This window comes from Aotus nancymaae, unplaced genomic scaffold (assembly GCF_030222135.1).
Source record: "Aotus nancymaae isolate 86718 unplaced genomic scaffold, 86718_ANA_hifiasm-v0.15.2.pri h1tg000033l, whole genome shotgun sequence".
NCBI classification, from domain to species: domain Eukaryota; kingdom Metazoa; phylum Chordata; class Mammalia; order Primates; family Aotidae; genus Aotus; species Aotus nancymaae.
Genome location: NW_026988447.1, coordinates 31,237,885 through 31,382,063, shown reverse-complemented (window position 1 = coordinate 31,382,063; position 144,179 = coordinate 31,237,885).

Sequence of the window (144,179 nt, the reverse complement as noted above, 5' to 3'; positions counted from 1 at the left end):
TCTAGATTCCAAAGATAGTGAACAAATGTTTTTCACCTTGAAAAAATGTATAATCTATATTGTACCCCTTGTTATAAAACACAATAAATGTATAAATTTATAAAATAACATACAAATGATTCAATAAGGTCATTTGCTCATGAAGTACAATGGAGATGTGGCAAGGTTATATAAAAACTGATGTGGCAAGGTTATATAAAAAATTTTTATATTTTGGCTTTTCTCCTAGTTTGCTCTTACACTCATGCTCTGAGTTACAATTAAAAAACAAAAACAAAAATGAACAACATCAACAAAATTTATTCTTATCCAAGAAACAATTCTCAAAAGTACCTTTCTGGCTGAAGCATGTGTCATAAAGATTCTGATGGCACCTTTCAGAGTGAATTTTCAACTCCTCAAAAACAAATATTTGTAAGGGGCGTGCAGTGGAACTAGGGAGGTGGAATAGAGAGGTGCCAGTGCCTTGCATGCGAGAGAGTAAACAGGGATTTAGCACTGATGCCCAAATGCTGTGCAGCAACTACAGGAATTCTAAGGATACAGAATGCCAGTAGTGGACAGCCCATCAGTCTTTGAATATGAATATCGACTGTGCTCAAGATTCTTCTTACCTGTCCTGCTCCTTCACCCACTTGGACATATTGTGTGGCAGCAGATTCTCCCTCTAATCAAAGTAGCCCAGGACAGTGTGAAAACAATTGATAATCTGCCTTAAATGTGTACACTTCACATTCCACAGTCAGAAAATGAAGCAAACAAAAAAGTGACACATTGAGATAAACTTAAAACAGCTAGGTCAGGCTGGGCACGGTAGCTCATGCCTGTGATCCCAGCACTTTGTGGGTGGCCAAGCTAAGCAGATCACTTGAGGTCAGGAATTCGAGACCAGTCTGGCCAACATGGTGAAAGCCTATCTCCATTAAAAATACAAAAATTAGCTGGGAGTGGTGGCGCGTGCCTGTAATTCCAGCTACTCAGGCGGCTGAGCTAGGAGAATCGCTGGAAACTGAGAGGCAGAGGTTGCAGTGAGCCGAGATCATGCCACTGCATTCTGACCTGGGTAACAGAGTGAGACTTGAAACTCCATCTCAAAAAAAAAAAAAAAAAAAAAAAAAAAAAAAAAAAAAAAAAAAGCTAGATCACCATTTCTATTTCTAGTCTCCCTAAAAAAATAAGCTTTGTATATTTATTTTTCCTCTAAGCTGTTTACGAACAGAACAACCTGACTACTTAAATGTTAAAAATCTGTTTGTTTTTTTCATCACACAGAGAATAATTGCAATCTCAATAGCCTTCAAAACGCATGGTTTTCTTCATTTAAATACTTGGTCTCTGTGTGTGTGTGTGTGTGTGTGTGTGTGTGTGTGTGCATGCACGCACATGTGCATGACTGCATATCTTTCTTAATGTACTGTTATCTTTGAAGTCTAACTTTGCAATGGTTTTAGAAGTCAGTATCCTATTTTTGTTTTCAAAATGCTTTTCAAAATAGTTATCAGTCTTCTGTAAGTTTAGGCAGCAATTATTTCAGAACCAGTCCCCTGCTATCATATCTTCATACCATAATGTCCAAGAGTGGCTTTAATACGTGTGGGGGAAGGGTGTGGGGTTAGAAAAAAAGAACCTTAGGACATTCCCTGAAATGGGATTCTATGTTTTGCAATCCCTAATCTGCTAAGTGACATAGCTACTTAGGGACTTTTTAAAGTAAAAGGGATTCTTTATTACAAACCTAATTTTCCTTCACTTCATAATAGTAATTCTAATGGCTAAATTTTTATAAAATGGTACATTCCAGATTCCAAAATTTCTTATTTTATGAAAGGAAAATATTGCACTTTCATGATATCCCTATATTGGTGTGACAAGGACTAAACATTTTATACATCACTTTCTCAAGGAAGTTACTACTTTATAATGTACAATCCTTTTGCATAGAATTCTCCTAAAGTAATGAAGTTACCTATTCCACTTTTTTGTTGACTACACTACATTTAAACTAAAATGAATGCTTTTGTTTTGTTTGATCAGAAATACTGTTTTCAAAATAAGTTGTAACAAATAGTGGGCTATGAAATCTTTATGCTAGATTTTGGCCAGCATTTTAAAAAATAACATAGAATCTAAATGAATAAAATAGACTTGAAAAGGTAAGTTTAGATAAATTGAAATCCATTTGACTGAAAAAGAAAAGAAGATAGAGTATATTGGGTATGACGAGTAGATGTAAGTTCATTACTTTTCATTTCAAATATTAAATATATATATATGTATACAAACATACATAACATCCATGCATTCCTACATTCATATACTTGTGTGTGTGATTAGGTGTGTTTGTATAAAGGCAGAGGCAACATAAAATATTTTTCTATGCATTACATTATATTTTTTTAAATGGTTGCAATCATTTATGAAGACCAATAAAATATCTTTGACCCTAGACAAGAGAAAACAATGACATTTTGAGAGAGAACTGTGTATCTACCTCTATGTTAATTTACGAGAGAGCAATGTGAACCAATAATAACTAGAGTTAGATTTAAAAAAAAGGAAAAAGCAAGGAAGAGGCAGGAAGGAACATGGTTGATTAGGAAAGTAAGCAGAAAATAGTTTATGATCTTGATTCTTTTTGAAAGAAAATAAAGATGGATTATTTGAATATAAGAATAAGTCATCTATAGATCTATCTATGTCTCTTTAAATTAAATTTCTCACCCTCAACACAATGAAAGCAATCTCTATTCTCAAAATATCCATGCATGTCTCTGAAGCACATGTGAAGAAGATATGCCATTCCCAGGTCCATGACTTGTTTAATCTTTTCCATTATGCATAAGCATGAGTTATATACTGTATTCCCATATTTAAAAATGGTCCATATCATGTTTTTTCTATGTCATTTATAAATGCCAACAATCAGATGCTTATGTCATTTATTTCATATGAATTGAGAGTTTTGTACAGCTGATTTAAATAGAAAGTATATTTTTGCAAGATACATTAACCATGCAAAGCCTCCATTTCTTTGACCACGAGATTGACAAAAATAATTTCTAAACAATTCGCAGCACAAGATATCTAAGAAGCTCTTTGAGATTTTGCAGATAAAAATAGTACAAGTATAAGCAATAAGAAAATGAATTTGTTGTTATGTATGTTTCTAATTTTGTAGTTTGACTAGCATTCCTCCTCCTTTACCAGTTTCGCCCTGACAATAAGGTGAGAAATGAAACAAAAAGAACCGAATCAAATTGGAACCATGCTTCTAGGAAAAATATAGAGAATCATTTATAGCCCATGAAGGTCATTGAAATGGAGCCGAGTTGAGAAACAGAATCCTATAAATGCTCCTCTGTATGATTCCAGTGATGTTTGTTGTTTCAGATATGGCAATGGCAAAGACAAGGTGATGACTAGAGTAGACATTTATTCCCCACATAGAATTAGCCCATATTTATTTTGAGACAGTGTGATTGTTATTTTATTAAGGATAGGTAATTTTTATACATTACAGAGGTGTGATTGCCTCTATAAAACTAATAAAAAAATCTATTAACAATTAGGATAACAGAATGGTCTTTGAGCATCTAGCTTTGCATTAACTGTGGAAGTATAATTAGTGTTTCCATCAAGCTAGCATGACAGAGCAAATTATCAGAAGAGGGCCTCCTGCAAGTTCTGGCCAAACCTGGAAAATTTAGTTTTTTTTTTTTTTCTTTCTTATTTACTTTATTTTATTTTATTTTATTTTATTTTTTTATTTTACTTTAGGTTCTGGGGTACATGTGCAGGTCATGCAGGGTTGTTGCATAGGTGCATACTATATTTGGCATTTCTCCCCATGTTATCCCTCCCAACCCTCCGCACCCGCTGAAAATTTAGTTTTGAGAGACAAAAACTGACAAAGGGTGTAATGGGATTCATGAGGAGGAAGGATTGGTTGAGGAAATGTGAAGAAACAAATAAAGCTATAGATGGTATCCATAATCAGAAAGGGTTTTAACTTGTGGAATAACAATTTAAATATCTGTTGTTCCATCAATGTGCAGCTAGGCTTAAATCCGTCTGTTCCTTTTAATAAAGTACTTGTAATAATCTCCAGTGTAGCTAATAAAAGATTGCTTTGGGGAAACATGGCAAGGCAGAATGACCAACGGAAGATGGTTCCAGATTAAGGGAAGGGGGCTTCTAAGAACCAGAGTCATTATAACAAACTGTGGTTCAAGAGCAGAAAAGAAATTCAAGGTAGAAACAATGGTAAGAAGAAATTCCTGATCACTCTTATGCGTGAGTAAATTTCATACTGCGGGAAAGTAAAACTGCATGCTAAAATAATCTTACATTTTAAGAAGCTGTCAAAATGATATTTCTCAAGGACTAATGATACTGTATTTACATTATTGTATTTAAAACAATTAAATATATGTAGGACATAACCTGTAAGAAGAAATCACCTACACACTGTGATTCATATAGTTATCATAAATAAATATATTGAGTTTGCCAAAATCTCTCTTCAGTGCTTTTTTTTTGGTAGTTATAAACCTCATCATAAAATATTCAATTATGTTTTTAAAAATCATTTATACATTGCTTTCTTCTAGTTTAAAAGCCTTCTTAATGACTTAAAATTCTTAATAAACAATATTGCAAATATTATATAACAGAGCAACTAATTGAGAAAGTTTAAAAAATATAAAAAAAACACAAAGCTTTAAGGGTAGAGGGAAGTTTTGAGAAACAGGAAATTAGACCACATCAATATTTCCTATGCAAAATGTAGAAGAAAGCTTAATGGGAAACTGTGTGGAAAATTGACAAATAATCTCTAAAGATTACAGACCCGTGAGTTCACGTTCAAGCTGGAAGGGAGACAGTGGATGTTTCCAGCAGTTTGAACCAGCTTTAATGAATAACAGCTAACTTTTATTCAGTATATACTTTATGCAAAATTTTTCTAAATACTTTACTGTACTAAATCATTATTTATATTTATACTATCCCTATAAAATAATGACTATTATCTTTTTCATTATGAACAATATGAAATCAAGACATAGAGAGGTAATAAAACTTACCTAAGATCACAGAGCAAGTAGATGCTAAAACTACTGATGTACTAAATGTATTAAAAGAAATTATGCTAAGTTAAAAATAAAATACTTTTCTTTAATTTACCTTGATTATATATAACAGTATTCCTGTTTAACTGGAATGTAAAGGAGAAGCACCTCCACACAAATACCATAATTTCCAGCAATTCAGGTTATATAAATCCCCAAAATTGAATTGTATTTGGAAAGGTAAAGAACTGTATTTTTTGTGGATTCTAATGTCATGGAGAATTTCATACATATGACTGATACACATTAATACCAGATTTTGAGTTTTAAGTGTTAAATTTGTATACCTATACAATTATTTTATAATGAGATATCTTTTTGTGGACAGAGAGTGAAGGTGGGCTACCTCTAATAAAATAAAAGTCATTTTATCTATTTGGAAATCCTAGAAAATTATTGAAATCATTCATCCAAACCCATAGGTTCATCCCAAGAGGGTTTTTCCAAACCCAAATATCCTGTGATTTATATACTATCACAGGACTTCTCTACTTAAGGGTATGACTGCAAGTTAATACATCATATGATAGAAACTTGCCATAATGTAATGATTATAAATCTTTTAGGTTTCTGTTCATAAATAAAGATTTATGATCAAGAGTTACATTTCTCTTTTCTTTCATGTATAAATTAGCCTGAGGATTTTATGAATAATTCATATGAAAAATATCATCTTTCAAAGCTATGGTAACTAGGAAAGTTTCATGTGATTTTATGCAAGCGTGTATACGTATATACAAAAATAACACAGGGTATAATATATATACAAATGAGGAAGGCTTACTTTAATGTTTTCCGAATTTTAGAATATTTTCTCAAAATTTCATAAGTAAAATATATCTTGTGGTCTTTTAATCAATCCTACAGTGTAGAGTGATTTATGAAGTAAACATTTTAATTTATATGTATTTAATAATTATTCATGTGGTGTATTTTTCTTTATAACATTTCATAATTTAGAAAGTTTAAGCATGAACAATTTTAAAATAATATTTTCAGTTTAAGATAAGACTGCATTCTTTTAGATATTGATTCACAATGCCGCCAATTCTCCTGACATAGAAAGAATATTAAGAAAAGTAAAGCTTTGGGAATCAGCCCAATCAATCTAATATTGCTCTCAAAAATTTCTTTGACTTGAAATTTAGGTCAGATCTGGAATATCTTTAAGACATTTATATAATGTAATAAATTCTTAATCTTTGGCAAACACATTAATATATAGTCCAAAATTCTCACTAAATATATTAAATATTTTATATCCATAAATTTAGAGCATTTTAATAGAGGATAAAAATGTTAAAGAGCATGCTGATAATTTTGATTCATTCTCTGATCTGTCTGGTAAAATCCCATGAATAATGTTTCCAATTTTTAGAAAATATTACAAAATACTGTTGCAACTAACTTTTGAGATAGCATTCCATGCAGCCTACAAAGCTTTTTAATCCTTCAAAGTTACATTGGAATTCTTACTTTAGCTACTGACATTTTTAAGCTCATTTTCTTCATCAGTTAAATTACAACAACAGTAATACTTGTCAGACTGAGTTGTCAGGAATAACTGAGAAAAAGTAATAACTCACTTTATATGTGGCACAAAATAATTAGCAAATTTATAAATATTAAAAACTAAATATTAATTATTACTACTGTCTTTGTTTTTGAAAAATGTCCAAGGAAATTTTTAAGCTGTTGGCAAAAATGAAAAAAATACATGAAAGCATTTTTTTTTTGCTATTAATAAGAGCGATAATTAAAACAATAAAAGCATCAATCAGAGTGACAATATTTGGTCTTTATTAAACAACTGGTGTGGAAAATGTCATCACCTACCTTGTTTCAATGCATCTTTATAGCCAACTTTTGCAGTAGATTATATCAATATCCCCATTTCATGAATAAGAAAGCAGAAATTTAAAGATAGCATAGTAAAGTACAGAGAAATTAGAATTAAAACTGTGGAAGATCTCTCTTTCAAATTTGCTTTTGACAACTATACTGTACTGCTCCCTCCCACTAGTTTTCTATGTGACAGACACACACACAGACACACACACAGAGCTGCATTAAAACTAAAGTGATTATACGACAATTTGGAAAAAAAGAAGAACATTTCTCATTAGGACTTTTTTTCAGGATTACCTATGTGGCTCTTTATTTTTTCACTTAATACCCACTCCTCACTCATAGCACTTCCTACTCCAGTGGTAAATGTTTAAAAACACTCTATGAGGAGGGCAGAGGAGAGGGAGCTCTTGATTTGTGGCTTTTGCTTATTTACAACTTCTAGGGTATGAAATACTCCCAATTTGGTTGACTTCAAGTTACCAATGATTGATACTTGAAACAGTTTGCAAAATTCCTGAACACAGCTTAATCAATTTTAGGGAGTACGTATGAACCAGCTCCAGATTGCCACTACATTACTCTGCTTCAGTTTTCATTAAAACACTTGCTATCACCGGACATATTCTCTCTCTCTCTCACTGTTTCTTTCTCTCTCTCTATATATAGTAATTTCTATCTTCACACCTGCCCCTGACTATAATGTATGTTCCATGAAATAATGTGAATAGAGACTTGACCTATTTTGTTAACTGCTCTATCCTTAATACCTAGAAAAGAGTATGGCATTTAGTAGGCATTCAGTAAATATTTCTTAAATAAATTGATGAGGGGAGAAATTGTCAATTATTTAAAAATTATGTTATATAAAATTCATTATTTACCCCAATTTTCCTGCCCAAATATTCACCTGTAGTTAGGTTACCATCATTATTTTATTGAGGCTCATATGTGTATCTAATGTGAGTTATTAAAATCATTAAAATGGTTTATTATGTAAATATTAAGCCTGATTTATTTTTCTGGGTTTATAAAGTAGTATCTAAAGAACTAGCAATGTAATATAGGCAACCAATACTGGGTGATTATAAATGCCTTTTAATTTATGCAATAAATACTGTAGTTTTATTAAACCTGTTTAGATATGTTTAAATACTAGAAATGCTTGTTCAAAGAAAAGCAATAAATAAAATAGTGGATAACTTGGTCAGGTTTTATAACACTTGTATCAACTCTCATAATTTGAGTTAGGGAGCCAAGAGTTATTATTAGATATCTATAAGTAAAGATAAGTAAGGTTTAAAAAGTCAAAATTTATTTATTTAGGAGCACAAATAAATTGCTTATATTTTGATTATATGGGATATTTCATCTAAGAATTATTCTTAGTACTTGTATTCTTAATACTTGTATTCTTATTTTATGAGAACTCTAGTAAAATAAGTCAAATTTTAGATGTATTTACATCTATGCCAATATATATATATAGTTGATATGAATATCATTTCAGTTTAATCCTTGCTCTCTTTTTACCATATAAGAATTTATATATATTTAGGCATTTTTTCTTACCAATTAATGCATAGATATGTACATCATTAAAATGATAATATTTCAGAAGTTATTTTTCCTGGTGAAATATTATGGCATAACATGTATATATTATCAAGATTAATGAGATGAGATATATATGCAGAACAGGCTCAGTTTCTGAGACATTGTATATTATCAGTGAATGTTAGTTCATCAGCATAATATATTTTTATAAGATATAGATTTTGCTATTCATATTAGGATATAATGTATTTCATTAAACTTTTCAGTCATTGCAAAGTACTTCTGAAATCAAAAGTAATGAAAGAATTTAAGATAACTGTTTGGTTGTGAACAATAAGACAATTAAATATGATGACTTCAAATTTATATTATAATACAATCAGTGAAGTGAAGAGAAAACTCACAGAATTGGAGAAAATTTTGTAAACTGCCAATTTGCCAGGGAATTAATAATCAGAATATATAAGAAGTTCAAACAAATATAAGGTAAAAAAATCTAATAATCCGAGCAAAAATTGGGCAAAAGATTAGAATAGATATTTCTCAAGAGAAGGCATACAAATGGAAAACAGGCATAGGAAAAGATGCTCAACATCAGTAGTAATCAGAGAAATGCAAATCAAAACTGCAATGAGATATCATCTCATCTTAGATAAAATGGCTTTTATACAAAAGGCAGGAAATAATGAATGCTTGAAAGGAAGTAAAGAATGGGGAATTCTTGTACACCGTTGGTGAAAATGCAAATTAGAATAACCATTCTGGAGACCAATTTGGAGGTTCCTCAGAAAACTAAAAATTGAGCTACTATAGGACCCAGCAACCCCACTGCTGGGTATATCTCCACAAAATAGGAAATCAGTGTAATGAAGAGATGTCTGCACTTCTATGTTTGTTGCAGCACTGTTTACAGCAGCTAAGACTTGGAAGCAACCTAAGTGTCCATCAACGATGAATGGATAAAGAATATGTGTTACAGATACACAATGTAGTAGTATTCATCCGTAAAAACAAATGAGATTCTGTCATTTGCAACATGGATGGAACTGGATATCATTATGTTGAGTGAAATAAGCTAGGCACAGAAAGACAAACATCACATGTTCTCACTTATTTGTGGGATTGGAGAATGAAAACAATTGAACTCATGAACATAGGGAGCAAAAGGATAGTTCCCAGAGTCTTGCATGGACAATAGGGAGTCTCAGAATGAGATGGGGATGGTTAATGGGTACCAAAAAAACATAAAGAATGAATAAGACCTGCCATTTGGTAGCACAACAGGGTGACTAATGTCAATAATAACTTAATTGTACATTTTTAAATATCTAAAAGAGTGTAATTAGATTGTTTGTAACACGGAGGATAAAAATTTAAGGGGATGGATACTTCATTTTCCATGATGTGAGTATTTCATATTACACGCCTGTGTCAAAACATCTCACATACCCCATAAATATATATATATATATATATATATCTACTATTTATCCACAAAAATTTAAAATAAAAAATTTAAAAAAAAACTAAATTTGTAATTAAATATGAATTCACAGAGTTATATAATAGACTGTCATGTAAATACTTAATATGGCTTCCTGCTCAGCATTTACTAAGTGTTAACTCTAAAAATGTGAACAAAGTTAAAACCAAGTGTGTTTGACAGTGCTGCTTCAATATGTAAATGTCTGCCCATACCTGTTGGATTATTTTCATTTGCACATTAAATGCGAGTGAAGGTGATAGTGGAACTCAGAGAAGCAACACAGATCTTGACAACAGACATGTAGACAGTGGTATCCGCTACTTAAAGAACCACCCATCACCCTACATTGTGTTGAGTACTTTGAGGTTGATGAAATTCCTAAATATTTATTAACATAGAGTGGAAGTTTTACCACATGTGGAAACAAAAAATAAAATGAAAAAGTGATTATTTAATATTATTAGTGAACAATTTTGCAATGATATGTTAAAATATGTTTTTGATTATTCAAATCTGGAAATTATTAACAGTTATATTTAACTATTTTAAAAATAAATATGAAAAATAAATTTTTGTATTTTATTTGGCAAGTCTCTTTTATAGATGATGGCCTGGTGAAAATTATTTCTTGATGACAGTTGAAGGAAATGTGGGGTCTCTGATTTCCCATATCATTCAGCAGAGGATTTCTTCTCTTGCTCCAAAACTTGCAAAAACAATGATTAATTTGCCAGCTGAACACTTTTACTTCAACTTGTCAGCAAGTTTGTAATAAATGTCTATAATAATTTTTATATTAAAAATACAAAGAATTGGATGCTCTTGGAGATGATGTGTGCAAGAAAGAGACCATTTAAATGAAGGTGGTTCCAATTACAGCAGACCTAGTAATGTATAATAACAAAAACTAAAATTATTCTAAAATCATCAAAATTTTAACAATATCAGTACCATACCAACAATAAAAGAAAAACATAAGTATTTGATAAATACTTAATCTAGTACTACTAATTAATTGCTATGATATACTAGTGGATCTCAACCTGTTTTGGGCAGAAGATTTACCAAGACTAATTGTTTAGAATGAAGATTACTGGACTGACCCATGACTTCTTTATTAGTGTGTGTGAAGGGACACTTTTTGCCAAGTGCTGCAGGAGATGATGGTGCAGGTGGCCAACAGTTCACACTTCAGCAAACACTGCTATTCTTCATTGAAACCATTTCTGTAGAGAAAAACTGTCGTAGATAAGTAATCAAATCATGTTAAGGAAAATTTCCTTGAAGACTTGGTATTTGTTACAAACTTTCTCATGTTAAGTACTTCACCATAGAGATGAAGGAAATGAGAATAACATGCAAAATCTCCATGTAAATGAGCATTAAGGATTAAGTATTGGTTTTTAATAGAAGAAAATTAGCATCTATAACTAAATAAGTTCTCTGAAACCAATGAGAACAAAGACACAATGTACCAGAATCTCTGGGACACAACTAAAGCAGTGTTTAGAGGGAAATTTATTGCACTAAATACCCACAGGAGAAAGCAGAAAAGATCTAAAGTTGACACCCAAACATCACAATTAAAAGAACTAGAGAAGCAAGAGCAAACAAATTCAAAAGCTAACAGAAGAGAAAAAATAACTAAGATCAGAGCAGAACTGAAGGAGATAGAGACATGAAAACCCCTCAAAAAATCAATGAATCCAGGAGCTGGTTTTTTGAAAACATTAACGAAATAGATAGACTGCTGGCCAGACTAAAAGAAGAAAAGGGAGAAGAATCAAATAGATTCAATACAAACCAATAAAGGGGGTATCACCACTAATCTCATAGACAAACTACCATCAGAGAATACTATAAACATGTCTATGCACATAAACTAGAAAATCTAGAGAATTGGATAAATTCCTGGCCACTTACACCCTCCCAATACTAAACCAGGAAGAAGTCGAATCCCAGAATAGATCAATAACAAGTTCTGAAGTTGAGGCAATGATTAATAGCCTACCAACTAAAAAAAAAGCCAAGACCAGACGGATTCATAGCCAAATTCTCCCAGAGATACAAAGAGGACTTGCACCATTCCTTCTGAAACTATTCCAAACAATAGAAAATAGGGACTCCTCCCTAACTCATTTTATGAGGTTAGCATCATCCTGATACCAAAACCTGGCAGAGACACAACTTAAAAAGAAAGTTTCCAGCCAATATCCCTGATGAACATAGATGCAAAAATCCTCAATAATATTTTGGCAAACCAAATCCATCAGCACATCAAAAAAGTTATCCACCATGATCAAGTCAGCTTTATCCCTGGGATGCAAGGCTGGTTCAACATACACAAATCAATAAACGTAATAAGTCACATAAACAGAACCAATGACAAAAACCACATGATTGTCTAAAAAGATGCAGAAAATGCCTTGGATGAAATTCAACACCCCTTCATGCTAGAAACTCTCAATAAACTAGGTATTGATGGAACAAATTTCAAAATAATGAGAGCTATTTATGGCAAACTCACAGCCAATATCATACTGAAAAGGCAAAAGTTGTAAGCATTCCCTTTGAAAACCAGCACAAGACAAAGATGCCCTCTCTCACCACTCCCATTCAACATAGTACTGGAAGTTCTGGCCAGGCATGAGAAAGAAATAAAGGGTATCCAAATAGGACAAGAGGAAGTAGAATTGTCTCCTTTTGTAGATGACATGATTGTATATTTAGAAAACTCCATCATCTCAGCCAAAAATCTCCTTAAGCTGATAAGCAACTTCAGCAAAGTGTCAGGTTACAAAATCAATGTGCAAAAATCACAAGCATTGCTATACACCAGTAACAGACAGACAGCCAAATCATGAGTGAATTTCCATTCATAATTGCTACAAAGAGAATAAAATACCTGGAAATACAACTTACAAGGGATGTGAGGGGCTTTTTCAAGGAGAACTACAAACAACTGCTCAAGGAAATAAGAGAGGACACAAATAAGTGAAAGTTAAAAGGTCAGGAAACAACAGATGCTGGAGAGGATGTAGAGAAATAGGAATGCTTTTACACTATTGGTGGGAATGTAAATTAGTTCAACCATTGTGGAAGACAGTGTGGCAATTCCTCAAAGATCTAGATGTAGAAATGCCATTTGACCCAGCAATCTCATTACTGGGTATATACCCAAAGGATTAGAAATCATTCTACTATAAAGACACATGTACATGTATGTTTATTGCAGCACCGTTCACAATAGCAAGGACTTGGAAGCAACCCAAATGGCCATCCATGACAGACTGGATAAAGAAAATGTGGCACATATACACCATGGAGTACTATACAGCCATAAAAAATGATGAGTTCACGTCCTTTGCAGAGGCATGGATGAAGCTGAAAACCATCATTCTCAGCAAACTAACACAGGAAGAAAACCAAGCACTGCATGTTCTCACTCATAATTGGGAGTTGAACAATGAGATCACATGGACCCAGAGAGGCAACACCATGCACCAGGGTCTGTTGGGTGGTAGAGGGCTAGGGGAAGGATAGCAATAGGAGAAATACCTAATGTAGGTGATGGCTTGATGAGTGCAGCAAACCACTATAGCATGTGTATACCTATGTAACAAACCTGTACGTTCTGCACATGTATCCCAAAACTTAAAGTATAATAAATAAAAAGAGATTTAAAGGATAACCAATTCATTCACATTCTGCAAAGCTAGAAGGAGCTTATAACTATTTCAAAATATTTTTACAAGACTATTCTACACTTTATCATTTTCCAACTTAAATCACTAATTTATATGGGTTATAATAAGTCTGCCTAATACAAAATATATATTATCCTGTAAGGTAAATAAAAATATGATATTTTAGTTGAGTAAAATTTCAAAATATGAATTTTTTTCTTTTACTTATCTTTTATTTTTCTCAAATGAGGTACTGTGGGATTCAAAAAGCTGCCTCCTCTCTTGCTAGCTTATCATATAGGCAGACATCAGATACTCTTATAAAAATTGCATAGTGTGTTCTCCAGAAGCTAGTTAAATATAGCCACTGTGGAGTAATCCATCTGTTTCAAGGTCTCTAAGATTCTGAATGGGTAAATAACATTGCTAAGGTACATAATAGTTACTCCCTGAGGCAGAGCTAATTTTAGCTACTCAGTAAAAGTTATAAATTCAGGTCACATGCATTAGTACAAAAAAAAATTAGCAACTGTTTCTTTTCGTTTCTTCCTTACTTGACGTAGTCATTTTTCCTTTTTAGTAAATTTGTATTTTAAAAGAGTAGAATATCTATCCGTTAATTCAATACAACAATGCTTCAAATTTCATAGTATTTCCAAGTAGGCACAATGAAGGCAGAGGGAAAGCACACGCATGAACCAGAGAATTAAAAATTGTACTCTTTATATTTTTGGAAACTCAACGCCATTAAGTTACAATCACTTACACTAATGTTTTACCTTATTTACAATGTATTTTAAATCAGGAAAGGCAAAGATCTGGACTATAAATAATTTTTTTAAAGTCCTGTGTGCTGTATACCTGCTTTGAATATCAACTTTTTTTTTTTTTCAGTAAAAATCTGTCCCAATGCAAAGGCATACCTGCCTCAACAATTTTCTATCATATTGACACAACTTGGGCCCATTTACATAGTTTACTTGCAGACAGGAATACCCAGGGAATTTCAAAGAGTTCCTCAAAGTAGTTCTGCACAAAAGACCTGCACACGGTAGAAGTCTAGAAAACACATATGGATAAGATACAAACAAGGAGGAACTTCAGAATTTACAAAGTTCAAATTTATTTATATGACTATTTTAAGGCTATTTATTCCATATGAATTTTCTTGCTCTTTGAATCTGCAGGGAGATGGAGATTTCTATACGGTTGCAGACTACAAACTAATCTAAGAGATTTTACCAGATGTGGAGAACATGAGAATATGCTTCTTGCACTTCTGATGGCAGGTAAGTTTTATGATCAAGGGCCCCATGCTCTACTCTCTCTGTTGGCACTGAGGGCTGAGTCCAAGTTTCCTGCAGGCTGTCCCCTGCCAAAGCTTCACTCTCAGACCATCATCCTTAATTCCCACCTCCCTCCCTTCCCTACTCCAACCCTTCAAGTATTCCACATTCAGTGTGACATTAAAAACTACAGACCTTCACATGTTTTTAAAAAACTCTCCATCACACTTCCTATATCATTTTTTCCCTTTCTTATTCAGTGGAAATTTTATAGTTCTTTATTTGAATCCCTTTATTTTCACCCTCAACTCCCTGTACACCTTGGCAACTAGTTTTGCTTACCTTATGGGATTATTCAAGATAAAGACTAATCAAGAAATATGTAGGTATTATATTTATACATTTATATAAAATAATATAAATTTCTGTATTTTAACCTATCTATATTTTCAGAAAGTATTATCTTTATGTTTTGTCCTTAACACTTTGAAATAATAATAAAAATATACCAGAGGTTATCCTTCCAATGGGAAGCTTGAAATTGATTTTTGTGTGGGTGCAGATCATAGGCCTATTCACAAATTATGATTATGAAACGAAGTATAAAAGATGATCATTTGTAATCCAGACAGTATAAATAAGAAATGATTATCAGAAAGCTGAGCACTGGAGGAAAATATTATGAATACAAAATATCAGCAAATTTTAAGAAAAAAGCGGAAGATAACATGTTTAGTAAGCCCAGAAAACTTCATTAAAGAAGACGAAAGCAATTAGCACAAAATGGAAAAGAGAACTAAAAAGGTAACAGTTTCAGGAATGCAAGAGCATTCCACAGAGATGAAATGATGCAAATAAGTATAAAAGGATAGGAACATATGAAGTTTAATTTTGCAAAAATGTCTTTGAGGATGAGAGAATTTTCTGTAAAAAGTAACATTGGCTAAAATTGCATTGATTGGTGGAAATAATGTAAAAAATAGAAGAAAGCATCAAAAATGTAGACTATTTTAAAATATATTTGTGGATGGTGAGGAATTAAATCATACTTATGGGGGATAGAAAAGGATACAAGATATTTTGTGATAGATAGTGGGATGCTGGCTCAATGTGAATGAGTAGGAAATTCAGTGTAGAGCAAGGGGTTTAAGTGTTAACGGCTTTCACTTTGCTTAATTCCTTGGAAACCACATGATGGTCTCAGTTATTTGATGTTGCTAGGAATTGTACTTGTAGATAACAAGTATTTGTTTATTCATAGACAACTCTCCCCGAGTCTGATGCTTTTCCACATTACTATTGTTAGAAATTTTCATTCTCCTTAGTAGGTTTATAGCAGATAGGCTATCACAGTCTTTCTCAGTCTTGCCACAGTAAGATCCTTATTATATTGTCACAAGAGATGATTTATATAAATCACCACAAGGGAACAAAGTAGAAGTGCATAATGTACTTCAAAAACTTTCTTTTTTATTCTGTCTGGGAGGGGAAAATATACATACTTTGTTATTCATAAGGCTCAGCTGGGAAAATGACAAAGTTCACGATTTGTGTCCTAAATGAGAAAAAATTCATTCAAATATAATTTTCAATCATCTTGCATATAAAGACAGTGTCATATTTTCTCACTTTGATCTTTAAATCCCATGCATATGGAGTGACAGTAAGCAAAATGTATTCTTTCTTATTTCCCCACTCCAGGATGTGGGAAAGGATTTTTCATTCATTACTGAGACTTTTCAAATTTAAACAAACAAAGAAAAACAAACTTGAAGTAATATTTGACTAATTTTTAATATTGGATTTAGTAGAAAATCAAAGGGTCTTGTCAAAATCTAAAGCACACTCTTTTGACTGATACCTGTTTATTTTTTGTTATCATACTTTATATAATGCCAAGTTAACTTGATAAGGCTTAGCCAACAGAAAGGAATCACCTTGGGATCCTTCGACAAAGTTTCTAAAAGTAACATCTAATATATGTCACGGGTAACCAAAAAGAATGAGCACCCTTCAAAGTGACCTAGTGGCATAAAGGCCAATACCATGTTAGTAACGTCTCTAGCATTTGCCTTCTTTCTTGCTTGCTCCTATTGTTTTAGAAAACTTAAAAACAAAGAACTACTGCATTAAAAAAAATTACTTATCTTACATTAACATTCACTGAACTTCACTGATATTGCTGTGAATCTTTGTATTCTGGGCAACTGCTACTGACAATTATTATTACCTACCTGTAGCACCGTGGGGCATATGAAATTTTAAATTCTTCCAGGATATTTGTATGTGTTGCACTACATCTTCAATGAGCTTTGTTTTTGGTTTTGCCTTGGATTCGTTATTCTGTTGTTAATATATAAATGACAAATCTGAGACAGGGAGACAAAGAAATAATTAATATATTTAGATGGCAGATTCTTTTCTTTTTTCAAATGTCGGCTGATGTCAGTAAGGATTCATTTTCAGAGTTCCCACTGGCCCCAGTCCAGCTTATAAAGGCTATGCTTTCTTTCTATACTTATTTTGACTGAAGTTAACTACTTCAGTCAATTAACTATCAATTTATTGACCACCTCCTAGGTAATCCTCTTTTGATCATCATAAATACCATTGATGAAGTTTAAAATATATTGAAGTTTAAAAAAAAAGTAAACAAAAAAAGAAACAATAATTTCAGATGCTTTTAAAACTTTTTTAAAAATAAAGAGAGATATATGATATATGTATGGACGGTTTTAGATCGAAAGATCAAGAAGGAACTCTGTGGTATTTGAGTGGTGACTAAATAAAAAAAGATAATCAGACCTCTAAAGATGTTAGGGAAAGAATATTTCAGACAAAGAGAAGAAAGAGTTCCTAAGGTAGAGACAAAGTTGGCATATATTGTCTCTTCATATTTTCTTCTCCTTTTACTTCTCTGAGTCCTTTTATCTTCTTATGAAAACATCATTCATTGGATTCAGGTTTTACCCTAACTAAATCTAGGAAGCTTTAATCTTGAGATCTTAACTAATCGCATATGCAAAAAAAGACCCTATTTCCAAATAAGGTCACATTCTGAGGTTCTAGATGGACCTGAAATTTTGGAGGACACTATCCACCCCACTGCAGGTGGTAGAAAAAAACAAAAACAGGACTAGATAGAAGTAATTTAAACAATTCCAAGTAAAAAAAGTGACAGTGTCTGCCACTACAATGTTGAAAGTAAGGTAGTGATGACATGTGATTGTCTTTAGGTATTTAGAGCTAATGGAACATGCTGAGGTAGTGGGCAAGTAAGAGTGGATATTATTTGAGGCCTATGTTCTAGATAAATAGTGAAATGTACTGGGGTGGGAAAAACTAAGACAAAAGTAGGTTTTTGGAGAAATAAATTAACATTTATTCTTTGGATATATTAAGTTGTAATCTATATTCAATATCCAATGTTGAAATATTAAGTTTGAAGTTGAATATTGGAAAGCTCATCATCGTATTTATTAGTAAATTAAAAAGGAAATTAAAATTTCAGCAGCATATTTCTTTCATTCATAGAGTCATGACTGAAGAGACTTTTATAATGTAGATACAAAATTAGCATGCCATAATAGTATACCATTTAGAGCATACTAAATGTATATTCATCTTAATTCTCATTTAACATATTTTTCTTCTGACTATATCTCAAAGTCAAATGAAGTCCATACCTTCTGGACCTCTCAAGCCACTATCAACAGAAGATTGAACTAGAAATAATTAAAACAAGGCGATCATCTGACCTACTTTGTGTCCCTCTACACTACTCATCAACTGTGTGGCTTTGAGGAAGTCACTTAAATTGAAGCATCCCTTCCCTCATATTAAACTGGGTTAAAAACACCTACTTCTTGGAAAAAGTATGTATAAAATGACCAGTACATAGTATATATTTATGAATGTTTGCTCCTGTTATATCTAACATCTTTTAAAAATTTTCATAATCTTTCCTCATATGTTATACATTTAAAATATAAATATTAAATAAAATTTCCACTTTGCAGAGAAAAAAGATGAAAGTAACATTTCAAAAAGGGATGAGAAAGTGTCACCTGTTTTCATTTGAAAGCGCTAAACCTAGGAGAAGCTAATTTTCTTTTTTCAGTTTTATAGTGTTGTTTGTATGGAGACAAAAAAAAGGTGCTGTGATTTAAATCTTTAGCATGCTATTCTATATTAGAGTACTAATGCTGTGGCTTGTCAATTTAGCATTTTTATTTCATAGATTCCTTGAATAATTAATAAGTGAGACATTGAGGATTGCAAACATTTTATTGATATACATTCTAATAGCATCTCCCCATTCTAATTGCCAACAACATCTTTACATATCTGCTTCATCTCAGTGCTCTCCATCTTCAGGAAGCTTTCTACAATTATGCTCACTCACCATCTCAGCCACTAGACACATAAATCTCCAGCTTAGTTTAATAAACTTATGATGCATATGCCTCTTTCACAACAGAAAACACAATATGTTTACTAGAGAAAAATAAATGAAAATAAGTAAACTAATAAACAAAAGAAATGTCATTAGAGAGAAGATAGTCAAATTTTATTTTTGATTAGCCCAGAACATATAGAAAGGAAGCAAATAAAAGAAAATTTGGGAACTGACATTTATTGAGTAAGCACTAAATGCCAAATGTTTTATAGAGGGCCTTTCATGTCATTGCAATACAGCAGGAAGGGTATCATTTCCCCCATTTTGATGATGTCAAACTCAAGTTTTAGTAAGATTGATTAGATGGAGGTGTTACACTTTAATTAGGGATACTGAGCGTCCAACCCCAAACTATCTGACCTTGGCGAATCTGAAGTACAATTTATTTCACTAAATTGCTACATGGTTAAAGGAGAAATAATATGCTACTAATATAGGACTTACAGATAGTATGTACTCCCCAATTATTATTGCTTTATTGTGGGAATAAACATGAATACGTGGTCAGAGAAAATAGATTTTAGCAACACATTACTGAAAACAAATTATTGATCAGATTTTAATGGATCTAATGTTTATACTTGTTTTTTTTCTACAGGAACTTTTGCATCATGTAGAAAACCACTCCTCTACTCATCACCATTTTATAATTTTTTTTTGTCTTCCTATTTTATATTATTGGATAGAATTTATGACCTTGTTATAAGTTTTTATAACTACAAATTTAGAGATAAATTAAGTATACTAATATATTACAGATTATGCTATAATTATATTTCACAATATGAATTATAGCTAAGATATTTTCTGTGAAAAATCTTTATAGTAATTTGAATTTCTATGCTTTTCAGACAATAATATTGTCTGTAATAACAGTTACAATAATTTCTGTGAGTATAGATTAAGTTTTTTTATTTTAAAATATGCTTCATTCTGCTGATTTGATAGGGCTGAGAAATTATAAGGTTGCAGTCAACAGATGAATACAAAGACAGGGATGGCCCAACAGACATTATTTCATTGAGTCTTCCATTACAAAACTTGCAATGAGTAATTGCATTACATTGCAATGAGGTTTATTATAGAACTCTAAGGAATGAATGACCCCAGAGATCCAAGAGATGTGATTGAAATTGGATCCACATCTATCCCAAACCATGTATCATTCCCAAGCATCCTAAAACCCTTCTTGAGAAAAAGAAAAATTAAAACAACACAAAAAATTTCAGCCTGTCTACACAAGAAAACAATCAGACTGATTACAGAACTCTCATCTACAACACTACATTATGAAATTTAATGAAAAAATAATTTTAAAACTGATAAGAAGAGAAAAACATACTAAGCTTAAAAGTGAGAGAGGTAATTAGGCAGACTGGCCATTAAAACATTTGGATATCTGTATGTATATATCCTATTAAAAATATTTAAGTTATTTCAATAAAATGAAAAAAGCAATTGAAGGAAAAGGATGATATAGAAAATAAGAAATAAATTTAGATGATTATTATCCAGATTAAGTAAAGAAAAATTATTAAGATCTTGATTCTTGGTAAAGTCTCTTTTGAGAAATAATATGTAAATTATTGCTGCATTTGATTACATTTCATAATATAGTACTTAATAATCACATTTAGATGTTTATATTCAATGTGTAGAATCAAGCTATAGGAAAAAATATCACTGAACTATGGGTAAATAACACAAAGTGAATATACTAAATTTAACAATGCAAAACAATACTATGTAACAAACTACAAATTAGAGTGTATGAATTTTGGAAGGAAGAATAATTCCCTCATATTTTGTTTTTGACTGTGCACAAAACAAGGTTATCTTACAGCTGAACTGAGATAGTTGTGGAAGTCTAGCATGACCCATTGTCAAAATAAGTATGGGAGGTACTAACTTGGAATTTGCATTGTGCTGTTTAAAGCTTTAAACTGAAAGGTAAATAGGGCTAGCTTCTCCACGCTGTTTAAGGATGTATTGACTGGTTTACATGAAGCTTAAACAGTTATGAAATCTAGGTTTAGCTATGTAACCAATGGGATATGATAAATCCTGTGCAAAATTTTGCCCATACTTGCTTGAAATAAAGATATCTCTCACTTTAAATGGTAGTTCATAATCTAAAGACAAAGAATATCCTGTGGAATATGGGAATATTCAAGGCAGGAATATGTGGGCAGGTCTACACTTGAAAGTATGCAGACCTTTCTATGTGCTTTCTTCCTCTTGTTGTGCTATATCTTTTATGTTCATACAATTACATGCAAGCATGCCCTGTAAGTCTTATGAATTCTTGCAATTTTGTAATTGTGTAATTGTTCACATTGGCAATGTAAGTAGAAAAAAAATGAAACATCTTAAATCTATAATTTAAATTATGATTTAGGCTTTATTTGGGAGAGAGAAGGATGAGGAAGGGGTAACCATTTGTCGTCAGGATGGCTTCCTGGCCATCTCTGGTGTGAAGTTGCTTAAGAGCTTTGACCACTGCTGGGAGAAAAAGCTTAATAATAGGACAGAGAGACCAGGCATGATGGTTCATGCCTGTAATTCCAGCACTTTGGGAGGCCAAGGTGGGCCGATCACTTAAAACCAAGAGTTCATGTCCAGCCTGGCCAACATGGCCAAAATCCCATCTGTACCAAAACATACAAAAGTTAGGCAGGTGTGGTGGGATGGGCCTATAATCCCACTTACTCAGGAGACTAAGCCGTGAGAATCTCTTGAATCTGGGCGATGGAGCTTGCAGTGAGCAGAGATCACTCCACTGCACTCCAACCTGTGTGATAGAACGAAACTCTGTCTCAAAAGAAAAGGAAAAAGAAAAAGAAAAGAAAGAAAGAAAAAGATTAATAAAAAATAATAGGGCACGTAGTTGGTAGATGCATGGAAGAAGTTTACTAAAACATTACAAAAGAAATTCAAACAAAGGGCAGGTCAGTCAACTATGTGGTACTTTGGCAGCTTTTACCCACTCTGATGATTAGAAAAAACAAGAAGTAGCTGAAGGCTGCCAGATTTAAATCACAGGCAGTGACTCATCTGTACATGCAGGGATAGAACATCAGATGGGAACGTGGCAGATACCTGTTTTGGTTTAAATGATGTCCCCATCTTATCACTAATCATAGAAAGATAATATATGTCTCAAAGAGAGGAAATCAAGAGACTTCTTAAATAGAAAGCATGAAGATATTCAGTTAAGAGATAAGTCCATTTATGAACCGGTGTTAACAACATGCCTAGCCACAATTAAAGTTAATTTTATTTATAAACGAGCAAGAAGCCATTATTCCTGCATTAGCTACTGCCAAATGGAAGCCCATGTTTGGTCTTACTGAAGACCTTCATATAACAGCATCTTTTGCAGAAATGTGAACAGATGGATCAACTCCCAATATGGATACAAGACAATTATTCTACTCTACCTTTAGACATTAAATGGAATATTAAGGCTGCTGAAACATTGAGAATGCAACACTATGGTTTGATTACATAATGATACTCAAGTTTCTGCAAACTATACCTTTGATCCAAGTAATGATTGATGTGATAAATGGTCTTCCAATTACTTAGGCTTATTTTGTGACTTTATTTTTCGAGGGGAGGTAAGATAATGTGAGAAAGTTTGTCATGAATCTCTTCACCAAGAAACCTTTATGAAATTGCATGATCGTAAAAAGATTAGAATCACTGAGGAAAAAGGAAACATTAAAAAGGGAAAAAACAACAACAAAAAAGCAACAAAACCTCAGGGCAATGAAAATCGTAGAAAGAAGTACTTAAACAATTAGTTAAAAATACCCTGACAAATATGGAGTAAGTAGTTCGCAAAATCTTCATGGATCATTATAAGAGATTAGGTAGTCCAGCTGCCATGAAACTCCTCATCCTATAGGAGGATAACAACAGCACCACTCAATTTATTCTAGCCTTGATGAATTAACAGAATGTTAATGATTACATAACTGATGAATCTTCACGTCCCTCAGAATCAGTGCTGATTACCATGGTGTGAGGTAACATAAAGGGTCATGACTACAAATATCAGGTGGGCCATGGTCTCTTGGCACAACTCTTGGCAGGGGAAGTACGACTGCTTTGATGTGGGTAAACAGCTTGGAGCTGATGAAGAATGTATATTTGGTTTACTGGACACTGATGTACCATGTATTGCCATATCTAAATCTGCTAATGGAAACTGTATTGGCAAGACAGCTAAATTAGGCATGCAATTATACAAGAATTTTAAGTGAGGAATTTATGAACAAGATATATGGATGCTATTTATTTTTATCAATCCTACTAGAATGTATTATGTAAATAAAGTTAGATTATAAAAAGAATTAACCATCATTAACATGTAAGAAGACTTAAAAGATTCTTATATAAGTAAAGTGTTGTTGGTTCATATATTTTTTAATGGGGAAAGAGAAGCATTTTTACGTGTGAATTTTTTTTCTGCAATGCAAATCAATAACAGTGACATTCATTTTCAAAATATTATTTTTTGATGATTAATTTATTAAAATTTTTTTTTTATGTTTAGATTTGTTGGCTTATGCCTGTAATCCCAGCACTTTGGGAAGCCAAGGAGGGCAGATCAGGAGGTCAGGAGTTCAAGACAAGCCTGACCAACATGGTGAAACCCCATGTTTACTAAAAATACAAAAATTAGCCGTGTCTGGTGGTGGGCGCCTGTAATCCCAGCTACTCAGGAGACTGAGACAGAGGCATCTCTTGAATCTGGGAGGCAGAGGTTGCAATAAGGTGATATTGTGCCACTGCACTCAAGCCTGAGTGACAGAGCGAGACTCTGTCTAAAAAAAAACCAAAAAGTTTTTTACATTACTTTGAAGGAATTAATTTTGTAATTATTTTTATTTGAAAATATCTACTAGGTAGCATAACTGACAATGTTTCTAACTTGGAAAATGTCAGAAATTTTGGAGCATTCTTTTTTTTGTAAAATAAAACTACAACTCCATTTTAAAATTGAAAAGCCTTTAATATTTGGCAACTTTATCACCTGTCAGCCACACTAAAGTACAAGAAGTTTTATTATCATCTTTTATCTATTTTTTAATAATAAAAGTTAATATAAGTTTACAGCCGGCTATGTACACTGTTTGAAGTACTACACACATATAAACTCAATTTATCATAACATCGGAACTTGAAGTAGGTAATCAACATCCTTACTTTGGAGATCAGGAAGCTGACACACATATATGTATGCTAACTTTCCCAACACAAATTTTTTGTTTGTTTGTTTTGAGATATTGTCTTGCTCTGTTGGCAAGGATGAAGTGCAGTGGGTGCAATCACAGCTCACTGTAACCTTAACCTCTCAGGCTCAATAGATCCTCCCATCTCAACCTCCAGGGTAACTGGGACCACAGGTGTTTGCCATCGTGCCTGGCTAATTATTTTATTTTTTGTAGAGATGGGTGTCTCATTGTGTTGCCCAGGCTACTCTCTCACTCTGAGCTCAAGCAATCGTCCTGCCTATGTCTCCTAAAGTACTAGGATCATAGGCGTGAGCCATTGCGCTTGGCCTGAGAGCCACTTTTTTAAACACAGATGCGTAGATCCCAAAGCTGACATCCCTAACCATGATGTCACTGTCTGCTACTTAACGTAAGGAAATTTATAAATTTACTTAATTAGTCAAAAACTAAATCCATACCATTGAAATTGGAAGGAGTGAATAAGTGAAAAACCAATGTGAAACTCCACTTATGGTGAAATTTTCAAATTTTCAACTGTGTTAAGGTGTCCTCCATGTAAGTATTAATTTCTGTATTAACTGTGATTAAAATGTGAATTTATTGAAAAGTTTAATATAAGTATGCATACTTACTTATTTCTTGAATGCATATTTGAACACGATGTTCTTCTAAACACCAGAGATTTGCCAGTAATAGCATTGGTGATAGAATAAGGAAAATATTTAGAAGGCATAACTAATAGGTGTTATAATGATTCTAAGGAAGAATCAAGAAATGAATTAATAGATTGAGAACAAACTCTGTTGGTCTTGCTGTTTTCTTAATTTCAGCTCAAAAGTAATTTGGGAGAATAAGAAATTCTGAGACCTCCACATTGACTTATAGGACAACAGCTTTCACTTATGTTGCCTCCTCAGAAACTGTTTCCTATCTGCTTCATACTATTCTGAGTAAAAAGTCAATCACAATATATTCTCTAATACAAATAAATATATTTTAACAATAAAATAAAAATTTAATTTATAATATGTTGAGATTAGGTTTTTCGATTAACCCAGGAAGCTCAACCAGTTTCTGCTTAACAATATTGAAAATAAAAAATGATTTAAACTTTACTAATGGTTACGTAGTAAATATTAATAATTAAATAAGATAAAATTAAAATGGAAACATCAAAAATTTAAGTTTCAAAATACAAATGATGTTTAGATAATATTTTTTGTGGTGGATTATGTGTTATGACTCACTCACTTTCTCTGCTATATCCTTGAAAAATGACTTTCTGGACTGCACAGGTTGGAAAGCTGAAAACTACCTTTTCCTCACTCCACAGCAGATTGTGTTTCAGATGTGACTTTCAGAGACTTGCTTCCAATCCTGAGTTAAGTGGAGCAAGAGAGATTGTATATAAGTAATGGCTCTTGCTGGTGCATATCATTGCAGAGGGAGAGCAGTCTTGTGAGTATCAGCTTCTGAATTTAGTGATTTCCTGAGATGTCAATAGCTTTCAGCTTTAGGTAGAAGTGCCATGATCTTAGCTAACATGGCATCTGTTCCTCTAACCATTACTAGAACAATTTCTCAAGGCCCCTTAAATAACATACTATAAATTATATATATACTTGCTCATAGATAAATGCTTGCTCCTAAAGATTAAGAGCACAATATATTCATGTCTGAGAATCACTTTTTAGATTGGTAAATTTACTTGTTCATATTGCGTTTACTAAGATAATTTTATATGCCGTATCACTTAAATTTAATTTCCTGTAACTTAAGTTGATCATTCTCTATTTCTTGGAGATCTTACCCTTTCTGTATCAACATATATATTTACCACATTCTTTTTAAACTGCTTGGTAAGTCAGAGTATATTAAGAAGCATCATGTACTTAATTGGGCTCAATTTTTGTACATAATTCATTTTTAGAAAATATTTTTAGAAGCAGAATTACTATGCCAAAATATGGGAATTTTTAACATAGAAGATATTGAAATATGCCCCCCAAAAAGGCTGTAATCATTTAGATTATCATCAACGTATGAATATGTACATTTTACAAAATTCAGTTTTCTATTGATAACTTCTTAAAAATGGTGATCTAAGACCAAAACACAGGTATTCAGTCAGCGCAGTGGCTTCAGGGTTCAACCACTAGTTATCTAGAATGATTGCATAAAGGATTTCTCATTTGTCTTACACGTATTTTTGTCTGAATTTGAAATTTCTATTGAATTTTATTGGACATTTTTCTTTTAATATCTGCAAGGTTTTGTGCCATGATATTCTGTTCATGTATATGTATAACAAGGTTTATTTTTTATTAATCTTATAAGGAACTACATTCTGAAGTACTGATATTATTATTTCATTTTTTTTTTTTTTTTTACTGACATAATACTGATTTGTTCCCTTGTAAATATTCTCTGGTATTTCAAAGGGAGTTGCTGTGGTAAGTGCATTAGACTCATGAGATCTATTTAATTAATCCAAATTTTTGCTTTTGCTTTTTTGATTTTCTCTCCTTTGTTTTGGGCATAACTTTTTGATATATAGTATAAGATACATTTTAGACTGGGCATGGTGGCTCCTGCATGTAATCCCAACATTTTGGGAGACTGAGGTGGGCGGATCACCTGAGGTAGGGAGTTTGAGACCAACCTGGTCAACATGATGAAACCCTTTCTCTCTAAAAATACAAAAATATTAGCTGGGCGTGATGGCATGCAGCTTTAATCCCAGCTACTTGAGAGGCTGAGGCGGGTGGATCGCTTGAACTCGGGAGAAGGAAGTATCAGAGAACCCAGATCGCACCAATGTACCCCAGCCTGGGTGACAGTGAGGCTCAGACTAAAAAAAAATACATTTTGTAATTTTAAAATAATATCTTTAGATCATACAATATTTGTTGCCTTACATTTTACTTGTTCTGATACTCATTTCTCTTGCTAATTTTTCCTCACAGGTGTGTATCTTTCACTGACAGAATTTTGAATTAATCTTTCATTAAAAAAAAGTTAAATAATATTCTTTGTCTTTACAAAGATAATTCATGATTTTTATGATTTATATTTTTATTTTTAATCAAGTTTAAATATATTTTCATAGCTGTGAATTAAGCAACATTAAAGAGGTCACACGTACCATCATGATTTAGTTATACCATGTTGGAAAGTGATACAAATATGTACAACTTCCCCAGTAGGAGAAGAGTATATGTTGTAATACTGGAATATAGAAGGGAGGCACATGAAAATCCAAGAATAGGACTTCTGTCTAATATCATACCACTAGAAACAAATTAATCAATTTTTATGCATTTGAACATAAAATAACTGTAAGACTAATGTTCATTTTTACATTAACTCGATTTATTCAGTAGCCCTTTAAAGATGATAGAATATGATCTCTGTTTCTCCAATGAAGGCAAGAACACACAACTAGAAGATGGAAGAGCCAAGATTCAATTCAGTGCCATTCTGCCTATCAGTAAAGGATGACAGTATATGACTCAGGAAAAATAATTTTTTTTTCCTCTGGAGTAACATGGATTAGCTTCCAGGATGAACGTGTATTACTGGTGCTCGGGCTTTTCAGAAGTCATCATTTCTAATATGTGTATTATTATTGTGTTTATTGTTTAAAAGTGTCAAGCATCTAACATCTATGTAGGTGAGTTATTAATTATATATTATCTACACATTATGTAGGTGAGTTATTTAGAGATTTTTGAAAAGAACTTCAGCCTTGAGATTTTTACTAAGCACTTTAACTTTTTTGCTATTTCTTATATAATATTAAAATTTTCCTTTTTAAAACAAGGAGTTATGATCCTTGAGTATTTGTTGTGAATGTACTATTAATCTACTATGTTTTGTTGATGTGAAAAAGTATTTAAACAAACAGTGTGTTAAGTAAAATTTATTTTCTCAGGTATTGTGTTTTTTAAAATTTTTCTTGACTTTAACATATTTCATTATATTGAGTTTCTGTGTTGCAAATGGAATGATACTTATTGTTGTTATAAGCCAACTATTCTGATATAAGCCCAAATGATTATTGCACATTTGAGTAGAAATGAGAGGGTGGGATGATTTGTACATAAAACACTAATGATATACAATTATTCACTTACAACAGACATGCTTTGTCTTTATGTATATTCATTCATCATCGAGAATTATCTATATCAGCACAGCACTTCAGACTTTTAGTACTCAAGTAATTTATGATGCTTAGAATTACATGCATTGGCAGACTATTTTTACAAGTTTTAAACAGATGGTTTTATATCAGAGATTTTTATAAAGACTGAGAGCAAGTAGAAATAAGTTCTTCATGGTCAAATTGTCTTTCGCGGTATGAATTTCTGCCAATTGAAGCATATTGAATGTATTTCTCTCTGAAATTATATTTCACAACTTGTAAATGTGGGTATGTCAATTTCAAAGATTGCAATTGCTTTGCACATTTTAAAAAGTTAATTTTTTATAATAACCTATTTGTTAACATATTTTGCATAATTTTTAGGATAGTTACTATGTTAAAAATAGGTTACCAGAATTTCCCTTGGGGAAATATCACTGTGAAAGCCTTACTTTTCAATAACTGAACTGTAGGTTCTGCTAGATAAATGAGTTATTCTGAACCTTGTGTCTTTAGTTCTGTTGTGAGTATACAACATTTAGATGCAATCTGTAGTTAGATTAGAGCAGTGAAATGCTAACATAAAATGGAATGTGTATGTATACACACACACACACATACACACACATATATCTATGGAGGCACATAAAATTATGACATTATGTAATTGAGCCAGAAAATTTAAGGAGGTGTTAATATTATAGTTAAATAACTTTACATTGTTATAATCTTCTGCATCTCTAAAATATAAGATACAAACTAGAGTGGTATTGATTATTTTACAGTGTTTATATCCCATGATTCCTAAGAATAAAATGTATAAAAATGTTGTTATTTGCTAGTTAGCAGCCACTTACTCTCTTTTATAAAATGTTCATCTATTATTTTAAACAATCATTCACAGTTTGTTTCAAAAAACATGCTGAGAAGTACTTGTCCCATATAAACATAGTTGAGGCATAACAGCAACTCTTCTTGTCATAAAGAAATAGATTATATAACAACTTAGATATCCTAAAGCCTTTATGTACTACCTAATTTAAAATAACATGATTAATTGAATAAGAATATTTTGGATTTCTATCACGTAATATTATAGGTTTTTAAAAATAATAATCTCTTAAGAAAATTGTAAAGACACATGTAAAATAGTATCTGTGCAGGCTTTAGTTTTAACTATTTTCTGCTAATTCGCATTAAAGAGGCAGATGTCTATGTGTGCGTGTGTGTGTGTGTGTATTCTAATAGGTTTAGCATATCTTTTGAATCATAATGGTTAGTTTTATAAATTCAAAAGCCCATCAAATAAGGTTGGTGGTTAAAAAGCAGCTAAGTTTATTTTGGCCACTTTAGGTAATGTTGAGCTGGATTGCATTGGTAGGCTATGGTATTGAAATACAGGTCAGTTTATTGTGACAGAGAATAGTGTTTTGTTTGTTAACAGAACTATGTTTGCAGGTGTATCTCAGGAGACACTTGTGTGTATAAAAGATATTGGCAATACTATGATGACAAGGAAACTCTCAGAATGGGACAGGGCTCCCTTTATTTGTGATCCTAATTTCACACCAAGAGTATTATAAAATCATCTAGTATCCTGAGAGGCCTAAAAATAATTTGTTCTACTTAACATCAAATTTTCAGATATTTCCAATCAATGAAGCCTTTTTAAGAGTAAAATATATGAATTAAATTCTATTTATATAGATGTATACATTTTTAATTTAAATTTCTGTATTCTTCTTGATGTTTTTTTCTGTATTATCTGTATATGACAGGATAAAACATGGAATAATGTAAAGATCAACCTGAACAGTACAGCCCCAAACCATTTAGTGAGTCTTTACATCCATGCAGCACTGTCAGGCACTGCACAGATAAATAAGATGTATATCAGGAATATGTGAGTCCTGCCTTTGACATGCATTTCCAGAAAGGTACCTCACTTGGTTTGAAAATATATATTGAATGCTTTATTTACATGTTAACAATAAATGTATGTAGGTTTTTGAGGTTATTTATTTAGGGAAGAAAATATAAATAGTTTAGAAATACTAAAAATTAGGTTGTTCCCATGTGGGGATATTTAGAGGTGCTGAATCACATATAGCATCTTATTTTATTTATTACCCAAAAATGTAACATTTTATGAAGCAAATACATATGGAGTTTTAAGAAAATTGCATCACTGACTATGTGACACTCTTTAGTTTGAGAACACCTGATACTAGGGAAATATTAACTTTGAATTAAATATTTGATTAAAAGAATAATATATGCAAATAATTAGATACTTATAACATCTCACTTTTTCTCATGTTAGAACTATCTTTATAAAAGATGGCATATAAGTAAAGCATTGGGGGTATAAATTCCAAAACCAGCCTTTCTGAGGTCACCATAAGAAATCGGTTGAAAATTAATGAGTAATCAAAGTCGTGAGATGCTGCCTAAGCAGATATCAACAAAGGTTTCCAAGACATGGTAAAATTTTGAATATCTGAGAATTGCAGTATGTACTATCCAATAACTCAAAAGACTCCATCATTCTCTGTTTCTCCATTAAACTACATTTTTTAAAGTAATATTTGTATTATTCATGTTGGTAATATAAATGTGAAAAAATTGGTTATATAGAAAATTAATGTAGAAAAATGAATCAAGTCACTAGACATTTTTTCATAAAATATAAATATTAAGTAATGCAAATTTGTACAAAGTTGAAGTATTTTCCTGAGGACACTAGTATCTATATCTTAACCAGAATTGTTGAATGATGTAGTTTCAAAAATAATTTAAATAACCTTGCAGGGTAAACATACTAAATTAAGAGACAGTTATGACATGAAAATCTCAATATCTTGCTGTTAATTTTTAATAGCAAAAGTTCAAGTATATAAAATATATCATTGTTAATACAATGTTATTTTGGAGATCAACACATTTAAATATTCAAAACTCTCCTCAGAAAATTGCATGAGTGTGACATCTCTTGTCTCACAGCAATGAATTAAAAATTTAAACATATTTTCATGACATGAATAAGTTATAAAAAGTTAAAAATATTACAAAATATTATCTGATGTAAATATATCTAATATGATAAGTCTTCCATGCCATTGATTTATTTTTAATCAAACAATACAAGGAAGTCTGAGAAGTAGGCCACCTTCTAAATACAAGGAGAATTGCATATAGTAGAGTGTTAGCTAGCAAAGCATCTCATTCAAGAAGACTGCTTCAAGACTTCATTTAAAATTATCAGGGGCACATTATCTGGGTACACAACAAGAAGCAATTATTGGTTTAATTAGCCGGCATTCACCACATCGCCCTCTTTTTCTTTGTTCGATTGCCAGGCAATTTTCCACAATCATTAAGCAAGGGAACTATAATTCCACAATGACCTAATCTCAGCTCCTTCTTATCACATTGGAATATTTTAAAGTTATGGCTGTCCTCAATAAGAACTAAGTTCATTGGGCAGAGAATACTTCAGGCTTAAAAATTCAAAATTCATTGTCATATTCTAAATCATTATTATATTTAATAACTGATTATATTTTAATTTGGATAGATATTAACTTAAGAATATTCAATTGAAAATTAGTATATGTGTTCTTTCTAAACATTTTAAAAATTCTGCAAGTGATATATATATAATCTTTTACAAGCATAGTATGTGGATGTGTATGTGTGAGTGTGTAAGAGTAAAAAACTGTAAAACAGAATTTTTAAAAGTGAAGAAACTTTAAAATTCAAGAGTAAAATTCAATGAAGTAATCTGGTCTAGTAGCATGCTTGACATCTATTTGGTTCCTAATAAATCATAGTTTCTACATTCCCCATCCACATCTAAAATGTAAATATTCAGTGAGTCATAACAATGTGCAAAACCAATATGATTATGCAGTCGCTATTCAAACATGTGCAAAATTGAAATTATTGTATTTTCTTACTTTCATATGTCTTTCTTGGCATTGAAAAAACCTACATTTTCCTCGTGCAGTCATATTCTCATTGGCCAGGTCCAGTGCAATGCTCTGGCAGCTCTCACCCAAAATCTTAGTGCTTCAGTGCACACTAGCCTTACTTCCAAATGCCTCATACATCTCTTTGCCTGTGGGCTCTCTGACCTCTAGACTCTATTTAACACATATGCAGCAGACAATATATGTTGTGGAATTAATACTCTCCCGCACCACCACTACACACACACTCAGACAGAACTAATAGAAATTAGTGTATTCCCCAGCTCTGTCTTGGCTCAGGCAGGATAATTAAAAAATATATTAAAAGAAAACATTATAATGCTGGATTCATTAATTTTCCTTATATTTTGAAGAGATATTTGTTGTATTAATATTTTACTGTTTCTTATTTTTTTTTTACTTTGACTTCTAGATGCCGTGCTTGTAAACAGCATCTAGTTTTTTGTTTTGTTTTGTTTTAATACTAAGCATCTAGTCTACTAATGTGTTGTTATCTAATTCATGTAATCTCATTTTATGTGTTCTATTTTGCAAAACTTCTTGACCATTTTCCCTCCTTTTAATTCATTCTTTGCTATCTTTCTTCCTTCCTCTTGTGTCTTCCAACTATCTTTTAAGGTAGAATGAGCTTTTTTCCATCCTATCTTTATTTGTTCAATAGCTGTATGTTTCACTTGTTGTCTTCCGTCACCCTAAAATTTTTCTAACTCATATTTGAAAAACATAGATTGACATCTAGTGTCAATATGTATTATTGAGGACTACATATGGTCCTTGAAAATATTTAACATTTTTTTCTTAATTTCCAGTTATAAACAAACCTTTACAAAACTCTTATTCTATTGTTAATGTGAACCTTCAGAAATTCTGATTCTTCTTTGTAATATGGACATAATACTAATGATATTATAAGAGTTTTGTGACAAGTAAGATAGCAGGTAGTTGTCCCATGTTAATATCCTGAAACATGGTGGGTGGTTATCACCCGCTGTTAGCACCCACCCCCCCACCCACTGTTGGAGTTATGGGCATCATGTTTGTCCAATAGAGTACAGCCTTACACCATTAGTATGCTGAAATTGAACTTCACTCTTCAAAATTAATCATCTCAACATATTTTTCTACTGTACAGGATAAATTCTTGTAAACAAAAGTAATTGTGATATTTCACTGATCTTTTATAAGGACAACATCAATATTATGAAGTTTTTGAGAATACTAAATTAGCTAATTTGTATATAAATCCATAGGTTAGTATCTGGTGCATAGTGTGTATTTAAAAATAGTAAATATACTAAAATTTTTATTATCTTATTATTTGAAATTTTATTTTAACACATTTTTTTCAGGTTTTTGAACTCTAGGCATTGCTACATATAAGAGAATATTTGCTATTTAAAGCTCTAAAACCATAAAGTGTGTTAATGATAAGTATTAAAAAAAACCAACACAGCAAGATACTCATAATATCCAAGGTGCAGATGTTCCTTCTAAATCATCAAGGAAAAATTACGTGAACGAGAAAGAGAGAAGAGACACTCAATTAACGAGGTGCATGAGACAGATAGAGAAGGTCTACTTCTTACATCAAGACAACTAGATTTAGATTTCCTTTATCTCATTTTCATATTTTGTGCATGACAAATTGATATTCTAGAATATAAAATTTTGCTGTTCACAGAAGCTGGAGATGAAGGGCAACCTTCGAGGCAGGTATTCAGAGAGAGAAAATATTTTGCCATTTGAAAGCAACAGACTCCCACTGGACAGCATCTAACTATATGTTTTTTAAAAAGTCTCAAATGACTAGTTCAGCTTGAAAATAGGATATTCTAGCCCAAATGATATTTAGATACAAAAATGGTTAAAATTTAACATCTCAAAACATCATAGCTCAAGAGAATATAATAGTATTACACATGAATGAGAATATTAAAAAATGTTTTCATTAAAAGCATTTTAATTAAAATGTTCATATCGTAAAATGTCTTTTAACTTCTCATTTATTTATGTTGAACATTTTGCTCTGCATTTTTTATTAAGCACATGCCAAGTAAAATATTGCACTATTGGGACTCCAATGATTAAAATCTCATCTTTATCATGTACTAGATATGTAAAAATTGAAAGTTAGCCTTTTTTATGACTCAGTGTTCTTGCTTTAAATAGCGATACCAAGGTCCTAAAGACAAGAGTGAAAGTCAGTGAAGTAATCTGGTCTAGTAGCATGCTGAACATCTACTTGATTCCTAATAAATCATAGTTTCTACATTCTCCATCCACATCTAAAATGTAAATATTCAGTGAGTCATAACAATGTGCACAACCAGTACATATACACCATGGAATATTATGCAGCCATCAAAAACGATGAGTTCACGTTCTTTGTAGGGACATGAATGAACCTGGAAACCATCTTTCTCAGCAAACTGACACAAGAACACAAAATCAAACACCGCATGTTCTCACTTATAGGCAGATGTTGAACAACAAGAACACATAGACACAGGGAGGTGAGCACTACACACTGGGGTCTGTTGGGAGGAAATAGGGGAGGGACAGTGGGGGGTGGGGAGTTGGGGAGAGATAGCATGGGGAGAAATGCCAGATATAGGTGAAGGGGAGGAAGGCAGCAAATCACACTGCCATGGATGCACCTATGCAACAATCTTGCATGTTCTTCACATGTACCCCAAAACCTAAAATGCAAAAAAAAAAAAAAAAAAAAGAATTCCAATATTTCAATTAAAAAAAAAAAAGAAGTCCACCTCCAAAGCCAGGCAGCCTGGCTCTGAATCCCCACTTACCAACTGTGTGAATTGGGGAAAATTCTTCACCTAAACCTCAGTTTCCTCATTAGTAAAATCGGATGAAAGTAATATCTGCCTCTCAGAGTTGTTGAGCAGGATCTGAATCATCATGTATTTTCAGAATATAAGCACTTAGTACATGTGACGCATACTCTTATTCTGTATTAATTATATTGATGGTGATGAAGACGAGGAGGAGGAGGATGGTAACCAGAGAGGCCTGACACTGTCTGAAGATCCTGGAGAGACTGTCTCTCCTGTGGGGTGTATATCACCCTGGAGACAGCACACTAAAAGCAACATGAGGGGAGGGAAGGCAACCAGGGGACAGGAGTTTGTTTTCTGTCATTACCCTCCAGCTGGTGAAAATCAGTTAACCCTTGATTTTCCCAAAAGAGCAAACAAGTAATTGCAGTCATTTACTATTAAATGTGTATATTCTTAAAAAAAAAAAAAAAAAAAAAAGTATGATTATGCAGTCACTATCCAAACATGCACAAATTTGAAATTATTTTATTTCCTTACTTTCATATGTCTTTCTTGGCATTGAAAAAACCTACATTTTCCTCATGCAGTCATATTCTTATTGGCCAGGTCCAGTGCAATGCTCTGGCAGCACTCACCCAAAATCTTAGTGCTTCAGTGCACACTAGCCTTACTTCCAAATGCCTCATACATCTCTTTGCCTGTGGGCCCTCTGACCTCTAGACTCTATTTAACACACATGCAGCAGACAATATATGTTGTGGAATTAATACTCTCCCTCACCACCACTATACACACTTACACTCAGACAGAACCCATAGAAATTAGTGTATTCCCCAGCTCTGTCTTGGCTGAGGCAGGATAATTCTGACAGGAGTGCTCCTCATTGGCCTCAGAAGTATTTCTAGTGTGACTTATCTCCTTCTCACTTCTCTACTCCTCTTTTTTCATCTCTCAAATAAACTGTTTCCGCTGAATTTTTGCAATGACGTTTGCCTCTGGTGAAACCATTTCCCCGGTTCGGACCAGTGATTGCAAAACCTGACTAGGGATTTAAAATTCCAGGTGCTGTCAAGTGTTTCAGTTGTCCAATTAGTTCAATATCAAGTTTTTCTATTCAAGCCAAGTTTGTTTAACTTCCTCCCAGACCTGTTATCTGTCCTGTCCATTTTCAAAGGGTGACTTTGCCTGAAATCAGGTGTGAAAAGAGGAGTCTGATTATATGATTACCGGCTCTTTACGACAAATGAGTTAGGGCCAGTCTGTGTTTTCAGCCTGACTTTGAAGCCAAAAAGTGGTCTCCACACATCATGTATGTGACTTGTTTTGTGCTCTCCAATAAACTCTCATGCAACTGGTTCTCTATTGCAAAGAACTCCAAAGTGACAATGTGTCTTCCTTTGTATTTCACCTACAGCTTCCTAGCCTATAAACCGTCCCTTCCCTGTCTCATGAAATGCTGCCATTTCTGTTCAGCATGGACTTCCAGGGTCTGCCAGAGAGTCTCAGGGAATAAAGATGTCTTTGTACTCTCTCAGTACCCATGGCTACCATTTGACTTGTGTGTTCTGCATAATCCAGTAAGTCTTTCAAATTTAGACATCTCTATATGAGAATAAACAGCACTAGACTCCCCCATCATTTCCCAATCCCAGGAAAACACCAAACTGCAAAGGATACGTGCATCCTTTCTATTTTCAAAGCCAATTCTAAGAGAACAATGTGTGTTCTGAGGCGAAGGGAATGCTTACAATTCTGCTTTCTCTGTAGATGACTCATATCCACTTCTGTATATTTTTGTATGTGTTTGTTTTTTATATAGATAAGTTTATGTGGACAACTGTACAGATTCTGATGGAACACAGTCCCTTAGAAACTCCAGTAGTGGAATATCTAAAATGACAGTAAATATTGCCATTAACTTAGAATGTGAGATAAAAAGCATTTTTATTATGATTTCTTACAAATCTGTATCATCTTATAAACCACTTCTAATCATTAGTACACAAAAACATTAATATAATTCAAAGAGTGTAAGAGGAATCAGAGTGAGATCAGGGACAAGAGGTTAATTGATGAGCTTGGGTATCTTTTTAAGTCAATGACCACTATGCTACCTGAGATTTTGTTCTTGTCCCTCTCTCCAGCGTTTCCTTCTACCCTTCTCGTACTTGGACAGCATCCCCTACTCACAATGTTCTTTTTTGTTGTTGAAAAAAACCAGTTTTTTTTCTTCCTTTACATTAACTGTTCCTTGTGAAGAGTTTTGGACTTCCCTCTGCCTGTATCTCTCTTACAAGGTATCCAAATAAAGTTTCAGTGACCTCCTCTGTTTCATCTTTTAAATCTTTGCTTAAATATTGCCCTTCATCAGTCAGTATCATCTTATACTGTTTACTCATAGTGCTCATAATAATCAAGTATTTTTCATTTTTTGTTTATTATATTTCTCTTCACATGAGATTATAAATTCCACTTGTTAAATTCTTAGTGTCTAGAACAGTATAGTGCAGTTCAGTATATGTTTGATAAAGAAAGGAAATTACAAATGAAGGAAACAAAGTCTTGTTAAAATTAATTGTTGCCTTAAGTTAGTTCATTAGAAATATTTGAGGTTATCATTATTTTGCTTTATGTGTCATAAGCAGGCACAAAAAGATTAGAAATTGAATAGACTAACTTTCTTAAACATAGAAGTAATACAACATCCATAATATGCATAGAAGTAATGTAATATGCGTAATAGAAGTAATGTAATATGCATTTTAATAAAAGTAAAATAAAAACTTTTCAATACTCTTATTTATTTTATTATAACAAATAATTATTAATTACTATGTACTAGGCACTGTGTGTAAGTCTTGGGATAGAGCAGTGGACAAAACAGATACTAACCCTCTCGTTTTCCAGAAGCAGGTAGGAAAGAGGACTGGTCTTTCTATAATTAATAGGCTTATGTTTGAAAAAAAAAAAAACTTATAATTCAAAATACTATTCAGTGTTAATTGAAGTTGGTCATCAAAATCCCAGTATTTTGTAATGATTTGAAAAGAAAGGCCTTTGAAAATATAAATATTTATCTTGCAAAATGTAGAAATACCTATTCTTATTAAGGAGAAGTAATAATTTCCCCAAAGATATAAACTCAGCTTTAATGTTAAACCTTGAGAAAAATAAATTTGCTTAATTTTCTGGGTTATTAAAGTAAAACTAATTTGTTGAAATTAAGCCAACTCTAGCTTTAAGCATTTCATGCTACTACTTAGAAAATAAGTGAATATAATGAATTTTATTTGAAGAACTTATAATGTGTGAAGACATTTAGACTGCATCTAAATATACCAGGAATAGAAGGGTTTTTTTTTTTCTTTCTCCAATACTTTATAGTGTTTAATGGTGGATAAAAAGCACTGAATTTCATTTGTACTTATTCATTTTTGTCATGTATTGAAGGAAACATTTCTCTATCATGCTACGTGTAGGAACAAATAAACACATCTCTGGATATAAAAATAGAAATACAACTATTTCCTTGAAAAAATGTCTTTCTCATTCTCCTTCATTCAACAGATGTTTATTGGCCACCATGCATCATCTCACACTCTTCTAGGGCGCGGGACACAGCAGTAAACAAAACAGACTAAAATCTCTCATAGAGATCACAATTTAGAGGGGATGGCAAACAAATATGCCATGTTAGATAGTGACAAATGCTAATGAAAAATTATACAGCAAGGAAGAGATGACTTGTTTGGAAGAGGAAATTGTAGATCAGGCAATTGGGAAGATGCAGAACACATGGAATGATCAAGTTTTCAGATTTCACTCATCTAGATACAATTGAAAATATTTAAATCATTGATAATAAACTTGGATATTTCTTGAATCATGTTAATAGATAACAAAGAGTTGGCTTTCATTGTTATTACGTGTAAGACAATACAGGTAGCAAACATTACTTATAAAATAGTTTCCTGATTTGGTTTTAGGTCTTTCCATTATGATACAACAGAAAAGATTCAGAAGATTAGAGACTTTTATAAAAATGAGTCTCTCACCAACCCATTGCAGTATTCCCAAAGGATGCTGTGATAGTTAATTTTGGGTGTCAGTGTGACTGGGTTAAGAGATACCTAGATAACAGGAAAAACATTATTTCTGTGTATGCTGTGATAATATTTTCATAAGAGATTGGCATTGGAATCAACCCACCCTCACCAATGTGGGTGAGCATCATCCAGGCCCAGTTAGAACTATAAGGCAGGGAGAAGGTGAAGGCAAATCTACTCTCTCTTCTGGAGCTGAAACTTCTATCTCCTCCTGTTTTCAGATATTGGAAATCCAGGTTTTTAAGCCTTTGGACTCAGACTGAATTATACCAACAGCTTTCCTGGCTCTCCAGCTTACAGATGGCAGATGGTGGTACTTTCTATTCTCGATTACCGCGAAAACCAATTTCTGTAACAAATCACTTCTTATAGCTATCTGTCTATCATCTATCTATCTATCTATCTATCTATCTATCTATCTATCTATCTATCTATCTATCTAATCTGTCTGTCTATCTCTATGTCTATTTGTCTCTATATCTATCTATCTAATCATCTCTCTCTGTAGATATGTATCTTGTTAGTTCAGTTTCTTTGGAGAACCTTGACTAATCCATATTTTCATGGAACACTAAAATTATGGGCATCAAGAGAAGTTTTATCATTAAAAGTGCTATAGTCTTAATATTTGTTACCCTCCCTTCCCCCAAAAATTGTATGTCAAAATCCTTACCTGTGGAGCCTTCGAGAGTTAAAGTCCATGAATGAGATTAATGCCCTTAAAAAGAATAGAGAGCTTGCTTCCTCTCTCTCTGCTGCTCACCCTGTGAGGACAAAATTAGAAGAGAAGGCAGATTTAAGCCAGTCAAAACGCGGGCTCTCATCAAGGAATGAATCTCCTGGCATCTTTATCTTAGACTTTCCAGCTCCCAAAATTGTAAGAAATAAATGCTTGTTGTTTAATTCACCCAGTCTATGATAATTTGTCAGAGTAGATGGAACTGAGACCAATAGTCTATGTAATCAATAATTTCCTTTTATAATTTGCATATATATGTTAGAAGAAGTATTCAATTAATCTATTACTTGTGCAGATGTTTTTAAAAATTGCTACATGAGATGACTGATCATAAAAGTAGCTTTCATATTCTACATGGTCTATTTAGTAACCAGGTTTAAATGTAATGAACTTTATCTTAAAAATCGATATGCTATTTTAATATTATTCAGCCTATTCTGTATACTAAACAATATTGTTTAATATTATTTTGCTAATATCTTACATCAACTGTAAAGAAATTTTTCTGTCTGTCTTAAGACCTAGCTTTTTGAACCTCCTTTTGGTTATCTGAAATCTTCTGTTAATGTAATAGTATTTAAAATGAACCAAATTTCACAAAAGCAATAGAGTTTAATAACAATGCTACTGAACATGATGACTGAAACTTGATTCCAGCCAATTTGTCCTTCTATTTCTGTACTTTTTATTGGTGCATATTAAGAAGAACAAATAGAATTGTACAGACCACCTAAAATGATGAGGGTGTGAAAACTGAAAACACATAGTTTGATTAAAAGGAGAGGATTTAATTGTTATTCCAGTGATCTGTGACTCCATTTTCTCCATTAACTTCTATCAACTAATTATTAAGTATATATTTCTATTATCCAGAGTTTCCTACATTGAAACTATTCATACAAGTTTGTGACTAATATATGGGAATCACAAACATAGCTGATTAAACAAAGCACAAAGTACAAAGTTAGAAGATGCATCAGGTTGTATACCTGAAGATATTAAAAAAATATTAGAAGTCAAGAGACTCAGGATAGGTTTTTCTCAAAATTTGCCTTTACAGAAAAATCACTGTTTCCTGGAGTAGTATAAAAAAGGAACTAAAATAGTTCAGAAGGTAATATAGAAAATTCTTTTATTCCTAGTATATTAATATAATTATATAATTGTGACAATATTTGTGTAAAATATTTAAATTTATATAACACTTAAGAATCAAATAAATGATTTTAATAATAAAAGGTTTTAATCCTCATCAACTGGCTTAAAATAAGGGGTTTTAATCCTCATAAAATCTTTTGCTGTAATAATATAAAGTCTTACTATGCTGACTAGACCTAGATTACACTGCTAATAAATGGCAAATGGAGATAAATTCTTGTTTAATATCAACATGCTGGCCATGAGATTTTCAGTTAGATTTCCAATTAGTTTGAAGCTTTTGATCCTGGTACCTGAAGTTCTAATCATACTACTCATGAACATGATCAAGATAAACCCTATGGAGTTGGTTATTCATATTTATTCCTGAGCTCTTGGCATAGAAAGCTCCATGATTAGAAAAGTACTATTTAATTAGAATTGTTGGTGGTATATGACATTTCATATTGTATATAATAAGAATAAATAAAAGTTATTTAATCAGATAATTGTAAAGTCCCAAGGTGTGATGGACATAAAGGTCATCTCATCCAATCATTCAGTAAGACTTAAGACATATGTGCAAGTAAATCCGAGTTATATTAACATACCTGCCCTTTATTTAAAAAATAGCATGCTTTTATTTGACAAGAAACTCTTTAACCTTTACCAGAAGAAGTAGATGGTGTTAGAAAAATATTTTTCATAAATTGAATTAATATTGCATCTGGAAGAAAGATTACTATTTAAAAGTAATATATAAAATGAAACATTTATCATTTATCTATTATATTTGTGAAACTGTTTGCCAGTTGGACTCTCATTATGTGCATGCAAAATGTATATTTGACTTTACCCTGACATTTGCTCTCCAATGATATATGTCATGGTAAGGTCGGAGCCTGCTGTGGAACTTAGACATGGCATCAATAGACAGGTGAAGTATGTAAAATATACTAAGTTTCTCTTATCCAGTTTGTTTCCATTTTATTTCCGGATAAGTACACTTCAAGTTCTGCAATTTTTTGAAACTTTTTCTGCCTCTTGATCTAACTCATTCTGTCGTATCATCTTCCTTAAGACATTAAGCACCACACCCTTTCTTAACTTTAAAAACTGGCACCTTCCTAAATTAAGAAACTAATCTGAAGCTTCCTGTTAAATGGAAGATTAGTTACACTTTTTTTTCTTCCTAATTATTTTATAGGCTTTTAAAGGTGAGCTTCTATATTATTGGTAAGTGCATTTTTTAAAATTCAATTTTAGAAGCTCAGAAGTTTAGTTGGGGATTGGGCAATGCTCAGGTTTAGCACATCTATCTTGACTTCTTCAAAACACATCACATAGGTAACTTCCCTTTGCCTTTTTCATCATTCAAACACAGCTTTCATCAGAGTATATGGTTCTAAGACGTAAAAGAAAATTAGGCAAATGGTGAGAAAGACAGATGTCTAAATTCTTAATCCTGCTTCCTTTTATACGTAGTCTTTTGCTTGATAAAATATTCAAAATAATATATTCACCATGCCTAATTTTATTTTTCAAGTTACTAAGTGGTAGGAAATTAAACATTTAGATTAATTGTGGCATTCAATAATTACTGGGTGTAATTTTGAAAGCTTGCTTTGTAATACATCTTATCCATTTTAACCATCCTAAGTTCTAAAAATTATTAGGTTTTATTGTGATCACTTGATTAATTTCAGAGGCTTACATACTTTTCAGTATGATCTAAATTTATATGAATATTTTATAGATAATGTCGTTTTTATTCAATGTATATAGTAAGTAGCCTTTGCCAAAAAGAATGTTTCAGGTTTGATTTATTATATTTCTGATAAGAAAGGGACTATATATACACATATATATGATATATATATACACATATATATAGATATATATCATATATATGATATATATACACATATATATGATATATATACATATATATCATATATATACATATATATCATATATATACACAAACATATATATACATATATATGTATATATATATATCATATATATACATATATATCATATATATACACAAACATATATATACATATATATGTATATATATACACAAACATATATATATACATATATATGTATATATATACAAACACATATATATGATATATGACAGATAAATTTGTATAAATTAAGGGGTGATGATTAAAATTCTGAAGAGACTTTATTAAATTTACTATGTATTGACCTTAATTCAATATTTGATGTAGAAAGTAATAGATATTTTTATAGTTAACATGTTCATGAGAGTAAATATTCATGAGTGAATAACTGATGTATATTTTTCAGTAATAAAAACAACATTAAAATAGAAAATGACATTCAAAGAAAACACTCACTTTATATTATACCTTGCATTGCAGATATATTTTGGTATCTCCCCAGTGTTTGTGACAAAATTTTACAGATACTAAAGACCTCGTGGATTCGGTTCAATCTGGAAACTCATATTATGTCCCTCAGATATTAGTTTTTAAAGAGTCACCTAAGAAAATAATTTGAAAACAACAAAAGATTTTTTCAGAACAATTTATATTAGTCATTTTTTTTCCATTTTGGTGAATAAGAATTACTTTAAAAATGATATTAAATTTTAAGTAATAATGCAGGCACCCTTGTTGTTGAGCTGTCTAATCATACACACTCTGATATACTCCGATTTTAAAATTCCTTCTTCTGTACTGTCAATCAGGTCGAAGAGTTTATATGTGTTATGTCAAATTTTTAAGGAAATTTGGAGCCCATGCTAATCATATTACTTAACACTCTGACTCTAGTTGGAAAAATAAAGCTATAAGGTATTAAAAATACTCAAAACTTTTCACTTCTGTGAAAATGCCAGTTGAATTCTGTGTTCTTGATGGCACATCTAAATATAAGAAATGTAAATTAAATGAGAATATCAATTAATATGCTAGATGAATTAGGGCATGTGAGATACTCTCTGCAAATTCTATTTTAAATTTTGCCAGAATCTTGAATCTTGATTTATTAAAGCATTTTCAAATAAAATAAAGTAGTAACATAGATATCAGAAAGAACCTTCTTCTCTCTCTGTGTGTGTGTATATATATACACACACGCATATGTATATATATTTTTACAACAAATGTCATTATTTATCTTGATGTTTTTCCAAAAATCAAAACACTTTCAAACACAACTAAGATATAAAATACATCATAAAATGAGATTTACATTTATTTCTCACATAAAGTGAAAATATTCTCAGAAGTTGTTTTAGCCAAAACCAATTAATAGGTTATACTTTTCCTAATCTACCAGTAAAGCCACTTCCTCCTGTTTCAGGCTCTAGCCCACTCAGGGCCAGGGGAAACAGTCTCTCAGGACTGCCGGAGTCCTCAGTCAGCGGTAGAGCCGAGAAGTCAGCCCGTTGCAGAGGTAGCTCCCACCAGGAGCTGAGGGGTGGGCGAACCTCAGGTAGTGAGCAGGGCAGTTCATGGGCTTGAGGGTGTGTCTTTGAGACGCCTAGAGCTATCAGGCCTGTTAGAGCCTGGGGCTACAGGGACAAACGTGTCTTCCCTTTCACGTTCTCAGTGCCCTGACTATTCCAGAGTTTTGTAGAAAACACTGTGGTGGACCTACTCAGCCTTGACAAATACCAGTAATGCATTATACATCATTGTCCCTCGTGGAAAGAAGCAGCAGCTTCTAGGCCTCAGTTCACGGAAGCAGAAGCGCTCCTGTTCCCAACGTGCCAGTGGTCTGCAAATGGGCTTCCTCTCTCCATACCTCCCAGATTTTCAGAAACTGCTGTGGAAAACTCTTTGCAGTGTTTCTAGCGCTTCTGAAGACCTCCATACGGATGAAAAGTTCATTAGCAACTTCAGTCTTTCAGTCTGTCTAGTATGGTAACCAGGTTTTGGGGCACCAGGAAGGCACAGCTCCCCCGAGAGAATGTTGTAGGTTCTTGAGCTCTCACCCTCTCAGGTATGAGAGAGGGGACCACAGCAGATGGGGACCACGGTTCGCTCGTAAAGTAAATCCCGGACCCAAAAAGTGTTGCCGAAAAGTTACTTATTTAGGTAAAGAGAGAAAAAAAAAGGAGAAGAGAGAAGATTGCCACATGAGAGAGAGAGTGTGTGTGGAAGGGGATCCAAACATGTAGTCCAAAGGAGTGTGGAAGAAGGGGACTTTTAACCGGGGAGGAACCCCCACCTTCTCTAAGACCCCCTGGCCAATGAAAGGAGTTCCCTTAAACTTCCGCTGGAGTGATTGACTTTTTGATTCTTGCCGAGTCCAGGAAAATTAAAACAGAGACCGTTAAATCTCCTGATGGAGAGAGATGGGAGAGGGGCATGGTGCTGGGAAATTCTTGCCCTTAAAACTATGCCCCCTTGTGGACCCAGAAGGAGAACACAGTCCCTCAGTGTGCCAAAGGTGGGGACTCAGCAAAGGGCAACAAACACACCACACCCATATACTGTTGCTATCAGACCTGTGACTTTCTCCTGGCTCAGGTGAAGTTTAAAGAGGTTGTCTTGAAGAGCTGGTAAAGCTGATGCAGGAAACCTCTATCATCTGGAAGAATTAAGCAGAGCTGTAAATTCCTGGCAAATCTGCTCCAGTACCCATGGCTCTCTGAGACCCAGGTTGTCTGCTCCTCTCTTGAGAAGAAATTATGGTAAAGAATTGTCTTGGGCAGAAAACATCACCTAGGAATTGTTCAGCTGCTGCCCTCAGGACATGGGTACTGGAGTGCCAGAACACGCTTTCCCTTCTGAGTAATGGAATGTCAGAAATTTGAGGTCAGAAGTGTCTTCAAGAGTGGCTCCAAATCATACAGTTCTTTTTTTTTGGTGGTGGTGGAGTTTCGCTCTTGTTACCCAGGCGGGAGTGCAATGGTGCGATCTCGGCTCACCGCAACCTCCGCCTCCTGGGTTCAGGCAATTCTCCTGCCTCAGCCTCCTGAGTAGTTGGGATTACAGGCACGCACCACCATGCCCAGCTAATTTTTTGTACTGTTAGTAGAGACGGTGTTTCACCATGTTGACCAGGATGGTCTCGATCTCTTGACCTCGTGATCCACCCGCCTCGGCCTCCCAAAGTGCTGGGATTACAGGCGTGAGCCACCGCGCCCGGCCAAATCATACAGTTCTTAATTCACTTGAGCAGCTTCTACAGTGTCCTCCAGTGTTGAACTAAACTGCAGGGCTAATTGGTAAGGGTTTGTGTCCCATGCCACAGCATCCGCTTTCTGGTTTCCAGGAAGTGATATATTAATATGCTGGGATTCTTCTGTGCCATGCTTGCTAACCTCTTTACCTAAGAAGTCCGTAACTCCTCAAAAGGTTAAGCCACTCTGCCAACCAGTGTGGATGAATAAACACAACTGCCATGATGTGTACGTAGCCCGCACTCCTGTAACTTTTGGAGTCAGAGTGGACATAACTTCTGATACAGCCCCATGTTCCCTGAAAGATAATTTCACCAAAGCTTGGATATTTATAAAACAACAGAAACATATATTCATATCTCATGAATGAAAAATAAACATTAAATATTTAGCAACTATTAACGTGTAAATCTAAGCAGGTGCTTCTGATACATGGATTATTAAAAAATTAAATTTAAAAAATTAAAAATTTTATTAACATAAATATATTTTGTGTTGATATATTTTGTTCTCATATTTTAGAATTGAAATGGGAAATACAAAATCTCTAAAAAAACTAAACTTGCTAACTTGTAAAAAGTTGCCAATTTATGTTATTATAAAAGGACATGGTGCTAATTTATAAAAATCCTAAAAACTACATTAATATTATTGACAAGAAGCTAAAATAGAATGATGATAACCAAGATGGTTTCTGTCTTAGTCTCTTTCACTTACTAAAACAGAATACTAAAAATTAGGTAGTTTATAAAGAATAGAAGTTTAGTCGGCTCATAGTTCTGGTGGCTGGGAAATGCAAGAACATAGTATCAACACCTGGTTAGGGCCTTATGGCTGCATCATAATATGATGTAGGACATCACATGGTGAAGGACAAAAGCAAGAAAGACAAGGAAAGCTTACTTTTACAACAAAATCACTCCTATGATAATGAATCCACTTTTAATGTTAATTTTTTCATGAAGGCAGAGGTCTTGTGAATCTAGTAACCCATTAATGAGGGCATAGCTGACATTAATCTATTCATGAGGGCAGAGAGATTAGGGTCCAACATATGAAGAGGACACATTTAAACCATAGCATGGCTCGTGCCTGTAATCCCAGCTACTTGGGAGGCTGAGATAGGAGAATTGCGTGAACCAGAACCCGGGAGGCGGAGGTTGCAGTGAGCCAAGATCACGCCACCGCACTCGAGCCTGGGCTGCAGACAGAGAGAGACCCCATCTCAAAAAAAAAAAAAAGAAAAGAAAAAACAAAACAAACAACAAAAAAAAAACCATAGCAGTTTTAAAATATGTTTTACTTCATTTATCTAATCCTAATTCCTTTGTTTAAATACTGTGGCTAGCTCAAGTGTTTGCAAATGTTCAATAATACTTGTCTTAGTCTATTTGAGTCATTAAAACACAATGCCATAAAACAAGTGGCTTATAAATAAAAAGCATCGATTTCTCAGAGTTTTGGAGGCTGGGGAATACAAGACCAATGTGCTGGTAAAATTAGTGTCCGGAGAAGGTCCACTTTCTAGTTTATAAAATGGCACCTTCTTGCTCTCTCCTCACACTTTAGAGAGAGAAAGCAGCTCTCTGGAGTCTCTTTGTAAAAGGCAGTAATTCCATTCCTGAAGGTTTAACTCTCATAACTTAATCACTTCCCAAAGGCCCACCTCTTCATGCCATCACATTGGTAAATAGAGTTCAACATATAAATTTTAGAGAAAAAGAAATATTCAGGCCAAAGCAATATATAAGACAACAATTTAAACTCTCACATATATGTCTTCTGCAATATGCAATTTTGATATAAAATTTAGCTTAATGTATGAGGTGAAGTACTGGTATGAATCTCCACCTTTAAACTACACACGATTATACTAGAAAACAAAATATTCTTTCTATTATAAAAATAAATAAAATAATAAAGTTATTAATTTCATCTATAAAAGAGAAGGCTATTAAATTTTCTCTTTCTTGGTTAAGTTCAGTTTAGAAATTCTAAAGAAAGAGAAAAAATAGCTATTATTGTCCTTTGCCTATTATTTACTACAAAGTAGAAATAGCTGTGATTTACGCAATATTTTAGATTGAGATTTACAGTTCAAAAAATTTATAAATTACTAAATAAATAAAAATATTCTGAAATTTATCATAACCTGCTATTAAGACATACTTAAAATAGATGGTATCCTGCTGGTTCTCATGGGCACCATCATATCTCCAGTAATTTAGAGTAAGAGATTTAGTTGAATTGCTAATTGCATACATGAAACTAGGTCATGTAATTTGCTATTGAATTAACTATATAAATACAAATGATTGTGCTACATTTTATATTTTTGCAAGTTCGTATCTTGGTTATGATAGTTTGTACTTTAAAATAATATTTTATTTTTACATAAAATGAAATTTTGTCAAATTTATTTTTTAAAACAAAATTCTAAATAATATTTTTCACATGCATAATCTATACCTCTGTTTTTCTTTCAAAAAGCAAAATAAATTGAGAGTTAAAGGTTAAAGTTGTTTTATTTTATATGTATATTTATATAAATATAAACATGTGTATATATTATATAATACACACACACACATTTTCCAAGACAGAGTCTTGCTCTTTCACTCAGGCTGGAGCGCAGTGGCACTGTCATAGCTTACTGCAGCCTTACCCTCCTGAGCTCAGTCTCCCAAGTAGCTGGGCCTACAGGTACATGCCACCATGTCAGCTAAATTTTTTATTTATTGTATTTATTCTTATTTTTTATTTTTGTAGAGATAAGATCCGACTCTGTTTCTTAGGTTGATCTTGAACTCCTAACAGAGACTGATCCTCTTGCCTCAGCTTCCCAAAGTGTTGGGATTATAGGTGTGAGCCGTTGTGCCTGGCCCTGAAGTTAACTTTTAGTCAGTATGGAAGATGACCTCTTCAAAATTACTAAATGCCAAAAGAAATATTATTATAACATGTCAATTTTCATCTTTAATTTGAGAAACAAAATCAATGTATGTATAACAGAAGACACAATCACCAAAACAAAAAATATATATTCAGAAGCATAGAAGTTGTTCCATATTACTTGCTCTTTAAGTCATACTTGATAAATATATTATCTCCACAGAGGTGTGGTTTGTTCAGCTCTATCTTGACAAAGAAACATTCTGCTTTGGAATTACTGTCTTAATAAATAATAGCATACAATATAAAAATAGGATATTTAGCATAATGACAGAATAAGAAGTAACTTATTCATATTCTCCTATAACAACAAGAGTTCTGAACCCATTTACAGAAAAAAATACTTTGTAATACCCTTGGGATTCAGGTAGACGTTTGTAAAACTCTGTGGTGCCCAAGATCTAGTTGGGTCATTTTGAGTATGCAGGTTGACACCCAAGTGGCTGATCTGCTGATTTTACTTTTGATTCAAGCCCAGAAACTGTCTCATCTTATAAGGGCCTTGAGCCTGTAACCGAAATCATCTTCCAAGGGTTTCAGGAGAAATCACATGCACATTAGTACATTGGTGAAGAGACTCATCTATCTGTGACATCAGTCATGGCAGTAAACCCAGAAGTTGTCTTGTGGCTAGGTTCCTGTTCTCCTCAGCTGAAATCCTGGCTCAGAAATCTAAAGACAAAGACACAAAGGGAGACTATCTTATTTCTTTCTGTACAACTCTCTAAGCCTGCATGATGGGCTCACCAACTGCCATCCCAAAGCAGATCCTGAGATGGCCCAGTCTCAGCTTTGGTCTTTTTTGATCAAGATGGTGACCATCCTGCCTATACAGGGACCTGCTGAGAAGCATGCCCATCTGAGTAACTGGAACAGTCATCTAGGCTTAAGTCCTCACCAATTTTCCCATAAAGTTCCAATACTCTCTTTGTGACTTTCCTAGGCCTGTCTAGGCCACAGAGCAACGTCAAACTCAGAGTCTTTGTGAGACTCGTCACAAGCCTGGATTTAGAGAATCCTGTATCAGTGAGATGTCTGAAGTAATCACAGGATCAGGACATGCAATAGTCAGTCTGCTTAGAATTTCTAGAAGGCTCTCTGAAGAAGGACAGGCACAAACAAAGCCAGGCATCAAAGATTAGAACAAATACTTTAATCCTCAATGGGACGACATCATTGTACATCCACAAGTTTCATTGTACATCCATAGTTCAGGGAAATATGACCTCACCAAACAAAGGTGATAGAGCTGTACGCAAAAGTAATGGCAACGTGTGATTTCTCAGACACAATACCTGTTTGAAGAAAACTCAATGAACCGCAAGAAAATACACATAGAGTTAATTCAGAAATTTATCTGAGAAATTTAACAGAAAAAAAAATAAAGTAATTAAAAAAGAAATAAAACACATCCTGGAGCTGAGAAATACAATGAACCAAATGAAATATGCAATATAAAGCATCAACATCAGAAATGATAAAGCAGAAGAATCAGTGCATCTGAAGACAGGGTACTTGAAAACACATTATTCGTGGAGAAAAAAGGCTAAAAGTAATGAAGAATGCTAATAAAATCTATGGAACAAAATCAAAAGATCAAATATTTAGGTTATTGCAATTAAAGAAAGCATGGGGTAAGATAAAATGTTAGAAGCTTATTCAAAGAAATAATAACAGAAAACCTTCCAAAGTGGGAAAATGATATAAATATTCAGGTATAATAAGGTTAAATGTCATCAATCAGGTTCAACCCAAATAACAGTACCCCATGACATACTATAATCAGCCTGTTAAATGTCAGAAACAGAGACTTGAGATAAGTGAGAGAAAAGAAGCAAATATAAGAAATTTCTAATACACCTCAGCATAAGCCGTATAGACCAGGAGGGATCAGGATGATGTATTTGGAGTGCTGAGGGAAAAATATAAACATTTGTCAACTAAAAATACTTAAGATATTAAAAGTATCTTAAAGATAATAGAAAAATTATTTTTCAGAAATGAAAGATGGATAAAACGTTTCAAAACAAAACCTGGGAAAATTTATCGCTACCAGATCTTTCCTACATGTAATGATAAAGAATGTTCTTTAAACTGAAAGAAAAAGATGCTAAGATGATTGTTATTCTAATTCTGAAATCATGGTGCAAGCATTGTAATAATGAAAAACTACAAATATTATCAGTATGAAGACAAAAAGTTAAAACGAATAAAAAAACTATGATAATTTGTTAAGAGATAGGCTATGTAAAATTGTAAATTGTGATATTCAAAATTCAAAATGTAGGGTGAGAATAAACAAAGTATACAGCTTTTTGGTTGTTTATTTTCTTTCCTTTGAGATTAAAGTTAAGTTGTTATCAGTTTACAAAAGCATCAGTTTATACAAGGAAAAATCTGAACAAATATAAAGGCATGTTTTAATTATAGACTATAGATTGTAAGTCTCATTGTAACCACAAAGCAAAACCTAGAGTGGATGAAGTAAACATAAAAGCAAAGAATAAAAACATACTACTAGAAAGAAATTAATTACCCACAAAGGAAGACAGTAAGAAAAAAGTAAAAGAGAATTTGTAAAGCAACCAGAAAACAAGCATCAAAATGGCAGTAGTAAGCACTTAACTATCAATAATTACCATAACTGTAAATTGATTAAGATCTTCAATGAAAAGATTGAATGGTTAAAAAAAAAACACAAAACAAAACAAGACCCAACTATAAACTGCCTGCAAGAGATTCACTTTATCTGTAAACAGATTGAAAGTGAAAAGCAAAAGATAAAAAAAAAAATCCTTGAAAATTGAAACAAAAAAGAACAATAGTAGCTATATGTATATCAAATAATATAAACATTAAGCCAAAAAAATGTAAAAACAGAGAAGACCATTATTTTATAATTAAGGGGTCAATTAAAAAGAATTTAACAATTATAAATAAATGTGCACCCAACATAGGAAGACCTGAATGCATAAAGGAAACACAACCATACCCCAGAGATATCGTAGGCTTACCACCAGATCACCACAGTAAAAGAAATATCACAACAAAGTGAGAAACACGAATTTTTATTACACAGTACATCTAAAAGTTATGTTTGCAATATACTTTATTAAGTATGAAATAACATTATGCCTATAAAAAGAATGTACTTGTCCTAACTAAAAGCACTTTATTGCTAAAAAGTTATAATGATTGTTTCGGTATTTAATAAATTGTAATTTTATTTTACTGGAGAAAGATCTTGTCTTGATGCTGATGGCTACAGACTGATCACATTTGTTTTTGCAGAAGACTGGAGTGGTGTGGCAACTTCTTAAAATAATACAATGATAAAGTTTGCCACATCAATCAAATCTTTCATGATGAAAGGCTCCTCTGTAGATAGCAATGTTGTTTGATAGTATTTTACCCACAGTAGAACATTTTTCAAAATTGGAGTTAATCTGAGAAACTGCTGCTTCTTTATCAACTAAGTTTATGTAATATTTAACATCCTTTATTTAACAATGTTCAGAGCATCTTCTCCAGGAATAGATTCAATCTCAAGAAACCGCTTTCCTTCCTCATCCATGAGTTACAACTCCTCATCCATTAAAGTTTTATCATGAGATTGCAGCAATTCAGTCCCACCTTTAGGCACCACTGCTTACTCCCATCACATTTGCAGCTAGTTTCTTCACTGAAGTCTTGAAGCCCTCTAAGTCACCCATGAGAGTTGAAATAAACATCTTCCAAGCTTCTATTAATTTTGATATTTTGGCACCCTCCCATAAATCCAAAATGTTCTGAAGGGCATCTATAATGATGAATTCTTTCCAGCAGGTATTCAATTTACTTTGCCCAGATCTATGAGAAATCACTCTTTGTGGCAGCTGTAGCGTTATGAAACAATGTATTTCTTAAATAATAAGACTTCGAAGTCTAAATTACTCCTTGATCCATGGAGTAGCAGAATAATTGCTGTATTAGCAGACATGAAAAACCACATTCATCTTGCACAACTCCATCGTGGCTATAGGGTTACCAGGTACATTATCAGTGATAAGTCATATTTAGAAAGAAACATGTTCTGAGCAGTAGGTTTTTAACAGTGGGCTTAAAATATTAAGTAAAGCATGCTGTAAACAGATGTGTTGGCATCTGGACTTTGTTGTGCCATTTATAAAGCACAGGAAGAGTAGATTTATCAGAATTCTTAAGGGCCATAGGATTTTTAGAACCGTAAATGATCATTGGCTTCAACTCCAAGTTACCAGCTGCATTAGAATCAGCCCGTCCTTTGAAGCTTTGAATCCATGCATTGACTTCTCTCTAGCTCGGAAAGTCATAGATGACATCTCCTTTGAGTATAAGACTGTTTTGTCTACATTATAAATATATTGTTTGATTTTCCATGTGGACCACTACAAATTTATATCAGCGCTGAGGCTGCTTTGCTTTATTAGCATTCAGGTGTTCACTGGTATAGCACTTTTAATTTCATTCAAGAAAAGTTGGGAGTTAGCAAAGTTTGGTTCATGGGGTTTAAGAGAAAAAGCTGGGCCAGGCGCGGTGGCTCACGCCTATAATCCCAGCACTTTGGGAGGCTGAGGCGGGTGGATCACGAGGTCAAGAGATTGAGATCATCCTAGTCAACATGGTGAAACCCCATCTCTACTAAAAATACAAAAATTAGCTGGGCATGGTGGCGCATGCCTGTAGTCCCAGCTACTCGGGAGGCTGAGGCAGGAGAATTGCTTGAACCCAGGAGGCGAAGGTTGCGGTGAGCCGAGATCGCGCCATTGCACTCCAGCCTGGGTAACAAGAGCAAAACTCCGTCTCAAAAAAAAAAAAAAAAAAAAAAAAAAAAAAGCCATCTACATAACACAAAAGTGCAAGGTGAAGCAGCAAGTGCTGATGGAGAAACTGCAGCAAGTTAACTAAAAATGTTTTGTCACATTTACAACTTGGCTAACTGCTTGGTACAAGCAACTAGCATTTAGACTATCTTGGCTTTTGACATACCTTCCTCACAAAGCTTAATTGTTTTTAGGTTTTGACTGAAAGTGAGTGACATGTGACTCTTACTTTACTTGAACACTTAGAAGCCATTGTAGGTTATGAATTGTCCTAATTTTAATATTGTTACATTTCAGGAAATAGGCAGGCTCTGTAAGAGGGAGACAGATAGGAGAATGACTGTCAGTGGAGCAGAACACAAACGTTTACTGATTAAGTTTGCTATTTTCTGTGGGTAAAATTTGTAATGCACTAAAACAATAACAATAGCAAAATCCAAGGTCACTGAATACAGATAACTATAAAAATATAATTATAATAAAAAAATTTGAAATACCAGGAGAATTAGCAAAACATAAGGGACATGAAGTGAGTCCATGATGTTAGAAAAAATGGGCCAACAGACATGCTTGACACTGGGTTGCCACAGACTTTCCATTTGACTGTTTCAGTAGTTACAGAATATCTGCAGTGCACAATAAAGTAAACCACAATGATACAAGATATACCTGTTTCAATACTTTCAATGGAAGGAGTAGAGGGCACATCAGTAAGAGTAGGGCACGTCAACATTCCACTGTCAGCAATGTGCAGATCATCCAGACAGAAAATAATCAAACAAATATCAGATCAGAGTTCAAGCACACTCTTCTTGACCAAATAGACAACAGACATTTACAGAATGTTACATCCAACCGCTGCAGATTACACATACTTCTCTTCAGTGCATGGAACATTCTCCAGGATAGATCATTTGTTAGGCCACAAAACAAGTCTTAACAAATTTTAAAATAGAAAATCGCATGTGGTATTTCTGACCACAATGGAATAAAACTAGAAACCAGTAACAGGAGAACTTTGAACACCATAAAAATACCTTGAAGTTAAACAACATGCTTTTGTACAACCAATGGATCAATTACCATTTTTTAAAAACTTAAAAATTTATTGAAATAAGCAAAAGTGAAAACTCAACATACCAAAGTCTATCAGATATATAAAAGAAATTCCAAAAGGAAAATTTGTAACAATGAATCTACATCAAAAGATTAGAACTATTTTAAATAAATGACTTAATGCTGCACTCAAGAACCTAAATAACAAATTAAACCCAAAATTAGGAGATGGAAAGACATGCTAAGGATCAGAGCAGAAATAAAATAGACTAAGAAAATACAAAAGATTAACAAAATGAAGGGTTATTTTGAAAAAAAAAATGCACAAGGTAAACATTCTCCTAGACTAAAAAAAAAGGAGAGAAATAACAGCTAAAATTAGAAATGAAAAAAAAATAAAACATCATATTGCTACCACAGAAATACGAAGGATCCTTTGAGGTTATTATTGAATGACTATACAGCAATGAGTTGAAAACAGAACAAATAAATAAATTTCTGAATCATACAAATGCTGAGGAGAATGTAAAAAAAGGAGAACTCATACACTGTTAGTGAGAATATAAACTAGTATAGCCATTACAAACAATATTATTGAGGTTCCTCAAATATTAAAAATAGAACTATCATATGATCTAGCAATTCCACTACTGGGTGGAAATACTTTCCAAAATGAAAGTATGTTAAAGACATATCTGCAGTTTAACATCTACTGCTGCATTCTTCACAATAGGCAAGATACAGAAGCAAGCTAAGTGTCTATCAACAAATGAATGCTTAAAGAAAATATGATGTGTATATATACACTATGAAATACTATTTAGACATAAAGTGAAAACGTACAGAGATGACTCTTATTTGTGATTCTTAATGAGTTTAAATGAGTTTATAAAACATACACTGCTATCCAATTTCTACTATCAATTTGCCATATAGTCCTGGACAAGTTAACTAATCTCTATGATCCTTCATTTTCTGTCTTATAAATGGTTTCAGTATTACTTTTTTGAATCTAATGGAATTTCAATGCAATAAATAATGTAAAAGTACCTTCTAAAACAGCCTGTTTTCTAATTTTAATAACAATAATTATATAATTGCTAATAACTATGAATAATAGTATTTGATCTTTTGCACTGGGTTTCTCTTTTTATTATCCCCCTCTCTTTCTCAGTTATGTACGTAGCACTTAATCATTCAAAAAGCAAGTAAGCGCTGGGTGTGGTGGCTCACGCCTGTGATCCCAGCACTTTGGGAGGCTGAAGTCGGTGGATCATTTGAGGTCAGAAATTCAAGACCAGCCTGCCCAACATGGTGAAACCCCATCTCTACCCAAAATACAAAAAAAAAAATTAGCTGGGCATGGTAGCACCTGTAATCCTGGATACTAGGGAGGCTGAAGCAGGAGACTTGCTTGAACCTGGGACGTAAAGGTTGCAGTGAGCCGAGATTGTACCACTGTGCTCCAGCCTGGGTGACAGAGTGAGACTCTGTCTCAAAAAAGAAAAAAGAAAAAAGAAAAAAGAATGTAAGCAAGATAATTCTAGTAACACTATTTTTTTCTGCATAATAACTCTTACAGAAAATATTTGGAAAAAATCTGCCCCTGCATAAATAATTCTGATTTAACTTACAAATTGTTCTATTCTATTTTGAGAATTCTGCCAGATTCTGGTAGTTACTTTTTTATTTTAGAACCATATTAATTTACTTGAATAAAATAATATCTATTTTTCAAAATCTGGTGCCAACAGAAACCTCACAATCCAGATATAAGTGAATGATAACACTGTTGATGATAACAGAAATAACTACAATTTGCCAGGTATGGTTGCTCATGTCTGTAATCTCAGTGCTTTGGAAGGTCAAGGATGAAGGACTGCTTGGGCACAGGAATTTGAGACCAGTCTGGGCAACATAGCAACATCCTGTCTCTACAAAAAAAGTAAAAGAAACCAGCTGGGCATGGTGGCATACACCTGTGGTCTCAACTAGTCAGGAAATAGAGGTAGGAGAACTGCTTTAGCCCAGAAGTTTGAGGCTGCAGTGAACTATGATTGTGGTGCCACATTCCAGTGTGGGCGACAGAGTGAGATCCTCTTTCTAACAAAATTAAAATAAAAATTGACAACAATTTTCTGAACAGATAGGATGAGATCATCTTTATATTGTGCTCTTTCAATTTTTGTCCCTTTAAAAGACAATACACTGTGGCTCAGAAACATTAGTAAATGTAGAAAAAGCACAGCCTGCAAGTGACAGATACTATTTAAATGACAGTTATCTTAACTCCAGAATTCATACTATTTCCCCTCCATCATATATCCTTAACCTCCCTTCTTGTGAATTAATAGAATTAAAAAAACGTAAAAATGATCTTATACAATATAAGGTTTATAGTTGGTGTTAATGAAATCACTTTTAATCTGTAGAAAAATCATTGTATTTTATAAAATTTGTCAATCTTCAGTACACAACTAGCTGAAATAATTACTTATGAATAACAATAAATTGTACGCACAAATATTTATTTCATTACAAAGGCAAATTTACTACTTGCACCTTCCAACTTTCTTAACACATCCAAATGTGCATGTGATCAGTAGGGACCCTCCTGAATCATTGCCATTTTTCTCTCTTGGGTGGCTTCATGAGCCTCTTATTGGTCTCAATGTTTTCTCTCCTGCTACCTTTTTTCTATGTATTCAGTTCCAGAGTATGCAATAAATTAATGGAAGAGCAGCAGAGTTATCTTTCATATACTTGATCAACTTACATCCACTTTCATGGAAACCATTCATACCTCGAGCTATAGTCAGTGTACAGTTTGGGCTAGGATGCCTACGACAATCGTGGTTTACACTATTTCACATTGTATGCCTTTATCAAAACATGTCATGTATTCCATAAATACATCAGCCTACTATGTACCCACAAATATTTAAAACAATAAACTATACTAGTTTGTTGATTTATGTAGACAACCCACCCCTAAGCCCACATGTGAACTGACCCTGCTTTGCTCTCCCATCTGAATGTTTACCACTTTCTCCTGTTCTTTTATATCATCCACACTGTCGTAACATCTCTGGAACACATCAAGCTAAATTTGCTCTCATCATTACATTTCTAGAATAGTTCTTCCCTGTATTTTATAATGACTTCCTTCTTCCAATCATCACATCTCTGTTAAAGTAAAACTTCCAAAACAGACTCTTCTTGGCAATCATTTTTAAAATCGCTCTCACTCTGAGCGTGTGTTGGCTACATACTCTGTTTTCTTTCTTTTGGCATTTATTAGAAAATGAGTTTTATTTTTATCTTACTAGCTGTTTTTCAGCTTCCCTCATTATAACATAAGCAATTTTATGAGGAAAAACATTTTCTTCCTGACTCATTAATGTAGCTCAAGAACTGATATACATAGAAGGAGTCAGCCAAATTAGTTTTAAAAGTGTGTGTAATAAAGGATTTAGAAAATAAAAAAGTAAATTCTAGATTTATTCTTCTAGCTAAATAACCAAAAAGCATTTCAGATTTGCACTGCTAAAATTACTTCTGAGTTTTTGCTTTAATTTGCTTTAACAATAGAAAGTCTTTAACAATAACTTTTAGTTTTTCATTTTCATTTTCTGTTTTATAGAATTATTTATTAATGCCATGGTTATAAATAAATATTATTTAAATATTATTTCTCTTAATTTATGAAAGCCTTTATTTTACAAGGCTTAGCAAATCTAAATATCATTATTTCTATATGTTTAGGTCACTCAAAATGCCATAATGTGATAATTATGATATATTGCTATAAGATTTTACAAAGATAAATAGAATTTTCCCAAATATCTATAAAATATTTATTCTTAACTTAATGTGTAAAATATTGCAAGTTGGTCTTTATAACACATTTATAAATCTTTGAAATTACATGGTGTTTCTTTGTTTGGCAATAGTGAAAATTAAATGTTTTTGAGTAAACCCTCCACAATAAAATACCTAAAATTGCTGCATAAACTATAACAAACATAATTTTAATTGATTGATTAGAAGTAAAATTCACAAAGCCTTAGAAGAATGAAAAACAGTATAAAAACCAGAACAGATGAGCAAGACAGGCACCTGAAGCTGCCCCGAAGATACTGGCTGGTAGCAAGAGACAGAGCCTTGAAATTTAAAGGTGCCTGGGGCCACAAGCCATTGTGCTAGCATACAAATTGAGGAGGGAGAAATGGAACATAAATCCTTGCACATTGCAGGATTCTTTGAATAAATAACCTTAGCAACGAGTACGCTGGAAGATACCTGTTTGCAAGGAAATGGAGAAAATAAGCTAACTATAAATTGCATAATTGTTTCTGGATTGGAAAGAAAAATCTCTACTGAGAACATAGAATCAAAGTATGTTCATTATATTCATTGATTTATTATTTCAAATTTTAATATTGCAGAAGCCATGAAACTTCAAACCCAGCAATTAATAGCAGGAGGTTCAGTTATTTTAGAACCCTGGGACACCTGGTAAATGCAAAGCAAAATCACCTGTCCAAGTACATGGCCTCAAACAGGACCACAACAGATTATGTGTTAGACATATGAAAATTTCTCAAAATTTAATATTATAAAATACATGAGGAAAGGTAATATCAAAATTTACATAGCAGAATTAGAATTTCCAGGACATTTAATATTAGAATTTTCAGTACAAAATACAAAATAAAACAAGTATAGATATAATAATAATAATTAGTTGGCAAAACTAAATGAAGAAAAACCATCATCATATTAGTACCAAAGTGAACAAAAATGCAGCAGTGTATAGAATCTCTGAACTATAGAATTAAGCAGCCTTATGTATCAACATATATAAAATTCTGCGTACACCAATTACATACAACATACTCTCCCTAGTGCTGTATGGAACAATGTAAAAACTGTATATTCAGCCATAAAGTAACTCTTAGTAATTTTCAAAGTCAGTATTATACTTACTGTAGGTTCTTAACATCATTAAAAAAATCACAACCTTATAGAAATATAATTCAAATTATTAGGACAAAGTAATTTGTTAAATTAAATGGTCACCTTCATAGAAAAATATATTTTTATTTCTATATGTAATAAGGTGTATGTATTTGACTCAAGAAGACTAAGAATATGGTGATCTTATTACCATGATCAAATTTGATTAAGTCCTATAAGATCTAACTAAAATATACCCGGCCCAGAGATTTTTATATAATTTCTAAGAGATATTCAGATAATAATAAACAGATAATTTACTAATAACATGCTATCCCACAGAACATCATAAGAAAACTAGAAAGGCTCCACTTCCCAATGATACTTATGAGAATAATATACCTCGTTAAGAAAAATCAATTAAGAGTATTAAAGAAAGGTAGTCACCGACCAACCTTTCTTATGAACGTAAGTGCAATAAATAGTTTTTTGTTTTTATGTATGGTTATGTGTCATTTAATGATAGGAATATATTCTGAGAAATACATCCTTAGCCAATTTTATAATTGTGTGAACATCATAGACTGTGTACGAATAAACCTGGGTAATGTAGCTTACCACCCACTTAAGATGTATGGTGTAGCCTATTGCTCCTGGACTATAAACCTGTACAGCCTGTTATTGTACTGAATACTGTAAGCAACTGTAACAAGTGTTTGTGCATCTTATCAAAACATAGAAAAAGGTACATTTTTCTAAACATAGAAAAAGGTGCAGTGAAAATATGCTTTAAAATTAGGAATGCACTCCAAAATTAAAAGTTATAAATGTTTATTGAAAGACATTAATACAAACCTAAATATGTTTACATTTTTATAGCGATAATTTGTTCATGTGTGAAACTAATCTATTTTCAATACTCCAAACATGTCTATTCAACCAAAATTATAAAATAATTTACAAAACCTAGGCAATTCTAATCAAAATAATAATGATTTGTTTAATATTTGAGAAGTTAATTTATGTATATATAAGACCAACTGCCAAGGATAAACAAATTGCAAGGAAACAAACAATGATGCTTGTGGAAAAAGACGAAAAGATACTTTACGAGTTATAGTAATAAAAGGTGTGGGCTGTTATTGTACTAATAAATAGATCAACACAACAGAAGAGAGGACCCACGAACAAAGGCCTCAACACAGACTTAACAGTCAACTGAAATGGCTTTGAACTGTAATGGGTAAGGAATAACTAGTCAATACATTAGTTAGAAATGTTTAGTTGTCTATTAAAATTACGCAAATTCCTACCTCATACCATCCACAAATATCAGTTTCCAATGAATATATGCTTAACGTAAAAATATAAAAAATACAAATAACTTACAAGGGAGCATCGTAATAAAATGTATTACCAACAAAGAAAAAGAACTTTTACAAATGAACTAGTAAAACATGATAGAAAAACAGACAATGACAGAGCTACATACAGAAAAGGAATAATCATTAAATGTGTGAAATGAATCATTTCATGTAAGGAAAATGGAAACTAACAATACAGAGACAAAAGCTCACACTCAAAATATGGGCAACACTTTGAAAATCTGAAATTTGAAACTCCAAAATGTTGTGCTGCTTGTACAGTAATTAGAAAGCCTCTAACCTGCTTAACAAATATAACTTAGTATAACCACCTATAAATACTGTTGTATAAGATCTACTGAATGTTAAAATCCTTTTATTTAATTACCAGAAATTTTTTTATTCTTAAGAGTTTCACTAGTGAAATTTTCATAGCTGTACAGCAACAGAGGAATGGATATAACACAACAGTAAAAATTAAATGGAATAGAGCCACACATACCAATATGGGTATAACTAACAACCAATTTTGAGAGGGAATTAATGTAATTTCCAGAAAAAAATCAGAAAACATTGTACCAGCTAAAGTTTTAAACTTACAAAAGAACAATCTTTCCTTAGGTCCTTAATGATGTCTATCTTGTCTATCAAATATTTAATTGTGGCATTCTCTTCATTTTATATCTAGGCACCATGTATTAATATTAACTATTTTCTGTCCTTTGAGACGCTTTATTCCTTTGGCTTCTGGGCTACCCCAGACTCCTAGTTTTCCTTCACCAGATTTTCAACAGCTGGTTTTCTGTGTTGTTGACAACTTCTCTTTTCCCAATTTAAAGAAAGAACATAATTGAAAATGAGTCTTGGCTTCTTTTATCTACTTAAATTCACTACCCAGAAGGTCATCTAATGTCAGCATTAAATAATATTTACACATTGTTGTATCTCGCTTTTATATCTGTAGCTCTAACCACCTCCCTGCTTTACATTTCTGTGTTCAACTGCCTAATATATAGTTCTATTTGAATGTTTATAGACATATGCATTAGATACTACCACTGAATTTCCAGTCTTTTTCTCCTGAGCGCAAGAAAGACTACACTACCTATCCACTGGCATTTAGAAAGACCCCTCATGAGAATTTCAAGTCAATAATCTGAGAAAAAGAATGTGTGTGACTTTTATGCCTAAACATAGATGAATGAATGTGAAATTTCCATGTATTCTTTTCTCCTGCTTTAAATAATAATAAAGCTTTCTCAAGATGTTATGGCTATTAGAAAGTAATATTTGCTTTCACCAAAGCCCTACATTACTTGAACAATTTCTGTGGGAGAAACTTACCATTGTATAAAAAACACACTGTATTAAGATTTGGTGGCAAACTAATTACGGCAGCATAACTTAGAATGTGGTTATAAATATAGTATGTAACAAATTATTGTCTAAAACAAACACCTGTTTTTTTCTTAAAAGTATTTATTCTTCAAACTCTCTATTATTGTAAATGACATCATCATTACCCAGTTAACAGATCAAACATCTAGGAATAATTCTTCACATCAACATACAGTGTCTCAGAAAATCCTATTAGCTCTAACTTCAAGATATTCCCTGAATCCCACCAGTTTATATCACTGCCACCACAGCCACAGCCACACTCATGAAAGGAATAATCACCCATGCCTGGAGGTTTGCAAAGCCTCCCAAGTAATTACCCTTTTTGGTTTGATCTTTCAGACTACATTTCCTGTGAAAGATCTCCCCATCAAAATATAACTGTACCATATACCATCCCTCATCTATTATCTTCTTTACCTACCAGGATGATATAATTTCCTTTGGACCTTGCTCTTGCTTAATGTGCTTTAATCATACTGATTTTCTTGATCTCAAACATGTAAAGGCTGTCTCTGTTTTGGGACTTTTGAAGTTGCTGTTCACACTCTTCTTCAATGTCTTTGCTGGTTTGTACCCTCAAATGCCATACCATTACAAACACAGACCCACAACATTCATTACCCCCTTATTTTGCTTTACAGCTCCTCATAGCATGTATCCCTTCATACAAATATAGAAGTGTATGTGCACATGTCTGTGGATGTGAATGTGGCTGAGTGTGTGTGTATGTACTTCTTTGTTGTCAAGGTCCAACCTTGTATTATAAACTCCATAAGGGATTTTTTTCCCCTACATTGCTCCAAATTTTATTCCTAGAACTAGAATAGTGCCTAGAATACAAGCGAGTGCTTAGTAAATATTTGTTAAGTAAAAAAATAAGTTCCATTATTATTATTCTTTACCCAATTCCAAATAATGAGATAGGGTTACAGAATAATCTAAATCAATATTATTCAGCTGAACCTTTGAAGTTATTACTTCCTCTATTTGAAACGATAAAAAGCTGCTATTTATTCGTATGAATTTAAATTAGAATCTTAAAATGCTGTGATTTCACAATTTGTTAAATAATAGATTGTTTATTCTTTCTGTTTGCTACCTAACCACATAAAGTGTTCTATGCAAGCAGAGAGAAAATGGTTCATTTCAGCAAATATATTTACACTGCATCATTTATTTATGCATATATTATTAAAATCAAGTTGTGCTTTTGAAATCAATATATTCATGCTTATCTATGCTAAAATAGCTTTACAAAATGAGAATTGATAACCTGTGGGAAACAAATTCAGAAACAGTTGAAAGTTAGAAGTAAAGAATCATACTTTTTCAAATTTATCTGATAAAAGATCTAAAATAATATATTATGCATATACTGTTTTAAAGACTTAAAATATGACAATTATATGTTATCCTTACCTCCAGTGTCTCCTTAATCCACTGAAATTTCAGAAGATTTGTTTTTTTTTTTTTTTTTTTTTTGCTAAACTAGTGGAAACACCCAGTATTTTAGTTACTTGACCTCTCATTATTTGATGCTGCTATTTGCTTATTAAAATATTCTCCCTATGGCTTTTCTGGTATCATAACTGTCTTTTACTTTCCCTCCAAATGTTCTCATGACTGCTTGTAAATTGCTTTTCCTGAGGAAGGATTGTGTTCCTAAGAGTTCTTTCCTATGTTTCTTTTCCTGTTCTATGTTTCACATTCATCATGGTCATTTTAGGCAATCTCTTAGCTACCGTAAGTTTAGTATATCTATACACAGCCCACCTAACAATAATAATTCAGTTTTGTTCAAATGTAATATTCACTGCAGTCAACCTAACTAATTCCTTCAACTATCACAAGTTTAGTTATACATCAGCCCATATATCAATAATAATTTCAATCTTATCCAAATGTGATCTTGTGTCTTCTCTTGGATGTCCTAAAGGACATAGAATAATTAATATCCCTGAATTTATTAGCTTCCCTCTAAACCTATCTCGTCTTCCCTTTGTTAACATTCTATGTGAATTCCATATAGACATCAACCTCAGCTCTGTTTTTCCTCTCCATATAAAATTTTGAGCAGTTAATTCCATAAATATATCATGAATCCAAACTGTGGTGAAGAATTCCAACACATAATATGAGTTCTGTTTTTCTTCCAGATATTTAAGTTAAACTTTACTGCACCCCATTTGAAGATAAGTCAAGGAGACCTTATAATATATTTGATATAAATTCTTTGATTACATTTGGGAAATATTCTTTCTCAGTTTGTCATTTATCTGTTTACTTTAAGTATACTGTGGTTAACAGAATTGTTTATTCTTCACATATTGTTTATTCTTCATACATCTTTCTACTTTTTTCTTTCATTTTTAATTCTTGTGTGTTTTATTTATGAACTATATCACTACATCAAAGCAAGAAACTATGCACCTATAATTGACAAATACTTTTATCAAGAAAAGATTCCAACTGTTTAGAAGGATTCCAACTGTTTTGTTGGCTAATGGAGCACTGCAAAACCGTGAACTGACATTGAGTAAAGGAAACAACAGATAAAAGAACTGTACCTATGAAGAAGTGCCCTACAAAACCAATACCCAGGTAATAAAAATTGAATGTATCTACCACAATACAATATTTTACACATGTTCGGTTTGTAGAAATTAAGTAAGCTGGAAATGTTCAATATCAGAAAGAATGTGGATCGATAAAATCTATTCTATAACTATTTTGGAAAACAGAGTGTCATTGCTATTGTAACACTAAAATATTTCTCACTTCTTGACTCAAAGTTTCCACTTCTAGATAGATACCTAGAGACATAATTGTGCATGTGTTGACTGGAAGTTATATATGAATAGGTTTAAAACAAAATTTGCACCAATAGATAATCAACAAAGGGTCTTTGATATGAGACTTAATAAATACATGGTATATTACCAAAGCATATATAGTAACTAAAATGCCTAGGCTAAAGCTACATATAAACTATATGAATGGAACTTTGTAATACTTTTGTTGAATATAGAAAGCAAATGCCATGACTATATATAACATAAAATTATTGTGATAAAATCCAATTTTAACAAGAGTAAATAATTTATTTAAATATTTTAAATACAGAAAATATAATTAACAGACAATTTAGGATACAAGTTACATCTTGAAGGTAGGTGGAAAGTAGTGAGAAAGGACCCTATACAGAATCCTTTAAGCTGTGTACACAGGTTAATATAAACTACTGGTGATGTAGTCACTGGTTGAATCTTCGGTTCAGAGTTATTCATTATGTTATTAAAAAATGAATGAATAATTTAATTGATCAAGTATAAGTGATAAAAGAAACTATGGCTAGCATTAACTGATGCTAATAATACATCATTAATTGAATTTAACTTTCTTTTATATATCTGGGTAATTTTTGTTAAATGGTATATTCAGTGATACATAGACCTGGGCTGTGATAAAACATTAAATATTAATATTTGTTTTATCAATTCTATTAGTGTTTATTTTCTTACATAATTCTGAATTTTTTTCCATACATTATTCAGTCCAGAAACACATAAATTATTTATACTTACTTTTCAAAAAGATTTTTTAGTAAAATTTTAGATTTTCAGCAAAATTAAGCATAAGTACACAGAGTTCTCATATACCACCTGCCCCAGCAAATGAATAGCCTTCCTCATTTTCTGCATCTCCCATGAGGGTAAGACATTTATTACAACCAAACTTCTGTTGACACATCATCACCCAAAGGCCATAATTACATTAGGGTTCCCTTTGGGTGTTGTACATTTTATGAGGTTGGACAAATGTATAGTGACATCTATCTACCATTTAAATGTCATACACATTATTTTCACTGCCCTAAAATTTCTCTGTGCTTCACCTATTCATCACTCCCTCCCTGAGTCCCTGACAACTACTCATCCTTTCACTGTCTTCATAGTTTTGTGTTTTCCACAATGTCATTTAGTTGGAATCACATACTATGTAGTCTTTTCAAATTGGCTTCTTTCATGTAGTAATATGCATCCAATGTTCCTCCATGTCTTTTCATGGCTTGACAGCTCATTTCTTTGAAGTGCTGAATAATATTCCACTGTCTGGATGCACCAGTTTATTTATTCATTCATCTACTGACAGACATCTTAGTTACTTCCAAGTTTTTGCTATTATGAATAAATCTACTATAAAAATCTATGTGCAGGTTTTTTGTGGACATAAGTTTCAATTCCTTTTGGATAAATTACCAGGAAGTGTGAATGCTGGATCATATGGTTAAGAGTATATTTAGGTTTGTAAGAAACTGACAAACTATCTTTCAAAATGGCTACACCATTTCACACTCCCACCAGCAGTGGATGCGGGTTTGTGTTATTCCATATCCTTGCCAGCATTTGGTGTCGTCAGTGTTCTGACTTTCGGCACTTTTAATGGGTGTATGTGATATAGGAGTTAAGAAGAAACTACTTAGGAAGGTAGTAGGGGCGTAGGATTCCTCAGAAAGGCATTTATTTTTAATGAAAATCAGCCTCAAATCATTTTCTAACAAACAGCACCCTGTAGAGTTGAGCTGCACACATAGACAAGCAAGCTGGGAGCTTGTACAGGTGAATGCTGGCAGGAATTAAGGATTAGGCATGTGCAAGTTAGTGACTCCATCTTTCCTTCCCTGCTAGCCATGTGTGCTATAAAAAGCAGATAAGATGGGACCCATCAACTGGAAAACTCGTTTGCATAAGATTAGAGTGGGGCCAACAGCCTGCCCTATGTGCTAAGTAAACATCACACCCGACCAAACCAACCTGTGAGCCCTATGGAAATCAGACACTGCCTCCTAAAACTGGACTAAAATATTTGGCAAATTTGCCACCACCCAGTCTTTTCTCCACTTGGAGACCCCTTCCTATATAGAAGAAGCTGTTTCTCTTTCTCTTTCTCTTTCTCATCTCTTCTACCTATTAAACCTCTGCTCCTAAACTCTCCTGTGTGTCCGTTTCCTGTATTTTCCTGGCACGTGACAATGAACACTAGGATATCTAGCCCAGACAATATAGCCACTTCATAATGAGGAACTTGTCTGGGATACCGAGGTACAACATTCATCAAAACAGTGAGTAGAGCAGTGGACACCAACTCTGCTTTTTTCATTTTGAGGCTCTTGGACTCCATTTTAGAACTTAATTAAATCAAATACTGGACCCCCTTCAGTCATTTAAAAACAATTAGCTGTCAGCCTTATAAGACTTGGAGGACAGGATTGCTGAGGAGAACATGGAGAATTCCCTGGTATCCACAGGTTGCTGGGCATGTTGACCATGTTTCAATCAGCTTCTTTTCACAGAGCACTTAGCTGTTGCATGGGACTGGAAGAAGTCCTGGGGTAACTGAGGATTTCCGGCTGGGGATACTCCCCGGTGTTATCCAAAGGCTTCTGGAGTGACCCCAGCCTCCAACTGCCCTAATGGGATGTCAGCAAGAGGATCTCCAACTTTCCCATCGTAATTTTCTTCTTTCTTGCTCATGACCATCAAATCACTTATATTCTCTGTGTATGCAATGTGCAGGAAGTTCTACAGTTCAGGGGAATAATCTTGTTTGGCAAGATCAGCGAATGTCATAGTAACTGGGGATATAACTCAAGGGAAGACATTTTGTGATTCTAGAAACAGAGCCCCCTCCCCACACACACAGTGAGCTTCTCAATCTCTCTCTCTCTCTGCCCTTGGTCTGGAAAGCACATGGCATTTCCAGGTCTCCCTCTGTCCTTGGTCTGGAAAGCACATGGCATTTCCAGGTCACACTCTGCCCTTGGTCTGGAGGGCTATTATCATCTTTGTTTTAGACTATAAACTGTAAACAAGGCTTCTCCCAAAGTTGGAGCTAGATGATGGAAAGAGTCAGACATCACCTGCACTTCTTTGTAGGTCCTAGGCTCCACACCTCTTAAATAATTAAAACAACTTACTAACCAGGTTTTTCACCAAAAGCAAAAATTGCTAAGAGTTGACAGTGCAACGTGTTTTTGAGATCACTCAAGTGTTATATTCAAAGTATATAAAAACAGTAAAATTTATTTTTTACTAAAAGATTATAAGAGAGCATGGAAATGTAAATTTTTCCCAAGGATGAAGGATTATGTTAAATTTGATTTAATAAAGCTAAAGATTTAAGCAAGTTGTGGAAAGATTGTAAAAAATTAACCTTGAAAAAATGTGTAAACATTAACTAAATTCAAAAGGGTATTATATGGTCTTTTCATAAATTGAGCACTGAAATAAAAACACAGCAAGGTTGTCTTAAGATGCTAATCTGTCATTTAGCAATAGGAGTTATAAAGGATTTATAAAGATTTCACCTCATGATCAAATTGATTAAGATTAGATGGAATTGTCTATGAAGTTTTATCAAAAGATTGTTAAACATTAATAAACTAATGCAAGTGTTAAATTTGGCTTTGAATAGGATTTTCTTGTAATAGTAAAGGATAATAAGAAGTTTTTGCCTTTTGAGTCATAATTTTGGCAAAATAAATAATGTATGTCAATTTGGAATTCTATTTCATAACATCAAGTGTTTTAAGCCTCTGACATTTAACAGGCATCCCAAAATCAAACTTCAAGTTTCAAAATTGTCTTTCCTGCTGCCTGGCTTTCTGGATGGTTCAGAGGGCCCCTGAAACATTCAGAGAAGATGTAAACAGGATTATTTGACGTGTTTGGTCACATGATATTGCCAAAATGATGCCTTTTTTTTTTTTTTAATTTGAGATGGAGTTCCGCTCTGTCACCTAGGGTGGAGTGCCATGGTGCAATTTCACTGCAGCCTCCAAATCCCAGGTTCAAGTGATTCTCTTGCCTTAGCCTCCTGAGCAGCTGAGATTATAGGTGACTATCACAATCCCTGGCTATTTTTTTTTTTTTTTTGTATTTTTAGTAATGATGGGGTTTCTCTATGTGGGCCAGGCTGATCTCGAACTCCTGACTTCAGATGATCCGCCCACCTGGGCCTCCCAAAATGCTACAATTACAGGCATGAGCCACCACACTGAGCTGATGTCCTTTTTTTTTTAGTTTTTGTCAAAGTATATGCTATCATTCATAATTAAAGTTATTGTAAACCTCAGAGATAACTAAACTTCTTTGTAAGTCATGTTTTTAACTATAACTACTCTGGAAATTTTGTCATTCACAGACAATTGTCTTACTTTGTTCCTTCTCAAAAGATGGTTTAAAATCAAGCTGTAAGACTTTAACAGGTGTTCTCAAATGAAGGTTTTTAATAGCTTTGAAGATTATAACCTGGTGAAAGAGAAAGAATGTATGGGATGCATAAAGAATTGACATGTTCACAAATATCAAACAAAACAGGAGTTAACTAAATAGACTGCACTCAGAAAGTTAAAGGAAACTTTTTGACTTTTGTTTGGAATGTTGCTGATCCTTGTTTTGTTTTTCAGAGTCAAGGAAACTAAAGGAAACATTTTTAACTATTTATGGCCTTTAATAACTGAGTAAGGTATTACTCAAAATGTGAACAACTTTTGGAGCATGTTTGTTTCTCTCTGCCTGGTTCCTCTAGAATTTGGAAAGTTTCTGTGAATACTCTTAGCTTAAAGCAATATAGTTGCTTGCATCAGTGTAATAGGAATCGATTTTTCTTTTTCAACAGAACATAATTGGAAAAACTGTTTTTTTTTTTATCAAAGCTTTGACTGGAAGTGTATGTTTGTCTTTAAAGAGTCAATCTTGACTTGTAGATCTGATAAAAGCCCTATGGAGAGAACTGGCCTCATGCCTTGTCCACACAATCCCTACACAGGGTTCCTATCCTGTGGTCAGTAAATAATGTCACTTTCTAACAGCTCCAGGAACTCCAAGTTTATCATGGAACCTTAAGAAAAGAGGACAACCCAATTCACAGGTATTTGAGGATACAAACCCATGGCTTAGCTCAGCTTTAAAATATCTTATCTGAGATTCTTTAAGAATCAGAGTTTCGGGCTTGGCGCGGTGGCTCACGTCTGTAATCCCAGCACTTTGGGAGGCCGAGGCGGGTGGATCACGAGGTCAAAAGATCGAGACCATCCTGCTCAACATGGTGAAACCCCGTCTCTACTAAAAATACAAAAAATTAGCTGGGCATGGTGGCGTGTGCCTGTAATCCCAGCTAATCAGGAAGCTGAGGCAGGAGAATTGCCTGAACCCAGGAGGCGGAGGTTGCAGTGAGCCGAGATCGCGCCATTGCACTCCAGCCTGGGTAACAAGAGCGAAACTCCATCTCAAAAAAAAAAAAAAAAGAAAAAAAAAAAAAGAATCAGAGTTTCATCAAAGGTAATCCAAAACTCCTATGTAGACATAATCATTTTTGCTTCACTTTATACAAATAATCAGGCCAAGTATAAGATTAAAGTTTTTTCTGTGAACAACAGGGTTCTGTCATAATTTGTTTTTACCAAAAATGAGAACTGGAGATAGAAATTATGCTCCAAAGTTGATCATACATTTGTCATTAAATCCTAGTCTCTTTGTTATTAAGCCTTCTGCCTACATTTTAGACTAACACTGCTTATTCTTGTGAATCAAGCGGTGATCTCCTGCAGCTTGGAGGAAACAAAAAGGGATGGGTAATGTAAATATCTGGATCGATATGCTAGTTCTGGACAATTATTCTACAAATTCTGCCAGGTAATGAAAGTGAGTAGGGTGCCCATAACCCAGAGGTGTTTTTGTTTTGATTTTGGTTTGGGAAAATGACACCAAGGAAGAATATAGACACCCAAAGGGAAATTCTTATTTTGGCAAGTAAAATTTTAAATGGAAATAATCTACTACATTACCCTTGCAAAAATTGCTATACTCTACTATTTGTAGTAGACCTAGCCACGGTAGCACCTTCTAACTGAAATATTGGACAGCGAGTTTCCATTGCTGTAGCATTTTGCTTAATTATTATCTTCATAGCAGGAATAATAGTTACCAACAAAAAAGAGTCATGAAAGTTTTACTATCAGTGAATCTGCTAGGACTTTTTATTTGGTTTAGTGATACATCACCTCCTTTAGCTCCTACAATATCAGCAATGGCCCATTTGTACAACAAGACTAATTGGTGGGTCTGTCCTGAGTGGTTGTCAGTTCAGTAACACTAAGGAAACTCTCAATTACCCACAACTTACTCTCTTAGGATTCCCTTTGTTAGCCTTACCTTTAACACTTAAAGACTTAGCAGGCATAAATGTGACATAGTTTGGGAGCACTTTCAACTGGGTAACTAACTCCTCTCAGGAAAGCACTCCACCACCAGTGCAAAAGAACACTCTTGAAAGATGAGCTTCACACCCTCAGGCTGGGAATAGTTGACCAGGTAATAACAAGTGCCTGCCTCTGCTTTGAAAGCAGTGGGGATGGAGCATACTTGGGAGATCTCAAATACTGTAACATGACACTTGCAATTGCTGATAGTTCAAAGATTTGGGGAGTAAAGCACAGTAAGGGTGACCTCAAAAGATCAGAAGCCCCATTGGGAGGCATTCAGAATCTAGCCTCTCCTTCTGGTTGGAAGTCCCAATGAAACTGGTATGCTCTAAGTAACCACCTTGAATATAATGTAGAGGATAACACATGGGCCTTTCAAAACATGCCTCCTCATGAAATTCCAGATCTTTGTATGATGTTTGCTAATAGTAGTGGCCCACAAATCTGTGAGCAAACTGGCGACATCTGGACCAATAGCCCTTTCCACAAGGATAATCTGAGATATTGGCCAGTGCATATTATGTCTCTAATTTTTTGAAGCTCCATTTGTCAGATGGACCCTTCTCATTTAGCATATAAGCTTCTAAATGGCATTGTGAATGACTATCCTGAGTATGGATATACCTATCCCAAAGATGCTACTATTATATGTAAGGGGGGGAAGCTTCTAAGAGATGAAAAAGATCTATCTGTGTCTCTCACATGTCATAACTTAGAACCATCCCTTCAAGGGACAGAATTATATTTCCTTTGTGGCTCCTGGATACACTTAATCCTCCCTAGGCACTGAAAACGAAACTGCATTATAGTAGTAGTGATTCCTAGCCTATTACTTTTAAATTTCACTGACATGGCTGCATCATCTGAATACATCCCTAACCTTGGTTCCTTTTTAGAAAGTGTACTATATTAAATAGGCCAAACAAAGAGATCTGTCATTTCCATGCCCTCATACGGAGATTTAACCTAAAGAGAAGATTGGAAGAGCATGCACATGACAATCCCATCTTAGAAAGGGTATAGATGAGGAATTCTTTAACCAGCAGCCTCTTCTGGTTTGCTGGTATTCCTTTCCACAAAAGGTCAGCAATTAATATTTCCCTTATGATGCAATAATTATGGAAGGGAACAACAGAGCCATAGAAACACAACAATCTATAGACTCATTAGCCTCAGTAGTAGCACAGAACAGGTGGGCCCTAGACAGCCTTACAGATGAGGTAGGGGGTACCTGTGCAGCCTTAAATGAATCGTGCTGCTTCGGGATCAACACCCCTAATCAAGTAGAAGAAAGCCTACAGGTGCTTAAAGATTAAGTTAAAATCATTGACAGGTGAAGAGAAAATGCAGGGTCCAGCCCTAGATGGCTATAATCCCTCTGTAATGAATTCTAGTCTTCTTTGTAAAACTGGTTAGCTCCATTATTAAGCCCCTTCTTGCTCATATATTTTGTATCAATGTTTGGACCTTGTCTACTCAATACTATAACTCAAATTGTTTCCTCTTGCCTAGAAGAAATCAGACTCCAAATGGTGCTACAGACAAAACCACACAAGGACATGCCTTTCTTCTGAGGACCCTTAGTTCAACCCCAGAGGAGTGCTAGCTGTTGTTCGCCATATGACACCTATTTTCAGCAGGAATTAGCCAGAAAGAGTTAACTTAGAAAGTGTTAACACTTAGTTAACACTCAGAAAGTGTTACCCAACACCCCATAATAGCAGTTAGAGTTACCATTCCAGATGGGGGAATTATATAGGAGTTAAGAAGAAATTATTTGGCCAGATAGTAAGGGCAATAAAGCTTTTCTTTTTAATGAAAAGCAGCCACAAATCATTTTCTAACAAAGAGTAGCCTGTAAAGTTGAGCTGCAGACATGGACAACCAAGCTGGGAGCTTGCACAGGTGAATCCTGGCAGTAACAAAGAACTAGACATGTTCAGGATGATGGCTCCATCTTTCCTTCTCTGCCAGCCACATGGACTGTAAATAGTGGAAAAGATGGTGCTGATCAACTGGAAAGCCCATTTGCATAAGAAGATTAGGGTTGGGTGAACAGCCTTTCCCACATACTGTGCAAATGTCCTACCTATTCAGACCAATCTGTGAGCCTTATGGAAATCAGGCACCGCCTTCTCAAAGGGGACTGTAAAATTCAGCACATTTGCCACCAGCTGGTCCTTTTTCCACTTAGAGACCCCGTCCTATATAGAGGAACCTGTTTCTCTTTTTCTTCTATTCTACCTATTAAACCTCCACTCCTAAATTTCTCATGTGTGTCCATGTCTTAAATTTTTCTGGCATGCAACAACGAACCGCAGAGTATATACTCCAGACAACATAGTCACTTCATATTGTGGTAGATACTTAAAAAATGACTTAGTCTAGCTCTACAAATATGCTTTCTTACATAGTTTTTCTTAAAAGGATTTTTTTTAGTGCTTGGTTTTCCTTTAATTTATAAAATTATGTTGACAAAATGTTGGCCTTAGTACTTTACAAAAATTTGAAAATATTGTTACCGGAAAGGGGACTTTTGATCAGATCCCAAGAGAGGGTTCTTGAATCTTGTTCTAGAAAGAATTCAGGACAAGTCCATTGAGTAAAGTGAAAACAAGTTTATTAAGAAAATAAAAGTATAAAAGAATGACTACTCCATAGGGAGAGCAGCGGCTTGAGCTGTTAAACTAAGGATACTTATTGTTACTACTTGATTATATGCTAAACAAGGGGTGGATTATTCATGAGTTTCCCAGGAAAGGAGTGGGCAATTCCCACAACTGAGCGTTTCTCCCCTTTTTAGACCATATAGAGTAACTTCCTGAAGTTGCTATAGCAATTGTCAACCGCTGGGGCACTAGTGGTGGGAGTGTCTTTCATCATGCAAATACATTATAATTAGCACATTATGAGCAGTGAGGATGACCAGAGTTCGCTGTCATTACCATCTTCATTTTGGTGGGATTTTGCTGACTTCTTTACTGCATCCTGTTTTATCAGCAAGGTCTTTGTGACCTATATCTTGTGTCAATCTCCTATTCTCCTGTGACTTAGAATGTCTAACCTGCTGGGAATGCAGCCCAGTACGTCTCAGCCTTATTTTATCCAGCCCCTTTTCAAGGTAGAGTCTCTCTGATTCCATGCCTTTGACCATATGAATATAATCTTATATTTTAAAATATTTATCATTTTAACTGAGGGGTTTTATCAAAAATACTTTTAAGAAAAAAATAGCAAATATTAAAATTAAAAATTTGAATCTTACATGGAATGCTTATAAAAAATCATTTTGTAGACAACAATTACAAATCGAAAAGTTATTTTTGTATAGATATATGTTTAGAAAAGGGAGAGAGATCCAAGATGGCTGATCACTAGCAGCTCGGACTCCTAGCTCCCAGTGAAAGCGCAGAGAACGAGAGGACGCCACACTTTCAGACGAATATTTGTTGCTCACGGACTAGGAGATTCCCAGCAGAGGAGCCCCACGGGTCGCCAGGGCAACTCTTGTGGCCGGCGCGGCGGTTTTGCTGGTGCCTTAGCATGCCAGTTTTTGGTGCAGAGTCCGGAGATTCCCAGGCAGAAAAGCACCATCAATCTTAACACCGCTATTTTGGCCGGTGCAGTGGATTGCTCAGATTTTGGTGCTGGGAATCAACAAGTTGGACGTCTGCTCAGAGACCTAGTTAGAAAGTCAGAAATTACAAAGACAACAGACGGATAAATATATAATGAAGGGAAGAAATCAGCGTAAAAAGGCAGAGAATACTCAAAATCAGAATGCCTCTCCCTCTACAGGGGATCGCAATTCCTCATCAGTAACGGAACAAGGCTTAATAGATTACGAGTGTGTTCCAATAACAGAAGCAGGCTTCAAAACGTGGGTGATAAGAAACTTCTGTGAATTTAAAGAACTTGTTCTAACCCAATGCAAAGAAACTAAGAACCTTGAAAAAAGGTTTGACGAAATGTTAACGAGAACGGACAATTTAGAGAGGAATATAAGTGAACTGATGGAGCTGAAAAACACAACACGAGAACTTCGTGAAGCATGCACAAGTTTAAACAGTCGAATTGATCAAGTAGAAGAAAGGACATCAGAAGTCGAGAACCAGCTCAGTGAAATGAAACGAGAAGACAAGATTGGAGAAAAAAGGATGAAAAGGAATGAGCAAAGTCTCCAGGAAATATGGGACTATGTGAAAAGACCTAATTTACGTTTGATAGGTGTACCTGAATGTGATGAAGAGAATGAATCCAAGTTGGAAAATACTCTTCAGGATATCATTCAGGAAAACTTTCCCAACCTGGCAAGGCAGGGTAATATTCAACTCCAGGTAATACAGAGAACACCACAAAGATATTCTTCAAGAAGATCAACCCCAAGGCACATAATTGCCAGATTTATTAGGGTTGAAATGAAGGAGAAAATACTAAGGGCAGCCAGAGAGAAAGGTCAGGTTACCCATAAAGGGAAACCTATCAGACTTACAGCAGATCTCTCAGCAGAAACCCTACAAGCCAGAAAAGAGTGGGGACCAATATTTAACATCCTTAAAGAAAAGAACTTTCAACCCAGAATTTCCTATCCAGCCAAACTAAGCTTTATAATCGAAGGAAAAATTAAATCCTTTGCGAACAAACAAGTACTTAGAGACTTCACCACCACCAGGCCTGCTTTACAAGAGCTTCTGAAAGAAGCACTATACATATAAAGGAACAACCAATATCAGCCTTTCCAAAAATATATCAAAAAGAAAAGAACATTAACACAACGAAAAATTTACACTAACTAATGGGCAAAACAGCCAGCTAGCATCAAATGCTAGTATTAAAGTTATATATATTCTAATTGGATAAAAAGCCAAAACCCATTGCTATGCTGCATCCAGACCCATCTCACATGCAACGATACACAAAGACTCAAAACAAAGAGAAGGAGGAAGATTTATCAACCAATCAGAGAGTAAAAATAAACAAATAAAAAGCAGGAGATGCAATTCTCGCCTCTGATAAAGTAGACTTTAAAGAAACAAAGAGCAAAAGAGGCAAAGAAGGACATTACATAATGGCAAAAGGATCAATGTAACAAGAAGAGCTAACGATTTTATAGATCAACGAGACAGAAAATTAACAAGGACATCCAGGACTTGAACTCAGACCCGGAACAAGTAAACTTAATAAACATTTATAGAACTCTCCACTTCAAATACACAAAACATATATTACCACCTCACACCTATTCCATAAGTGACTACATAATTGGAAGTAAATCACTCCTCAGTAATCTCATAGCATTTCATAGGTTTAAATGAAATATTGGTTGGCTGCTCGTTTGTTATTTTCTTCCCTTATTCCTTCCTGTTTACATCAAGTATAATTATTGGTATAAAAGAGGTTTTCAATACCCATTACTAAACTGCATTCTAGCCTGGGCAAGAAAGCAATACTCCCATTCTCTCTCTCTCTTTCTCTTCCTTTTTCCTCCTCTTCTTTATTCTTTTTCTTTCTTTCTAAAAAAAAAAAAAAAGAAAAGTAAATGTTTGCCAGTTAATATAATTTGATACATTAATGCACTTTAGTATGTTTACAATGTTGCTGATAAAATCATATGCCTGTATAATTTTTCAACCATTTACTTAAAGTGATAATTGAGAATAACATTTTGTCATTTGTGAAAAAGTCCAATTATTATTTTTACAAACTTCATAAAATCTAACACATAAATCATGTACTTAAACAGTACAGATTTTTTTCTTATTTCAAACGTAGTTAAGTGTGGATATTCCATTTATGTCAAGTAGAATAATCCAGAAGAAATTTCTTTATAAGCTAAAATTATACACTGAATAAGGGAAATGGCAATAATTTTCATTTAGAAATCTTTTGTTATCATGGTGAAAGCCAAATTAGTTGAAAATGACATGAGTTGTAATATCTTGACTCCTTTTATAAGTATAAAAGATTCATTTGCTTTAGTGTGAACTACTGTGGAAGACTAACAATATAATTAACATCATAGATATTGTTGTAAGGGATTCATATTAAAAAACCCAGTATTCCAGTGCATTCGGTTTTTAAGGGCCAATAGTCAAAGGGAGTTTGTTAGAGCAAAACTAAGAACAGAGGGACAGCTTCTGAATAGCTGAAAGATTAATGTTTTCAAAGACTTGTTTTACAATATTTTGTCTTAGATTTCACTGTATTCAGAAATTTAACATGTAATTGGCATTTTCCTAAAATAAATAATTTATAGAAATACTAAATAGCCCAGCAATAATTAAAACCTAACAAAAGATAGAATTTAATGAGTTTTTAAATAGCAGTTTATAGCCTGCCTTTTCTCCTGGACAGTTCCTTGTGACTTACGTTCTGATTGACTTTCTACCAGTCTCCAATTCAAATTTCTACTATATCACATGGTAACATGATTATTACAATCTACATAATTGCTATGATTTTGAGTAGTGCTTTTTAAAAATTGGCTGACATATATAATTTATATTACAGGATAAATTTGAGTTCCATTTATTTATATGTGCCAGGAGAAAATCCTACACAGAAGGTATGTATTTGCTTAAGGTGGAATATGATAATGTTCTCTGATTACTCTGATAAGAAAAAACGATGCTATATTTAGCTCAGGATAAACAGAAGAGGAAAACAAGCAATCTTTGGAAGAAAACAGAAATCAAAGTAGCTCTTGGGAATTTCAAGTAGAAGAGATCTTTCATTTGATTGCTAAGTCTAATACTTTTTGGGTCCCTTTTTTTCTCCACAGAAGACTGAAATTCCAAGGATAAATGGAAATGATAGCTTCAGCTTTACTCGGGTGATTCTACTGTGTTTGGGAAATGAAGTAAGGCAAAGGCAGATACCCAAAGAAAGAAGTGATGGGCAATCCCGAAGAACATCTCTACCAAAATAAGGTAAAAATCAAGATATTTACCAACATTTTCATATGATTATGTTTGGTTTTATATCTACCATGAGCTAAAACTAATGTAAAACAATAATATTCTGAAAATGGAAGATGTTCTTTCTTGTCTGTTGGCTGAGAGACTCTGCACTGAGAATTCTGAAGACCTCCCTTTTGCATTTCATTATCCTATATATGGAATTCACCTTAAGTAAATAACAATAATAATAAATAATAAGTTGTGGTATTTCTTAAAATCCCTAAGGTTTTCTTAAGAAGAAAAACTATAAACATATTTTTGTGATGAAATTTGTAATTAAGCTGAAATATTGCTCTTCCTATCTCTTACAGATTGATATTTTACTAAGTGATTATAGGTAAGGCTGGAGCTATCAGTTTGCTTTTTAGCAGTGTTTTTTGAGGCTTCAGGCATTGAGATCTCTTCCTCTAGGTATATTTGCAATCAAATTGCCTGGCATAGTTAGGCAATGTTAAAGTTGTAATCTGAAGTTATTGAAAATATAACTTGCTAAAATCCAGCTATTTGTTTCCACATGTTATCTTGTTTTTCTAACCAGCCCCCACTCTACTGAGGCAGACAATGCTATACTAAATTTTCTTTTCAACTCAGAAGTTAAACAAATTATTATAAAATAAACAATCATGCAAGTCTGCTAATTATGAGGAATTATAGACACAACTGTATTACTATGCATTTGTTCACATTTTAAGCATGCTTATTATAATGATTGTATGTGGTAATAATACATGCTCAGTGCAGAGTTTTAAAAGATACTCTAAAGACATCCAAAAGGATAAGGAAAATTATCCATAAACCCATCACATTTAGATATAATGAACATGGAAATGAAACAGGGATTAGAGAAAAGATGTTTTTGAATCGCAATTTAAGTGGCTGCTCTCTTAACTACACATATATGCACGTGTATAAAGTACATCCATTTACTATGTTTAATTGCAATAATTTCCATCTCCTTAGATTTTATTACTTTTAAATATTTTGGAGTCATATATGAATCTTTCATTTTCTAGGTGTCTTGGAAAAGTTTCTAAATCTCATGGAGTCCTCAGTTTCTTCATCTATAAAATGAGTATAACAATACCTGCATCTCAGTGTTCTAATAAGGAGTACAACTAATGTTTTTAAAGAGTAGTAACACAGTAACTTGCATAAAGCAATATTTGGTAAGGAATGTTTGAAAATGTTTTGTAATTATACATATAAAACTCTATCAAACGTTGTCCACTAAGTTTATTCTTTAAATTTTATATTTGAACATTTATGTTATTTTTTAATGCATACTCTCTGGCATGAAGTTATAAGCAAATATGTTGGAATCAGATTGTGTACATTTGTTGTGTTTCCTTAGGAGATATATTTCATATCACCTAGACTCTAGTCGTGGGCAATTTCAACTAGCTACTGAAATCATAATGAGGGTGACTCATTTGTTAAAAATCATTATAAATCCCGTCCTTTTTGAACAATTTCCATTTTTGAGAAAAACTAAGGGATTCATTGAATAACATAACTGTTATATAATGAGTGATACATAAATTTATTTCCACTTTGTAATTTTTATAAGTCTTATCTATATTTTGTATATGTACTTTTTTCTCTGGCTTCTCTCCATATATATATATTTTTAAATTTAATTTTTCAGTAATTTTTAAAGAATTGTATAGATATGGATGCTGGTATGTATTCTACTGATATTTATCCAGGTTGATATTCTCTGACCTTTTTAGATTTATGTTTGAAATTTTGTATTTGTTTAAAAAACAAACTTTAACCATTATCTCTTCTAGTTATTTTTTTTTCTATATGTTGTCTCTTCTCTTTCTTGCCTATTTTCTGTTTTCCCTGGGATTACAAAAACAAGTTTGTTTGTTAGTATAAGTAAATAAGTTTGTTAGATAATTCAGTACTACATAATCTTTGTGTAGGTATATTTGCTTTTTAACTCATTTCTCTTTATCTTTCAGTTTTGGTAATTTCTATTGGCCTGTCTTCAGATTTATTAATTCTTTTATTAGCTGTCGTCAGGTTTACTGAAAAGCACATCAAAGTTTTTTTTTTTTTTTCTGTTAACGTGTTATTAACATTTCAATTTCACTCTTTCTTAAATGCTCCATCTCTGTTGTAAAATTCATCATGTGTTCATGCAGAGCCTTTAATATATTAGTCATAGTTATTTTAAATTTCTTCTCTAATATTTCCAACATGTGGGTTATATGTAGCTTTGGTTTTCTTGATTGTTTTGTCTCTAATAATGTTTTCATGTTTTGGGTTTGTGTGTACATTTATTTTTATTAGTCAATTTTTTGTTATGTGGCGTAAATAATATATAGGGTATTTTGAGACAGGAGTAACAATGTTTTGAGCAAAAACTGTTAAAAATCTGTTTTGGACTAAGTCTTTGGCAATTGAGGTTTAATCATTTTAGAGTTCAATGGAATTTCAGTTATTTTGTGCCATTACTACCATCGGGGTTTCTACAGATCAAATTTTCTCTAGAATTACTTTTTGCTTACGGTGGAGAATGATTTGCCAGTGAGTTTTCCTCAATGTCTGTGTCTCCATCACCTTTATTCTTTCCTTGACAACTCTCCCTTAGAACTGTCTCTCTTCACAATCTTGCTCCTACTCCGGTGTAATTTTCTTGGTCTTTACTAAGTGCCTGGTGAAGGATAATATGAGGGGGCTATTTGTTGTTGTCCTGAATAGACTCAGTTTTAAATAACACTTAGGTATCTGGTGTGGGACCTTCTCTGTTATCCTGTTCCGTTTGCATCAGTGGAAGATCCCTATTGCTTTGACCCAGAATGGTTTCCTGTTCTCTTGAGTGTTAGAGGATTGCCTTCCTTTTCTCTCCGTTGGTGTGTTTTCTTGCTCTGTGTAAAGCTTGCTGCCCTTCCACAGCTCTTTAATGCTTTAATTCCACAGAGCAAAAGTATCCAGGTAGGATTTGTGCCTTTTCTGGAGCAGCTGCTGCACTCTTCCTACAGGCCTATACTACTTCATTTACATATGATTTAAAAATGAAAACTTTCTCTTATTTTTTGTCCTGCCCTCAGTCTTTCACATAAGCTCTCTGTAAAGGATTATGGAAAAGAGCTTACCAGTAGATGCAGACTGCTGTTTTCAGGGCTTCCACATTCTCATGCTAGCATACAACTGACCCCTAGAAATTTGTTTAAAAATTATGGCTGAATTTCACTCATCTGCTTATACAGCAGTCCTATACTCCTTTGTGTGTTTTTTTCTTTTTCTCTCCTCTTTCATTGGAGGCATATGTCTTTTCTTAGATTCCAAGCTGATTGACTGTTCTATGACATCACTTCACTGATAATTTTTTTTTAAGTTTTGATTTTACAGACTTTCCTCTCATTGTTATGGTGGGAATGGTGTTTATTCCAGCTTTTTTCTTCCTAAATAGAAGTAGAATGCCATTTGTGTGTATGTAATAACTTTTTTGTGTGTTAAGTATTGTTCATTTTATGTAAATGAAAGATACATTATAAATGAAATGATATATAGCTAATATTAGTATGACTTTCTTTTCATTTTGTTTAACATTGAAAAAATAAGCTGTTGTGTTCTTTAGCAAATTCAAAACAATTTTAAATAATTACAACCTTAATTAAAAGCAAGAAGGAAATAAAATGTGAGTGAATTTGCTGTAGGTGTTAGTAAAATAAAGTTACAGGTTATTCTCTAACTCACAAGCATTCCTTATTTTATTAAATAAAATAAAACTACATATTTTTAAATTAGTTGATGTTAATAAAACAGTGTTTGTGCATAATCTGATAGAAGTTTAGTCACCACATCACATACATAAAATAGATATTGTGATTTTTCTTGTTAATTTTTGCTATTATTACTAGTGTTAGAATTATTAATATTATGTAGGTCTTCAGGGTAATTGTATTAGCTATATATTTCTGCATAACAAATGCAAAAAGCTAAGTTGCTTAAACAATCCCCATTTATTATCAAACCATTTCTTCTATGTATTATGAGTCTGGATATACATTATCTGGTTTCTCTGCCTAGGGACTCCCTCAGAATTTCTTTGCAAGCTGTTTGGTTGTTGACAGAATCCAGTTTCTTCTGGCTTTAGGACTGAGATCCCCACTTTCTGGCTATCAGCCAAAGGCTCTATCAGTTACTCTGGGCTGCTCCCATTAACTGGCATGTAGCCCTCTGTACAACATGGCGGTTTGCCACATCAAGGCCAGCAGTAAAACTTCTCTGCCTTCAATTCTTTCTAATCTTTTAAGTGCTCACCAGACTGGGACAGATTCCCCAGGAGGAACTCCTTCTGATTAACTCAAAATCAAAGAATTAGGCACTTTAAATGAGTCTGAAATAAACACTTGCCATATGACACAGAACAATCATATAATTGATATTCCAACCTACTCACAAATGCTATTTACTAATAAGGGATGGGGATGATGCAGAGCTCACACAGCACAGAGCAGGAATCTTGGGAGCCATCTTACAGCTCTGCCTACTGTAGTAATATTATTTTTCTATGGGAAAAACACACAAATTTAAAACATTTTTTAAAAATATATTACATTTATAATATAAGGATTTTGTTGACATAATATTTATGACTGTTTACGTATTTCTATTTTTCTATGAAAGGATGTGAGCTGAGGCTACATATGTCACTTCTGAGCAGAATCTCTAGGAGTCAGCATGTAGTTTTCCATGGGACTTTCCTTTCTCCCTCCAGATCAGCAATCTGGAGTCAGCTTTACAGAGTCAGCTTCATTAGTGTCTGTTTCTCTGCTCGTTCTGACATGGAATGGATTTGCAGGTGGCCCTCAAGGGAGTTATCCATAGTGAAAGCAGAAAATAATGTTTTAGTATTTTTAAACTGTTGAGTCACTTGTTACTATAGCATATTTTGGCTGAAGTGAACAATATTTTGTCTTAAAAATAAGAAAAACAATATTTTCCAGCAACATAAGAGGCACATTATTTAAAATAGTATCTTCATATCATAAAAATAATAGAAAACCTGAAAAATAAAAGCCAAAAATATGAATAAAAATACAAGTTATCTAGTTCTTTGTAATGCTATTTTCTCCACGCCCAACATGCTCATTTAAATAATCTGAAATATGTTGCATACCGAGTAATTTTGCATTGCCTTTTAAAATTTTGTGTCCAAGCCATATTTTCAGGAAATAAAAATACTTCAAAATAGTCTTTATTTTATGCCATAGGAGTAGCATAATTTCATTCATCAGTCATCAATGATTTGATGTATATGTTTTCCTGAAAATATGATTCCTGAAAAATAACTTATAGTCAAAGTAACTAAGACGTTTAGTTACACTTTCATTGATTCTTGCAAAGATGATTACACTAATTATCAACTATAGAAACAATATCTTCTTTAGCTGACAATTGTCAGGCTATGAATCTTAGGTAGTCTGAGTCAATTGGCAACTTTTATTTGCTCCTGTTCTAAACCTGCCATCTGTCTGAGGTGGCAATATATTAATTTTATCGGATTTTTAATGTACCTACCCATTGTTAAATGTTTCAGTGAATTAAATATTTAGGCTTCTTTATCACTTTATTTATATTTTTGTTTATATTCTTTTATATGTATTCTCTGATAATATAATTATCCTATACCTTAGTATATAAGCTTTATTAATAAACCATTTGTATGTACTATGCATTCTAGAATATTTATTCAAGAATAAACAGAAAAGTGGACTCCCTTTTGAGTGTTTGATTATGTGATAATAATTTTTTGTGCCTTTGAATATAAATAAAAACATGTCTAGGTATTTTTTTGGTATATTGCCTTCTGTAATAGTTTTAAAACAAAGGAGATGATACTCCATCATCTTCTGATTTCAGTTATGGTATTAAGAACTTAAAAATTTTCTTCCTTCTGTAAGGAACAAGTTTGTATTTTCTCTCTGGTTAGGTGTAATATTCTCTCCTTTATTTCCATGCTATAATAAAATAAAAAAACTCACAAATTTTAGATGACACATAAGAGACATTATGTTACACACTCACATACTCATTCTACCTTTCTTTGGTTTTGCAACCTCCATGCCATTTGTAGCATTATCCTAGTTACAAAAGTAAGTCTGGATAAATTCAAGTTGATCATGAAAACCTTTGGGCTATTCATTGCCTGACCATCACCTGGTAATGTAAATTGAGTCAATATTTAACATGATATCTTTTCAGGTTTTTCTTCCACTCTCAAGTCTTATTTAAGATGAAGATTTAATTCATTCAATTTAAATATCAAGTTTCATTTCTAGCTTTGGCAATATAAAAAACAAGTATCCTGAAAGTCCCAAATTACTAAATATCAAGATATGTTTAAATGGCTCTCTGAGACTTTAAGAAATTAGAGTTACTTTCTAGGGACAAAAATCTAGAAGAGTTGTGCATAAATTTATGATGCCATTACCCTGGAGCAGTATTCCAGTTCTTATCTTAAAATATCCCCTTAGAATTTATAACTACAAACCTAGAAATTGGGATTTACATTTATATGATCCGCATGGAACGTTCTTGGTACTCTGCAGCCAAAAATCTAAGATAAAATGTGGCCCCAGGCCAGTGATATGTCTGGCATGCAGGCAGTAGTAAAAGCAAACTGGCCCTGGAGGAGACAGGTTTCTCACAGGTAGGATTAGTTCATAATCCCAAATTATAAAACATGAAATAAAACAAGTCTACAGTAAGAAAGAATTGGAAGATATAGCATATAGCAGTATTAGATCATCAGACCTTCACATATTAGTATTTAATAGACATTAAGGAATAAATATGTTTAACTCTTTAAACACATTGTCACTCATACAGAGCATGTATATATCTGACAACTTATCTATAGGGCTACCAGTTTGTACTTTTTTCTTTAGCAAATGTTTCATTGTGTGGGAATAGTGTCTAATAAGCCACCTTGAGACAGAAAGTCTTTTTATATAGGTTTTTTTTTTATATAGCTATCAATTAGCTGCTCCATATCTAAATTCTCAGATCTTACCTTTTCTGCATTGGAATTACAGATCTACTAGGTATAATATAGTTGTATTTGAATTACCTAAGTCTAAGTATCAGTGAGAATCACAAAATCAAACTGGCTCCCTTAGGGTGATCATAAATCTCAGTTTGCCTGTGAAGTTCAGTTTAGGCCTTGTATCTCAACAGAATTAATGATATCATCTTCTTCATTCTCAGAACATTTCCAATTTGAATAATAAATCATAAGGTCACCATTCTCAAATTATAATGGAAGTACAGTTGACCCTTGAACAAAGCGGGAGTTAGCACAGATCACTGAACAATCGAAAGTTTATGTATAAAACTTGACTGCACCAAAACTTAATTACCAAAAGCCTACTATTGACCAGCAGTCTTACAAATGATGTAAATAATTAATACTTTAAAAAATGTTATATGTATTGTACACTGTATTCTTATAATAAAGTAAGCTAGAAAAAGTGTTATTAAGGAAATCATGAGTAAGAGAAAATATACTTACTATTCATTAAGTTTAAATGGATCGTAATAAAAGTCTTCATCCTTATCTTCTTGTTGAGCAGGCTGAAGACGAGAAGGAAAAGAAGTCTTCTTCCTGGTCTCAAGATGGCAGAGGCAGATAGAAATCCACATATAAGTGCACACCTGCAGTTAAAAACCATGCTGTTTATGGGTCTGCTGTATATTCTTCCACGCAGTTGAAGAAATCTGGAAGTCAGGTGAGCTTCAGGAAGTGATACGCTGGCACCTACTCCTATCAGCTGATGAGAGCCATTAGTTAGCATTTCTCTCCAATTCCATATTCAGGGACATAAAATTGGGATCCTGATATTTGCAATAATGAGAATATTTACTTTGGAAAATGGCTAAAGCTACCATGTAGACTTTATTCATTCATTTATTTATTTATTTAGGTCCCACTCAGACCAGTATACCACTGACTTTAAGAATAATTTTGTTTGTTTTACTTTGTTTTATTTTGTTTTTCAGCTCCTCTGCTTTTCTTGTTTTATTCTCTTAAACTTTTTTAAAGTTTTAGCCTCATTCTCAGACAGTTTTCCCTCATAATAAAAAGAAGATTCTGGCAGGCATCTGGTTTTCTCCCCAAATCTTCAGGAGCATGTTGAGGGGATTCCCACTACAGGACCATCTGACAGGGGAGATGCTTTATATCCTCCCATCCACCACACCACCATTCACATCTTAGCCTCTGTGACCTTGCTCATTTGACATCTGCCTCATGCAGCTTTTTGCTGAATCCTTTCTCTGCCCTGTTGCTCCATTTTTTTTTTTTTTTTTTTTGCTTTGAAATATCTTGTGAGTTTTCTCTAAGCTTCTTAAATAAATACAGAAAGAAAATAATCAAAAAACAATTGCCAAAGCAGATATACAATAAGACTTGACGTCAAGGTCTCTTTTTTTGATGAAGAATTCATTTCTGCAGTTGATTCTCTGAGAGCCCTTTTCACTTGTTGTAGATAACAACCCTCAGCACATTTTCTCCCTGACAATTACAAGCAATGACTCACAACTCTTAATACTTGTCATTGTATTTTTTAATATATAATGATTGTAAATCTTTATGTAAGATAATAAGACTGGTTCTGCCACCTTTTGATCATTCTTGGAGATTGTGTCTGCTAGTTCTATCTAGAATGTGAAGGTACTTAACTTCTAAGATTTTTAACTGTGAACTTCAACTAAAACTTTTAAGTAACCAAAAATGTCATATTTAACATTTTGATACACACACATTCACATACATTTTTGTCACCTTCACAAACTTAATTACCAATAGGTAGTGGTCTCTACCAAATATTTACAGTTTAATTTACATTCTCTGACTATTTATTCTTGTCTCTCCTCTGGAATTTCCTCTATGTAGTTTCATGTTCACACTTGCAGAATTTGACAACACAAAAAACACATCTCAAATGGTGTACACAAATTTTTATGAGAGCCTTGACCCTTTAAAAAAGGAAAACTTATGTTTTTTTTGGGTCTTAATTATTCTCTTAAAATATGTTTATATTACTGTTTCTGCTCCAATTATTCCTATTTCTCTTTTGGGTAACTGATTTATTTAGCAGGCTAAACTTGGAAGGATATAAACCTGAAACAGTTTTATATTTCTCCAATGACTGCTTTCAAGCATGCTCTTCGGAATGTTAATTTCTGACCCCTGGTGCTATTTTGGGCAGAATCCATACTTGATTATGTTCACTGATAAAATATCTAACCACTTAAAAATGCCAAATTCATGTCCTATTTAAAATTAATCCTTTCCTTCTTCTCCTTCTAAGACTTGGCAACACGTGTAATTTGAGGGGGTATTGTGTGCATCCTTTCAATCCTCCTGCCTGTGCAATTCTTTTTAGTTTACAGTGAATGTTTGTGTGGACTGCTTCAGGAATACCTATGCTGACTCCTTTCTCATGGCCTTAGTAAGAAAAATTCTATTTCGCTTCCATGTTTTTGCTTTTAGTTACATCGTTTATTGTTATTCTTGCATCTATAGATAACACTGACTATAAATCAGTGTCTTCTGTACAGCAGGTATTCAAATTCAAATTCCAATTCCAATTCTACCTCTCTTACGTGATACCACCATATAACTGCAGAGTTCCTTTGCAAATAAAATGCAGATATAATTCCACCACATTTTCTCCCCTCACCCCTTATGCTTTTGCTGCTGTGTTTGCCCTTCAACAAGCAGGCCATCCTTTTGAACTGGATAACCAGCAAGACAATCAGTTAGGCTTTCTTCTTCGGTATCTCTAGACCCAAGAAAAAAAATGACACATCTTTACTATGACAATGGATGTGAGAAAGCAGGATATCCTGGCGGTGATCATTGTCTTTATTTTGCTATTTTTCTTCAGTTATTTTTCCAATCTTTTTAGATAGATATGGCGCAGCTAATCAATGCCACTGGGTAAGCTGACTTAAAGCTGGAAAACTGAATGGCAGACTTCCATCCTTGAAGGCACTTTTAATCTCTTCAAATTATTCTTTTGGAGAGTAGCCAGCCTCTTTTGAATTGAAAGCACATCTGAAAAAATAAGCTCACTTTATAGAAACGACAACCTTCCTAACTAGGACAGTGGCCCAATTCCAGAGATCAGCTACCCCATACCGCCTGCTGCTTCTCCAGTGTCCCTGTATGTAGATAATGGTGGTAGCAGCGTGGGCAAGGGAAGACTTTGATACAGCACTGGAAAAGCCCACTGTACATGACTTTCAAGGTGTCCCTTGAAGCTTTGCCATACATATGAAGTAATTAATGAGTTTTTATCTTCAGCTTTGGGAACTCTTTGATAATTTTAGAAAAATAAATAAAAATTCTTTTTTTTCTTCTTTTTTTATTACACTTTAAGTTTTGGGATACTTGTGCAGAACATGAAGTTTTGCTACATAAGTATACACGTGTCTTGGGGGTTTGGTGCATCCATCCCACCATCATCTACATTAGATATTTCTCCTAATGTTATCCCTCCCCAATCCCCCCACTCCCTGCTTTCCTTCCCCCAGCCCCCCATCACCCCCTGACAGGCCCCAGTGTGTGATGTTCCCTTCCTTGTGATCTGCTATATTTGTGAACACTCACAAGTTTAGTTTATATTTCTATCTTCCACATTCAACAGTTATTAATTTTCATCCTTTCCTTTTCTTTACATTTTTTCCAGATTTTATGATAATATAAAAGTTTTTCTTTTTACAAAACAAGATGAAGAGTCCTAATCCACTATTTTACGGTGTGAATTAAGTTCTGTAGCGTTTTAATAAGGTATTAATTATTTTGTAGCTATTTACTATTTCTTGACCCAAACTATTTTATATAATTACATCCTTCATTATTTCAACTTATAATCGTCTCATTTTTCCATTTTTAAAAATAATTTTCAGTAGAAACAAGGGGAAAAATATTATGTGTTTTGAACAAGTAATACATTTAAAACTTTGGTAGGTACAAAAGAAAATGTGGTGAATAGTCTCCCTCTCTCTCTTGTTCATTAGTCACTGAATTCCTCTTTCTCCAGGTAGTTCAGCTACATTTTAGAGAGAGAAGAAAAATTATGAATGTATCTTCACAAAACCATAGCATGTCATACAATCTGCTCTTCATTTTTTCACTTAATAATATATCTTAGAGAGTCTTCCTTCTTAATACACAAAAATACTCAATACAGAAAGATAGCTTATGTTGTATATTTCATGATGTACTATAACAAATTGAATCAGTTCCATATTTATAAACAGCAAAGAGTATGTCAATTTATTATCTTTTTAGATTCTACTAAATCATTCTCAATTAGGATTACAAATTTACCATTTGCATTTCTTATATTTAATAACACTGGCAATTTGGCAATATGGTAGCTCAGAAAAAGTATTTCAGTTCATAGTAACTGTAGTGATATATACATACATATGTACATACTCTTTATACCCTAACAAATAGAAACATTACTTTTAAAAATAATTACTAAAATGAACACAATATTTATATGATACAGGAACAAATCAAGCCTATGAGATATAATACTTCTATCACTAATGCATCTACAGTTCCTCTTTCTTGGAGTAATTAAAAATTAAATAAAGACCAAGCATGGTGGCTCATGGCTGTAATCCCAGCACTTTGGGAGGCCGAGGCAGGCAGATCACTTGAGGTCAGGAGTTCAAGACCAGCCTGGCCAACATGGTGAAACCCCATCTCTACTAAAAATACAAAAATTAGCCAGGCGTGGTGGCAGGCTCCTGTAGTCCCAGCTTCTCAGGAGGCTGAGGAAGGAGAATCACTTGAACCCAGGAGGCAGAGGTTGCAGTAAGCCAAGATTGTGCCACTGCACTCCAGCCTGGGAGATAGAGCGAGAATCAGTCTCAAAATATAAATAAATAATTTAAAAAAATAAAATAAATAAAAAGATATATCACATTCATAAATAGGAAAACTAATATTTTTAGAACAGTTTTTCTTAATCTGTAGATCAATATAATTCCAATTAAAATTAAACTTTTGGAGAATGATCAAGATTATCCTGATTTATTATGAAAGAGCAAAGGTTAAGATTTAACTAAGGGTTGAGGTGATGAAAACAGTCTATTGGTAGCTCTAGGGCTTAATGTGATATTGCTTGGCTTGCATTCTAACTATACATGTATTAAATTTATTATTGTGCTTTAAAACTTTCAAGTATAAAAGTTGGTATATTTTATGCTCTCTTTGTTTCTCAGTATTACTTGAATGTGCTTTTATAATCTACAGCTAAATAGAAAGTTCTAATTTCTAGATTAATTTCCAATACATGGCAAAAATTCATCCAGTAAGCTTTTTTAGATGCCATGCCCCTATTTTTTTTTCTAAAGCAAATTCATTAACAGCTGACCCTCTGAATTTGTTGAGCACTTGTAAGTCCTCAACTCCAGGATGTATTAAACATTTCTCTGCAGGCTCAGACCCTTTATGTCAACATTTTAGTCATACAAATTTTCTCTACAAAGTTTAATTCTCTACTATATTTTAAATTATTTCTTTCTGTTAATTATGTATAGATATAAAAATAGTAATACTATTAGGTATGGAGAGAGGGTGATATCAAATTTACAATAATGCAGTCTCACCTAGAATAATGTTCACACAGCACCAATATGACAATTTTTGGTTGCTACAGGTGTGAGTCTCTGAGCCATCTAGCTAACATTGAAAGAGTTAATATCTCATTGTATAACCTCTGGACAAAAGTCATCAAACCATAATCAAATAACTTACTGACAAGTAAGTATTTGGCTTTAGTTATGGGGTCTCTATTCTATTCCATTGGTCTATGTGCCTATTTTTATGTCAGCACCATGCTGTTTTGGTGACTATGGCATTATAGTATACTTTGAGGTTGAGTGATGTGATGCCTCCAGAGTTGTTCTTTTTGCTTAGTCTTGCTTTGGATATGCAGGCTCTTTTTTAGTTCCATGTGTATTTTAGGATTTTTTTTCTAGTTCTGTGGAGAATGATGTTGTTTTCTTTATGGCAATTGCATTGAATTTGTAGATTGATTATTGGAGTATGGCCATTTTTACAATATTAATTCTATCCATCCATGAGCATTAGCTGTGTTTTCATTTGTTTATGTCATCTATGATTTCTTTCCTCAGTGTTTTGTTTTCCTTGCAGAGGTCTTTCACATCCTTGGTAGGAATATTCCCAAGTTTTTTTTTTTTTTAATTTTTATTTTTTGCAGCTCTTGTGTAAGGGGTTGAGTTCTTGATTTGATTCTCAGCTTGTCATTGTTGGTGTATAGTAGAGCTAGTGATTTGTGTACATTAATTTTGTATTCTGAAACATGGCTGAATTCATTTACCAGTTCTAGAAGCTTTCTGGCTGAATCTTTAGGGTTTACTAGGTTTACATAAATTATATCATCAGCAAACAGTGACAAACTTGACTTCTTCTTTACCAATTTGGATGCCCTTTATTTCTTTCTCTTGTCTGATTACTCTGGCTAGGACTTCCAGTACTATGTTGAATGGAAGTGGTAAAAATGGGCATCCTTGTCTTTTTCTGTTACTCAGGGGAAATGCTTTCTACTATTCTCTGTTGAGTATAATGTTGGCTGTGGGTTTGTTGTGGATGGCTCTTATTACCTTAAGGTATGTCCCTTCTAGGCAGATTTTGCTGAGGGTTTTAATCACAAAGGAATGCTGGATTTTACCAAAACATTTTTTTTGGTGTCTTTTGAGATAATCATGCAATTTTTATTTTACATTTTTTATGTGATTTATTACATTTATTAACTTATGTATGTTAAACCATCCCTGCATCCCTTGTATGAAACCCACTTGATCATGGTGGATTATCTTTTTGATATGCTGTATTTTGTGTAGGATTTTTATATCTATGTGCATCAGGGATATTGGTCTGTAGTTTTTATTTTTTGTTAAGTCCTTTCCTGGTTTTGATATTAGGATGAAGCTGGCCTTGTAGAATGATTTAGGGAGGAATGTCCTCTTTCTCTATCTTTTGGTATAGTGTCAATAGAATTGGAAGCAATACTTCTTTGAACGTCTGATAGAATTCTGATGTAAATCCATCTAGTCCTGGATTTTATTCTGGACTAGGCTTTGGCTGAAGAGAATCAGGATCTATAACAGATATGCTAATAATGAAAATGTTTGAAGTACTGCAAGAATAACCAAAATGAGTTGTATAGAGATATAAGTTGAGCACATGCTGTTGGAAAAGTTGTGCTGATAAACTTTCAAAACACAGGCTTGCCACAAACTTTCAATTTGTAAAATACATTATATCTGTGAAGCACAATAAAGCAAAGCATTATAAATGTAGCTGTCAAGCAAAATTGAATTAGAATTTAGAATATGTTTTCTAAATTCACTCCATATAGTTAGAGTAACTAGGTAAGGTTATATTAAATTGTGAGGTATGAGTTTATCAGTAGTGGCATAAATAATGAACATGTGCTTTCATAATTGGACAAAAATACTTGCATTTCAAAGTATAATCTTATTTTTACAATGAATTTTTTAACAAATTAAAAAGACATGTCAAGAAACACAGGCATTATTTATGATTCCTCCCTCCACATGCTCAGTCTAGCTCCTGCTTATCTTATACCCCGACTACTACTTTTTTATGCTTAATTTACACAAATCTTTGGGTTCCTTTGTAATCCTTACCTTTGCGGTAAACTTTTGCTCTATAAATTCTACTAGGAATATCTTCATCTCTTCTTTTCTTGTTTAAGATAAGCCTAATTGTTCTAAATTGCCTTATTTGAGACACTATTTCTTCCCAAATGTCATTACTAAACATGTTTCATTATTAACCATTACAATATAGTGTTGAGATTCCTAGAAAACTATGAACCCCCATATATTCTGCACTGTAATTGCAATTTTTACTTCAGACTTAGAAGATATTGCACCAGTAGTTTCTAAGTTTCTTTATGTCAAACAACACATCTAGCCTGTTCAACTCTGAAATTCTCAGTACTTGGTACAGAGTTCAACAAATTTGTATTTGTTGTTTGTTACTTGAACAGCAGATAAACCATGGAAAATTATGTAATAAACATATATTGAATATGAGATCTCTTGATTTCATGAAATGTGTTGGCATTAAAATATTTATAAGAAAAATCTCACTTAGATCCTACAGCGAAGAATGACTGACCAGTTAGGGAGCAATCAGAGTCAAAATTCCATTCCTCTTCTAGATAGCTATCTAGAGGCACTGGTGAATTTGATAAATGAATTCAAATGACCTTTAAAGATCTTCAAAAATATTGTCAATAAAATAAATATCAATAAAGTTACAGTAATACTTTATAAGTAACTTTACATTTACTGAAATGTGACCAAATACTAAAACGACGTCTTTATTTTGCTATCAGTATATCATTACTTGTTCACTAAAATTTGTTTTAAAGATTATCTTCCTTTCAGTTATACTGAGGCGCTAGTAAAATCATGTTACTTTTGTTGAACAAATATGATTATTTGTTTCCTCTTTTGACCCAATATTCTAATCTTATCTGAGACTGTGATTAATAGGGATCAAAACTATGAATTAGCACCCCCTCTCCTCTAAGCCTATTTTTCTTAGAAACATAGCTCTTGTGTGCAAAGGATCAATTTAGAGCCAATGGAAGCTTCCTCCACCTCGGCTCTCTCATGCGGGCGTGGATAAGTTCTCCGCTTCCTCTCTTTCGGGTTTTCTCATGGATCTGCGGATTTCATAACACAGGAAAATAATGTGTTATTTCAGCCTGTACATCTTTACGCTTTTGTTTCTTTTTACTCTTATTTTTGGTTCTTTCTTTTCATTATAATCTTCTGAGGAGTGACTTATAGACCTTGTCTATTGCAACCAAAAGTCTCAAAATTGAGAGTTTGATTTGTATGAGGAAAATCTTACAATATCACAAAGGCAAAACCAGAGTTGTAAAGGCACAATGTTTTGAATGTAAAATTATCATGTAGCACATTTCATTTGTAAATAGGTTCAGCATAATCCCCTGCCTCAAATTTGAGATATAATAAATGTATTGTTGGCATATACAGACTTTCAGTAGGAATTTATTAAAAGAAGCTATTCATAAATTTAAGCTTAAAGAGTTTGATGGACAGGAATCTGATCTCATCGTATATGTTTAATATACAGAGGTAGAGAAAATGAAAAGATTCAATTCAGGATGCTCAAAGGAGATACATCCAACAAATGAAAAGCAATGGGGGAAAAGGACTGGAAATATTAAGAGAGATTCCTAAAAGAAGCTTTCATTGTCACTTTATACTTTAGGAAAGGCTGTCTTGCCTGACTCTTAACAGGCTAACTTACCTCTAAATCCCATGTTGTCGTATAAAAGAGTAGCTAGTATTACTCCTGGTCCCAGGGCAAAATCTTGCTCTCTGTCACCCAGCTAAGGTTGCTTTTTCATAGACACTATACTCTGTGGTGGAGTTTCTCTATTTTTTCTCAGTATTGAATTTTCAGCACCTAGAATCTTGTTTTAACATGCCACTGATTGCACAGAATAAATAACAAAATAAACAAAGCATCAAGTGTGTGTAGTAGGTTAGTAAGAGAAAGGACGGGAATAAGATGTCTAGGAGAAAATAATCCTAATTTGTACCTACTTCCTACGGGTAACCTGCTAGTGTTATGAAGGCACCTGGAAACGTATATACATACTGTTTTATCCCATTTATACCCTTGACCTCATCTCCCATCTTAAAACCCAGAGTCTACTTACAAATAAGTTCTCATGGATCTCCCATCTTTGTATACTTTGGATTGTTTCTTCAGTCTACTCTGATGAAAAATATATTCCCTTACAAAAATCAAAGATAAATTTGTTCAGTCTATTACCTCTTCATCTAATCACAATTACAGATTCAGCCTCTTCTTATTTCACTGGTATTTGATATCTTTCAGTATAACATATAACATCTTCAGTGATTAAAAACCCTGACTCTGTAGTTTGAATCTGGCACCAGCATTAACTAGCTGTGCAATTTGGGGGAAGTTAGGTAACCTCACTTTACTCATGTCTAGTACTTCTGTTTACTCATGCCTAAAACAGTGATAATAGTAGTAGCAATCTCCTAAAGTTGTGAGGATTAAATAAATATAAATCAAGGGCCAGTGACTGCAGAATGAAAGGACTATAGATATAATTAAAACAACTTATTAAAACAATGAAAGTGCTTTTAATAACCTATTATCTCATTTCCAACCTGCTGTTTGAAATGTTTGTAATCTGACTTTCCACTACCATCCTAACTTTTGCCTCGATCTCCTGGATCTTTAGTTTTCACAAACTTTATTCCTTAAAACATGTGCCACTGTTGACCACTTTCTTGACTCTTTCTCTGTACATCTATAGGCATTTGATTCTCCTGGCTATACTACCTCTCAGCTATTTCTGTCCCCTCCTCTCTGCTATTTCTGTCCCCTCCTCTCTGTTCTCTTCAAACTTTTACTTTATCCTAATAGAGTTTCCCTAAGTTTCTGGAATTCACCTTCTCCTTGTTTACATATTCTTCTTCTATCCAATTTATGATCTTCAATTTAATATTAAATGTCAAATATATTTAATAACAGAAATATCATATAGCTATCCTTCCAAAACACTAGAATACTACACACAATACATAAGTTGTCTGATACTTCCTTTAGTACCAGCTCCCTTTTGTTCTCCTCCAAAAGGCAATATATTTTCTAATCAGTTATATAACTACACAAACTATATCGTATTTTTATGTTTTATTAGTATGTAAATTACATCAGATTGGACCCATTATTCACCTTGTTTTAAATACAACAAATGATTACAAGGACTACTTATAATGGTAGAATGCATTAAAGTTAAGTCACTCCATCTCTTCTTCTTCAAATCTGAACAAGCTGATTAAAAAACAAAAAGTCTGTGCAATGCCTCTCTGGGCACTGGTGAGAAGTCGAATCCACACAAGCCTGGCCCTATACATATATGTAAAACCTCACGGCTAACCACAATAAATAACCAAGACAGTTAAATCTAAATTGGGTCTAAAGCCTGACATCGGTAATAAAGCTTATTCTTATTGCTCCTACTCATTCTCTTGTTATTTTCTATTCTGCTTAGAAGCCTTCCCAGATCTTTCTGGAAACCTCGCTCTGTAATAAATTTATTCTGTGTGTGTGTATGTGTGTGTGTCATCTGTCTTGACATATGAACTATTTTTGAATGAGAAAACCATTCTGCATCTGTGGTATGACCACAACAATAATTAATGATAATTTATATTGATGTCAAGATAGATTTAATTATTTTATATTAAAACGTTTGTCTGTTCCTTTGCTATTATCAATTACAGATATTGAATCTTATTAAATAACTTTTTAATACCTATTGAGATAATTTTGTTTTCATTTGAGCCTGATAATATGGTTAATTATATGAATTACACTTACCAAGCATCTAAGGACAATTTATAATTTGAAAAAAGTTTCATATAATTAGCCATATTATTAAATTTTTAAAAATTTAAATCACAAATTACTTTTAATATGTTTCTGGATTGTATAGTTTTCTCTGGATAAGCCTGTAAGTTACTCAAGCGCTCTCAAACAAAAGACAAAAATATTTTTTCTCTTGAAACATTTGTATGCATAAATTAAGTTTTAAATCTAGTAAATTACGTAAGTAAATTTAAAATTATTTTTAAAGGCACTTAGACTGTAATTTATTATGAATATAATGTATTTATTTTCACTACAATTACTAATTTCTTTAAAATTATTTGTAACAGCATTTTATAATTTATAGACACACTGCTTTCCCTTTATTTCTTTATTCCTCATGTACTATTTTTTTTGGATGCATAATGCTTTTTAAAATTTGTGTTTTTTTCCTTTCATTATTTGAAATTGTTATGTGAAGCTTCTGTGATTTACAGTCTTTGTATTTTTTAGCATAGGTGATTTAGGTTGTATTTTCCTGATAATGTATAATGTCATTTAGTGTCTATAAATTTCATGTTTATTTCTTCAAAAATGTCTTTACTTCCAGTCTTTATTTATGAAATTCTATCTACCAATGAGCTAACTCCAGTAGGGAATTCTGTCAACACAAAAAATCATCATGACCATTACAGATTTACTCATGACCTTTCTCAAACAAGACTAGGTACAGTTGTTTCTAGGAATCAAATTTATAAACCTTTTATTTTTCTTCTGTAAATATATATAAATTTTACATTTTTCTCTATGATTTTTTATTATTATTTCCATTTTCTGCTTGTTAACAAACACTCTTCTAACATTTCAACCGGAATATTTCAAAACCCTAAAACACTTGTTAACTTAAAATATTTCACATTTGTTTGACAGTTGCTATAGTCCTAGTTACTGTCCTACAGTTTTAGAAAATCTCTTCATGTTGCTGATATAAAATTGTATCACTTGTTTGAGATAAGTTTTAAATTCTTTTAGGAGTTTAAAGAGTATTATGTAAATCTTGTATCTTCTGTTCAAGAATCTCTAATCATTTTCTATAGCAGTTAAAATACATTCCAAATTTATGCTTGTAAATTTGCAACTATCTGACCTAAATTTGTAATATTAACAAAATACATTTAAAATAATTAATGAATAAAGATAATCTCAGATCAAAACTTGTCATGGTAAGTAAATTAAACAATGTCATGAATAGACATTCATTGAATATAATGGGTTATCTGGAATGACTAGATTAAATTAATGATATTAATAGTTGGCAGGTATTTTATGGCTGTTTGAGAACAACTACACTTGTGAGGAAATGATTTTATATCTGGGAAGAGCCAGGAATTTAAAGATTTACAAACAGGTTACACCAAGTGAAAGAAAGAAGAGTTCAAAGATGTGTTAGAAACAAGTTTGGTCAGTACAACAGGCATAAAAAAGACTAGTGCAATAGTAGGGGATGAATTCAACATACAACTGTAAAGATGTGGCAATGATGATTAATATATGAATAATTTTGAATACTATAAAATAATTTAAAAGAATCACAAATATTACATTCCCTGGCATGGTGTATCAGTTTTCTCAGGCTGCCATAACAAAATACTACAGACTGGGTAGATTAAGCAAAATAAATTCATTTTCTCACAGTTCTGGAGGCTGGAATTCCAAAATCAAAGTGTCAGCAGAGTTGGTTTCTGGTGAGCCTTCTCTTCTTGGCTTGCATATGGCAACTTCTTTCTGTGTTCTTGCATGGTGTTTCTCTGTGTGCACACACATAGAGACAGAAAGATACTTGGTGCTTCTTCCTCTTCTTATAAAGACACCAGTCCTGTTGGTTAGAGCTCCAACATATAGGGATGCTATTTAAGCTTAATAGCCTACTTAAAAGCCCTATCTCCAAATGCACTGGAAGTTAGAGATTCAAGAAATGGATTAAATGTGGTGTTATGTGAGGAGCAAAATTCAGTGAATCATACAGAGAGACAGTCATTGTTCTTTGATTTGTTGTATTTCCTTTCAGTGGAGTCAAGCATCTAGAAATATATTAGTCTGCTATAAGAACTAGTCAGCTGAACCTTGCTCTTTTGTAGAGAATATAGAGAGATGGATGAAAATCACAGCAGTTTAAAGAGGTGGTGTCCAACTGAAGTGGAAACTGCCACTCAATTATTGTAGGTTATTGTCATAAAGGGAAAGTTCAGTATTTACCATATATCCGGTTCTTGGGAGATGTGGTGGCATAACTTTAAATTATACATGCATGCTTTTCTTTTAGAACTCTTATAATAAAACTGTAGGCAGTAAGTGTTTTCAGCTTACAGCTGTATCTCATTAGACCGAGGGTATTTCTCTATTATTGTTTCTATTTAGAACTGAGTTTTATTGTTCCTAGATTGTGTCATTAGAAATGGCTAGGTGAGATCTATTCTTGTAATGGACATGTATGATTTTTGCTACCCTTGTATATTTTCCTTATTCTGATGAAAGTGTTTAGACTATTCCTGATATTTTAAAAACTGGAATTGATATTTACAGTATAAGTTATAATTTAATTAATTGAAACAAAATAAGTGTATTAGTCCATTTTCATACTGCTGTAAAAACTCCCCAAGACTGGGTAATTTATAAACAAAATTTAACTGACTCATACTTCCATATGGCTAGGGAGGCCTCAGGAAACTTACAATCATCCCAGAAGGAGAATGGGAAGCAAGGCACATTTTAGTGGTGGATGGAGAGAAAGAGACAAATGGGGAACTGCCAAACACTTTTAAACCATCAGAACTCATGAGAACTCACTCAGTGCTGTGAGAACAGCATGATGGAAACCACCCCCATGATCCAATCGCCTCCTACCAGGTCCCTCCCTGAGCATGTGGGGATTACAATTCGAGATGAGATTTGAATAGGGACACAGAGCTGAAACATATCAAGAAGTAATGCAGAGGTAAACCAACAAGTCATTTTACAGTTGCTAAGGTTTTCTAAGTTTGTTTTCTGTTTTCTTTTCTTTCTTTCTTTCTTTTTTTTTTCTTCATCTTCATGGTTTTACATTTCAGATATTTCAGGGAGCACTGGTAGTGCACATGTAACTTAGTTCACATATAAGTAAATAAGAACATTTATTCACTGGTCATAATTATTTGTTCAAAGATAGGATAGACATGTTACTTGATTCATGCAATGAATTTCAATTTGTAGAATTTTATTTAGTTGTATAGGAAGGAAATGTACAATTTTAACTTTCAGGAAAATAAAATTGAAGTCAGAGACCAGGCATTGGTTGAGAACCTGCCTTGGAGTAATATCAACACAAAGGAAAGCAATAAATAAGATGAGACAGAACAAGAGATAGACAGAGAGAAAAATTCTTAATCTCCTAATGCCATGGTATTAGGCATCACTATACTTTACATAAGACAATACATAATCTTCTTCATCTAAGCCAGTTTTAGTTGAGGTTCTTATCACTCACAGTGGGAATAGTTTCAATGAAATGCCTATCTAAATATAGAGCGGCTGTTTTCTAGGCCATAAATAAAACACAGTAAAGGGATTACAAGTTAATTCTAAAGTTATGTTCTGTTTCTCAATATCTGCTCTCAATATCTACTTTTTCTATGCAATCATACTTTGACTCCATCTTTTTTGTTTTAACTATTTTGCTCTAGCTTGTTGCACTATATATTTTTAGAACAATTTGGATAATGAAAATAGATATTATAAAAAATAATTTAAAAGTTCTGAAATATTAATAAGACATGGATTGTTTAAAACTGATATAAAATATGATTATTCTATATAACATACTTTATTTTAAAAGAACTTCCACTACTAACTCATACATACTCAGAAAACTTTTTTTACTATTGTTTATTTCACACATAAAATAAATAATAAATGTTCCCTTGACTAAATTTTATATTTGGCTTGTAATTGCAATGAATTTTGATACATTAACATTTAAATACTAATCTCTGACAAATCAATTTCAAAGCAATTAATCCCTAAACTGCTAATTGACACTTGACATGTGTGTTAATTGTTATAAATGGCATAGTAGCTTACATGCTAAATGTCAAATGTGTGTTTAAGTAAACTTTATTAATAATAAATTAATTACATATTTATTCCCTGCCATGTAAAGTTAATGATATTAGATTCTTGTTTCAGAAACTTATTCCCATATGAGTGCTTTCAATAAATTACTAAAATAAAATCATTTTCCAGCTTATTTATTTACTTATAAATATTTAATTCTACTTGTACAGAAAAGTTTCTTCTTTTCAAAAGATTATAGAATTAATATATTTTCTATTTCCTATAATTCCTGCACTACCTGTGTTTGAATTTCTTTAATTGAAAAAATGGTGAACATTATTAACAAAATGTAAAAGTAAAAGTATGAAGAACAGACTTAGGAACTCTTAATCACTCATCTAGCCACCACAACTTATTTATGAATACAGAGGTAAAGAATTGATAAATTCTAAATATGAGAGAAGAAGAACCAGAAAATTTGTGACATTAAGAGGATAAAATAATAAAGGAAGTTGAAAAATGACAATTGCACTCTTTTCAAATAAAATTTTTTATGGTTAAGTACAGTACTTAATTGGTAAAGAGGCTTTTTTTTTTTTGAAAAAAGATACATTAATAGAGGAAAGCCTTTTGGAGTTTACATTAGTAATAAATTATAATCTGTATTTCACTTTATGTTTTTCTCACTCCAAATCTCCTGTAATTTATATATCCCATGAAACTAATGGAAAAAAGATTTTAAAAAATATTATTATATTTAAAGTATTAAAACAAAAAGATAATACTTGTACTGCAAGTGTGTCTACAAGCCACCTGACAATTTAATATTTCCCATATAATCTCATTTGAAAACAAAATAGAGTAAGTAGAGAGTAATGTTACATGTTATGACAAAATTAAATAGTGTAAGCAATATAACATGATAATGATGAATTAAAATTGAATTACATTTAAGAGAAGTCAATCAATTTTATAAGAAAAATATGAGTTTTTAACATGTGATACTTTAAGCAAAAGTCAGTGCAAAATAAGAACACTGATGTGTAGTGGTTGAAATGTGGCCCCTCAAAATATGTTCACTCTGAAACTCAAAACATGATCTTATTCAGAATGAGGCTTTGCAGGTTCTAAACATCCAGTGATGAGAGATCATCCTGGAATAGGGTTGGCATTAAACCCAATGACAAGTACTTGTAAGAAAAGGAAGAACAGAAACAAGCACACAGAGAAAAGAAGACTATATAAAGACAGAGGCTGACTAATGTAGGCTTTGGTCAATGAATGCCAGGTGTTGCCATCAACTGCCAGAAATAAGAAGAGAGACATGAAAAGGTGCCTCCCCTCTCAGCCTCCAGAAAAAGCCAACCTTGGCAACAACTTGATTTCATATTTCTGTTCTCCACATGCTGAAAGAATTTCTGTTGTTTGAAGCCACCCAATTCATGGTAGGTTTTCGTAGCAGGTTTTTAAACAACTATAGATTTATTATTAACTGGGAAATGTAGCATATAATTTGATATCTGCTGATTATTTGAAATTATTCAGAAAATTAATCAATATGAGACATAAGGAAACACTGAAGAATATCAGCAATTAGCTAGCTTGAACAACATAGCCAGACTTCATCTCCATAAAAAAATAAAAGAGAAATTAGCCAGCATCTTGATATGCAGCCCAGCTACTCTGGGGGATGGCGGCTGCTGTTAGCCGTGAAGTCAGCACCGCACTTTAACATGAGTGACAGAGTGAGGGGAAGGAAGGAGGGAGGGAAGAAAGGAAGGAAGGAAGGAAAGAGGAAGGATGGATGGGAGGGAAGGAGGAAATCAATAATTAAAATATAAAATGTCCTTCAAAATTAGCTAGAAAGATCATTAATGTTAAAGAAATAGTAGATTTTTCAAGTTCATAGTACAATGATCTCTACAATGACGCAAATTTAGTGTTCAATTTGAGAAGTACGCAATAAGCAGGTAGAGGAATTGGATGGATGTTTTGAGGGAAAAAAAATTATAACTGAAAGAAATAATAATGAAATAGTTAAAGAGAATGACATGTTGGGAAATGGCATATTTGGAGGCTCTAAGACTTGATTCTTCCACCAGAACAACTCTTCATCTGGCAAGAACTGTCAGAATCAATTAATTTGGAACATTGGAGTCCAATTGAGTACTTGTAGCAATCGAATGACTCCTTCATAAAGAAAGAGATTTTCTGGCTGGGTGCGATGGCTCGCACCTGTAATTCCAGCACTTTGGGAGGCTGAGGCTGGTGGATCACAAAGTCAGGTGTTTGAGACCAGCCTAACCAACATGGTGAAACCCCGTCTCTACTAAAAATACAAAAATTAGCTGGGTGTAGTGACACATACCTGTAATCCCAGCTACTTGGGCAGCTGAGGCAGGAGGATTGCTTGAAACTGGGAGGCAGCAGTTGCAGTGAAACGAGACTCTGCCACGCCACTGTACTCCAGCTTGCCAACAGAGCGAGACCCCATCTCAAAAAAAAAAAAAAAAAAAAAAAAAACTGAGACTGCTATATTTTACTGAATTCTGGCATTGTTTGTAATAGTTACTATCTTCCATCCGCAAACTCTATGGCAGGCAGCCATGGGAATAATTCCAGCCTGGGGTGGAATGCTAATTACAGGTTGGACAATAATGAATTTTTCCTACCAAAATTGGTGGTTTACTAAGGGACCAGCATGGAGCTGAGTATTGTTTCAAATCTCTTGGATGGAAGCAGTTTCCCAAATGGCAACCATCAAAATAAAGAAATAGACACATTTATTCTTTTTCTTTTCTTATTGGGTCCAACTATTTAAGGAAATTTTAGGTCATTTGCTAACTATGGTGATACCAGGACAGAGACTTCAATGACCACAAAGAAAAAGAAATACAGTCTTTGCCAAAATAGCTTAGAAGAGTTACTAAACAAATAGGTAACTACAGTCTCAATAAGTATCACAGCAATCTCTAGGGAGGGAGAAAATCTGATTTCCAAAATTATCACTTTACAATATTTAAGATGTCAAGCTCACAAAAATAAATGGCATGACATACAAATAAACAGCAACATATGCCCCATTGACAGTATAAAAATAAACTATGAGAAAGTCCTGGTATTAAACATTATGTTATTAAACATAATACAACGTTTATTAAACAGAATAAAACATTTTACTCTCTTAAATATGCTCAAAGTGCTAAAGTAAATCATAAAAATTTATCTACAGAAAAGTAGGAATATGTCAGAGAATATCAATAAAAAAGACATAATTAAAAAGACCAAATAGAAATTATGGTGTTAAAAACTACAATAGCATAAATAAAAAAAATTAATAGAGGAGAAGAACAGCAGATCAAGTAAGCACAAAAAATCAGCAGACTTAAAGATGGAGTCATTAAAATAACGCACTCAGAGGAGCAGAAAATAAAAAGAAAATGAAGAAAAACAGAACCCAAGGGATTTACAGTAATTTGAAGTCAAATGAAGATATAAGGAAGATACATAAAGGTAAACATAGAGATATTTATAAAAACTTCAGTTATTGTAGGTTTGATTTGCACCTCTTTTGTTTCCTATATTATTTAAAAAACAAATGCATGAAATAATAATTTTAAATCTATTTTAACAGAGATAATATATTGTTATTTGAAACAATAACATAATGAGGCAAAATTGGACAGGAGCAAAATTAATGTATGCTATTGAAGCTAACTTGGAGTCAATTCAAGCTAGATTGTTATACATTTAGGATGCTAATCTAATCTTTAATCTGCATGGCAGCCACTAAAAAAAAAAAAAGCTTAAAATGTGCAAAAAGAAAATAATAAAGATGTAATACAAAGGGTACACTAGAAAAATCAATCAAAAAAGAAGGCAGGATCAAAGAAATTTAGTCCAAAAAAAAAAAAAAAATAGCAAAATGACAGAAGAAATACATTGATTATGTAAATGTAAATGGGTTAAACTTACTGATTAAAAGGTATATTGACTAAATAGATAAATAAAACATATTTCAATTACATGCTCCTTTCAAGAGATTCATTTTAGACCTAAATATACAAATAGACTAAAGTTGAAAAGATGAAAAAAGATTTTCCATGTACATAGGAAATACCCAAAAAGGAAGAAGAGTAGCTATACAAATATGAAGAAAAGTAGATTCTAAGTCAAAAACTTATATAAGACAAACAAGTACATTATATATTGTTAAAAATTTCAATTCAAAGGAAAATATAACAATTATAAACATATGAACCATATATATCTGTATTTATCAAACCTATTTAACAAGAACAATGACAACAAAAAGCCCCCAAATATATGAAGCAAACATTGACAGAATTAAATGAACAAATAGACTGTTCTACAATAATAGTTGGAAACTTCAAAACACAATTTTAAATAATGAATGGAATATGTAAACAGAAGATGAATAAAGGAGTAGAGGCTTTGAATGACACTGTAAGCATAACAAACATTTATAAAACACTACGGAATATCAGCAGAATACACATTCTTTTGAAATGCACATGGAACATTCTCAATAATAGACCATCATTAAGGTCACAACACAACTAGCAAAATATTAAAAACAAATTTTAAGTCATACAAAGCATCCTTTCCACCCATGATGGAATAAAATTAGAAATAGCAGAAGGAAAATGGGAAAATTCACAAATATGTGGAAATTTAATGATACAGTCTTCAACAATGGATCAAAAAGTAATCACTAGGAAAACAAAATAATTTGAGATAAATAAAAACAAAAGCACAGCATACCAAATGTCATTAGATGCCACAATAGCCATGATCAGAAGGAAATTAATAGCTCTAAATGCTCATATTACATGACGATCTCAAATTGATGCCCAAAGTTTTACACATTAAGGAAATAGAAAAAGAAAAGCCACCTAAATACAAATTTAGAGGAAGAAAGGAAGAAGCAAATATCTCAGTCGACATATATTAAATGGAGAATAGAAAAAAGAAATGAAGAGAGTTCATAAAATCAAAAGCTATTATTTTGAAAACATCAACAAAATTGGCAACTTTAGCTAAACTAAGAGTGAAAAAGTAAACAGCTAAACTTAAAAGTGAACACAAAACTATTGACTTCAGAGAAATGAAAGGGATTATAAAAGTATTACAAACAGTAGTATGCCAACAAATCAGAAAATATAGCAAAAAATAGACAAATTCCTAGAAACATTAGAAAACCATATTTTTTTTTTTTTTTTTTTTTTTTTTTTTTGAGACGGAGTCTCGCTCTTGTTACCCAGGCTGGAGTGCAATGGCGCGATCTCGGCTCACCGCAACCTCCGCCTCCTGGGTTCAGGCAATTCTCCTGCCTCAGCCTCCTGAGTAGCTGGGATTACAGGCACGCGCCACCGTGCCCAGCTAATTTTTTTTTGTATTAATAGAGACGGGGTTTCACCATGTTGACCAGGATGGTCTCGATCTCTCGACCTCGTGATCCACCCGCCTCGGCCTCCCAAAGTGCTGGGATTACAGGCTTGAGCCACCGCGCCCGGCCAGAAAACCATTTTTTTAAAAAAATTGATAATTTCAACAAATGTATGATAGGAAACTGAACTTTCTCATAAAAACAAGTCTAGGACCCCTTAGCTTCACTGGCGAATTCTGCCAATCATTTGGCAAAGAATAAAATTAACCTTAGTCAACATCATTCGAAAACATAGACTATAAGAAAATAATTCCTAACACATTCTTTGAGGCCAGCATTATCATGAGATCAGAATTATGTTGATGCCAAATCCAAGAAAAGTACAAGACAAGAAAATTAAAGGCTGCTATCCCTTATAATACAAATGCAAATATTCTCTATAAGATACTAGCAAACTAAATTTAATAATGTTAATAGAATTGTATTTCTTAATTGAATCTAGTTCATTCAAGGAGTGCAATGACAGTTCAATAAAAGAAAATCAATGTGATGTACCACATTACTACAGCAAAAGAAAAAACACACGATGATCTCAATAGAAATAGAAAAAACACTTGACAAAATTTAATGCTTTTTCATAATAAAAACACAACACATTAGGCATAGCGTGAACTTCCTTAGCATGATAAATAACATTTATGAAAAACCCATAGTTAACATCATATTTCATGGTGAAAGACTGATAGGTTCCCCTTAAGATTAGAAGATAACAATGACGTATATGCTTTCACATATCTTTTCAAAATTTTCCTGGAAGTTCTAGCCAAGGAAGTGAGGCAGGAAAAAGAAATAAAAGTCATTTAAATTGGAAATGCTTGAATATAATTATCTCTATATATAAATGATATAAGTTTATCTATAAAAAGTACCACAGAATCTATCATAAAGCTGTATCGGGAACTTAAATGACAATAAGGAAAGAGTTGTTAAGCTTTTTGGTAAATCTACAGTTATTATGGCCCCATCTGACATATATTTTACTCCAGGAAGTAAATAGCCCAAATTTTATGATCTATTGGAATTTGTACTTTAGGCATTTTTGTAGTTATGTTTTAGTATAATTATTTGGCATATAATTTTAATTTGCTAATATGGTACTTCCTTTTCCTTTCTACCAAAATATCTAATGCAAATAATTGTAATCTAAATTTAAAACATGTAAGCATATTTACTGTAATAGTCACTGTACAAAAGTTAAGAATTCACAATATAAAGTTATTGACTTTTCCATGAGAATCTTAATTTTGACAAGACTCTCCCCCTTTTTTTTTGAGAGGGAGTCTCACTCTGTCACCCGGGCTGAAGTGCAATGGCATGATCTCAGCTCACCACAACCTCCACTTCCCTGAGTAGCTGGGATTACAGGTGCCAGCAACCATGCCTCGATGATTTTCGTATTTTAGTAGAGATGAGGTTTTACCATGTTAGCCAGATTGGTCTCAAACTCTTGTCCTCAGGTGATCCATCCACCTCAGCCTCCCAAAGTTGCTGGGAATACAGCCCTGAGCCACTGTGCCCAGCTCAACTTTAAATTATAGAAAATTTCAGAACAATATATCATGTTCAAAGAAAAAGTGTACATTCCATTAATGTAATGTCCTTTGCAAGGACATGATCTTGTTCTTTTTATGGCTGCATAGTATCCATGGTATATTTGTACCACATTTTCTTTATCCAGTCTATCATTGATAGGTATTGTGATACTACTGTGAATAGAAGAAAGGGTATCAGCTCCTCTTTGTAGCTCTGGTAGAATTCAGCTATAAATCCGTCTGGTCCTGGGCTTTTTTTGGTTGGTACACTACTTATTGCTGCCTCAATTCCAGAACATCTTAGTGGTCTACTCAGAGATTCAACTTCTTCCTGGTTCAGTCTTGGGATAATGTATGTGTTCAAGAATGTATCCATTTCTTCTAGATTTTTTATAAACATCTTTATGCAAGTAAAGTCAATGATATTTTTTAAATGAGCTTCTGATTTCTCAATTATGCCTTCCCTCCCTCCCAGCCCAGCAATAGAATTGGAACTGTTTTACTATGGGGGCTTCTTATAATTACTATATTTCTTAGTATTTTAGTCTCATAATAATCTCAATTTATGTGGGCAAATTTACATAGATAAAAAGATTGAGAAGCAGCAACCTGAGTGGACCCACCCATTATACAATAAGAGAAATGTCTCATATAGCATATTCCTTTCTGTGCATTATCGTGGTTTACTTTATTGTTTTCACCAAAGGTTAGATATGACTTTATTTAATTTTGATTCATAAAATGATATATTCTCCCTGGTGATTACCAATTTGAGCTGTACTTCCCTCAGTAGATTTTCTAGGACCTCATCTCTACAGCCAATTACAAAGGCTGACTACAATTTCTTCAGAAATACACATTCTCATTTAAAACACTATTTGAAGCAATGGGCAGTTTTACATGCTAAATATCTCAAGTTTTATGAAATCTTGAACTAGGGGTTAAGATCTCATCAAGAAATAAATGAGTACATTATGAATAAATAAAAATAGAAATGAAAGTTTTTACATATTAAACAGAGACCTAGCTTTTAATATTGTTATAGCATAAAATTATTATAATACACTAATGTTTTCATCTTCTATCATATCACATGTTAACATAAATATTGACTAGCTAGAAACTGTTTTATGTAAGATTATAAATAAATGCCAAAGATAAATAATGAAACAAAGAGATGTTAATTGTGGTTAAACTACTTACCCACGTCAGCTTGAGTTGCAACTCTGACCAGCTAAGCCAATTCATTTTATTTTTCAGTTAATTTTTTAGTGTGAATGTGGATTGTAAATGATATCAAATGAATTTTGTTTTGTTAATATTTTGGTTACTAATTGCTGCAGAACTAAGTACTCACAAACTTTTTGACTTAAGTAACAACTATTTAATATATTTCATAACTTTATGGCTCAGAAAATTGAGCAGAACTCAGCTAGACAGTTCTATTCCAGGTGGCAAAAGTTAGGTTCACTCAGTGGTATTCATGTGGTGTGTGTTTTGGTATGTAGAGTCACAAACAAAGTAACTTCTATGTCTTGATGGCTAGAAGTGCATAGTTAGGATTGGATGGACTCCCTTCCTTTGGTGTAGTCTTGGGGCCTCTCCACGTATTTTTCTTTCAAGGATACTAAGGCTTCCTATCAAGTCTCTTGAGGATACAAGAGTGAGTGCTCAGATAGAAACTGCAAGATTCCTATGATCTAGTCCTAGAACATCCTACCTACTACATTTGGTCATGTTTAGTCCCTTTACAGGCCCTGATTCAAAATAAAGGAAGAAATGGACTCTCTTTCTTATGAGAAAAATTACACGCATGTTTGGGAAGAGAAAGAATTGACAGCAATCCCTTGAAAACATGTTCCTACAGTTACTTACAACAATAAACTTTTAAGAATTAAAATCAAAGTATTCTAAGATTCCGCTAAGATTGTCCTGTAATATTAGTTTTTTATATGTGAAATCACGCACATATTTTACTAGTTTCATTATATATTCGTATACGTACTATATTCATCAGTTCTCTCAATTAAAAAATACCACCCAGAACAGGCTATTAAAATCTACTTCTGAAGAATATGCTTAAAATTTGGCCTATGTGGTTGGGAGCAGTGGCTCAGAAGTATAATCCTAGAACTTTGGGAGGCTGAGGTGGGTGGACTGCCTGAGCTCAGGAGTTTGATACTAGCCTGGACAACACAGTGAAACTCCATCTCTGCTAAATATATATATATATATACACACACACACACACACACACATATATATATAAATTACCTGGGCATGGTGGGGGGCATCTGTAATCCCAACTACTTGAGAGGCTGAGGCAGGAGAATCGCTTAAACCTTGGAGCCAGAGGTTGCAGTGAGACAAGATCTCGCCACTGTACTCCAGCCTGGGCAACAATAGCAAAACTCCATCTCAAAAAAAAAAAAAAAAAAAAAAAAAGAAAGAAAAGAAAAAAAGAAAAAAAAATTGGCCCACGTTAAAAAATAAACTCTGTATATAATAAATTTCCACTTGCAGCCAAACTTTAGTCGTTATTATCTGATACACTTCTCCATTTCTTAGGGACACAGATGGCTCAAATTTCAGGAATAAAAATTTGTGATTTTTTTTATTTTTCATAAACAAATGCAAGCACATTTGGAATTAAGTCTGGAACAGAAGATATGGATTTTTTTTTCTTGCTTTCATCTGCAAAATCCAAAAATACTTTTGGCCACTGAGAATATGTTGAGGATCGGTATAACATGACTGAAGTGGCTTCTTAAAGCTCCTCTTTCTCTATGCTTTTTAAAAAACACAGTTTTCCGTATTGTTAGATTCCATTTGCTACTAAGCTCTTTGGTTCTTTGTTCTTCAATATTTTCTCCTATAGATCCTAGAATTTCTTTTGGTTGATATTTCAGATAAACATCCTATTTGGAAGGCTGCTAAAAAAAAAAAAAGAAAAAAAATATTTTAGGTACATATCATTTTGCATTTAACATAATTTTAATTTTTACTCAGTAAAACAAAATATTGTTGCACTAATTTTAGTATATTCATCAATAAATTACGTGTGAGGGAAAATGGTGTGCCATGAACAGTTAGCATTGTAATGCATTGATCTTGACCTCTAGTTTACATCAGAGATAAATTGCTTAATAACTTTGAAAATTTCCTCTAAATACAAATGTCTTTTTGTCATAAAAATGTTAACATCAACAAGATTATTTTAATAGAGTATATTTACTATGATAAACTTCATACATATCATTACATTCAGCAGAAACTCAACCTGACTAATATGCTGTTTCCTTTTAAAAGCAATTTAAACAATGATGGATTCAATGTGCAAACATTTTGTATAAAAGTTTTTCATTTATGCTTCTGAGTAAGAATATCTTTGTCTTATTTTGGTAACAAGTTTATGTAAATCTCATGTAAAAAGATGGGTTTTTTTTTTCTTTTTGTGTTCTCTTAAATATTTGTGAAATATTGAAATTATTCACATATATATTAGAAGTTTCTAAAATCCCTTCTTAGTCCTAGATTTTATTTGTGTTTCTGAATTATCAATCCATTTTTAAGGAGTATTTTAATTTTAGGGTTTTATATATCTTCTAGATTTCATCTCAGTAAGACATATTTTAAAGAAAATTATTCATTTTATTTATCTTTTCAAAAGCGTTGAATTGACAAAAGGAAAATTACAATAATAATTTAAGAATTAACAATAACATAAGCAGATAAGTTCCCCATCATCGAGTTTATTAAAAGGAGCATTACCAACATTGCAGAAGCTGCTTTTCTCCCTTCCTTATTCACACACTCTTCTCTCCTCAAAAGTAAAGGTTATATTAAATATAGAGATGCATATTGCCTCTATTTGCTTTTTAATGTTAGCACATGTGAATGTAACCATATAAAATAACAAGTGTTTAATTGTTCCTGTTTGGAGACATAATATAAAGTGATATTGTATAATTTCTATGAATTTGATTATATTGGACCCAATGAGTTTTATTGTGTGATAGGAAGAGTAACACCCCTCCATCAATGATTAGTCCACACCCAAATCTTTGGCACCTGTTAATATCGCATGCTATGTTACATGGCAAAGGGGACTTTGCAGATATTTTAAGTTCATACAACTTAAAATAGGGAGATGACCATGGTGTTCTGGGTGGTCTCAATGAAATTATATAAACCCTTAAAAAGAATACAGTCAACAAACATATTTAAAAAGCTCATCATCTTTAGTTATTAGAGAAATGCAAATCAAAACCACATTGAGATACCACCTTATAGGCTGCAGTGAGCTGAGATCGTGCTACTGAACTCCATCTAGACTCTGTCTTAAAAAAAAGAAAGAAAAAAAAAAAAGAGATACCACCTCATGTCAGTTAGAATGGTGATCATTAAAAAATCAGTAAACAACAGATGATGGAGAAGATGTGGAGAAATAGGAATGCTTTCACACTGTTGGTGGGAGTGTAAATTCGTTCAACTAATGTGGAAGACAGTGTGGCAATTCCTCAAGGATCTAGAAATAGAAATAAAATACCATTTGACTTAGCAATCCCATTACTGGGTAAATACCCAAAGGATTATAAATCATTCTATTGTAAAGACACATGTACAGATATGTTCATTGTGGCACTGTTTACAATGGCAAAGACTTGGAACTAACCCAAGTACCCATCAATGATAGACTGAATAAAGAAAATGTGGCAAATATACACCATGGAATACTATGCAGCCATTAAAAAGGATGAGTTCATGTCCCTGTAGGGTCATGGATGAAACTGGAAACCATCATTCTCAGAATACTGACACAAGAACAGAAAGCCAAACACTGCATGTTCTCACTCATAAATGGGTGTTGAACAATGCAAACACATGGACACAGGGAGGGGAACATCATACACCAGGGCCTCCTGGGGGGTGGGGTGTTAGGGGAGGGATAGCAGGGAATGGGGGGATTGGGGAAGGATGACATTAGGAGAAATTCCTAATGTAGATGACAGGGGAAGGATGCAGCAAACCACCATGGCACATGTATACCTGTGTAAGCAACCTGCATGATCTGCACATGTACCTCAGAACTTAATGTATAATAATAATAATAAAAGCTGAGGACTTTCTCTGACTGGAGCCTGAGAAATGTGGCAGAAGAAGTAAGAGATTGTAAGCATGGGAAACTTCCCATGAACTGTTGCTGGTTGGAAGAAGTAAGGGACTTGCGTGGAAAGCATGAGAAAAAAATGAATTCTGGAGCAGCCAGTCAGGAAACTCAGGGGAAGAGGACCCTGTTTTCCCAGAGGAGAAGGGCAGCCCCAGCCCTGTCTTAACTTTTGCTCAGTAAGACCTTAAGCAGGTTACTCAATTGGGTCTACTAGACTTCTGGCTTAAATAAATTCTGAGATAATAAATGAGTGTTGCTTTAAGCCACAAGACAGTGATGATTTTTATAAGAACAGAAAATAATTGATTCAATAAATTATTTTTAATTTACCAAGTGTTTAAAGATTTATTTTCTCCCTACTTGCTTGTGCATATCAGAACTTCCTTCTTAGATCATATTCTACCTTCTCGAAGTGTATCGCAGAAGTTACCTTAGTGAGATGTTTTTCTTGGAACATTCTCTGAGTCTTTGACCTATTTTTGAATAATAGCATTCTACTTTATGCAGCATTTTGAAGATATTTCTTGTCTTGTGTGATTTGATCATGCTGCTGAATTGTCTGGTGTCAAACTGATACCTCTTTGCAAATCACCTGTCCTTTCTATCTGTCTGCTTTCAAAATGCTTTCTCTCTTTTGTGGTTTGCAATTTCGTGATTATTGGTAGAAGTATGCTTTTCTTAGTGGTATAGTGGTAAAGTAACGCTCCTGTTAAAACAAAACAAAACAAAATAAACAAACAAAATAAACAAATAAACAAAGCCAAACCTGTTTGTAGTATTTTCTGAGTTTTCTTATATTTCCACCATGAGCAGTTCAAGCTATCAATGTTTAAAGATTAGCTGATAAATTTCTGGATGTTTAACAGAATATTCTTGTGGGACACTATGAATTGGCTACAGCACGGTACTGCTTTCTTTGGTTTATTTTTAAAGGAGCCATTTTACTTTCAGGATCTAAAGCTTCATGTCTTTTATCAGTTTGGGAAAATCCTCAATATTGCCTTGCATTTTTATCTGTCTTGTCTCTTCCTGAAATGTAATTGGATGTACACTAGATTTTCTTACTCTAACCTCCTTATCTCCTTTGCTGTTCCCTTTTGTGAATCTTTTCCCTTTATGTTACATTCTGAGTCATTTAGATCTTTCTTCCTGCAAAATAAATGTATTTCCAGCTATAATCTGCTCACTAACCAATTAGTCTTATTATTCATTTTAGTTTTAAAGATTCAATTTGGCCATTTTTATACATTTTGATGTTTCTATGGTTTATATTTATGTATATGTTTCCAATTTTCTTTTTATATTCATACATACTTTTGGAATACCTGTTTCGTATGATGTCTGATAATTCTAGTATCTGGATGTCTTGAATTAGTATTCTGTTACTTCCTTTTCTATTGACTCCTATGTGACGTTTTTTAGTTTTTGAGAGAGAGCTCATGTTTGCCCAGTCTTAACTTGTGAGAATTTTGAAGGATATGGCTATGGGTATGCTTTTCAATAGAAAATTTTCATTTATTCATTCTATATATCTTATGGAAAAACCAGTATCTTTAAATCGTTTCCTTGGTCTTGGATTTCCTGGATCATACACATCATGAACAATCAGGCATCAAACTAATGTCAGGGTAAGCTTGTACTTGCAAATTCTGAGGGGAAATTATTTTACTGCACAATTATTTTTAAGGTCTATGATATACAATTATGTTGTAAGGTTGCATGGCTGTATATATTTTTTTGCCATCATCTTACTCAGGTTGTAGTCTATCAATATTCCAGGCTTTCCATATTGTTTACTCTTACAACATCTCACCTAATGATAACTAATATTTTGCTTCCAGTAAACTATTAAAATCCAAGTATCCAAATTACTGGTATCAGTAGAAACATGCAGGACAACCTTCAGGTTAAGTATTTTCTTTGAACTTGTTTTTAGCTCTCTCTTCACTTCTCTACTTGGTTTATTATCTTGCTTTATTATGCTCTCAGTCAAAAATATAAAAGCATTTTTGTTATATCATGTGCAGTATTCAAAGTGTTCATAATGGGAAAGTTTTCAGAATATTTAATCTGATATGTTGTCAAGAAAAATTATAATGTGTTTTTATTTAAATGCAAATAAATGACAGTTAAAACGAATTAGGAAATTACATAGACAGTAACATGGTCAGCAAGTGATATATATGACATTATGCATGCGTGTGTGTGTGTGTGTGTGTGTGTGCGCGCGCGTAGAAATTGTTTATTGATTCTGGCCTTTTCTTAATACATTATTTACTTATTATGGTATACTTAAATTTTTGACATGTCATTTGAATTCAGGTTATGATTATTTATTTAGAATAAAACATTCAAATCATTTTTTATGCCAAAATTCTCTGTGTTTTTGCTTCCATCATTACAAGTCAATGTTTAATGTAGATATTATATAAAGATATAAAGATGCTTAAGATAGGACAATGTATAAGCAGTTTTCTTTTTCTTTACTTAGGGATAGAAGGTTTTTTTTTTTTGTGAAAAGTTTTCATGTATGTATAAGATTTACATTAAATGGATGATGCTGGAAGCCATTATCCTCAGCAAATTAATACAGCAACAGAAATACAAACAACCCATATTCTCACTTCTAAATGAGAGCTGAACAATGAGAACAAGTGTATACACGGCAGGGAATAAAACACACTGGGGCCTTTCAGTATGAGTTGGGAGAGCATCAGGAAGAATAGCTAATGCATGCTGGGATTAATACCTAGGTGATGAGTTATTGATAAGTGCAGCAAACCACAATGGCAAACATCTACCTATGTAACAAACCTGCATATGTACTCTGGGACTTAAAATAAAAACAAATATATATATACACACACACACACACACACACACACACACACACACACATATATAATCCAATGTCTATAGTCTGTAAGAATACAAAGATGATGTGATGCCTCCAGCTTTGTTCTTTTTCCTTAGGATTGTCTTGGCTATACGGGCTCTCTTTGGGTTCCATATGAAATTTAAAGTAGATTTTTCTAACTCTAAAGAAAGACAATGATAGCTTGACAGGGATAGCACTAAATCTATAAATTACTTTGGGCAGTATGGCCATTTTTATGATATCAATACTTCCTTTCCATGAGCATGGAATGTTTTTCCATTTGTTTGTGTCCTCTCTTATTTCCTTGAGCAGTAGTTTGTACTTCTCCTTGAACAGGTCCTTCACATCTCTTGTAAGTTGTATTCCTAAATATTATATTCATTTTGCAGCAATTTGGAATGGGAGTTCACTCATGATTTGTCTCTCTGTTTGTTTATTGGTATATAGGAATGCTTGTGATTTTCGCATATCGATTTTGTATCTTGAAACATTGCTGAAGTTGCTTATCCGCTTAAGGAAATTTTGGGCTGAGACGATGGTGTTTTCTAAATGTACAATCATGTCATCTGCAAACAGAAACAATTTGACTTCTTCTCTTCCTATTTGAATACACTTTATTTCTTTCCCTTGCCTGATAGCCCTGGCTTGAACTTCTGATACTATGTTGACTAGGAGTGGTGAGAGAGGGCATCCTTGTTTTCTGCTGGTTTTCAAAGGGAATGCTTCCAGCTTTTGGCCATTTAGTAGGATATTGGCTCCACAGCCAATATTTGTCATAAATAGTTCTTACTATTTTGAGATGTATTCCATTAATTCATAGTTTATTGAAAGTTTTTAGCATGAAGCAGTGTTGAATTTTATCAAATGCCTTTTCTGCATCTATTGAGATAATCATGTTGTTTTTTTCATTGGTTCTGTTTATGTGATGGATTACATTTATTGATTTGTGTATGTTGAACCAGGCTTGCATCCCAGGGATGAAACCAACTTGATCGTGTTGGATAAGCTTTGTGATGTGCTGTTGGATTCAGTTTGCCAGTATTTTATTGAGGATTTCTGCATCGATGTTCATTAGGAATATTGGCCTGAAATTTTCTTTTTTTGTTGTGTCTCTGCCAGGTTTTGAAATCAGAATCATGCTGGCCTCATAAAATGATTTAAAGAGAATTCTCTCTTATCAGCAAACTTAACAAAGGAACAGAAAGCCAAACACTGCATGTTCTCACTCATAACTGGTAGTTGAACAATGAGAACACATGAACACTGGGAGGGGAACATCACACACTGGGGCTTGTCAAGGGATGGGGGACTAGGGGAAGGATAGCATTAGGAGAAATACCTAATGTAGATAACAGGTTGATGGGTGTAGCAAATCACTATGGCATGTGTATACCTATGCAACAAACCTGCATGTTCTGCACATGTATTCCAGAATTTAAAGTATAATAATAAATAAAAGAATACAGAGATAAATAATATATATTCCTATGCCATATTGTAGTAGATGAACCATAAAGTTATGTAAAAGCTGTAAATCTGTTGCTGTAAGATCAATGATACAGTGATAGCAAAAGAAAAACTTGATAAGTCATACTCTAGTGAGTCAACAATAAATTCACAGATTAAGAAACAAGCAGGATTCTGCATGGAAAATAGGAGTAAAAAAGGCAGAAAAATAGACCAGAGAGAATGCACAATTTCTCCCTGGCTGTGACAAATATAAATACATGAAGTAAGAAAAAAATATTACACACTTAAGGAAATGGAGGGCCTGAGATGTAGACCTAAAGAGAAAATATTATCAGATGGTATTTGAGAAAGAATAGCCATTTAATCATGGAAGATCTCACCACTAATGAAACTAGATTTTTTCAGTGAGAGAAAAGATAGAAGAGGCTTGAAGAATTAGGGGTCAGAATCCAAGGCTCTATAGTTTCCCATCTCAATTCTGCCACTTGTTATTTAACTGAGCATGGACAGGTTACCTAATTATTGTGCACTGTAGTTTCCTTATCTTGTGAAAGGGAGATATTAAATCCTAAATCAGGGCAGTCTTCTTGATTAATTAAGATAATTTATGTAAAGCAATTGGAAAGTGCCTAGGCAACAGGATACATTTTAAAAAGTATAGTAGATATTATTTGAATCCTGAATAAGGTTTTGTTTTTGTCATTGTTTTTAAATAAATACAGAAGTAATTCATGACCTGAAATAAGCAGAAGTACTAGCAATGAAAAGCAGAGAAGTGAAGAAGGTTAAGGAAGTAAAAGCAAGGACAACGGGATTAGAAAGTGGTTGAATGTATGCGTTAAAGGATTGGTTTTATAATTAATATTTTACAGTAGGTTACTTACTTGGGTAACTGATCCATTGACGTGTATATTAAACAAAATGGATAATAAAAAAACGAGAAAAAGGTCTGGGTGACCATACTGAGTAATTTTGAGGGCTTTTACATACAAGTCCCATAATACTTAAAAAACTTATGTGTTTAATTTCAGGTAAAATTCATTTATGAGTTGTGTGACATAGGGCTTTGTGAAAACTTTGATTCTTTAAGGTAACTCAGGTGGAAAAAGTAAAGAAAATATTTTAAAATTTTTAAAATATTTTAAAAATTCCATTTAAGGTTTGATTGAAAGAAAAGACATAAAACTGAACTGAAAAGGAAGGTCATGTAGAAAATAAAGTTATAATTGAAAGCAAAGAAATTAAGAATTCCAAGTTGGAAAAAAATGGTCAATAGCAAAGGTTAAGCAGAGATCAAGTAATATGGTAATCAGAATTGTAAATTAATCTGACCTGTTGAAAGTACCTAATACTAATAATAAATAATTTAGGATACTTTTTAGTTTGATTATGGCAGAAACATAGAAGTTAAAATCTGCAAGGCACCAATTTTCATCTGATAATTCACTTTATTCTTTCTAAATTACCAGTAAGCAGATTCCATGTAATAATTTTCTCATATTTGATCAATTGTAACTTGACATTTACCTAAATTTTCAAAATTTAAAACCATTTAATGTAAGAAGACATCCTTAGATAAAGATATTTCCCAAAATATGTTGTTACAACATGTGTTTCAGAGGTATAAGTACTATTTAGTCATTGTAGATTTGTAAAAATATATATGATAAGTTTTAATTTAAATCTATTCTATAGAATTGTTACTTTGAAAACTTATATAAAATAATCTAAGGCTGGAAATAATTTCTTGCAATGATTTATTCTAATTCAACATTAATATTCTTCATTTTATATGTTTTTCTGAGATTATTATTTGCTGAAGATATAGATAATGGTTCATATGTTTTGCTTTTGTTTTATTAATTGTGGGATATCAGAGAGAAGAATGCAATTTGGAAATCAGCAGTTAAAATCTAACTGGGGGGGCCTTCCACTTTTTAATGGAACAATTGGTTTATTAATACCTATAAACACTTCTAAATATAAATAGAGAAGGAATTTAGGTCTCAATATATAGATTTAGCTATGTTTTCATATGTCCTTATATAATTCTATCCCTTTAAAAATCACCTTTGATAATATCTGTAGTTTTATTTATTTTCATTGACATAAATGAATTATATTTTATTTTAAACACAAAATGGTATTAAATTTATTTAAATTTTAGCAACATAATTTTAGACAAAATGCAGAAATTATGCATAGTAATTTTGGTATTCCATTAATCAAGACATAAAATATAACTATAATCTATGATTTATTGAGAGAAAATACTATTTTACATCTGGTGCATGGTATAAGTTTTAATCTTGTATGCATCACACTAAGAAACCTCACATCAACCATGGATTAAAATTAAATTGCATAATGAAGTATGTAGTTAAAAACAATCTTATTTTATTTGTGATGTCACTTGGAAAAGATGACTATCCAAAATATTGCATATACATCTTTAAAAAAATAAATTATTTTTAAAATTTATGAAAAAAGTCATAACATTTTCTGTGTCTGAAATAATTTAGTTAGCAATATATTTTATTTCAAGTGCTATTCATATATCATACTCTTCTCATGTGAAAATCACAATAGTTCTACAAGAAGGTATTGAAATAAGGATCATTTTAAGGTATCTGAAATACTGATTTGAGGTATAATTTTACTCTGTTTTAAAAATCTCCATGCAATATCTATAAACAAGCTCTTTGTGCTCAAAAAATATTGATGGATTTGTCAGAGGGAGTATTGTTTTTAGAATGGATGCATGTGTTTTTGTTTTATATTGTTAACAAGTTTTAATGAAAGCAAGATTGCAAAACACCCTTTAAATATAATCATGTATTCCAGAGCAAAATATTTCATTTTTACTACTTATCTACTTCGACAGATAGAATTTTAACTAAATACTTCTTTTTCTTTGTCTTTTAAGTTACAGCACAAATTATATGTTCGAAAGAGTAAAACTTACATGCTTGTTGTATTATTAGACCATTACTTATCCAAAATGATCTCTATTTGGAATGGAGACCTGGATAAACACTTCTGAAATCAAAAAGGAAAAATGTAAAATAATATAAGCCTTTTTAAAATTTATTCTGTGAATGAAAATGTATGATCTTGTACAATAATTTTCAAAAGCACTACAAAGTTGCATTTAAATTAACTAGCAGTTCGAACAATAACAAAAAAACCAAGAAACTGTTACCCACTATTTATCTGAAAATGTTTCTCAGATAAACATCTGAGAATATGCTTTCTAATAAACATGCTGACCCTTTTGATATTCTAAAATATAAATTATTTTCAAAATATATTCCCATACTATTAATATATATTTCATAAAATGCCAGTTGATTATTTGCAGTTTGGAACTTTTAGCTATTAAATTTGTAATATAATACAAATACCCTGATAATTCCATTTAGCACTTTATGTGTCTCATAAATAAAACCAGTTAAGATATGTATGTACCAAATCCTGAAAGATAAGAGGTAAAAAGGAGTAAAAGTGAATTACAAGTTATGAAAATGTACATATAAAACAAAGGATAAAAAGAGATATGTTATGCAACATACAGCTGATGCCAAACTTAGTAAATGTGTCGAACAGTATATTTTAAAACAGAAGATCAAATGCTTTTGATAAGCTGAAACATTTTTGCAAGTTCACTGCATACAATTTATACTTTGAAAGTGCTTTTAGATATTTTATGCTTGTGTAAAACTTGACAAATTATGTTCTCCCAAAACAGTCCTTTAGGTTGAATGAGGCTTCTCAGATGAGTTTTATGTTCTTAGTCATATACTGATTCATGTTCAGAATAAGGTGCATATAAAGATAAAGATGCCTAATAGATCTCCAATTTACATATAATTTTAATGATCTCAAAGCTTCATGAACTCTGGATTTTCTTTAGTATGACTTCTTTACATAGTCTTAAATTAATGGCATTCGGTTCCTTTAGATATTGTTATTCTGAAAAAGTATTTATGCAACACACATAAGCCCTCTATAAAATTAGAGAGAAGTGTCAATCAAGTGGAAATGAAATACCCTTTCTTCAGAGTGCCCAACTTTTCCAATCTTTGAATAGTAATTGTACAGAAAACAAAGTTCTCTATCTCTGTTTAAAGAGAAATATATTTTAAAAGATTTATTGACTTGAAAAACATATTCTAGTGTAAAATTAGAATGATTTAAAATACAGATGACACCAATATGTAATATGACACCAATATGTAAGTCTAGTGATTTTTATTAATGCAAAATACTTGCTTTATTTTACATATTACCACAAAGTTGACTACATATTAGTTTAAATAATGTATTTCTTTTGAAATTTCATGAAATAAGTTAATTAAAAATACCCTGAAACTATTGTTAACATTTCAACTATACTTGAGTCACCAGTAAATTACAAAAGATAAAACCAAATAAACAATTTTATTTTATGCAATCATAAATGATTATAATTTCCTAATGAAAGACATATTCTAATTACATCACTTTTTATCCACATGAAATAAACTTTCATTAGCACTTTACAGTTACGGCACATAGAACACCTGTGGTTTCAAAACTGAAATGATATATTGGGTTTCAATTGCTATTTTAATTTATTGTTTCTTTTTTCCAAAGCATGAAATACAAAACATCAATCCAGCATTCATACTGAGCTAAGATGCAATCATTCTAGGCTCAAGTGAGGGTCTCATCATGTTATCACAAGACTGCAAACAGCTTATTATGCTCCAGAGCAGTATGGACACCTTTAAAAAAGCTTTTAAATGGTAACCATGCTGGGCTCAAATGAGACAATTATGGATTTAAATGGGTCTTAGTTGTAATAAGAGATTTATGAATATATTGAACAATAAAAATAAGTCTTTCTAAGTAGGGAAAATGTAGATTATCACTAATATTATACTTATATGTCTTACTTTTTATTTCATCAGATTTAAAAATATTTGATAGACCATTCCTCAAATATAGACAGTTAAATGGATTGCCATATTTCAAAGATAGTCTAAGAAAATATCTACTCTTGATAAACTACATCATCTTGTTGGAATGTTATTACTTTGCTCTAATGCTGACTTTTGTGTATCTGCTATTTTACAGATAAACACAAACTTTCATATCTACTTTATTAACATGGTGAAAAAATTACAAGTCCTTTGCACCAAAGAAGCTCTAGAGTTTTGATTTCCCAATGAGGGAAAATGAGTTTACTCTCATGTATTTTCTGTTTATTTTTGTATTGTCTTGATTATTTGGTGTTAAACAGGATTTTTTGGTTGCTGTTTTGTGAAATATGGATTTCAGAATTCTATGCACAGACATTGCATAGCATTCTTTAAGTATGCTCCTCCTTTCGTGCATGTATTTACCTAAAACTTTATGTAGGAATATTTTCTAGAAGTTGACCATCATAGTTTACTGATGATAACAATGTGGCTCTAAAAATGATAGGACTCTACATATTATACAAGACTCTATAGCTTTTTGAGAGTGAGGAAAGTGTATTAAGGCCAGAGAAGATGATGTGGGTTATAGTACTTTCTCTTACTATAGTTGGTGTATTTAGGTATTAATTTCTTCTATATTTAAAATAATTTTACTAGATTGAATTTTTTGAGTTATCTTACTGGGCTAATGTACAGAATATATTTGAGTTGAGGTAGTCTGCCAGAAGAAAAATTAATTCACCATTGGAATTTACGTCTTTATTAGTTAGTTTTCCCGTTGCTATAAAGAACTATCTGAAACTGGGTAATTTATAAGAAAAGAGGTTTTAATCGACTTAAAGTTCCATGGGAGGCATGATGGAGGATGTCTCAGAAAACTTACAATCATCGTGGAAGGAGAAGGGGAAGCAAGCGCGTCTTCCCCTGGTGGCAGAAGACAGAGGGCGAGCAAAAGGAGGAGTGCTACACACTTTCAAACAATCAAATCTTGTGAGAACTCACTCATTTTCAGGAGAACGACAAGGGAGAAACTGCCCCCATGGTCCAATCACCTCCCACCGGGTCCCTCTGCTAACATTGAGGATTACAATTCAACAGGAGATTTGGGTGGAGATACAGAGTCAAACCATATCAATTTCCTATTTTTTTTTTTCTTTTTGTTTTAAGAACATCTGAAATATTAACTTTTCATGAATAGTCTTTCAAAATGAATGTTTCAGATTGCTATGGGAATATAAAAGGCATGAGGGGGAGCTGGGAAAGAAGACATGATGCTTAGGTGTTTCTCAGAGAAACAGAAAAGGAGATTTTAGTTTATGGTAAGAATAAAAAGAGCATTAAAAACATGGGCCTCCATCCAGGGGATCTGATGCCACAGAAGTAATGAAATTATATTCTATGGATAACTCAAAGGCTGAGGAATCCCCAGTTCACTTTTAACTGGGTCTCCGGGAGACTTCTGGGGAGGTGGGTTCCAGGTAGCTATAGCGTAGTTGATATGAACAGGCAGAAAGAAGGCCCAGCCTGTTTTCTTTAGTCTACCTTAGCTCCTGTGTGGCAGATATAGGTCATGGACTGCCAATGGTCCTACTGTCCTAGGGAAACAGAACAAGGAAGCTGAGTGAGAGCTTAAGCTCAATGCCACATAAGGAAGATATGACATCTAAGGTATGAAACATCAGTGGCACAGTAACAGTCAGATTAAAGTCTAACCAAAACAGGAAACCACAGATCTCTGATTTATTTGGCAAAAGATCGACAGATGACAATGGCCTAACACCTGGGGATATTACTGCAACAATCACATCTCAGTTTGTCAGACAGCAGTGAGTACCTTCACAAAGCCAGAATCTACTCTTCTCTCAAAAGTCGAGAGCTCATATAAGTTCCTTTCCCGTATATCCAGATGCCATGTCAGAAGAGAGGAAATACCTGAAAACTGCTACATATATCAAATAAACTTATTTAAACCTAAACAGAATGAATTATTATATCAAAATAACATTTAAGCCCATATTAGGACTGGATTTGTTCTTGTTTTACCCTCACAAATCATGGTAGTAGATGGCTGAACAGGCAGACCAGATGTATTAAAAATAATACAATTTCTAATTTATTTTTCCCTTTGAGTTGCAGTGCGAATAAAACTGCAATGCTGCTACTCATGAATCATCATTTTTTAGCTAAAATGTAAGCAATCATAGAAAAAGGCTCTGGGAGTTCCAATTTGGTATATGTGCCTTCAATTAGATAGTCACATAAGAAAAAAATATTAATTATGCTAGAAGCAGAATCGTCTAAGAATGACCTGAAATAGTCTGGACAATACTACATTTTTCGACCTGTGGCTCACCACCACCAGCAAGTAGGGGTCCTAAAATAGGACTGTGACTCTCCACAGGCACCACAGGTAAGTCCTAATTCCTTCGATGCATTGGAGCCAAAGCTCCAAAGCAATTCCTGTAAATAGCAGACACTCCAGACTAACTGGCAACAAGCAGACACATAGGCCATTTTTTCACACTCTAAGAAGGGAGACACAGGGAGCAATGTTGGCTCCCTCCAATGGAGCCAAACTGTGGTTCACTGCAGGTGGGCCCTTCTCCTTGGCACAACGCTCCATTGGAAGATGTGGAGAATGAGGAACTACGTGATACTTTGTCTTGCTGATTCTGCCTGCCTGAATTTTCTTATGTCCCAATAAATCCTATTTCTTAACCCATGTTTTCTGACTTTGTGGAAGTTAATTCCTGGAATTAACAACTAATGGAAACTCTGAAGGGGTCTACCCCAAACAACTCAGTTTAAACCGTAAATATTAAAAGAATTCCTCTAAATGGATGAATTCCTGTTTCAGTCTCAGAATTTGGCATATTTCTATTTGAAGAATATTTCTTTGCAATTTGCATCAGTTAGGCCTTATTAAAAAAATAGAAGGAATTTAGAAAGGAGAAAAAGGTTTTACTTTAGTTAAATCTATAGTTTGTTCTATTGATTGTGTAACTGTTTGCTAAAGACAACACCCCTAAGGGTAATTATTGCCTGGTGGAAGGCATTCTGCTTCAGTGATAAATGAATTTTCTTGTACAAAATGAAGGAAGAACATACACTGGGAGCGTACATATGATCACAAACATGAAATAAAAAACATCACCTATCTCTCCCTTAACTCCCTTTTTAAAATGCAGTCTTATATTGAATGTATTTTTTTTTCAGCATCCTGTGGACTTCAGAATAAAATGATGTATTAGCAGTCCTTTTTACACAAGAAATAAGACTTGTGTAAAAATTACATTATGTCTCAATTCTAAATCTTATTCCTTTTCAATTTTGAACCACACACCTTAAACATTATTACACCAGTTAAGGAAGTTTAAGTTTGTAAATTTCAGGGAGTAAAGGAAAATGCTCGAGAAGTTAAAATTTGATTCCTTTGGTAATCTTCTTGATTTAGACAGGGATGTCACTCTGTTCCATAAATGACCAAAGCATTTAGTGGAGTATGTTGGTGAACTTGGATTTTTCTGATATGAATTGGGACAGAATGATAACATAAAGTGAAATATTCTTATGATAAATGTGTATCAGTGATCTCAACTGAATTATTGTGACAACTTGCTACATATTTTCAGGATCACTAAAAGCACCCACAAAGCTCATATCAAAATCTTTAATTGAAGGTTGTTTTAAAAGTATTAGCTATGTTACTAACCATTACTAAAATATAAAATCCAACTTGTTGATTGAGGGGAATGGATAAGAAGACTATGAAATGGTGAATTCTTTCTTTACAGATTTTTCAAAACATTTCAATTAAATTAAAAAATAAGTTAGAATTCTCTAAAATGATGATATATCATGTTTATTTTCCTTCAATAGCTCAATTTAAATTCCTTTTCCTTACACTGCATTGAAATCTGTATTATTTTTATGCTATAGTCCTAGAGGTCTCATTTTAATATGCAAGGTTATAAAGTTAGAAATAAGGATTATAAACGAAAAAACAGCTCTTAGGACATTCGGAAAATAACTATTATTGCATAGTGATATGGGAAAACCATTCAGTAAAATATAAAAATATATTAAAATCAAAAAATGAAATGGACATTTTTAAAATTATATTTTCTTGCTTCAAGTGTATTTCAGTAATAAGCAACATCTTATCAATTTAAAGTTGTTATTTGTATTATTGGCTTAATAAATAATAAACTAATCAATAAAAAAATGTGTTTAGAGATATTTTAATGTCACAATTCAACTGAAAATAAAATACATTTCAAAAGGGAAATTAAGCTATTTTGTTGTTATTATACAAAGCACACATTATTCTAAAAACTTCCTTAAGTTAATGTAGATATTTCAGTTGAACAGCTAATGAGATAGTTAAAAATTGTATGAACTTTTCACAAAAGTCTGGGATATTTATTTTCTGATGCATTCTTATACGTTTAGGGATGACAAATTATATATATATTATATATACACACACACACACACATATATATATTTATATATATATTTGTTATTTCTCTATCCACTAATATAAGTTGTATTATTTTATAATATATCTATTATATAATTCCATATTATGCAATGTACATCTGTTGTATATATAATATACAAATCTACTGATATTCTCTTATCCCTAGTATTTCTTAAATTGTATTTCATTCAGTTGGAAAATGCCTATCAGCACTGTATTTTGTGACATGGTAATTACAAAGTTAATTTTGCAAATCTCATAAGCTTAGCACTTTAAATATTTATCTGAATTATTTAAATGGCATTCCTAATAATATCTGGAGCATTGTAAGCAACTTCATTAAATTCAAATAAATTATTATTTTACCTAAAAATGACAATTTCTTTCAAAATAATTTCTAATTTTGCCATCATGAATTTTAGAGAAGATTTTAACCTTGAAAGATTAGTACAGAAAAAAAATTATAATAGTTTAACCTCAAAATATTGTTTTATAGAGATATTGGAATAATTTCAGAGTTGAAGCTGTGTTGTTTTAGGTAGATTTTCTTTTATATTTTATCAGTATTAGTAATAGTCTTTTTAAATTAAATTTATTTCTTCTGGCACTCATACCATCTCTAATACTATATAATAATGTCAGTTTTTTGAGGAAATACAGGTATTAAAATAACTTCCAGCCAAGTAATTTAATTTATAATTGGAATTCTGATATTGGAGTAAAACAAAGACATTAACCATAATAATTCATAAATTTGAAGTGTTTTTAACCTTTATTTGTTGGCAAAAGGTGTGAGGTTGGCTTTGGGAATAAAAATGTATATTGTGCACATAGGGAGAAATTATGTAAACTACATATGTATTAATTTTTACAATGTGAACAGAGCTAATATAAGACAAACAACAAAGATAAAATAATAATATATCCTTTTTTAATTTATACTTGCTATTAACTTAAAATCTCAGCAAAAATAAACATTTTGCATTAGATTATAATTAGATTATCACACATGAATAAATAAGAAGTTGTTTCATGAAATGAACATGTATTTAATCAGATATTTATAAATATATATTTTGTTATGTTTTCACTCTTTCTATATTGCCAGTGACTCCAGCATTGAAAAGGTCACTTATCTATTGTTATCGTCTGTGCTTATTAAAGGACCTGGGTCAGACATTGAATATCTGGGTCATTAGTTAATAGTGTAACAGCCAGCATTTCTAGTTACTATGAATGTAAGCTAAAGGTCTCTAACACTGTAAATCTTTCCACTATATCACAAGAAATATATTGCGCTCAGCAAAATATACTTTGAAGCAGTTTTAAACTCACTATTTATTATAATGTTCATCATTTCCATGGAATAAAACTTCAAAAAGAAAACATACCATACAATTCAGTCTTTTAAGTGTATATTTCTTAAAATTTTAACAACACATGTTGTTATTCCCATCATTTTGGGTATGATGAAGATCAATTTTATCATTCCAAAGAGTCTCACATGCTGACTGTAATCAAAACTCTCTGCTCATGCCCCAGCAGTGGTAACCAACAACCTATATTTTCCTATAATTTTTCCTCTTCCAGTATGTCATAGAAATCTAATTATATACTGAATAACTTTGTGAGATTTACTTAGTTTACTGCATTTGAGATTTATGCATGTTGTTTGAATCAAATTTGTTCCTTTTCATTGCTAAGTTGTATTCTATTATATCCCACAGTTTGTTTACTTATTCACAAATTGAAAGAAATTTGTTTTCTGTTTGATGAAATTGAAATAACAATGTCATTAGATCATGCATAAAGTTTTTTGTATATACAAAATTTTTATATCTCTTAGGATGGCTGGAATATATGATAAATATGTATTTAAGCATATAAAAACTGTGAAACTGTTTTCTTAAAATCCTGTGACATTTTTCATTTCTACCAGTAATTTTTGAAAGTTTTAATTGTTTCAGGCATACTAGCTAGGAATTGGGTTTATTAAAGATTAGTGTATATGCATTCATATATATATATATATATATATATTTCATCTTAATAGGTTTGAAGTAGCTTTTTTGGGGGATTCTAATTTTTATTTTCCCAACAAATAATAATGTTGAACATCTGTTAATGTATTTAATTGCCATCCATAGATGGTCTTTTGTGAAATGCCTGTTCAAATTTTCACCTATTCTTTTACTGAGTTGCTTATATTTGTGTTTTGAGGGTCCTTCGTATATTATGGATACAATTTATCAGATAGGTATTTTGCAAATAATTTCACTCAGTGTTTGGGTATGTATTTTCATTTTCTTAAGAGTGTCTTTTCATGAGCAGTCTGTACTCCCCAAAACTGTATACCTATCCTTCTTGCCTTGGAGGTACTCTGCCCTTTCTAGTCCTGGGTCCAATGCTTCATTTGGAGAGTCTAACATTGGGCTGTGTCCCACCCTAGGCCTGAGTTTGGGCTGACACACCTGCAGAAATCTATGTAAGACTAAGGAAGCAAAAAAAAAAGCAGGAAAATATGATACAACCAATTGTTAAAAAACAATTATTAAGCAACAGATCCTAATGTAAAAGAATTCCCCAAAATGCCAGAGAAAGACATCAAAACATTGATTATAAAGAAACTCAATATGACTGCGCATGATGGCTCACACCTGTAATCTCAGCACTTTAGGAGGCTTAGGTGGGTGGATCACCTGAGGTCAGGAGTTTGAGACCAGCCTGGCCAATGTGGTGAAACCTTGTCTCTAGTAAAAATACAAAAATTAGCCTGGTGTGTTGGCACATGCCTGTAATTCCAGCTACTCTACTCAGGAGGCTGAGGCAGGAGAATTGCTTGAACCTGAGGCAGAGGTTGTAGTGAGCCGAGATCATGGCACTGCGCTTCAGTCTGGGTGACGGAGCAAAACTCTGTATCAATATTAAAAAAAAGAAGAAGCTGCAAGTAAAAATCTCAAAACCAATACAAAGAAATCAGAAGATTAATCTAAGCCTATAAATGAGAAATTTACCAAGAAAATAGATATCTTAAAAAAAAAGTAGAAATCTTGGCAATAAAAAAAATTATTGAAGGAAATACAAAACAAATTTTAAAGCTTCAAGAATAGATTAGATCAAGTAGACAAGACAGAAAAAATAATCTCAGAAATTGAAGGCAAGTCTTTTGAAATAACTCATCAGACAAAAATAAGGAAAACAGAATAAGAAAGAGTGAACAAAAGTTTAAAGATATCTGGGACTACATAAAGTGGCCAAACATGAATTGTTGCTATTCTTGTGGGGGGAGATAAATTAGTAAGTTTAGAATACATACTTCAAAAAATAATTTATGAAATTTCAAGAGTTTATCAAGGGGATTAGACATCCAGACATATAAGTCCCAGTGATCCTTAGGTAAAAACATTTCAAACATTCTCTTACGGAAATGTCTTATATTCAGGATAACTAATGTCAAACTGCAGGAATAAGTTTTAAAAGTAACAAGAGAAAAATACCTAGTCACCTATGAAGGAAACCCCATCAAATTAATTGCAAGCTTCTCAGCAGGAACCTCACAGGGCAAAAGAAAATTAGATGAAATTTTCAAAGTGCTGAACAAAAATAACCGTTGGTCAAAAATTTTGTATAAACTTCATAAATGAAATATAAATAAAATCCTTCCTAGACAAGCAAACACTGAAGAAATTTGTTACTACTGGCTTGGTCCTACAGGAAATGCTCATGGGGTACTAAACATGTAAAAGTGAAAATGAAAGGTTGATAATCACCATAATGTAAACACATGGGTATATATAAACACAGAGTTTGTATCAAATAATCACACAAAGGAGTAAGAATAAGAAATCAAATGCCAACACAAAATTTCATTGAATTACAAAGACAGACACAGAAAAGGAAGAAAGGAAATAATTTATAGAACAACTTGAAAACAAGAAAATGACAGAAACAAAACCTCGTATATCAATATTAACCTTGAATGTGCATGAATTAACTGCTCCACTTAACAAATACAGATTGGCATAATGGATTCTCAAACATGATTCAACTCTGTGTTGTATACAAAAAAACTCACTTTAGCTGTAAAGACACATATAGACTGAAGGTAACATAGTGGGAAAAGATATTCCATGTAAATGGGAACCATAAGTGAGCAGGAGTAGCTATACTTAGATAAAACTCATTTTAAATCAAAAACAATAAAAAAAGGTGGTCATATATAATGTCAAAAATATCAACTCAGCAAGAGATTAACAATTGTAAATATATATGCAGCCAACAGCAGAGCACCCACATTTACAAAACAAATATTATTGGACCTAAATGAAAAGATCGACAGCAATACTATAATAGTGGAGGAAGCCCTCATCCAAAGCACTAAATAGATCATTGATACAGAAAATTAACAAAGAAACATTGGATTTAAATTGGACTTTAGACCAAATGGACTTAACAGACATTTAAAGAACATTTACCCAACAACTACAGAATAGACATTCTTTTCATCAGCACATGAACCTTCTCCAATATAGATCATGTGTTCGGATACACAAAAGTCTTACAAATTTTTTAAAATTAAAATTATATCAAGTGTCTTCTTAATCTACAGTAGAATAAAGCTAAAAAATAGTAACAATACTATACAAATATATGGGAATTAACATGGCTAATTACCTGGCTCCAGGGTGATCAGAGTAGGTAGACAGTGACCACAGAGTATGGGAGCCCAAAAGAAAGTGGTTGGTTCATTCACTTAATTAGCTGTTCAAAATAGACTTCAAAAACAAAACAAAAGAAAAAACATAGTCACCTCACTTTTTGATTGTTGACTTTGATAATTTGTATCTTCTATTTTTTCTTGTTCAGCTTCAGTATGTTTATGAACATTATTGATCCTTTCAGAAACCTAGCTTTCAGGTTTATTGTTTTACTCTATTATTTTTCTGTCTTGAATTTTATGGATTCTTACTATAGTGCTTAATAGTTCTTTCATTCTGCTTCTTTGGCATTTATTTTGCTCTTTAAAAATACTAAATTGAAAGCTTAGATCATTGATATGACACAATTTTTCTCTGTAATATAAACATTGGATGCTATAAATTCTCTGTGGAAGGCTTTCACTGCTTTCTACAATTTTTTGTATATTGAGTTTTAATTTTTTGCAATTTATCATATATTTTAATGTTCCTTGGGATTTTTCTCTTTTATTCATAGGTATTTAAGAAGTTTATTGTTTAATATTTAAATATTTGGGAAATTTTCAGATATCTTTTTGTTGCTTGTTTCTATATTCTACTATGATCAGATAACATTTTATTGTTTTCCCAACAGCTTTATTTTTAGAACAGTTTAGATGTATAGAAAAGAATAATGTGATGAATGAAGTTCCCATATATCCTACCTGATTTTTCTCTATTATTAACATCTTACATTAAGAAAGGTCTTTGTTACAATTAATGAAATAATATTGCTGTATTATTATTAGCTAAAAATCATACTTAGTTTTTACTTATTGTATTTTTTATATTCCAAGATCTCATGCAGTGTACCATATTGTATTACATGTAGTCATCATATCTGCTTGATCTATGAACTCTAGGATGTGATAGTTTCTCAACCTTCCCTTGTTTTGATTATCTTGACAGTTTGAGGACCACTGATTAAGCATTATTTTGTAGAATGCCCCTCTATGAAAATTTGTCTGAGGTTTCTCATGTTTCCACATGAGGGTTATAGATTTTTGGGAGAGGATGATTTCAGAGATAAAGTGCAGTTATCAACAAATAATATCAAGGTTACATATTATCAACATGCCTAATTACTATTGATGTTGGCCTCAATCATCTGGATAAGGTAGTGTTTTTCAGGTTTTCTCATGTATGTTTATTCTCCCCTTACCCAGAACCTTTCTGAAGTGTACTCTTTGGAAGGTAGTTATTACATACAGTTTATATTTAAGAATTGGAAACTTTTGCTCCATCTCCTTGAGGGTAGAGAATCTACGTAAATTATTTGGAATTCTTCTAATCTCTATTGGAGATTCTTCTTTTGTCTCTTATTCCCTACTTATATTTTATTTAATAATTTCTTTATATCACTGACTGATAATTATTCTACATTGATGGGGTTATGTCAGAGAGTCATAAAACACACAACTGGAAGATTTCTAAATGGCCGAGTCTGGAACAGTTTGAGCAACTAAATAAATAAATTAGTATTGGTTTATACTCTAAATCATACAATGAATATCCATGAGTCTATACTGGTATAAATAAATGATTGAATAAATAAGTACATCAAGGAGAAGAGGCAAATCTCCCATGAAGAAGGGTTATGAATAATTTATGCAGATATCCCACCTTTAAGGAGGTAGAGCATAAATTTCCATTTCTTACATATAGGTTACACATAATGACTTCCTCACAATGCATAGAGCACACAAAGGGAAAAATTAACTTTTCAGTGGCAAATGCGAAATAACTGTACTCCAGAGTAATTTCATAGTAGAGAAATGTGTTAAATGCCACCTCAGCCTGGTGGTCCAGGTCAACATCAATAGTAAAAATTACGCTGTTAGTATTAACCTTGGATATGATAGGGTGAAAATGTGATGTTATCTGTTTATTTCTTCTCCTAAAGACACATAACTCCAGTCTAAAATTAAAAAGAAAATCAGACAAATTCTAATATGCCATCATCCTCCAAAATATCTGGCCAGTACTCTTAAATACTGTCAATATTATCAAAAACAGAGTAAGTCTAAGGAATTGTCACAGCCAACAGTTGTTAACCTGAGATATGATTAATAAATATAAGGTGGTATTCTGGATGAGGTCCTGGAACAGAATAAGGGTATTAAGTTAAAAACTCAGAAAGTCTGAATAAAGAGTAGACTTTAATTAATAATAATACATCAGTATCATTTCAATAATTGAAACAAATAGACCATACTAATATAAGATGCTAATAATAGGAGAAACTGAGTGTGGTATAGATAGAAACACTCTGTACTGTATGTTCAATTGTCTGTTAATTTAAATTATATTAAACAATAAAATTAATTTTTTAAAGAAGGAGTTTAAAGTATACAGCAGAAATATTTGCTTAATCAAAACTTTTGGAGGAGATACGAGTGGAGAGAGTGAAACAGACAATTAAATTTCCCAAGGTCTATATAGTAAAAACTGGTATATTTTCTTGTAATTTCCCTTCTAAAATACCTGCTACTAGAAAAAAAAACCTGCTTAAATAAATCAGGTAACAGCCAACAAAAATACAATGATTTTATAACTATATCTACTCTGATGGTGTGTATATTCTTTTGGGTGTTTTGGTCCTTCATTAGGATGGTTTTATGAGATTTCAGATGGGGTACCATAAGCTTCAGGCATAAATAAGAAGGTTTTCGGTTTGAGACAAGAGACTGGGAAAGAAGTAGCTGCATGCATCTCAAATGTAGAGTGACATATGTATTATCTGACTGCCTACTTAAAGTATAAGCGCTCTAACTCTTTGCGGATATGCTCGCTCTAGGACAAAAAAAGGATTCCTCCAGGGTTTGTCACCACAGCTTTAGAATTTCAAGTGGCTTTCCCCTGCAATAGCATTGTTCCCATCATCTTTTTAAAATTCTCTTCTTGGAAAATGTTTTCAATAATATATGCTCTTAACATTAAAACCTGTAGTTCCATACTGCATACTGTTACATATATACATCTTCTTTCTCACAGGAAATGTTTATGGTACTGACCTTATGACAAAGGCTCCCTGTGTGACTTAGCCAGGAATGAAACCGTTTTTGGAGATTTTCTCTGAGATATGTGATATGAGTTCCAATTTGCTATATTTCAGCCAGTAAGTTAGCAATAGTTATATTACTTTTTATAAAATGAAAAATAAGGGTATAACATGTGAAATAAAAGTATTGTTATACATACAACATGACATACTCAACAAAAATGCTCAGGTTAAATAATTTGAAATTAATCACAGTTTTGGTAACTTCTGGCAATGAGGTAGCAGCTATTTCCTACACAGAATGTATTTCCTGATGTTTTGTATTTGCTTTTGTAGTTATCAAATTTCAGGTGGAACTGAAGAAATCACAAAACCAATTCTAGTACATAAAACATAGTCTACATGTTTGGGATTCTCTTCAAACATGATATTTAAATTCACTGACCGTGGAAATATTTCTTCTTTCACGAGAGACACCACTTTTACACAACAATAGCTCTAGTGACTAGAGTTAAAAAAAAGATGAGAAAAAATGTTATAACAAAATTTTCCACAATAGTATGGACTGAATGCATGTGTTCCCTCCAAATTCAAATGTTAAATCTCTAACTCTCAGTGTAGCTCTATTTGGAATAAGATTCAACTAAAGTTAAATAAGGACAGGGCTCTGATGCTATAGAATTAGTGTCTTTCTAAGAAGAACACCAGAGAACACTCTCTCTGTTTTTCTTTCTCTCAAGAACACACACACACTGAAGACAGGCCATGTGAAAACCCAGTGAGAAGATGGCCCTCTGCAAGACAGGCAAAGTGCCCTCATTAGAAACATACTGTGCTGGCATCTTGAGCTTCCAGAACTGTGAGAAAATAAATTTCTGTTTTTTAAGCCATGTTGTCTATTGTATTTTGTTACAGCATCACAAGCTAACAGTCATAAAACGAAGAAAATTTGAAATAGTATTCATAAACACTGTGGATGCTACTACTCTAACAAAAATGCACTTAATGTTATGAGATGCATAAACCATATAAAGACGTGAAAGGAATCTAAAACAAACACAGTTTTACTTTTAAGCATTGACTATTTCAAGAAAGATGGAAGCAAAATATATATATGATAGGGTTGGGAAAATACACTATTGACTAAAAGGAATATGTGAACAACATCCGTCAAAAATTGGTTATTTTGCATATGTTGCACAAGTCTTAGATTTGTTTGTATGCATATACTTTATGTAGATTCTGATAGCTATTAAATAATCAGGCTCCATAAAACAATATTTTTTAAATGTTTCTATTTATGTTTTATACTTATTTGTGAGAAAATACAAATGCCTATTGATAATAGACTGGACAGGGGAAATGTGGCACATATACACCACGGAGTACTATGCAGCCATAAAAAATGATGAGTTCATGTCCTTCGTAGGGACATGGATGAACCTGGAAACCATCATTCTCAGCAAACTAACACAAGAACAGAAAATCAAACACCGCATGTTGTCACTCATAGGCGGGTGTTGAACAATGAGAACACATGGACACAGGGAGGGGAGCATCACACACTGGGGTCTACTGGAGGGGACTAGGGAAGGGACAGCGGAGGGAGGTAGGGAGTTGGAGAGAGATAGCATGGTGAGAAATGACAGATATAGGTGATGGGGAGGAAGGCAGCAAATCACACTGCCATGTGTGTACCTACGCAACAATCTTGCATATTCTTCATATGTACCCCAAAGCCTAAAATGCAATTTAAAAAAAATTAATAAATAAAAAAAGAAAATAATGATTTTACAATTTGGTGAAGAGAACAGCACATTTTCTGATGTCACTGTTAAAATATGTTATTTCTATTATAAAAATCACTTACAAATCTATTTTCTTCAAATAAAAACACATTAAAAATATATTTGCATTACTACACAAAGATATTTGAAAGGAAGATAGTAAATATATTTTAAAAATAAATAGTCTATGAATCTCTCATTTAAAACATAATATTTGAGCTGCAAATACATTAAAATCTCTCTGAAAATGATTTTGTGTTAATGCAATTCTTGCCATAAAACTTGTAATAGATCATCTTAGGGACAGCTTAGACTCATGCAAAGGTAGAATGTTAAAGTTCCCACGAATGTGCTCAAAGTAATGTTGGTGTGTGACTTTAGATCAAACTGTAACATAGGTAGAATAATTTCATAACTTTAATCAATACTTTCTTTTGTGAATTTACCAATTTCAGTAATAAATATCCAGCCAAAATAAAAATATTATCAAATATGTTACATAGTGTGCCTCATAATTACATTTTGGTTGATGGGCCACCTGCAGAAACACAGTGTCCCATAAGATTATAATGGAGCTGAAATATTCCTATTGCCTAGTGACATTGTTGTGGTTTATGTATGCTTAGATACACAATTGCCATTGTGTTACAATTGCCTACACAGTTGGTACAGTAGCATGCTGTACAGGTTTGTAGCCTAAGAGCATAGGCTATACCATATAGCCTTCATGTGTGGTAAGCTATACTATTTAGATTTGTGTACATACACTAAGTAATGCTCACATATGATGAAATCACATCACTACACATTTCTCAGTATGTATCCCCATTGTTAAGCAATGCATGATTGTATTTACAATCATGTAACTATAAAAATATCTTATGGTTATTTCACTAATATAAATTATTTCACTTTATTAAGTCTAACAGTTTTGCTTAACTGAAAAGAAACAAAACCAGTGTTTAATCCATACTGTGTGCCATGAAAAAAGTATTAGTGTAAAAATTGGAAGTTGATGTATTAAAATAAATATGAGTAATTCAAGGTGAAATCTTTTGTCTTATGATTTCCTATATAATTTTTAAGATAGAGAATAATTTCATGTAGATTTATTATCCTCTATCATAATTAGTAAGTCAGAATAACTAAGGTATACCCTCCTTCAAGTTTCCAAATGATTTTAGAAGACTGTTTGCTTGAAAAGAAATACTTGGATGAAGGATTTTATAAAATTGAACCATTTTGTATGTTATGAAACTGACACCCACTTCCATATGTTCTTGTTAATTAATTTTCAAAGTGTTAGTTTGCTGTCATGTAGACAAATCCATAAAAGAGCATAGACCACTTCACCACAGAGAAAATGAATGACAAGTCTCTGGCAGCAGATGGTGACTAGGTCATTCTTTTTCCATCTGGAGTTATACCTGACTAGGTTAGAAAACACGGAAGTATCATGAAAAGTGTCATCTATCCTAAGCTCTGATTTGACTGCCCAACTCAGAGCAATATTTAAAACTGCCTCCACAAAGTTAAAGAAATGGCTGAAGACAGAAATATCAGTGAATTGCTATCAGATATTTTTAATTAACTAACGCTACTTTAGACTTTTGTATCATATTTTAGACAAGCCACCTGATAAAAATCAGACATATTATAATATTAAAGAAAATTGTCTGAGATTTTATCAGAAGCTGAGGTCCAAGTTAACAATTTAACAAATTTTTTGCAGAGAGCTAACGAGATTGTCCTGGAGAGGGCAGAGAGCTCCAGAAATTAACCGTTAATTTTTAACCTAACTCATAGACTAAATATGAGAGTTCCGTAGGTACCTTGATTACATAGGTCAGTAGTTATACTATTTCTCTAAACACACAACCTTGCAGAGCCAAAATATTTGCACCAAATTTTATTTTGAATTGAAATCTGAATTGTAATCACCATATAATGGGGAAGAAACTTTGTGTTAGGTAATTAGATTATTGGGGTGGTTCCCCCATGCTGTTCTAGTGACAATGAGTGATTCTCATGAAATCTGATGGTTTTATAAGTGTCTGGCATTTTCCATGCTTGCATTCATTCTCTCTCCCTCTGAAGAGATGCCCTCTACCCTGATTGTATGTATCCTGAGGCCTCCCCAGCCATGTTGAACTGTGAGTCAATTAAAGCTCTTTTTTCTCTTTTTTAAATAAATTACCCAGTCTTGGATAGTTCGTATAGCAGTGTAAGAATGGACTAATACAGTAAATTTGTACCAGGAATAGGGTGCTACTGTAAAGATACACAAAAATGTAGACGAAATTTTGGAACTAAGTAACAGAAAGAGTTTGGAGGGCTTAGAAGAAGACAGAAAAGTGTGGGAAAGTTTAGAACTTCATAGAGACTTGTTAAATGGTTTTGACCAAAATGCTGAAAGTGATATGGACAAGGAAATTCAGCCTGAGGTAGTCTGAGATGGAGATAAGGAACTTGTTGGAAACTGGAATAAACGTGACTCTTGTATTTCAGCAAAGAGACTGGCAGCATTTTGCCCCTGCCCTAGAGATCTGTGGAACTTTGAACTTGAGGGAGATGATTTAGGATATCTGGTGGAAGAAATTACTAAGTGGGAAAAGCAGTCAGGAGGAAGCAGAGAATAAGAGTTTGAAAAATTTGCAGCCTAATCATGAGGTCAGCAGGTAAGAAAAAAATACTTATTTTCTCAGGAGAAATTTGAGATGGCTGCAGAAATTTGCATAAGTAATGAAGAGTTGAATGTTATTCACCAAGAAAATGGGGAAAATGTCTTCTGGGCATGTCAGAAACGTTCACGCCAACCCTTCCAAACACAGGCCAAGATGCCTAGGAGGGAAAAATAGTTTCATAGGCTGAGCCCAGGGTTCCTCCTGCTCTTTGCAGTTTTGGGACATGGTGCCCTACACCCCAGCTGCTTCAGTTCCACCTGTGTCTAAAAGGGGTCAAGATATATCACAAGAAGTTGCTTCAGAGGGTCCAAGCCCCAAGCCTTGGCAGCTTCCACATGGTGTTGGGTCTTCAAGTGCACAAAATTCAAGAATTGAGGTTAGGGAACCTCCACCTAGATTTCAGAGGGTGTATGGAAACACCTAAGCATAACTGTGCTTTAAAATATGAGGAAGAAAAGATTTGGAAGAAGTCAGGGGCTGAAAGTCTGGCTGTGTGCTCCCACCCGAATGTCTTCTTGAACTGTAATACGATTGTAACACCAGTGTATTGGGAAAGGGACATTGAGTGAGGTGATTAGATCATGGGGTGGTTGCCCCATGCTGTTCTCATGGTAATGAATGAGTCTCATGAAGTCTGATGGTTTTATAAGTATCTGGCATTTCCCTGCTTGTACTCATTCTTTCTCCTGGCTCCCTGTGAAGAGGTGCCTTCAACTATAATTTTGTTTCCTGAGGGCTTTTTTATTTATAAATTACTGAGTCTGTGGTAATTATTCATAGCAATGAGATAACAGAATAAAACATGAGAGTTCCATAGTACCTTGATCACATAGGTCAGTAGTTAAAATACTTCTCTGAACACACAAAGTTGGCAGAGAAAAATATCTAAACCTACTTACTTGATAATAAAGGGACATGTGAAGGGACACTATTCCTATTGTATATAATAACAAAGGATAAAATGATTTTATGAACCAATCTCAATGAAAGTATCAGTGACTCAAATGTTGGGTGCAATGAATACTTATTTGCTGACTTGACTGAGTTAGCTTCTATATTTAGCAACTTGGTAATTTATATAAACAAGATTCATCCTCTCTTTTCTGATTTTTAAAAATTTAAGATGGGCTCCGAGGCTCACACCTGTAATCCCAGCACTTTGGGAGGCAGAGGCAGACGGATCACCTGAAGTTAGGAGTTCGAGACCAGCCTGACCAAAATGGAGAAACTCTGTCTCTACTAAAAATACAAAAACTAGCTGGGTATGTGACGCATGCCTGTAATCCCAGCTACTCAGGAGGCTGAGGCAGGAGAATCGCTTGAACTCAGGAGACAGAGGTGGTGGTGAGCCAAGATTGCACCATTGCACTCCAGCCTGGGCAACAAGTGTGAAACTCTGTCTCATTTTATTTTGATCAATATATATTTTTCATTTAAATACTTAATTAAATATAAATATATTTCTTTTCTCTTGGTTCTTTAACCCCAGCTGTATTGTTTGTCATTATTTTGTTTGGTCTAGTTTGATTAGGTTGTTGAGTCTTAGCTATTAGTTTCCCAAGGAGAATGAATGCCCATTAAGATGATTTAGGTTTTTTTAGCAGGAAAACTAAAGCCCACAGTATAAGGAAGAGATAATGCTGGCATGTAGAATGACATCCCATTTTCCAAGATTAAAATTCTCCTTAATATTACAACATTCACAGTGTTTATTATTTTTAAATCCTCAAAGATTATATGTATTCACAGAGTCTTCATAAGTAAAATATAAAGTTAGGACTGTGCCCTTATAGAGGGTATTTTTTAAAATCTGCATATATAGATTTATAAAAGATCTAATTTAGGAAATGTCAACTCTGAATCAAAGATCTTAAATAAGAGAGATAGCACTTATTTTATACCATACTACATAATACTTGATGAATATTTTAATGAAAGTAAAGAATAAAGCTTAGATTTTATTAACCAAGATCAGATTGTTTTATAGTATTTAGCAATGTAACAATAGAATAAATACTTTTGCAACTCAAATTAAAATTAACTGCAAAATTACATAATCATAAATACATCATATTATTACACGCAACTTCCTTGAATTATGTTTTACCCTGTTTAGTAATCATTCAATAATTAAAATGTTGAAAAATACAGCAAAATGAAAAAAAAATGCCTAAATGGAGAATGCAGATAAACTAATTTTTATCTGACTTCTTTCTTTCTTTCTTTTCTTTCCTTCCTTCCCTCCCTCCCTCCCTACTTTCTTTCTCTATCTCTCTTTCTTTTTCTTTCTCTCTCTCTTTCTTTCCCTCTCTCCCTCCCTCCCTTCCTTCCTTCTTTCCTTCCTTCCTTGACAGAATCTAGGTCTGTTGCCCAGGTCGGAGTGCAGTGGCATGATCTGGACTTACTGCAACCTCTGCTTTCCAGGTTCAAAAGACTCTCATGCCTCAGCCTCCCAATTAGCTGGGATTACAGGCATGCACCACCACGCCAGGCTAATTATTGTATTTTTACTAGAGATGAGGTTTTGCCATGTTGGCCAGGCTGCTATTAAACTCCCGGACTCAAGTGATCTGCCCACCTTGGCCTCACCAACCTTGGCCTCCAAAAGTACTGGAATTACAGGTGTGAGCCACTGTGTCCAGGCTAATTTTCCTTTTTTCTTTCCTCCCTTTTTTTCTCACTCAATTTGGTTATCACAAATACATTTCAAAATTAAAAAAATAGAGCAATTCTAGTGATTAAAATTTTAAAAGTGATGCCAGCACTGATATACCCAAACAAATGTTCATATTTCTGAAATTTATTCATCATGTGAAAGAACTGTAAAGAAATCTTGCTCAGATATATACCTTTGTAACTAGGTTAAAAACATATGGACATAGAGTATATCTTCAGTTACAAATATTTATTAAATGATAATTATATATGTTAAAACTAAAATAATGAGGCGAGTTAACATTAAATTCTTACTTTACCTAGATTAAATATATCAGACAATTTTAAAGCACTATCTATCCTTTTAGATGAATTTCAGCAGGACAAAAAAAATCAGAAACAAATGAGCTAAATGCAAAGATTGTGGTTTAATGTTTTAGAATATGGTTCTCCTGCATATATTTTGTGTCAAGCGCTATTTCTTAGTGGTGTTAAGTATCCTTCTAAGTATATACATAAGGGTCTTTTTGTGCTGAAACTATAGCTTTACTTATATAATTTTTATATAAATTTTAAACACTTTTCCAAATCTTTTGTCTGTTAAAAGCTGTTTTCTGTCAGTATACCCTTATAATTAGTATGCCTAGTACTAAATGTATTGTACTGTATTCAAGTTATGTTCTAAAATTAAATAAGTCTTAATTACAATATTTCAAATATATTGATCTATATATATTATTACAGGTAGATAAACTATAGATTTGTATAATAAAGAGTATTGCCTAACCATATAGAAAAGATGATAGTTATTTAAGCTATCGCACATCTGCCACAGATTTTACTTTATTATTAAGAGCTATCATGGATTTTATTTTATTATTTAGTGCTACTATAGATATGAGATTAATCCATAAAGGAGAAATAAAATGATAACTTCTATTTTCTTGATTGATTGTAAAACAATTTAAGCCTAATTTGGCTATATTTTTATATTGGATTAAAAAAATTGGAACAAAAGTTATTTGAAATAATTTATAGGATCTAGATATATTATCAAATTCAACAAACTCAAAAGATATTATATTTGTTAAATTTTAATGAACAATTCTTACTACAATTATAAACATGCATGATTGCATTTAGAAGACTTATCTACCAGCTAATAAAATAACATACATTGCTGTCATTATGTT